At 39.7% G+C, this 121,896-nt stretch overlaps 1 protein-coding gene across 2 annotated transcripts; it reads left to right on the top strand.

Annotated features, from left to right (window-relative positions):
• Positions 1-245: 245 nt before the first annotated feature.
• Positions 246-112,198, top strand: fbln1 (fibulin 1). Of its 2 annotated transcripts, XM_059978016.1 has the most exons (18): positions 246-415; positions 813-884; positions 10,757-10,865; positions 21,786-21,915; positions 22,386-22,563; positions 26,208-26,270; positions 30,274-30,375; positions 32,905-33,042; positions 34,746-34,883; positions 46,847-46,990; positions 51,991-52,119; positions 53,597-53,722; positions 55,292-55,411; positions 61,367-61,498; positions 76,903-77,026; positions 88,148-88,290; positions 93,561-93,692; positions 109,709-112,198. In XM_059978016.1, exons 2-18 carry the CDS (start codon positions 824-826, stop codon positions 109,846-109,848), a joined length of 2,109 nt encoding a protein of 702 aa, XP_059833999.1. In that variant the 5' UTR covers positions 246-415; positions 813-823; the 3' UTR covers positions 109,849-112,198. The 2 variants fall into 2 exon arrangements, with proteins under 2 accessions (XP_059833999.1, XP_059834000.1); XM_059978017.1 differs by lacking the exons at positions 246-415; positions 88,148-88,290; positions 93,561-93,692; positions 109,709-112,198 and adding an exon at positions 81,144-83,239 and having other exon boundaries at positions 645-884.
• The last annotated feature ends 9,698 nt before the right edge of the window (positions 112,199-121,896 follow it).

Raw genomic sequence — 121,896 nt, 5'->3', positions numbered from 1 at the left:
TTTTAACAGTTTTGGTTTTCGTTTCCATCCAGCCTATTTGGAAACTGGAATATAGTTAACTTTAAATCAAGCTCAGAATTGTCCCATGAGAACCTCATTTAAGTTTATTTATAAAGTTTCCCTCCTCTTTGAAATATGCATTTTTTTTAACCTTTTAACCCTATTGACATCCTGCTACTTTTTACTAGTGAGTAGGAGGGGTTAATAACTGGATTTTGCCAATTGACACATAAATGGTGTCTGCAGCAATGGTCAAGGAAAACTGTTCAAGTCTTGTCTATTGCACTGTTACATGACAGAAGATTTCATATTAGATGCTTACAAACAGAAGACCAAGAATCCAATGCCTTTAATTCAACAAAATTAAAGGAAAATGTCTTTATTGCAGTTATTCCTGAAGGGCTGTCAGAATTTGGTACGTACTTCAATGAAACATTTATTATTCTAATGGTTGAAAGAGGGAAGCCATAAACTTACTGGTAAATTAAGAGCAGCAGGAGCACTGCTGCAGTGAAACCCTGCAACCCCCACCTCCCTGGCTGAGCTCCCCTCTGGGTGTTTGGCCAGAAATCTTACAGGCTAATTGCTAAGGAATCTCTTTTGGAAAGGGCCAGACCTTCAAAGTAAATCCTGTCGTTTTTTTTTATAAAAGAGTTGTGGTCAAAAGCTGCTTCAGTCAAGGCTGCTGCAGAAAGAGTAAAGGAACAAGAGAACAGAGAAAACTAAAGAAGACTAGACATTTTGTTTAAAAGGAACAGAATTCAGCATCTTTGTTCTTTTTAAAAACTGTAACAGGAAGTTTTCTTTTCTAGTTTACAGCCTGATGGATCTCCCTGCTAGAACCTCGAAAATATTACTCAGTCTGATACTATTCAGACTACAAGGTAAGAGTCAATTTATTGAAATAAGAACTTTCATGGCTCTGCCGTATGTTACGGCAGTTGTTGCCAGTCAGAAACAGAGCTTCCTTTGTTACCTATTTGAAAAGGACACAGATAATCAAAGTCCATTGTGGAAAATATATCAAGGAGTGTTTCAGCCTTTTACCCACAATAGTTAAAATCATACTGCTTGTTTTTACTAAGGAGTCGATACAGCTGATTTATACTTCAAAATGGTTCTAAACGTGATTTATGGCTTTTTCTTAAATTTTGTCTGGATTTCAGAATAAACCTGCTTTTTGGAGGCCCTGTATAAGGACTTCACCAAACAATTCTACAGATCAGTCAATCTAACTTGTATTTATAGCAGAAGTTAGTCTGATACTTCTCTGGTTGCTATTTTTTATATAATTTAATTCTCAATTAGAACCTCAGTATGAACACATTTGGCATCTAACTTAACCAAAGGCATGTAAGTTCATGTATATATTTTTCAGGTTTGGAGAATATCTTGATGACTATGTAAAAAAAATCATGTTTTGCAGAATTTTAAATCTGTGATTTGCATTTGGTGAATTTATTGATATGCTGCACAGAATGATGTCTTTGCCAGGTTTCAGCCTAATTGCATAATGATTTTGTAACCCATTTAAAAATTGTAATGTTAAACAGTACAGGAATGTCTATTCTACTTGTAAAGCTCCCACCCAAGCCAAATCGTCTATATAGCTCTCTGTATGCAAAGCTGTTTGTCCCCTGAAGCTGCATTCCAATGTAATTTTAATAAGGTACAGTACAGAACCTTAAATGCAGTTGTAATGGAGAGCCATTTAGTAGCCTGACCAGTTATTGAAATTTTGTCCCGTTGTCAAGTTTCTTTCAAGTAGTTGAATGGTTATCACACAGGATAAAGTAATTTATATAAGAACAGACTTAACTTTTCATAATTCTTTTTAAAAAGTATGACAAAAATGTTTGCATAAAATACAGAAGTACCCTCAAAAATATCACACAAACTGCAATGCAGTTAAAAATGGTGGTTCAATCATCTTGATAAATGTTTGGTTGCACTTATTTGTAATCCCCATTGCTGACTTTCTAATGATAGTAAGATTTAGGAAAGTCATGTTAGTGGTATAACATCTGTTGGTTTAAATGAGATCCCATCTTTAGGGATCATCTATTTGTTATGATTGGACAGTATTGACTATGTTTTGAGGACTGGTAGGAGAAGTAGACCCAGTGTCTGTAAATTAAACTGTCTAAATAGCAGAGTCGTAAATTTTTACTTCATCTTCACATCCCATTATGAGTTCACACTACAGTCTCCAATTAAGCACTGCTATTAAAACTTGGCAGGCTGGTATCTTCTCTGATCCACCATTCATGTTCTATTTGGATAGGGGATGGTGGAGTGGGTAAGGCTTGCATGCAGAGAGATGAAATTAGACAAATCACTATTTGTACCATACATGATTTTATGTTAATATTAGAGATGGACTGAGACTGTGAACCGGTAGGCCAGTAGTTGTCTGCAAGATTACCAGAAGCTACAAGAATCTTACCAGATTTACTATATACCAGAGAATCAGAATCAGAATCAGAATCAGGTTTTTTATCACCAGTACGTGTTGTGAAATTTGTTAACTTAGCAGCAGCAGTTCAATGCAATACTTAATATAGAAGAATAAAATAAATAAATTACAGTATATGACTATTGAATAGATTTAAAATTGTGTAAAAACAGAAATAATATATATTTAAAAAATGAGGTAGTGTTAATGGATTCAATGCCTATTTAGGAATCAGATGTCAGAGGGGAGGAAGCTGTTCCTGAATCACTGCATGTGTGCCTTCAGGCTTCTGTACCTCCTACCTGATGGTAACAGTGAGAAAAGGGCATGCCCTGTGTTCTGGGGGTCCTTAACATTGGATGCTGCCTGTCTGAGACACCACTCCTTGAAGATGTCCTGGGTACTTTGTAGGCTACTAACCAAGATGGAGCCGACTAAATCTATGACCCTCTGAAGCTTCTTTCGGTCCTGTGCAGTAGCCTGCACCCACCCCACCCATACCAAACAGTGATGCAGCCTGTCAGAATGCTCTCCACAATACATCTATGGACGTTTTTGAGTGTTTTTGTTGACATACCAAATGTCTACAAACTCTTAATGAAGTATGGTGCTGGAATAACCATCAATTTTAATGCATAGCTTTGAGAAAAAAAACTGGAAGTTTATCAATGAACCTGTTAAACAAGAAACCTTCAGGAATGGGCAAAACAATTCTCCACTTGAACAATATGATAATGATGAGCTGCAAAATGACCTTCCCAGTGATCATGGTTTCAGCTCTGTAAGTATAAAGATAGAATGTAAAGTACGTTATCAAACAAGTACATTGAAATCTGCTGAAAGATTCTTACAAAAATAATTGACTACATGTCAAACATACGATAGCTGTCACAAAACAGAAATCTGTCTGATGATAATTAAAGCCAGGTTCAGATGACTGCACAATGAAACCTCCAGTTTATACTTTGTACTGTGTGGATTTACTGACTTCTCTGGCGAAAGGAGAGCGTCCTTCTGTTGTTAGTTATGCAGTATAATCTGACAATAACCAAATGAATGAAAACAAGACCTCAAACAAATTGCATATAACAATATATTTCAGCAGAGCATCTCATTAAGCTTATGGTTCTTTTATAGTTACGTCTGGAAAGACTAGGAAGGTTTCAGTGATTTTTTTTTTACAGATTGAATTTCAAATTCAAGAGTTAACACAAGGCAGAAACTTTTGTTCTTCTGATGGCTTGAAAGATAAACCAATCACAATATAGTTAAAATCCTGCTTGATGAAAATACAGGAGTTGTTTAAGTTGGCAGTAGATGTCTCTGTTGTAAATTTCTGGCTGAGAGCCAGTATGATGTATTATGCCAATCTGATTCCCTACACAAGATTTCTGTCTTCAGTCCCTGCAAGCCTTAGCAGCAGGGTGAAATCCAGTAGTATGGTCCAGATGGCAGTTGGGCCACAGGCAACACAGTGGAGAAGACCTCTTCACAAAGGCCCCACTGACAAGAAAAGGCAAGCATGGAACCTTGACTTATGATAAACTATCAGTGAGCTTAAGTTTTCACTCTTTTCAGTTAAATAGGTCAAAGCTGGGCATAGCAATCCAGGTGTGCCCTTACCAAAACCCTGTACAACCATAACAAATCTCATTAATCTTAAACTGCCTTCTTATTTTCTTGTTGAACCTATCTGCTAACAATTCATCTTAACTTCACTCGTTTCTGTTCTCTCTCCATTTAGCTAATACTACACGTTTTGATTTTTCTCATTAAAATACATAACCTCACTTCATCCTACATTAAACTCCATTTGCCAGGTTTCAGTCCAGCCTCTGTCCATCCATGTTCACTTGCAGATTCATAATGTCCTCATTACAACATGTGAAGAACACATTTATTCCACTGCTCTGTGTGACAGACTATTTTCAATCCATTCTAACATCATGATTCCAATAAATTGAGCTCTTATGTTACGCATCAACCTCTTAAGTGGCACCTTTTCAAATGCCTTTTAGAAATTTAAATCTGCTACATCTACAGCTCCCCCATCAGCGCTCCTTGTCACATTCTCAAAGTATTCAAGCAAATTTGTCAAACGATCTATCTTTCACAAAACCATTATTGACAAGGTTTGATTAAATACAACCAACCAAATGGTTAGTTACTTCCTCTTTGATTACTGACTCCAGAATTTTGCCAAAAAATGCTTAAATGACCTCAAGTTCCCTGCCTTCCATCTTTCTTTTTAATCAAGGGACTTGGTTTTCTGATTTTCCAATCTCCTGGTACCCTTTGAAATTTAGTGGGTTATGAAAAATCTCAACCATGGGTCCACTGTCTATGTGACCAGCTCCTTTAAAACCCATGGCCAGCAGATTGGAGAAGTAGTAACTGTAACTATGGGTGATTAGTCAATATCAATTGTTAGAAAAATATTAGAATCTATTAAAAATAAAGTAATAACAACACATTAGGAAGATTGTAATTTATTTTTTATTTATTGAGATACAGCACGGAACAGGCCCTTCTGGCCCTTTGAGCCCTACCACCCAGCAACCCACAATTTTATCCTTGTCTAACCAAGGGACAATTTACAATAACCAATTAACGTGCTAACTGGTATGTCTTTGGACTGTGGGAGGAAATCAGAGCACCCAGAGGAAACCCAACACAGTTATGGCAAGAATGTACAAAGTCCTTACAGACAGTAGCGGGAATTGAACCCAGGTCTCTAGTACTGTAAAATGTAGTGCTAAACACAAGCTACTGTAGAGTCAGCATGGCTTTAAGAAATGGAAATCTTGTCTGACATTTGAACTTTTGAGGATTTCTCAACCAGAGTGGATAGGGGAGAATTGGTAGATGTACATAGAAAACCTACAACACAATGTGTTGTATTTGGACTTCTCGAAGGCACTTGACAATGTGCCTCACAAAGGTAAAATCACATCCAAGAGCCCTCACTGTTGGAGGCAGCATATTGGCATGGTTAGATTTTTGGCTAACAGGGAAGGATAAAGCAGTTATTTTAAAGTTGTCTTTGTCTCCAGAACTACATCTGTATAACAATAACTTATGAAGAAATTTAATGGATACCCAAAAAAAGAGGCAGAATGACAAGTTGTGAGAGAGCAAGTATATAGAGATGTTGATTGATTAGGTAAGTGGGCAAAATGTAAAGCATTTCGTTTTGGAAGGAAGAGCAGAACAGGACATTATTTAAATAGAAAAAAATACAGGAAGTCACAACATAATAATATTTAGGTATATGAAACAGAAAAAGATAGTACACAAGTGCAGAGGGTAATAGGGAATGCTGATAGAACGTTATCCTTTATTTCAAGGAGTTGGAGCATAAATGTAGGGAAGTCTTATTGTTACAGTACAAGGCCCTCTTGAGACTTCATCTAGCACCTGTTTTGGTCCTCCTGTTTAAGAAAAGGTATTATTTTATTGGAGGGGTTCCCTGAAGATTAACAAGGGTAATCCCAGAAATGGTCTGTTAAACTAGGGAACATTAAACAATTTGGAACTTTGCACATTATAATTTACAAGAGTAAGAGGTGATCTTATTGAAATATATGAGATTCTTAGCATGCAAGTAAGTGTTAAGAGAATATTTGCTCTTATATAGAGTAGTCCAGAAGCAGAAGGGACAGTCATTTGCAACTCGTATGAGGAAGAATTTCTTCTGTAAGAGGGTTATAAGTCTTTGACATTCCTTCCAAAGAACAGTGGGTTCAAACTTGGATATATTTAAGGCTGAGAACAGATTTCTAATCCACAAGGGAAAGCTCAGAGAAATGATTCGTAGATCTCTCTGTTTAGAGAGGTATGGATTGTTGTTCATATACATGACCTCATATGAAAATATGTATAGCTTAATGAATATTTGCAGAAGGAATATTGGCCGGTGCTGCTAATGCTTGAAATTGTATGGATTTCAAGATTCCAGGAATAGTGTGCATTATGTCTACTGTATTTGTTTGAGCAGTGTAGGATTACTTGGCCATTGGGAAGTCCTAGTAAAGATGGTCATTGTCATAGTAAAGATCGGATGTCATTTCACCATCAAAGTGTAACTTTGGATCACGTGGGCCTGGAGAACAAAGAAATATTTATTTTGTATATAAAATTAACTTGCACCTTTTCTGCCTATTGGTTATTTCCTTTCCCTTGTATCTGAATGTCTAATTCTAATGTTTAACATATACATTTCAGTGTTAGTAAATGAGTATTAAATTAATAAAAATCCACAATGGATATATAGTCAGTTGAAGAAGTGATATTTTTAGGCAATTTCCTTTTTTAAATTTTTGCTGCTTTTACCTAAGACAGAAATCAAGTACCAACATTTATTTTCTTAATTTTTATCAATCTTTCCTCTTGTAGACATTCTGATTATTGTTGATTATTGTATTGCAATAAAATATTTACATTAAATAGTTTTCATATACCAAAATAATATATTAATAGTGATTTCAACCCTTGCTAAACTGGCAGGAACTCTACACCTAAAATATTACTTGATTTTAGCCACTTTAGTTGAAACATAGATAAATTGATATTTAAATTAATATTTGAGAACAAAATAATCAAGCTATATTATATATTAGCCACAGGGCTGTGATGAATAAATATTTGTCTATTCCAATCCACATTCTAGGAATCCATCATAAACATGAAATTACACAAAACTCAGTTGCCCAAATTTTAATTTGCTAAGTTTAGTTCCGCCATCACCACTAAGCTCACAGAATTCAGTGGTTGTACTTAAGTATAATATCCCTTGTTTACTTACTCCTCCTGTATTTCAAATATTGTTAACCCAGATTTATGAAGGAAAAGAAACCATTCTTCTATTAGGGTTGGGAGTGATTACAAAATATCACTGTGTATATTTGGACATCTTGAGAGGGTCAGTGGATTAATCTATAATGTCTCCTTTACAACTCACAACAACAACAATGAAAACTAGAAACAAAAAAAAATGCAGATATATAATTTCTGTTAGCTATTATGTGCAAAGGTAGTACAGGTGTCCTCAGCTTTACGAATGTTCACTTTCTGCCATTTCGCTTTTACAAAAGACCTATATTAGTAACCTGTTCTCGCATTGCAAAAAGGATTTTCGCTTTTACGAAAATTTTTCCCATATAAATTAATGATACTTTGCTTTACGCCATTTTGGCTTAAGAAAGGTTTCATAGGAACGCTCAACCTTTGTAAAGGGAAGGACACCAGTACAGGAAAGAAAAGAGGCACTGTATATTTGAAGATGGAGTAGTGAACCATGATGTCCAAGAGGGAACAATCTCTTCAGTCCCTGCAGTGGTATCAGTACGGCCTCTGACTTGCTTTTTTAAACAGAAAGGCATCCAACATATCATTATCTAATCTAAGTACAGTCCATGGAGATTCATGCACCAATGGTCCAGCAGTCTGGGGATTACCATGATATTTCCAGCCTTTGGATATCTAACAACTCTCCCCTATTTTGAACTGGCATCATCATTTGTGTTTAGTTACTTGCGGCAAAGAATACCTAATTCAGATATGACTGATGATGTCTTCTTGCAACTCTACCACTCCTGGGCAGAACTGTGCAACAACATCCATAGTGTTCAAAGTTGAGGACATTGATCAGTACAATTAGATATTTAAATTGAGCATTAGATCTGGTGACTCACTGCAATATTTAGCAGCCAGATGAGTACCTTATATCATTTACTTCACAACGGCTTATCAAATCACAATCCACTGAAATAGTTGGAGGAATTGATGCACGGTAGTTGAGATGCGAGGGATATTATACAGTCCAATGTTTCATCTGGAGATGGCTTACTTCTTGCACTAAATGTCCTGCTATCTTCACTTCATGTCCAACCTTCTTCTACTAGAATTGAGGCACAGCACTTACGTCCCTTTTAATCACCAAACAGTATTTATCATGAATTCTGCAGAAGACTATGTCTGGCAAAAGTATTCAGTTGGCTATGAAAGTATAGTCACAAAGTCTGATCCAGTTTCTGGATTTTCAGCTGTAATCCATGATTTATTAAAATTTTATTTGTTGCAAATGAAACTGCCAGTAATCCCTGAAAAGTGCTTGTCCTTTGCAGTCTGAGGGTTGAATTGTTGAGTAAGTCTAAGTTTGAATGCATTTATCTGTCAGCTATTTAGATTTCTTGTCTGCTGGAGATAATTTATTACAATTTTTAGATGCAGTTTAAGTAATACTTTGGATTTGGCAATGGATTATTAAAATATCAAAAAGATAGGAATGTCTTGCAATCTAATTTTAATTTCTGGCATTTTCACAGAAGTCTGGAATGCAGAGTGTTTTGCAATGCATTTTGTCATCATGTCTCAGTTTTAGACGATGCATGCTCAACCTGTTCATACTGTTCTTTTAACATTGAACATTTAAAGATCAAGGATTCACTTGCCGAAGCTGTTAGCAATTTAGATGACTGATTTGTTTTCACATCTTTAAGATTAAAGACTATATTATATGGTCCAGTCTTCTCTAATGACTGACTGGTTTTTAGCAGCTCAGTGGGTAAATGAACCAGATTGGTGAGCTTTAAAGATTGGGAGTTTTAAGAGTTTTACAGGATCACTTGCTGGAAAATATGCATGAATGTCTGTGAGGTTAAATTGGCACAAACTGAATCACTATAGTTCAGCAACACTATGTCATTTTTATCACCTTGCACTAAAATGGACTTTGTATTTTTTTTGTAATAATTGTGTCCTTTGTTGTAAAAACTGTGCAAATTTTATGTTTAATTTATGCTTTTCTTGTGATTATCTGCTTCTTATGGGTCCCTGCACATGGAGGTGTTGAGGGGAATGAGCGGGTTGATTGTTTGGCCAAAAAAGCTCTTTGAAGTTCAACTGTGGATATAGACCTTACACTTTGCAAATCAGAAGCCAAGAGGCTGGTGGGGCTAAGAATTTGGGGATTATAGTAAGACTTGTGGGATAATAAGTATAAGGGAAAACACTTTTACAGAATATATAAAACTGTTGAATTTATGGATCTAGGGGGTAAATCAAGAAGGGAAGGAATTTTATTGACGTGACTTAGAATTGAGCATACTATGCTTAATTATTCCTTGGAAAACATCACTCTAGGGTGTGTAGGTGTTGTCATTGTTATGACATAGTTGAGCACATTCTTTTACAATGTGAACCATATAAGGTTGAAAGAAAGCAAATGCAGGCTGCTTTACTGTCTTTGGGGGTTGATAGTTTTTGTTTTAAAACTACTAAATCATGGAATTGACTTTAATTTAATTCACAATATTATCTTTCATTATTTAAAATCTATAGGGCTCTTTGGGGTAATATAGTTTTCACTTGATAAAAAACTATTTGGGGTTTTATTTCCCAACTCTCTACACCACACTCCAGTCCAGTTGGTGGCAGTAATGCACCTTTAAGTTGGACTGCCAACCGCCATTAAAAGTCTGAAGAGAAAGAATGCCGCTTATGTCATTCTATGTGCCTGTGATGCAGCCATAAATATGTTTGTCATTTTACCTGTGCATGTATGTACTTGTACATATGACAATAAACTCAAGTGTGACTTTGGTTTTAAAAATCAGTTTAGCTCAAATGTGACTTCACTGATCTAAACTGGGTTTGACATTCTCTGAGTGCCACTTGTGTGAAATGTTGTAGTCTGTGCAAATGGAGAAGCATTTTACTGAGAAATGATTATGGGGATAGGGTTAGGTGAGTGGAAGGAATACTCTTTATACATGTCCTTCAAAAAAACAAGTGTTGCAGGACTCCCTTACAAAATAGTAGCACTCTGTGTAGAACTGAGTCATACAAAGCAGACGTTTCCCAGTCTCTGCGATCAACACATTGAAATAATAAACACATGAGATCCTGCAGATGCTGGAAATCGAAGGCAACTCCCACAAAATGCTGAAGGAACTCAGTAGGTTGGGCAGCATCCAAAGAAATGAATAAATGGTCAACCTTTTGAGGCCAGACTCTTCATCAGATAAAATTTCTGTAGCTTTTCATTTTTGGTTGCATGGGATTTGTGCCCATTCTCAAGATGAGCAAGATAGTATCGGACATCATCAATTACATTTTGTGTTCTCCTGATGCAGGTAAACCTCAGTTGAAATGGTCTTATGGTCTAAATATACACTCAAAAAGAAAAATATAGAGCTATTCATCAAAAAATTCTTGCTGACATCTGAACAAGGGAAAGTAATCACTCCTGCACTTTACAGAAGAGGAAGCATTCTGTTCATATATTTTCTTTCCTTCCAGTCACAGTGCAGAGTCCATTCGATAGTTGCTGTTTCGATGGATTGGAGTGGGCTACTCAGCAAAGGGAGTGTGTTTCCCCCCCCGACAAACTGGAAGATTTGTTTTGCAGGTATTTTTCAAACATTCTAAAAACTATTTTAAGACAAATTATTTACACCTTGACAGCAGGTCAAGCAACATCTGTGGAGGCAGAAGGCGCATGTCAACACTTTCAGACAAGCTCTGCCAAGAGGATGAACTGTGTTGATGGAGGAGAACTGACTCAAGATAGAAGTGAAAGTTCGAGTTTAAATTTATTATCAAAATTTTTATATGTCACCATACACAACCCGGAGATTCATTTTCTTTTGACCATACCCAATAAGTTATAATAGAATAATAACCATAATAGAATCAATGAAAGACCTCACCAATTTGGGTGTTCAGCCAGTGTGCAAAAGATAACAAAATGTGCAAATACAAAAAGAAAGAAATAATAATTAATAAATAAAGGAATACATGTCAAGAACATGAGATGAAGACTACTTGAAAGTGAATCCATAGGTTAAAGTGAATCCATCATTTCAATGATGGCCCAAGTGAAATTGAGTGAAGTTATCCTCTTTGGTTCAAGAGCTTGGTTGTTGAGGGGTATTATTTGTCTTAAACCTGGTGGTGTGACTCCTGTGCTTTCTTCCTGATTGCATCAGCCCTAAGAGCCGTAAGACCTGCATAATGGTGGATAGAGATGTGTTCCCAGATGTGATTGGGAAGAGGCTGAACAAAAGGGGAGTGATGGTGACCCGGTATGAAGAAGGAGTTCAATGGGTCAAGAGCAGGCAGAAACAATGGGCTTATCATTGCAGCCCAGTTTATGATCTTAAATAAGAGATAGAAAAGGGCATTATGAAGTTGAGGCACTGTGAGATGTGCAATAGTCTGGGAGATGATGGGATAGTGCTTGTTAATAGAGCTATGGTCAAGAGGAAGAAGTGAGGAGATGTCAGAAAGCTGCCGTCAGGCTTCTGCAAGGTAGAGGTCAGTGCACCAGATTACAGTGATAATACCTTTATTTGTGCATATGATACTGAGGTCAGGATTGAATTGAGGTGAGGCGAGTGAAATTCTGAACGTTTAGAGGGTGTGAGGAGACTGGAAAAGTCAAAACAGTCAATCTTGCCTTAACAATTGGAAATGAAAGATCAAAAGACTTTTTGCCTTCATACTACTTGACAAGGCTGTTCAACATAAATATTAAAACTTATGTAGTGTTGCACAAAGAAGTAGGTCTTTCAACCTAACTGATCTGTGCTCTCGCATACATTCCACACGACCAAAATGTTAGAAGAATGTGGCTTCAAGTCCGGTTCCAGTATGTACGTTAAAACTGATCCAAATCTGCCAGTGTAGTGCTCAGTATTAACAGAAATGCTGACTTAAGGACAAGACATGAAATAAGTGCCCCTTTTACTCTCAGATATACTTAAATTATTACAGAAATGTCTAAGTTGTGGCAGGAAGAGCAGTGATTTAGAAGTCCCACTATGTAGCCCAGCATTTTTATATGTTCTATGATAGAATTTGTCCAAAAGACAATTGCAAAATGCAATCAGCAATGTGTGCAAATTGAACAGATAAATTATAGCACAATCCTTTGTGCTTCTGGAGCATGCAAAAGTGATTTCTTTCGGAATTAATTTATTGTTAGAAAATTGCATGGCTCTTGAATGAAGACTGCATGACAACTTACAGGGCCCTTCCCTATCTGAGCTGATGATGGGTATATCTGTGAATCAAGGCCTAGAATCTTTTAAAATGGTTCTTATGTCTTCCATCTCCAAGCTATCTTCCCTTTCTTGGCCAAGAGACTGACTTCACCAATCACTGTCTTGACTGCTTATCTCAAATCACAAGGTGTCCTGGTCACAAAACCTACCTGAGGGAAAATTTGCTCAAAGAAGCTCCATTCATGAAGTAGAATTGGGAATTAACACCTCCAAGGTTTCTGTCTTGGTAGGAGTTTATGTTTCTTGTTTGACTTTGTACCAAGAGGTTCCCAACCTGGGGTCCACAAACCCTTTGGTTAATAGTAGAGGTCCATAACATAAAAAAGGTTGGAACCCCTGAACTAATGCATCACTTCCATGGGTAATAATGCAAAGGGCACAGATTTATAATTGTAATGAATGAAATATATGGCAGAGAAAATTTCTTCCCCACATTCATAGCAGTAGTTTTAAATCCAAAGTTAGTGCTATAACAAAACAGAAGAATTTCCAGGCTCTGAACAACATTATTTGTCATGCTCTCTGAATTAAGTATTTAATGTTAACTTTTTTTTGGGACCAGAAGTTGCAAAAGGCTTTGTATAAATGCAGGGTTTTCTCCTCTTTATCTAGTCTTCTCATGCTTTCATTTTACTTCAGTTATATTTTAATTCACAACTATTCATGTGCTAACATTCTACTTACTAATCTTCTATTAAGATTTTATTTTGAATAAAATATTATCCCCTATTTATTGCCTCCACTTTTGAACTATCCCATAAATGGAACTATTTCTGCATTTACTATGTCAGATCCATCTATTCTATTCACCCTTAATCTTCTGAGGGCAAACAATACATGAAAAGTAAACCCTCTCCGTATGTACATGACATCTAATCCTAATGGGTATTATAATTAATATATTAAACTCATTTTTCAAATGAATCCGAACTTTTAAACTTCATATTTTGTTATCAAAAAATTAGTTTTTGTTTTTGTATATTACAACCAATATGTACCAGATTCAGACATATACTCAAAGGTCTTGCTAAGATTATGCAAAGATAGAAAGCCAACTGTCTACCATTGCATTCATACACAATATTAATAGTTTTCTAGTATGTTTGAAACTCTCCCTTCACTGATTTAAAACTGGATGCTTTGGTTGAAATCAAATGTAGGTTCATTAAACCCAGCCCGGTGTGGCAGCTATTTAATTTTAACAGAGCTCAATATTTTTGGCATTGGTGATGCATCTTCCTGTGAGGGTGAATGATGGTGATGGAAGTGGGGGGTTGGAGAATGAAAGATAACATTGAGAAACACAGGAAATGCCTCAAGGCTTGCACACGGGTGCAGAAAGAAAGACCAGCAAAAACAGGAAATGTGTCTTGTATGTGCTGTAGCACTGAAGCAATTTGAGTTTGAAAACATGTGTTAAACTGATTTCAGGAAATGGTTATCCTTAACCCTTGAGCTTTAGTGGCATCCTGAAGTGATGTATTTGGGGAGTGACCTTCTGATTGGCTTCTTTGTAAAATCCCATTTTGTAAGATATTATTTAAATGCCTTTGAGGGTTTGGCCATGCAAGGAGTGGGAGGGTGGTAAATTTCAGATGACTTTCTCATGATGCTGCAGGTTGAGACAGGTTATAGAATGTGGTGACAAATGTGAAGCTTCTGTGAGCAAATTATATCTGTTAATGCAGTTGAAATGTTTGTTGTTTTGCACCCTATTTTTCCTGCAACTGAAACACAGTTCATTTTTATCTACATAAATAGTTTGGATGAGGGTGATATTTTTTTCTTGACTCATGGCCCCTATCTGACCCTAGGTGTGAGAGGCAAGTTATATATTTGATACATTGCGAAGTTCTGTATTGCCGTGATTTGTTGCTTCACTGCAGCTGCTATTTCAGTGCATTAAGCACCGTATTTTCTGCTGTTCCACACAAGTCTTTTATCCATTTAGCTAACAAGGAAAAAAGGAATAAAGAAAAAGGGAGACACAGTGGTACAACATGTAGTACAAATTAGACAGCATGGTAACATAGCAGTTAATACATTGCTATTACAGTGCCAGCTGTAAGACTGGGATTCAATTTACACCATTATCTGTAAGGAGTTTGTACATACTCCCGATTTCCTTGTGGATTTCGCCCGGCTGATCCGGTTTCCTCCCACATTCCAAAGGTGTGCACATATGGTTTGGTGAGTTGTGGGTATGTTACTTTGGTACCAGACATACAGTGACACTTGCGGGCTGATCAGCGCAATCTTCACTGATTTGATTTGATGCAAACAATGCATTTCACTGCATGTTTCCATATAAGTGATAAAGAAAGCTAATCTTTGATCTTTATCTTTATTGCTGCTTCACAATCCCCAGCAAACTGGGTTTAGTCCTCAAGTGCTGTTTGTGTGGAGTATCTGTTAGGATAGGACAATGCCTTTGAAGGTGCTGAATTGACTCATGTCCCTTATCTGGCCCCATGAGTGAGTGACAAGTTATATATCTGTTGCATTGCAAATGTTATCTCGTTCAGATGTATCTGGCTTTGGTTTGAATGATAATTACACTTAATTTGATTTGAGTCTTCATGGTCACAGAAGGCACAGGATAGTGGTGGAGGGGTGTTCCTCTGACTGGAGGTCTGTGACCAGTGGTGTTCCATAAGGATTAGTAATGTGGCCTCAGTTTATGAAACATATTAAATGTTTTGAACAAAAATGTAGGTGTGCTGACTAATAAGTTTGCAGACAGAGTGGAGTTGCAGATAGTGAGGAAAGCTGTCAAAGGATTCAGTAGCTGGAACTAAGGGCAAAGAAATGAAGATGGAAATAGATGGAGTTTAATCTCGACCTATGTGAGATGATGCCCTTTGGGAGGTCAAATATAAGTAAACGGTCAAATATACAGTAAAAGGTAGGACATTTAAGAGCTTTGAAGTATATAAGAATTTCAGGGAGCAAGTCCATAACTTCCTCAAGTAGATAGGTTGGTAAATAGAGCTATATGACATACACCACAGGCCTTTTTTGATTCAGGTGCTGAGTCTAAATGCCACGAAATCATGGGGCCCATGTATAAAATTTTAGTTAGGCCTCACTTGGAGAATTGCATCCAGTTCTGGTTGCTGCATTACAGGGATATGTTGTGGTTTTGGAGAGAGTGCAGAAGAGGTTCACCAGGATGTTGCCCAGATAATGGAGCATTACGTATAATGATTACTTGGATTGTTCTCTCCAGAGTGTTGGGGGCTGAGGGGTGACCTGATAGAAGTATTTAAAATTATAGGCGGCATTAATTCTTTCTCCTGGGGTAGAAATGTCAAATGCTAGTAGACATAGCTTTAAGATGAAAGGGGTAATGTTTAAAGGAGACTTATGAGGTAAGTATTTTTTAAGCACAGTGAATTTACTGCCATGAAGCAGATATGAGTGTAGTGTTCAAGAGGTATTCAGACAGGGATATGAAAAGGCAAGAACTGGAGAGATATAACGTAAGGGCAGATGGGACTAGTTTCGACTAGAATCATTGCCAAGATACCATGGACCAAACGATCTGCTCCTGTGCTGTACTGTTTTTTCTTCTATGAATGAGTACGGCTCCAAAGGTAATTAAGAATCTCAACACCATTCAGGATAAAACTACCTGTGGGATTGGTGTCCCATCCAAGCTAAATATTTACTCCTTCCATCACTGGCACAACTGTATGCCATCTGTAAAAGGCACTACTGTCATTCACTAGACTACCTTGATCTCACCTCCCACCTCAAAATTTCTAGCTACAAGCAAGACAAGGATGACAAGACATAGAGTAATAGAAAACTACAGCACAGAAACTGGCCCCTCGAGTCTGTGCTGAAGCCATTTAAACTGCCAGTTTCCATTGACTTGCATCCAGACCATAGCCTTCCATACTCCTGCCATCCATGTAGCTATCTAAACTTCTCTTAAACATTGCAATCAAAATTGCATCCACAACTTGTGTTGGCAGTTCACTCCACACTCTCACAACCCTCTGAGTAAAGAAGTATCCCCTCATGTTTCCCTTAAAAATTTCACCTTTCACCCTTATCCCATAACCTCACCCAACCTTAGTAGAAAAAGCCTTCAAATCTCCCCTCAATTTTCTACATTCTTAGGGAATATTGTTCTAACCTATTCAATCTTTCTTTATAACTTAGATCCTCCAGTTCTGGCAACATCCTTGTAAATTTTCTCTGTACTCTTTCAATCTTACTTACATCTTTCTTATAGGTATATGACCAAAACTGCACATTAGGCCTCACCAGTCTTATACAACTTCAACATAACATCCCACCTCCTGTACTAAATACTTTGATTTATGAAGGCCACTGTGCCAAAATCTTTCTTTATGATCCTATCTAACTGTGACGCTATTTCTAAAGAATCATGGACCTGTATTCTCAGATCCCTTTGTTCAACCACACTCTTCAGTGCCCAACTGTCACTATGTAAGACCTACACTGGTTGGTCCTCCCAAAGTGCAACACCTCACACTTGCCTACACTGAATTCCATCTGTCATTTTTCTAGCTGGTCCAGATCCCACTGCAAGCTTTTATAGTCTTACCCACTGTCTGCGAAACTGCTAATCTTGGTGTCATGCACAAATTTGCTGATCCAATTAACCACATTAACATCCAGATCATTGATATAGATGACAAACTGCAATGGACCCAACACTGATCCCTGCAGCACTCCACTACTTACAGGCCTCCTGTCAGAGAGGCAACCATTTACTACCACTCTCTGGCTTCTCCTGCAAAGCCAATGTCTAATCTAATTTACTACCTCATCCTGAATGCCAAGAGTCTGAACTTTTTTAACTGCCTCAAAAAAGTCCTTGTCAATGCCTTGCTAAAGTCCATATAGCCAACTTCCACTGGCTTGCCTTCATCAACTTTCCTAGTAACATCCTCGAAAAACTCTATAATGTGGGTTAGATATGACCTACCACACACAAAGCCATGTAAACTATCCCTGATCAGTCCCTGTTTATCCAAAAACTCATATATTCAAAGTCCAATCCCTTAGAATATCTTCCATTAACTTTTCCACAACTGATGTCAGGCTCACAGACCTATAATTTCCTGGTTTATTCTTAGAACCTTCCTTAAACAGCGGAACAACATTGTCTATTCTCCAATCCTCCAGTACCTCACCTGTCACCAAGGATGATTTAGAAATGTCTGCTAGGGCCCCTGGAATCTCTGCACTTGCCTCCCACAGGGTCCAAAGAAATAACTTGTCAGGCCCTGGGGATTTGTCCACCCTAATTTGCCTCAAGACAGAAAACACCTCCTCCTCTGTAAGCTTTATAGGGTCCATGACCTCACTGCTGCTTCTGTAGTCTCTGTGTCCATCTTCCAAGTAAATACAGAGCAAAAAATCCATTTAAGATCTCCCCTTTCTCTTTTGGGTCCATGCATACATTACCATTCTGACCTTCTATAGGACCAGTTTTGTTCCTTGCAAACATATCTGTAGGAGCCCTGAGGATTCTCCTTCACTTTGTCTGCTAGAGCAACCTCATAAGTTCCTTTAGCTCTCCGACCCCACCCCCCCAATTTGTGTTCCCTTGCATTTCCTATACTCCTCAAATACCTCATTTGCTCCTACCTGCCTATGCCTGCTATGCACCTCCTTTATTTTTTCTTAACCAGGACCTCAATATCTCTCAAAACCCAAAGTTCCCTAAAGCTGTTATGCTTGCCTTTTATTCTGTCAGGCGCAAGCTTTGTACTCTCTAAAATGCCATGTTTGAAGGCCTCTCACTTACCAAGTATACCTTTGCCAGAAAACAGCCTGTCCTGATCTACGCTTGTCAGATATTTTCTGATGTCATTAATGTTGGCCTTTCTTCAATTTAGAATCTCAACCCCAGGACCAGACTCATCCTTTTTTCCATAATTATCTTGAAATTTATGATCACTAGATACAACATGTTCCCCTACACAAACTTCTGTCACTAGCCCTCTCTCATTCACACTCTCTTGTATTAATTAAGGAAACTTTCCTGAACACATTTGACAAATTCTATCCCATCTAGTCCTTTTACAGTATAGGATTGCCAGTCAATATGTCACAACAGTCTGCAATCTCTCTACAAAGAGAGATTGTTCCTTTAAATCCCACGGACTGTTGTGTGGTCTATAGTATAGCCCCATTAACATGGTCATACCATTCTTATTCCTCAGTTCCACCCATAAAGTCTCACCAGACAAGTTCACCAGTCTGCCCTAATTGAGCACTGCTGTGAAATTTTCCCTGACACGTAACACCACCCCTCCCCTTTTAATCCCTCCCACTCTATCACAACAATGGAAACCCAGAATATTGAGCTGCCGTCCAGCCCCTCCAACAACCAAGCCTCACTGGTGGCTACAAGTGTATCAGAAGATTACCACTGAAGGTACCCCTCCAAGTTACACAACATCCTATATCTGCAGTCCTTTACCATCACTGGATTGCATCTTTGAAGAACTGCAGTGCTTCAGGAAGTTGGTTCACCATCAATGTTCCAAAGGAAATTAAAGGTGGCAATAAATGATGGTATTGTCAGCAATCCCATATCCTGAAAAATGAATAAAGAAAGTATTTTGTGTGAGGCATTGGGATCTTGTCTTATGGGGTAATATTAAATGGGACAGTTTATTAAATCCCTTTTGGAAATCCAAATTTACTATATCCATTGATGTCCTATTGAATTAAAGAATCATATAGCACAAGATTGAGGACATTCAGCCCAACTCATTCATGCCTATCTCAGCTAATCCCATTGTCTGCTTTAGGCTCATGTCCCTCTATGCCCTTCCTATCCAAGTACTTGTTCAAGTACCATTAAATGTTGTAATTGTATCTACATCCACCATCTCCTTTTCATTCCAGTTAACCGCCAGCCTCTTCATGAAAGGCATAACCATTTTATCTCCTTTAAACTTCTCCCCTCTCAGCTTAAATCCATGCTGTCTAGTGTTTGATTCCTCTGCCTTAGGAAAAAAGTTTGACTATTTCTCCTTTTTTAATTTCATAAACCTCTATAATGATACCCCTCAGCCTCCTTGTTACATGTTCTGTCTAACAAATTTGTGAAACACAATTTCTCCTTCATGAAATGAAGTTGACTCTATTTTCTGTAACTACCTGCTGAATAACAAACAGTTTCTTGTATTTAGTCAATAATAAATGTTAGGCCAGCCAGTCATAGTTTCCTTTTTTATCCTTTCTTGATTTGTGATGCCACATCTGCAGCTTCCACAAAATGCAAAATATTAAGAAACAGATTCATCAAGTAATTAGGATGGCTGGAATAAGAGTCTTGCTGCTATTGAGAAAGGTTCCTAGTTGAATTACAACAGTAGTTCTTCTAGGTCTTTGAATAATTGTCTGGAGATGATGAAATATGGATTGCTATGTAGATTCTGGTGTCTTACCCCTTCCTTTTCAGTCCTGAAGAATGCTCTTGGCTGGAACTGTTGACTGTCTATTCATTTCCATGGGTGCTGCCTGGCCTACTGTTCCCCTAGCATTTTGTGTGTGTTGCTTAATATGTTGATTTCTGGAATGAGGAGACTGAGCTACAAAAAGAGATTAAATAATATTGTCCAAGCTTTTGCTGGAGTTCGGAAGAATGGAAAGGTGATTTCAGAGTTTTTACAAGTGCTAAACAAATTACCCAACCTGTAATTTGCATTATTGGAAATGATGCTGGCAGGGTGTTAAGTGTGAATGGTTGATAATGCCATGTACTTTGATGCTCGAAGATGGAGTGGACATGAGGGTAGATTTTTACAATAGCAACAAATGCTTTACATTGATTCAAACTGATCTAGAAAGACAGAGCACCACATTATTTACAACTTACTTAGAGATACAGCACAGACAGGCTCTTCTGGCCCACTGAACTGATTTAACCCCAGCCTAATCACACAACAATTTACAATGACCAATTAACCTACTAACCGGTATGTCTTTGGGAGGAAACTGGAGCACCCAAAGGAAAACCTCACACACACATAGGCAGGAACGTACAAACTTGCTTATAGAGGACACCAGAATTGAACTCCAAATCTGATTCCCGAGCTGTAAACACGCCATGCTAACCCCTACACTACTGTTCATTTTATACAATCTTTAAAAGCCCAGATGTATTGAACAGACAGCTTGTGTTGGGCTGGATCTTTTTGAAATGGGTCTGCTGCTTATGAACCTGATGCACCCTACACTTAGATAAGATTTGAAAGACCTATCCAAACAATTCACTGCACCTTGAACTCCAGCTACATGGAACTATGACCAGGGTGCAGATGACATAATAAAAGAGAACTTTCTCCAGAGGGTCTCTTCAGATTTTCACGGCAGGCAAAACTGATAAAGGAGTTTTGTCAGTTGTGAAATTATTTTGATAGCTTTTAAATGTCTCTACTTAAGTTAATAATGCAAAAAAAATTCAAAAGTTAGTTAAAGAGCCATTGAAAACAATAATCTGAAGTTAATTATTAAAAAATCGTTACCTTTCCTTTGATTTATGTAGAATCCCCATTGAAATTGATGGGATCTCACATCCCAACAGGGCAGGGTAGGAGTAGCAATGGTTGTCAGAGTTTGAATAGAAGTAATGACAATTCTTAGTCATACTGATTGTCTCTTACTGTTTGGAGGGATGGTCCATGGATTCTATTGTCAGAAAACTATCAGCTAGATGATTGTGTCTGTTTATTGGGAGTAAGCAAGCCAGGGTTCTATTGGGAGAGATTAGTACTCCCATTATGCACACTAAATGTGGGTAAAGAATACCAAAAGGTTGTCATCTTAGATTTTCTTCATTGATTTCACAGAACTATCTGCACAATTTCAGTGGCACAAGGTTGGACATAGGACAACTAATACCCTGTAGACTGGAAGCAGAACGTGACTGTTTGAAAGCAGATGAAGGATTAGAACACAATCATTTACTTCCATGGGTTTTCCCACAATTTGTTAGTTTTCTGTTTTTCTTTCTTTAATCTGATAGTTCTATTTCTTATCTTCTCATTATTTTTGTTCTGAAAGTTCTCATTTAGTACAATGCAATTATGGTTAAATTCCATTTTGGTTTTAGCAGTCTTTCCCTTATATAGTGTAACATGTGGCATTGATCAATCCTTAACGTGCCTTGTTAATGAAGCCACAAAATACTTCCGAAACTTGGCTGACTTCTACCTCTGTATCCTGTTTTGTAAGAATATTGAAACTTCTCAAATTACATTTTGCAGAATAGCATGGGAGCAATGTTGTCAAATAAAGCTGAAGGAGATCCACTGTGAAAACGGTATAAAGGTGGCCAGAGAAAATCAAGTGTGCACTGCATTTAATACTGTCATAGGACAATGCAACACTGGTAAGGTAATGCAGATTTTTTCCTCGCTGTATAAAATCACTGACAAAGAAAATAGTTCATTCTTATCTGCTTAGACTAATGATCCATGCACAATTCTGGGCCTTGGGTTTCAAGACTAGTGAGCTTCTGGTACTTGCTGGTCTGTTTCCCAGAATGGATATCAGCATTGGGCTGTTTTATCATGGATAACATGAGGAAGCAATTAGGAAATGTGGGCCATATGTTAAAAGATTTTGTGGGTTAAATCAGGTAATGAATGAATAGAATATAGTAACATCTGCCTATTTAACACACACTTTTAATTGAATTCATTAATTACCACCGTTAATTTTTCTTGTGGAAAATCTTGTCTCCAGCTCAAATTGGCTGTAAATGGGTTGGATTTTAACTTTATGCCCAATCACACTCTACCCTTCCTTCATAAATTAATAGTTAAAGTAAGATAATGTATATATTGTTATTTGTACTTTTACAGGAATGCTGTCAATGCTGTCTTCTTGGCAAAGAAGCTAAAATCAAAAGACACAGTTGTGAAGCAAATGAAGCTCTGGGATACCAGTGTGGACAAGCTTTCAGAGCATGCTGTGTAGGAAATCAAGAAACCACTGGTACTTCAGCCATCAACAACCAGACAACAGTAAATTCAATCTCAGGTACACACAACCAGAGTCCAGGTAAAATTCAGGACTGCGCCACCATCAACCCCATCACCTCTGGAGATCTCCCATTCACAGCCTCTAACCTTTTTTTAAAAAAAGTCCAGTCCTGTTGAGGGGTCTCGACCAAAACTTCAACTGTTCATTTCCCTCCATAGATGCTGCCTGACCTGATGAGTTCCTTCAGCATTTTGTGCATGTTACTGAAAATCTCCAGCATCTTCAGAATCTTTTCTGTCTCTTATTTAAAACTAATAAGTGTAGAAATATCTTCTCTCAGATGGTAGTGAATCTCAGGAATTCTCTGCTCATCCCCCCCCCCCCCCCAGGAAGGCTGGCCATTAGTTATATTTAAGGCGGAGAAATATAAATATTTGAAAGATTGAAGGTTGAGGGAAACTAGTATTGAAGAGAGATTGATGCCATCATAGATACTGAATGGTGGTCTACTCTTGTACTCATTTTCTTGTGTGTTCTTGCGTGAAGGCAAAATATTAACTTTTAAGCTTTAATGCAGGGTCTGCAAGAAGTTGCTGAGTAATTTTGAGCTGCTTCTTTGCTTGTAACGTTATTGCATATGGTACGATGTTCAATATTCTGAACCACACTTTAGGAAATGAATATATTCTGGTCTGCCTCTTTGAGCTTTGAGGTGTTAAATGAGGCTCTAGTTTGACTATTACCATTATTAAATGGCCGCAGAGATCCAAGGGCATTTTTTGTAGAAGAGCTAAGAGTTCTCTTGATAACAATGAAACCATTCTTCCATTAAGTTAGGCCCAAATTAATTCATTTCATTAGCCCAATGCACTGCTGCATTTCCCTGTAATAGCAATTACTGATCAGATGCAGGCATCTCCCATGAATCATTTGCACCTCCTGCAAGTCCAAATACATTTTTTTGGTTTATTGATTAGTTTGTAAATGTATTAATCAAGCAATGAACTAAAAGCAAGCTACACCCCCTCAAAATAATTATGAACACCTTTTAAAAAATCAATTCACATTCTACTTTACTTAAAATTCTCAACTAGTAGTCTTCTGATTGAAAAAAACCAGTGAAATGCTAATTATGGGCTCCACTGTATCTGTCTGCATACCATGGAATGATATCTGTTTAACAAGAGATACAATCGCTAAGTCTATTGTACTGATAATAAATGACTGTTCTCAGAGTCAGACTCAGTGGTACCATTTTCTGTGCTACAGAATCATCTGCTTATCTTTTGATGGGGGTAAGCTATTTTTTTTACAAATTGTTCATTCCCTTCTGTTGGATCTCCTCTGAGCCCCAGCCGGAAGGGCAGGTGAGGATCACACTCCACCTTTGCCATCTGGTAACACAATTACGTGACAATTGCCAAGGGCTGACCTTTACAGTCTCCAGACAGAAATTCCCAGACAGGGCATCTATTGAAAAAGGAGTCTTGTTGTCTGTTTGTTTTCTCTAAGTAATGATCAGTGAATTAAACATGTGCAAATTAAAGTTCTAAAATTGTCATCAGTGGCTTTTTCTTTTGTTATAAGGAGCTCTGATGTATAATGACATAGAGCACTCTTTGACTTTCTATCATACACCTTGCAGTCTGAAAACGGAAAAGCAGATGACCCACATAAAGAACAAATTCACAAGTACATAGAACATATAAATAATTAGAATCCTGTTCCAGTTTAAGAACATTTAAAGACCAATATTTACTTGGATTTTGCAGTCAACAGAAAATAAAATGCACCCAAAAAACTTCTGAACAGAGATTTTCTGTCATTGGGTATCAAACACCACAGCTAATTTTACACAGGATCTGTGGTAACCTTGAACCAAAAAATTCAGCAAGGCTTTTCAGTTAACTACATCAAATAATCCTCACTGTGGCATGTAGAACCTAATCGAGAATTTAAAACTTAGACTGCTAGCCTCACGATTTTGTTAAGATCAAGCTCAAAACTGAAAGCATATTTTGCAAACTACCAATTGTTTTGAACAATGAATTGCAGATTAATTTTGAACAAAGGACTACAGATTCTGGGGGAACTCAGCAGGTCAAATGGCATCTATGAATGGAAGTGGACAGCCAGTATTACAGGTCCAGACCCTTCATCTAAACTGAAAGACAGAGGGCAGAAAGCCAGTACAGAAGGAAGAGGTAGAACAAGAGCTTGCAAGCAAACAGTGGATTCAGGTGATGGGCCGAAGGAGGAGTGGGGAATGGAAAAAAACACCAAAAGCTGGGAGGTGATAAGTGGAAGCAACAAAACGCTGAAGGTGAAGGAATCTGATAGGAAATGAAAGTATGGAGCATGGACTCAAGTGAGGGAAGTTGGGAAGGCAGATAGAACAATGGGGGAAGGGAACCGGTGTGAGGAGCTATGTGGGTTATAATCATAATCAAAGCATACATATTATTATCATGGTATCTCACTATATGCAGCCCTGAGATTCATACTGTGGGTATACTCAATTAAACCATAAAAGAATCATTAAAAAATTTCGGCATTCAACCAGACTGCAAAAGACAATGAACTCCACAAATACAGAAAAAAAAACAATACATATAAAGAACAGGACCCCTTGAAGTGAGTCATAGATTGTGGGAATAGTTCAATGATGGGAGAAGTGAAGTTGAGTTAAGTTACCCCCTTTGGTTCAAGAGCCTGATGGTTGAGGGGTAATAAGTGTTCCTGAACCTGTTGGTGTGAATCCTGAGGGTCCTGTACCTTCTTCCTGATGGCAGCAGTGAAAAGGGAGCATGACCTTGGTGGTGGGGTCCATGATGGTGGATACTGCTTTCCTGCGACAATGGACGGGTTTTACAGGTAATGGACTGGGCCATATCCACTACTATTTGTAGGATTTTCCATTCAAGGGTATTAGTGTTTCCACACCAGGCTGTGATGCAGCCAGTCAATATACTTACTCTCCACCACACATCTATAGAAGTTTGTCAAAGTTTTAGATGTCATGCCAAGCCTTTGCAAACTCCTAAAAGAGTAGAGATACTGCCGTGCTTTCTTCATAATTGTACTTAATTGCTGGGCGCAAGGTAGGTCCTCTAAAATGATTATACAGAACTTAAAGTTACGGACCCACTCAACCTCTGATCCTCTGATGAAGACTGGCTTATGGATGTCTGATCTCCTTACCCTGAAGTCAGTAATTGGCTCCTTTGTCTTTCTGACATTGAGTAAGAGGTTGTTATTGTGGTGTTGAGCAGATGGAGTGCATGGAGGAGGGGTAAAAGCAGGGTGACGGAGAGCTGGGGTGAGTGTAGGACGAACTGGATAGATCAGGGGAAGCTGAGAGGTCTGTGAAAGTTTGTGTTATTTAATTCCATTAGCACAATTGCAGCTGGCAGTTGTGGCAGGAGGGTAAAAGATAGCTCTGCCATTGTCTGTGACAGCTCTGAACAAGGGACCTAGACAGAGGAACATGGTTAAGTCCCAGTATAAGCTCAGTGTTACAGTACAATATCTGCCCTAATATTTTTTATTTGAATTGATAATTTTTTTTCAGAATCTTATGCCAGGCTATATTACAAGCTGGAGAAATAGCAATCTGATTGCAAGCCTCTCTATAACCAGATCATTTTGAGATTTGGAATGCTCTCTAGCAAAAGATGTACATTTATATCTTTCTTTTCCAGATCATGAAATGAGAAAGTTACCAGCAGAACTGGAGGATCCATTCCTGAATGACCGATGTAGAGGTATGGAAATTGCCTTTTAATCAAATCACATTCACTTAACAACAGATGAAGTGCACATTTCTCTTTTCTTTTGCAAACCCTTGACACTATGTAGGGAAACAATACAGTTTTCAATAAATAATATTTTGGACATATAAAACCAGCAGTCAGCATTTAATTATATTCCATGAAATGAGTGACTTAAAGGGGAACAGAAGAGAACCATTTCATTATCTGTTAAAAGGAAATCTATACATTTGCTCTTACTTCTTAATACCCTTAATTTTATGACTTACAAAGTTACTGGAAGAGATGAAACTGAGGAGAAACAAAATCTGAAACTTTGGGAGATCCGAAAGTATATTTAAAGTGGAAGTTAATAGGTTCTTAATAAGTAAGGCTACATCCACACTACACCAGATAAATCCGTAAACAAAGCTTTTTCTCTTCGTTTTTACCCACCGTCCACACTAAAATGATGTTTTTGTCCATCGAAACCGAAGGTTTTCAGAAACGCTTTCCAGGGTGGGTATTTTTGAAAATGCTGCTCAGGCAGATCAGTGTGGACGGGGTAACCGGAGACTTCTGAAAACGCTGTCAGACAGCAGCGCACTAGTTCATTGTTTTCTTGAATGCAACCTAACAATTTCAGAACAGATGGCAATGAGACTGAAGCCAGAAGAGTTAGAAAAGTACTCACCAAGTACTTTGACCCATAACTTACTGAATAAATAAGTATACTGTACTCACTTTGCCCTGTTTTCTGTCCTTGATTGTATGAAGGTGGTTTACCTATTTATGCAAGTACTTCTCTGACAATAGATGTGCAACAGCCTAATGAAACATTGTATGGAAATACAAGATAACACTGATGCAGACATGTTTTATACATTTAACAAGGTGCTTTATTAATGCAACAGAGTTAGTCAGTTTTTCAATGTTCGTCATCAGCCGGGTCAATCTGTCCATGAACTCCCTGTCGGTTGCCTCCATACGCTCCAGTATTTGTTTATTTTTTAGTTTTAAGTTCTCCTGCGCGAGAGCCTACAGCTGTCCATCGTTTTAAGATTTTCTAGTCTGTAACTACACAAATGCGCACTTTTACGGTGAGATTCGACACCAAACATGTCGCTTGTTTTCGGTAGATGTGTCCTGCGCATGCGCAGGTGGAGGAGATTCGCCGAAATCTCCGTTTCAGTGTGGATAGAGATATTTTCAAAAATGCATAGTGTGGATGCCTATCGTTTTTACGCAAAACCAGCGTTTTCAAAATTATCCGGTCTAGTGTGGATGTAGCCTAAGTATGTCAAAGGTTACGAGGAGAAGGAAGGAGAATGAGGTTGAAAGGGAAAGTAGTTCAGCCATGATTGAATTGCAGAGCAGGCATGATGGGCTAAAGGGCTAATTCAGCTCCTAGGTCTTATGAAAGTAGAAGGTCAATTAGCCAGCAGCTTAGAAAAGGGATGGGCTCACTGATATATATCTTCAAGAGATTCATTTTCCACTTCTCTACATATAAAACCTGGCATATTTAATTATTATGTCTACTCCATCACCAGGAATGAATATAGGCCATGGGAAACACAAGAAAGAATATGTTGACATTATCAAAGTCAGCATTGTACTTAAACAGAGAAAGTTAGAATGAGGAAGTGATTATTTATTCAAAAAGAACAACATTCACTTCTGGTTAGGATCTTGGCAAATGGGAACTCTTTGCACATTGTACCCTATCTTCCTTTTCATTGGAATTTTCATAAAATTATCATTAAGACCAAAGAGAAGTAATGATAGGTTTCTTTATATAAAAGATACTTGAAGGATGGAATGTATTGCCAAAGGGGATGATTTCAAAATAGATTAATGCATCTTCTAAAAGAAAATTGAATAAATATTTGAAATGAATAGTGCACAGCTATGATAACAAAGCAGGGCAAGAAATTAGTTTTTAATTGTTCTCGCAAAGAGGATGTAAACAACAGTTTTGCATTATTATTAATATCTATGAAAATAATAAATGTAATTTTGGTACTTATTGAACAACAACTTCTAACATCCATTGTTCTCAACCATGCTGTGCTTTAGTTTAAGTTGTGTTGTTGTAGTCCTTGCAGATAGAGTCAGTATGGAAACATTGTGAACAGTGATATTTACTCACTAGATTTCCATTAAAGATGCCATAAAAATAAAAAGTTAGGGCTGATGCATTAAATAATAATAATTTTTATTGACTTGATCATTATTGATAACCATTCTTGATCAACTAAAGTTAATTTTAAATGTTAATCAGACAGGAGTGGAATTTCAATTCTACTGAAGTTAACTAGTATTGGAGAATTTAAAAGAAGATTTTTCTTTACCACCCTCTCTCCAAATCTGAACTACCTTTTAGTGCCTTTATTACTTTGTGCACCTCATTTTTCAGTTGTGCTTCTTATTATTTGATTATTACTGCTTTACTCAGAGAGAATCTTGCATGCTTATTAGTTTTGCATGCTTACAGTTTCAGACTATGAGATGTGCTCTAGAAGGCGGCATACTAAATCAGATGCCCGATTACTGCAAGCCTGCATTCAAGAACCAGTGAAGATTAAATGCCTCTTAATAGGGCAACAAAATAAGAAGGGAATAAAAACCTAGCATATGAAACAGACGTACACACGGGTCTCTTAGTGAACTGCATTTAGATCTCTTGGAATAAAGCCCAATTAATGGAGTTTCAACCTTCTCAAGTACCCCCCTTTCTGTCCTATGTATGAACGAAGGAGCTTCTGTGGATATATCTAAGTAAAGCTCCTTGCTATAATCATGAGAAATCTCAAACACCTTCAGAGTCTATGTATTATCTGCTGCAATCTCTGTGAATATGCCTTAATTTCTGAATTTCTCGTCCTTAAAACTTTGCAGTGGTATATACTGACATCTAATGGCAAGTTTTGGGCAATTGCAGTACTCTTACATAATTTTCTTCATGTGTAATGTACTTTCTTTAGATCTTACAAATGTGATCAGTAGCCAGCTACATATCTTTCATTCCATCTTTTGTCCTTTATCAACAAATAACATTCTTGATATCAATTTTAAAAATTCTATATACTACATTGTTGAAACCACTTCAGAAAACTTTGTTGTGTTTTTATGAGTATTTTTTGCTGGTTTCATTCTAACCTGTTATCGTGTAAAACCTGAATTCCGTATCTTCAAGCACAACATTGTAGACAATATACAAGAAAGAGCTTATTTTTTTATGGGTAGGCCAGTTTATTTTTAGCTTTCAATTTCTCCCATTTCCTTACAGCATCTTTTCTTGTTTTTCTTTGAATTTTCAACTTCGTACATCCCCCTGAATCCCTGCCAATGTATTGTTAGTGAACAAAATGCTAAGGCAAATTAACCACTGCCCTGTGCTTTGGGGAGCTTTAAAGAGATCGGGCTTCCAATGTGACCGTATGAGCCATACTTTTAGACAAAGATTGTTATGCATGGAGCATAGTTATGAGACTTTCTTTGTTCCTTTACGAATCATTCCTACAAGTCTAGAAACTGACATTAGTATTATTTAGGGAATTTAATATAATTAGCAACTATTACAGCAATATAATTATAGTGTTGGTAAATACAGGTTTTGCAAGCCAACTTATATATGAGGCAGACTTCAGAGATGATTGCTTGGTATTCATTTGATGCAGAAATTAAGTTCAGGAAGGTAATGGTGAAAAATATATTTGGTGATTTGTATCATGGATCAAGAAAAAAAGTCATTTAAGATATTCAATAAAGGTTAATGAGGCCAAGGTAAAAATAATGCTGCATACTGTCATTTTAAATTATGCAGCTCAAGACTATTTCTGATCTGGTATTTATAGATTAAATCTAAAATCATCTGTCAAGTTACTGATTTACACAAAGCTTTGAGGAAGCTGGAGTCAGATTACACTGCCATATGCGTAGAATCAAAGGAAAGTGTGATATGAAGAAAGTCTGCTGCATTATTAACAATTTTTCTGATTTCATTTTCTCATAGGAGGAGGACCCTGTCAGCAGCGTTGCACTGATACAGGGACAAGTGTTAACTGTTCCTGCTACGTTGGCTACAAGCTGAATGATGACCAGCGAACATGTGAAGGTATTGTCTTTAGGCTTTTGCCAATTACAGTCTTTCCCAAAAAGATCAACAAATTGTACTCATCAGAAAGATTGCAAGTAGTACTCAGAAACTAAAGGGCAAAATATAATAAATATCTGGATATATAAACATTCAAATATATTACACTTATCACTGGTTTTCAGACAATAATAATGAAAATCTGCCAGTTATTGTTTGTCAGTTTCTAATTAGTTTCATAGTTCTATCTGTTTTGATGGTATAATCTCTGTAGTTAATAAATGAACCCAAGACACTTAAAAAAGTGACTATCTGTCCCTCTCTACACAGTCCATATTCAATTTTACAGTAGTTCAGTAACACAGTTTTACAATAGTTCAATAAAACAATTTTTTGTATAAGGAACTAATCTCTGTGACATTATCACTGCAGAAGGTAGGTGAAGACTTGATTTACACACCTCAAACTGATCTCATTATTGCCACTTGACTGGCATCAGCTAAGTACATAAGAAGATGTAATTAATGCATTGACCTCCAATATGTACATGAATAGGTTATGGAGAGCATTATGTCATCTTGCTTATTCACTCAATGGCACATTCTTCATATTGAAATCTTTGGAGCACTGCTACATGGGCAAGAACTTCCCTGTGGATCAGCAATAATGATTGCAGAAGCTGGGCATGTGGCTGGTTTACAACCTGCCTTGCTACTTTTGTGGGACAGACAAAGAACAACAGATGATTGTGATCACTGCTGGTGGGATTGGCAGGGATGGGAGACAGACCAAAGTCCTGTCCCAGAGCCTTTCCCAGAAGGTTTGCTGAAGGACCCTGAAGATCTGCCTTCCTTTGGTTTTATGCATGTGCAAGTTCCTTGGAAAGCATAATTTTATTTTGCTACTCCTGAGCAAAAGCACAAAGTCAAACTTTCATCCATAATTAGTTTACTTTTAAGAAGTACAATTACTGAACAAAGTTCATTGCTACAGCACCGTATTACTGCGTGAAAGATGAGGATAATTTCTCCATCATGATTCCATGAATCAGACATCAACTTTGGCAATTTTACACAGGCAATTTAATTTAGAAATCCCAGTTTCCTGCCAGGGATTCAATGTTTATCCATCTAATATTTTTGTACTTGTATTTTAATTAATTTAAATATTTCAAAATAGAAGAAATATTAAAACAGAGTTTTCTAAAAATCCTTATGATATTTCTGTACCTACCTTAATTTAACAAGAATCTTCCAATCACTATTTAGCACGATGTCAAATTAAAATATGTTCCCATAAAGGAAGTCTGCTGTATTTCTTTATGGGAATTACTGTTCATGCAAATCCATTAAGAAAGTAGAGGAAAATAGAAAGGTTTTTAAATTTTGTTGATATCTGTATGTACGCAATGTACACAATTTTTGTAAGTATGCAATGAACAATATTTATTTTATAGTTGACCACAAATTGTGAGCATATGTTCCTTTCAGTGAGGATTATTACCATTTAATATGTGATACAAATTCTTAAATATTTCTCTACATGTTAACTTTCTGGAGATTTGCAGCACACTAAATATACTATGCAGATCAAAAAACAAAGCGAGATGATTACAAATCTCTTAACATTTTGTATAATTCAAAATCAGCAGCAATGAAACAGTAATTTGTACAAACATGCTTCAAAATATTCTGTCAAAATGCTGAATATTCAAGACTCAGAAAGATATTGAGATTAGCATTTCATTTTAGGATGCCAGCTTTGGTAAATTTGCCAAAGATACTCCTGTACCCTAGCTAATGTTCTTGCTAAGTTCATCAAATGAAATGTAACCCAAAATTCCTGGTGCTGTGGTTATTGCCAACAATATTTGTGCTTGGATGGAGTCAGGCACAAATTACAGGTCTGCTGAAATGCTGCCCCCTTTAGACAGAATCTTTAAATGCCTGTTAAGATAGGTACCAATGTGTCTATTGAGACCACTGCAGTGATTTCTAGCTATCATTGTGGGATTTTACTATCCAACTTTTACTCACATATAAGTAATGACTGCACTTCAAAAAAAAAAATAATTCTGTAGCATCTCAGAGTTTGCAAAGCATTTAGTCCATGTTCAAGTTCTTTTACTTAAATTATTTAGTTAAACATTTATTTGTTTATATGCATCTAAGTGGAGTGAGAATTTAATTCCTTTTGAGAAACCTTACCTCTCCAATGGTTTAACAGATTATAGAAAGGTATATAAAAGGAAGATTTGCTTTCTGCATTTGCTGTTGGTTGGAGTTCAAGGGAGCTCTACAATTTAACATACATAATAGTATGCTGTCTTTTGTTATCCAGTTAGAAAGTTTGTACTTGTATGAAACATAGGTTAGAACAGGTTTGTGTGTGATCCTCTCCAGAAAGCATCCAATGCCATAACTCAGTTATAAAAATTAGCAATGTGGGCAAGGTAAAGTGACAACTTCTTGCATCTATCAACACAACCTCAGAATGAGTACAGCGGAGACTAAAATCCTGATGTTATTAATTACTTGTTATTAATTACAGATATCAATGAATGTTTGTTGCTGATTCATCAATGCCAAACAGGAGAGCGCTGCATCAATAGTATTGGGTCATATCAGTGCCTGCGTGAGATAAGCTGCGGCACAGGATATGAACTGACTGAAAACAATGAATGCAAAGGTATGTAATAAATAGAAGTGAATGTGCTCCAACCAGTGATCCTTCTTCCCCTGAATATTTCTATCTCCCCATCATGCACTCTGCAGCTCAACTGACTTCTTACATGAGTTTGGCAATAGAGGCAAACTTGTACAGGAAAGGCCTGCACCCAGGACTTTGGGCCTTGGGTGTGCACAACACCGTGTCACTGCTGATGCTCAAGATTGCACAGGCCCTGAGGATTCATCTTGCCTTCCTCAAGTTAACCTTTCAACTAAATACTGGGTTATTATTTGAGTGGGTGTAAAATTAAATGATGTATTTTTATCTTAATTTTCTCTTTCTTCTCTTTTACCAACGGCTGGCTTGGTTGCAGGAAAAAGGTAAAGTGATGTGGCGTTGTTGATGGGAGGAGGAAAAAGTAAGAGGTGCACAATTATGCCATCTAACTCTTGTACATTAAGTTAAGAAAGAGGGAAGTGGGGAGTGAAGAGGCAGACTGGAATGATGGTATTTCCATTTAAGGTGACATATCTGCATGATGGCAGCTTGTGGTTGAAAGATTACCTTTTCCTGGGTGATATAATGTCAATGAAAATGTTTTGGTGAAATGCATTTTGTTTGATTAGCTGATTATGTGTTCAAGTTGAGATGTTTGAGTGTGACTTGCAACAGAGTTAATTGTGTGAATTTCTAGTAAAGCATATATATCATATGAGTCCTGATGAAGGGTCTCGGCGAAATGTCAACTGTTCACTCGTTTCCATAAATGCTGCCTGGCCTGCTGAGTTCCTCAAGTAGTATTATGTGTGTGTTATGTCAGATTTCTAGCAAATGCAGAGTTCCTCATGTTTGGGAAAGCACAAGTCCTGACTAACAGAGATGGTTGGTAGCTGGGGTTGTGTTTTAGTGTCCAGAGTTCAGGGGTAATGGTGCGTTGGTTATGGATTTCAAAATGACTTCACTGACATAGCCTATACCTGGGAACTCAGTAAACATGCAATACTCCATCCTGACACTCAGGTCTTGAATTTTTCCTTTGACCCTTACACTGTTTACTTCCACTGCTTTTGTTTTTTATGTTTGCATCCTCCTGACCCTCTGCTGAAACAGGCTTTACTGCACTCCAGCCAAATGTAGTATCAGACAACCATGGAGCCCATTTTTTACCTTATGCATATTGAAATTCTCCTAGGCTAGAGTGAGTTTCACAATGTCTACCAGACCTACTGCCGGCTCCTGTAAGTCTCCTTCACCAGATGCAGTGTGGGTTTTATTGTTTCGAGCCGGTCTTCCCGTAAATGAACAGTGAAGTTCACACCAGCTGAATACCATAATCACAAGAGTGATTAGGCAGTTGAAAATAGGGTGTTATTTGCATTGGAGGTAAAGCACATGGATTATCACGAACTTTATATTTGTATCTGGGGCCATCCAATTTACTCCCACATACATCTGCAAATGCATGGCTGGTTAGTTGTGACAATAAATTGAGCTACTCCTCATCAGAGCAACATAACTGATGGCAACTTTGGCTGGACCCAACACTTGCTCACAATACTGCTGTGAGATTGTTGGAATCATTACATTAAATATCACCTCTGTCCTTGGCTGTCCATCATTTAGCAAGTTGCACAATTTATTCTCGACTTCCTGTTTAATTAAATCTGACTTTTTTTTACCCTAGCTGCTGAATAATTTGATCTTTATTTGGAATCTGATAGATATCAATGAGTGTGAGATTGGAATTCACAATTGCGGGCTCAATTTCATCTGCCAGAATACAAAAGGATCCTTCCGCTGCCGGCCGAATATCCAGTGTGGACCTGGATTTCTGCAGGATGCTCTGGGAAACTGTATAGGTATGAAGCAGTAACATATTTCTTGCTGCCTGGTATTTTCTGGAGTACGTTATCCAGCAAATGCTTTTCTCTTCACTTAAATGTGAGCAATATGAAATTATTTAAATAACATGCAGCCTCCTAATTAATTTTCTTTCATGAAATTCATAACTGCTGAGGAATCTAGGAATTATCTAAAAATTTGTGCTCGGGCCTTCAACAATGAAGTTTTGAAAATCTTATACCTACAAGAATTGGCAAAAGTTTAGAACTCTTCTGCAAATTCGTATGATGCTACTAGTCTATTGCTAACTTTAAATATAAGTTTGATTGTGTATTGTTAATAAAAGTTTTAAGAAGTTATGGGGAAATAGCATTTCATTTACAGATCAGCTGTGATTTCATTGAATTTGACTCAGAGATAGCCAACTGTGGAAGGCATTAACTAACTTGTGCATTGGCAGTACAGTTAGATATCAGTGTCAGATATCTATATTCATATATAACTCAGATACAGTTAATAACTGCAGATATTGGAAATCTAGAACATAGAGAATGCTGAAAGCACTCAACAAGAGAATCAGTTTAGTGATGAGAAAACAGGATAAACATTTTAGTTAAGAACCCTTAATCAAAACGGAAAAGTAAGAAGACAAGAGTGTTTTAAATTGAGTTGAGGTTTACTCTTTAGGTTGAGTAAAGAGAACAGAGGGAACATCTGCAAAAGAGTACAGACAAGGTTGTCTATGAATGTCACTTTAATGAGATGGCAGACGATCTACTCTTGGTCATTCAGCACCCACCAGCTCGAAGGAACATGCACAAGAGGACAGTGTGAAAGGTCATGCAAGGAAAAATGGTGACCTGGACACAGAAGTGAGATTTGATCAAAGCATTTCCACTTCTTACCTGCTCAGTCAGGACTTCACATGTTGTCCAGTGTCTTGGTGGCAGGACATACTTAAAAGATGAAAAAACATGGACAATGCCATCTCAGGCTTCTCAGCCCCCAGTGTTGGGATCAGAGCTGCCTTCCTCTCCATGTGGTGTCTGGTGAATCCACTAAGGTCCATTCCATGTAGTACTTCAGGAGGATGAAAAGAACGTAGCAACAAGACCTCATATTTTGCCTTTCAGACTGTTTATGTTTGTTAACACTGCTTTGTTAATTTGAGTGTTTATGCTCAATGTCTGCCAAATGACTAACTAACATTGGAAAGATAATATGACATACAGGTAGTCCCCGAGTTATGAACGTCCGGCTTGCGGACAACTCGTACTTACGAACCAAGGAATGTGAACATCGTCTGTCATTTTAAGTCAGATCGCAACACCGTCCGCGATTTTAAGTCATTGCCGTTGACACTATGTTGAGTGTTTAACTTTGTATTTGGCTTAAATTTTTCTTGGTAAAATTCACCCTGACCCCGCGCCCCCCCCCCCCCCCATTCCGGTTGGCTATGGCGCAGTGAGATCTGCGCCGGGCTAGAGAATGGAGGTTCCCAAGTTCAATTTAGTGACAAACCGCTCCGGTGCCGGGTTGATGTCAAACCAGTGACTCCCATACCAACCGTGCTGGGTTGATGCCGAGCTCGCAATGTGACCACGTAAAAAAAAAACACCTTCAGTTTAAATTCTCACATGGAATATTGTGGAGGATCAAATACCCAAACCCAGACTTGTCCCATTTAACCTGTCTCAGTGTGGTGGAGTTTAGGACCCGGGGAATTCAGTGAGGTGGTCCTTAGGACCCTGTGGACTTTAAGAGTTGGCACAGCTCAGGACCCGCCGCCTGCTGTGTTTCTGTTCCGTTGACGGGAAGCGATCACGATTGAAAATAAAGTGGAAATAATAAAGCGTTTGGAAAGAGGTTAAATGTCATTGGAAAAAGTCAGTCAACGATCAGAACAATTTTAAAGGATAACAGATAAAGTGAGAATATTGGAGCATATGAAAGGCCCTGCCCTGATGAAAGCTACAATTATTACTAAGCAACGCAGAGTTTTAATTATTGGAATACATATGTGTGGTGAACTACATATACCTGTCTGGACACGCCCCCTGCTGACTGCTCCTGTGGCTCCTCCCACACACCCCGGTATAAAGGCGATCAAGGCCTGAGCCCAGCCCTCAGTCTCCAGGATGTAGCATGGTGGTCAATTGCTGCTTGTTCTTTTTTCCAGTCAATAAAAGCCGATATCTCACCTCACGTCTCAGAGTGTTATTGATGGTGCATCAATTTTATTGACTGGAAGTTTTAAAACATGAAAAGTATTTTACATCCGGAAAAATTGGATTTGGACCCCCAAGCCCCTGAAGCAGCTCTTGCCTTTGAACTCTGGCTTGCATGCTTTCAATCATACTTGGAGGAGGTTAGTGTGACTGAGCCCACTGTTATGCACAGAATTCTCCTCTCAAGGGTCACCCCGAAAGTTTACTCACTTATCAGAGACCTGCCGACCTACCAAGGGGCACTGGACACCCTCAAAAGACAGTACTTGTGGCTGGTGAACACCGTCTACGCAAGACATCGCTTAGCGACACGAAGGCAGCAATCCGATGAGACGAGTGCTGTTTCTCCGAGCTCTACAGACACACGTGCGGAATTGCGACTGCAAAGCTCTCACGGCGGGGCAGCATTCGGAGCTCCTGGTAAGCGACGCCTTTGTTACGGGGATCAGGTCAGTGTACGTGCTGACAGTCACAGGTCAGGTCAGTGAAAATGCCGATCGCTTGGCGATCGAGACGGCCGACACGCTGGAGGCTGCTCTGCACTACACTGACGCTGTCCAGTCACGTGATCCCCTGCCGGTCCCGTGGACGCCTCAGGCCCCGCTGCCACCGGTTCCTGTGAGCAAATTCGCCAATGCCACTGCCAGTCGCGAGTCTGCAGACTCCCCGAACCCGACCACAGCTGCTGCCGGTCGCAAGTCCGTGCAGTGTTACTTCTGCGGACTCGAAAAACACCCCCGGAAACGCTGCCCGGCCCGGGAAGCGACCTGCTGCAGCTGCGGGAAGAAGGGCCATTTCGCCAGCGTCTGTAAGTCTGAACCACGAGCGGGGTCGGGCAGCGCTGCGTGTGAGGCATGGGGGCCGCCATCTTGCCTGCCTGGATGGGGTCAGCCATCTTTGTCGGCGCCACCTCACCCTGCCCCCGACCCACTGGTGCTTACCGGGCACCAAGACAGCAGTTCAACTCTGGCCTCTGTAACCCTCGACCAAAGCGCCCCACACTAGCTTGCAAGGTCAATGATGGACATCCTGGTGGAGGGTCACAGGACTAGCTGCCTGTTTGACACGGGCAGCACTGAGAGTTTTATTCACCCGGACACAGTGCAACGCTGCGGACTCGTGACATGGCTGGTAAGCCAGAGGGTCACCTTGGCATTCCACAGACATCCGGGTGGGTTGTGTAGCGACATTGGTGGCGCAGGGCACAGAATATCGGGACTTTGCGCTACTGGTCATGCCTCAACTGTGCGCGCCTGTGCTATTGGGGCTGGACTTCCAGAGCCACCTCGAAAATGTGACTATGGCATATGACGGGCCCCTCCCACCACTCACTGTCAGGAATCCTCAGTTTTGAGGGACTTCGCCATATACCCCGCTACTGACCACACACACACATCCCACCCAGCACCATGCCGACAGCTGCGCTACTGACACCACTTGCAGCCTCTCCACCCTCAAGATCCCTCCCCCACCGCTGTTCGCCAACCTGACCCCTGACTGTAAACCTGTGGCAACTAAAAGCAGGAGGTACAGCGCGGGGGGACAGGGCCTTCATTTAGTCAGAGGTGCAGCAGCTGCTCAGGGAGGGGATCATTGAGCCAAGCACAAGTCCTTGGAGGGCCCAGGTAGTTGTTGTTCAGACCAGGCAGAAAAATAGGATGGTTGTGGACTATAGTCAAACCATCAATAGGTTCACGCAGCTTGACGCATACCCCCTACCCCGCATCGCAGATATGGTCAATCAGATAGCTCAGTACAAGGTGTACTCAACAATAGATCTGAAATCCGCTTATCACCAGCTCCCTATCCGCACAGAGGACCGCCCCTACACAGCCTTCGAGGCAGGCGGCAGGCTCTATCACTTCCTGCGCGTCCCATTCAGTGTCACAAATGGTGTCTCTGTCTTCCAGAGGGAAATGGACCGGATGGTGGACCAGTGCCAACTGAAGGCCACATTTCCCTATCTGGATAACATCACCATCTGTGGTCACGACCGGCCGGATCACAACGCCAACCTTCAACGATTTTTCCAAGTGGCCAAAGCCCTGAACCTTACTTATAATAGGGACAAGTGTGTGTTCGGAACCACCCGACTCGCTATCCTTGGAAAACGGGGTCATTGGCCCTGATCCGGACCGTATGTGCCCCCTGTTAGAACTCCCTCTTCCCACCACCCTCATAGACGGTGCCTGGGCTTCTTTTCCTATTACGCCCAATGGGTCCCCCATTACGCAGACAAGGCCTGCCCCCTGGTCAAGTCTACCACTTTTCCCCTCTCTGCCAAGGCCTGCGCGGCCTTCAGCTGCATTAAAGGGGACATTGCCAAAGCAACAATGCATGCGGTGGACGAGACCATTCCCTTCCAAGTAGAGAGTGACGCCTTCGATTTCGTGCTGGCTGCTACCCTCAATCAGGCAGGCAGGCCAGTAGCATTCTTTTCTCGTACCCTTGAAGGCCCTGAAATTCAGCACTCTGCAGTGGAGAAAGAAGCCCAGGCCATCGTGGAAGCTATTAGGCACTGGAGGCACTATCTCGCCGGCAAAAGGTTCACCTTGCTGACCGACCAGCGCTCAGTTGCGTTCATGTTCAGCGGGGCAAAATCAAAAATGATAAAATTTTGTGGTGGAGAATAGAACTCTCCACCTACAACTATGATATCCTGTACCGGCCTGGAAGGCTCAATGAGCCCCCTGATGCCCTATCCCGGGGAGCGTGTGCCAGCGCACAGCTTGACCAGCTATATGCCCTCCATGCACCTCTTTGCAACCCGGGGGTCTCCCGATTTTACCATTTCGTAAGAGCCCAGGACCTGCCGTACTCCCTTGAGGACATAAGGATGATGACCAGGGACTGCCATGTCTGCGCTGAGTGCAAACCACACTTCTACAGTCCTGAAAAGGCGCAACTTATCAAGGCCACCCGCCCCTTTGAGCGACTGAGTGTTGACTTTAAGGGCCCCCTTCCCTTCACCGACCGCAATGTCTACTTTCTCAATATTATCGACGAGTACTCGCGGTTCCCCTTTGCCATTCCCTGCCCCAACACCACTACCACATCCGTCATAAAAGCCCTGCACCAGCTCTTCGTTCTGTTCGGATATCCCTGCTATATCCACAGTGATAGAGGGTCCTCCTTTATGAGTGACGAGCTGCGCCAGTACCTGCTGGCTAGGGGCTTTGCTACTAGTCGGACCACGAGCTATAATCCCCGGGGAAATGGTCAGGTGGAGAGGGAGAATGCCGCAGTGTGGAAGGCCACACTTTTAGCCCTTAAGTCAAAAGGGTTGCCAGTCTCTCGATGGCAGGAGGTCCTCCCCGAGGCACTCCACTCTATCCGCTCCCTGTTATGCACATCCACCAATGCTACCCCTCACGAGCACCTATTCTCTTTTCCCAGGAAGTCTGCCACTGGGACCACCCTACCAGCTTGGCTGACGTCCCCAGGGCCAGTGCTGCTCCGGAAACATGTGAGGAGCAATAAATACTCCCCACTGGTCGAGAGAGTTCACCTTCTACATGCGAACCCCCAGTATGCTTACGTGGTCTTACCTGATGGGCGGGAGGACACGGTCTCCGTCCGCGACCTAGCGCCCGCAGGAGCAGCAGACCACTACCCCGAACACTCCACGGTAACTATGAACCCTGTACCCAAGGTGACACTGCGCACACCGAGCCCTACACACACTCCTCACGACACTCCTATACCGGGCGTCTCGCACGCGCATATACCAGGCGCCTCGCAAACGCATGAGGGATCACTGACGCCTAGTGGGCTGACACCTCCAGTTAGGCCGGAACCAGCACAACCACCATCTCCACCGGCACCTGTGCAATCACAGTCGGTGTTACATAGATCGCAGCGACAGATTCGACCAGCTGATCGACTTAACCTGTAAATATACTTGTAAGAAACTTCGCCCCATGGGGACTCTCTTTTAAAAGAAAGGGGGGGGGGTGAATGTGGTGAACTACATATACCTGTCTGGACACCCCCCCCCCACCCCCCGCTGACTGCTCCTGTGGCTCCTCCCACACACCCCGGTATAAAGGCGATTGGGGCCTGAGACCTGCCCTCAGTCTCCTGGATGGAGCATGGTGGTCAATTGCTGCTTGTTCTTTCTTCCAGTCAATAAAAGCCGATATCTCACCTCATGTCTCAGAGAGTTATTGATGGTGCATCAATATGTTTCTTAAGTGTTTTATATGCATAGAAAGGTAAAATATATACTATATACTAAGATAAACGTTTGACTAACTGACGCTAAATAATACTGGATGTACTTGTTCTGACTTACGTACAAGTCCAACTTAAAGACGGACTCAGGAACGGAACTTGTACATAACCTGGGGACTGCCTGTACTGACATAAAACATTAAGGCAGCGGATGTTGATGTACCTAGCCAAACTCATTTGCGTGAGTGGAGACGGGGTGTTAGGTATAATGAGTGAACCATTGGGTGCAATTGAATTACACAGTAATGAGGGGTTATGAGCATCCTCTGACAGTGGCTGCATCATCACCAATTTCCCCTTCCTCCTCCTGTTATGTCTCCACTTCTAAAGAGGCTGCTTTATTGTGTCTCCAATCTTTGGTGCTGCACGGTACAGTGGGGAGCACCACATCACAATCTTGAGAACTATGTGGACGCATATTGAAAAGTGCTTTGTAAATAGGTCAAGCCATTAAAATGCTTTAGGAATGCCAAAGGCACCGCAAAAGACATTAATTTGGAATATGCACATCAGTAAAGAACAAATTCCTAAACCTGCATGAAAATCTGAATAAACTGAAGGAGCCTGCTGCAGACAAATCTAGGGTGTGTGGAGATATAAAACTAAATGTTAACATTTTAGAAGGGGATTATTCATTCATCCTTCATGTTATGGACTTTATATCTACACATTAATTGCGTATTTTTAGACGGTGATTTCCCCCAACTGAGCACTTTCCTCTAATTGTAACAATTACCCAGAATTTTATGCCCTCTTGCACAAAGTTGTTGTTATGGTTTCAGACACATGGGTATTAATGAATGGGGAAATCTTTACAAATAATTAGCATACTGTGTAATCCAGGAATGAGGAGAAGCAGAAAATTTGTTAAACCCTCCACCCATGCGAGCCCAGAGCAATTTCATGCTCATTCGGTTTAGTGCAATGGTGGAGGATATGATGCAATTGCCTGGCTTTGTCACCTGTCTGATACACTTAAGTGCAGCTACCTGTGAGATCCTGCACATGTATCTGGTAGGGTCCAGAGCTGTATAGTTTAAGGACAGTCATTACCCTTCATTATTCATTACCCTTAGTGACGTGCCAAGGCTCCTTGGAAAATGAAGTTCAGATGTTCAGGAAGTTCTGCCACTACCAACCGGTTCAGTTGTAGCCAGTTGCAGTGCAGCTTTCTGCTGTTATCTAGTACTTATTGTTATCTACTGTTGTCCTCAGCATTCTTTGTTATCCTCCTTGAGCAACACTCATTGTGATGGGGGCATGATAAATGGAACAGTCCAAGATGTTGAAAATGCAATGTATTTTGGGATAAGTTAATAGCAATACGCAAAAAATTTTTGCTTTTTTACCTAAAGCAAGTATCATCACGACTCTTTTAAGCTTTCCATCTAATCATCCAGGAAAGCATTGGAGGGGCTATCAAACCCCATTCACTGCAGCTGTCATGTCACCTTAGTTCCACTGGGAAGTTCCATGAAATTTGGGAAAACTACACCTAGAGTTAAAATCCCCAAGGCAATGCTATTGTTCTTTGAGCAATTAAGCAAGTTGGCAGCAAATCCAAAGCTCTCAAGGGTCACCGCAAGCACAGCTTTAGGTGCTCCGTTTAAAGCCTTAAATTTTGGGTTTGATTCAGATTTGGTGCACTGTCGCTTTTTGCAGATAAAACTCCATTCACTTGGCTTAAAGTTCCCTCAGAGAGAAGAACATCAGATTGATCCCAGCCTAAGGTAACAGACACTGAGGAACCCAGTGAACATATCTTATTTCACATTTTATCCTTCAGGATCATGACCAAAACATTCAGTCCACTTGATTTAAGAACAGTGTGAGCAGAACCCATCGCAACATTCCACCACCTCTCCTCTTCCCCACTTTCCCTTTACACTCCAAGGGACCAGCTTAGATAAAAGGACGCTAGAGGCAGGAAGTGACATATTACGACTATTTAGGCTATTATCCACATAAGAAAACGTATTTCTTTTTTTTCTATTGCAATGTGTGCTGCCAACAAATCCAATGGCTGTGAGGCCCTTTGGAAACAGAAGGTGACGCTATAGGACAGTGTTCTGACTTTCTCTGGGCCAAGCAGCAAGGCAGCACTGATTAACCAGCTGCACACATTGACATTCATACAACACAGATGATTAATGTATCCATGCTACACATTATACACTGCTTTACGTCAGCTGTTGGCTAAAGCTTTCATGTTGCCTGCTCTCTGTGATGGGAATGAATGATTTTGGCAGAGGGCAACTGCTTATTAAGTAAAAGACATAAACAAAATGCAACAGAAAGCTTAAGGTCCCTCTGTACAGACGGGTTAGCAAACAATTCAGTACCACTGCTGAGTCAACAACAGAAGGGAAGTGTACAGGATGCTGAAAAGGACTCGCTGCTAATCCATCAGACGGCATCTGAACCAGTGATGAACTAAGTCATTAATTCACTGCCAGTAGGCAAACAGATGACACATATATCAGTAAAAGAGAAATTTGTTAAAAATCAGTTGGATACCTTCCTGACAATAATCAACAAGCATTGCAGATGTCAGAATTGCCGGAAGAGTTGTGGGAATGGATGGGGTTAGCTTTTTGCAGAGTTTTTTCCCTGCAACAAGCTATGCTGGGATTAATGAATCTTCTCACTATCCTGCAGCTAAGATTAATAAACCTGCATTAATCAGTTCGGGTGGTGCACCACTGGTGAGAAGGCACTACGTTTTCATTTGATCACAAGAAACAAAAATGGTTGCTTCCCTGCTCCTCAGCAATAAATATCAGTGCTTAGCAGCTTTGATTTCAGACAGAGCATATTATACCATATTGATTTCAAAACCTGGTGTGCTTTTTCTTGTGGAACCATCAATGGATACAGGTTTTCTTTTACAAATTTAAATGAAACTGTGACTTAGAATTAGTTGGCAAAAGGTAGCCTATCACTGGTTTTTCCCATCACATCCTGTTTTTGTGCTGGAAATGTGTTAGCATATAAAAAAAATCTAGAACTTAGGTGAATGACAAAAGCAACCGTCAGTTTCCTTAACCAAGAGCTTGAAAGGTAGAGAAAGATAAAAGAAACAGGGGTAAACCATCAAATTGGTTATGGCAAGGATAAAGAAAGAATAGAACTATTTTAATAAGGAGGAAAAGAATGAATAGGAAGGTGAACTAATCCTATTATTTACAATATTGAATCAAAGCATGTTCCAAAATTCATTTCCAGGTTCCATTAGGCTGAGCCCCATAAACAGCCACAGAATAGAAATATATCCCTTTAGAACAGAGATGAGGAGAAATTTCTTTAGCCAAAAGGTAGTGAGTCTGTGGAATTCATTGTGGAGGCCAAGTCATTGCGTATTGTTAAAGCATAGGTTCTTGATTAGTAAGGGCATCAAAGGCTACTTGGGGTGGGCGGGGAATGTGGGTGAGAAGGAAAATAAATCAACAATGGTGGAGCAGGCTTGATGGGCTGAGTGGCCTGGTTCTGCTCCTCTGCCTTGTGCCTTACAGTCTTACATAAATTTCAACATGAAGGGGTTTTGGCATTGTTAAGAACTAGCAATGAATTAACAGCACAAATGTTTCTGTGCGGCAAATTCTTGGAAGTGGTGAGTAGGTTGACAGAGAGTCTAATAGCATCCAGTGATTTGTGGTAATTTCAATCATGTTGTAAAACTTCCTGACCACAAATTGCTGGTGATTTACACACTATTGTCAACACTCTCATTAACTTAGTTCCCAGCAAACCTTGGACTTATAAACTAAAGCCTCATCTCTGGTAGCTGCAACAAGACTGCTGGTAGACCAGAAGTGTTTATGTAATGAGCAGAGATATTATTTTTTAAGACACACCAGCTGAAGCCAGAAAATCACCAGATTTAATTATCATTATGGCGTTAGGGTCGGGAAACAATTCTTGGGATGAAAATCTATGCTGGGCAGCCTGACTGAAGAGAGCTTGGGCAAACTCCATACCATTTCCAGTCAGCAACAATTTTCAAAATATAAACGCCAAGATGCAATTCACTCAGGCCACAGTGTATCAGGTGTAAAAATCAAAATGAATCAAAGAAGCCAGTTTCACTTGAGAATCAAATATTGATAATGGGCATCTATGATAGAACTATCTGCATACTGGTATAATCTTATAAGATAATTTACACACATTTCACAAGAAACACACAAGGAAATATTAGATATTGCACAGACATGATTCATTTGGAATAGAAACCTTTTGTTTTATATACAATACCAACATACCAAAGGAAAAATAATAATTATCCAAAGTACTCCATCTAATATTGTTTGGAATGATCAACATCAAAAAAGCCGTTGGTCACTGTGTAACATGGAAGAAGTCAATGAAATGTAGACAAATTTTCAAGCTGTCGAAACAATTAGCTTTGATTGAGAGTGATGCCCAATACTAATTACAGGCAGAAAATGTGAATTCTGGTGTTAGAGAATTTTGGCCACTGCCTCAAAGCCTCTGGCACTTGCTGCTGTCAGAGCTTTTTGAAGATAATTGGCTTGGATTTTTTTTGGTTTTTCACCAGTTCTGCACCTGCTGGCATTTGTCAGTGTATGTTTCAATAGGTTTAGGGAATCACACACTTAAACCTGCATTTCTCACTTACTGGCTGATAAACTCCATTGATATTTTGCTGACTGCATTCTATCATTGAGTTCAATGTGGAGATCTGTAAGTCAAGCAGCAGCTTGCTCAGATTCCTCACCTGGGAAGCTGCATCTACACTGTCCTTTCGTGAGCCCATTCATCTCAACGACATCTAAGAATGAATAGGTAAATTTCATTCCATTAGTATATTGTGCAATAATTCTAATCATGTGTTTTAGCTAATACAGCCTTTGTAATAGTTATCTTATTTCATGTTTTATGGTTTTTAGATGTTTCCAGGTAACACTGAGGCTCAAAAATTAGAAAACACTGCCAGATACCAAAGGTGGAGTTGAGGAAGATCATGAGTGGCTCTTGTTCTGGCTAACTCGTATATCTCAGCAATGACCTGGAGGGTCTCCCACTGATGATGACCTTGTATCTCAGCTCTGGGGCTATTCTGGGTCTGTTGAAGGCATGTTTGAAAAAATGAGAAATGTAGATGGTAAATAATGGTAGTGCGCCCCTCTCAGGGAAATTCAGATCAATGTGTCTTTCTAATTTCAGAGAGCACCGATGTAAAGGACTTGAGTGATATTCATGTTTGCATAATTGTTTTTTAAAATGTGGACTAAATCTATATATATATATATAAGTTATTTATTTGGCAGAATTTTTTTGCTCAGAAGTTGCATCACTTTAGCTTGAAGGGTATATTTTTAACATAAACTTTGTTTAAAGAATGGGCTGGAAGTATCAGCAAGCTGTCAAAGATAATCTAATGGGTAGTACATTGTCAAAAGTGTATTCCGCCCTCTTCCTCTTATTGTAATGAGTCACAGTAAATGTGCAATCATGCTGGCTCTGCTATTATTAAATAGTACCATTTTCCTTTCCAGATGTCAATGAATGTAATAATTTTCCCTTTCCCTGCAAACCTGGTTATATCTGCATCAATAACATCGGTTCATATAGCTGTCAGCACAATGCTGTAAACTGTGGCCGAGGCTATCATCTCTCCATGGATGGTTCAAATTGTGTAGGTGAGATGCACATTATTTAACTTCACTGTTACCTGTTAAAGCTGATAGAGCAAATGTTTTTTTTCAGTTACTTTTATGTTTGAGGCAGATTCCTACTGACAAAAGAATCCACAGTGAGGGGAGCTTAGAGAATCGTCAGTTTCACCCTCATAAGGAAACATTTATGAGGTGAAATTTTTTAGGTAGGTAAGTTCGTAAACAAAAGTTAGGTTTGGAAAATACAAGCTACAGTAAGAAAGAGGGAAGAGGAAACCTGCTGAAGCTAATAGAAGGAAAGTGTAAAACTCATATTGTCAAGATCGTTTGCACAAGCAGTGGGTACCTGGTCATCTGACTTCAGCCTGTTACAACTACACTGTAACTTCATTCCACAAATGTTAAAAGAAAAAACTTTGATAACTTTGCACCCATTTCCTAAAATTCTAGACTTAACTTTGTCTAACCCTTGACTGGTTCATCAGCTGTAGCCCTCCTGATAAGCCATCTTTGTTACAATAAATTCCATCAAACCTTCACTTAATCTTTCTCTGTATGATTAAACAGTTTAAATTTATGTGTATTACCCTGTGTAAAATGCCATGGAACCTTTTATATTGTGGAGAATCTTCCGGTTGAAAGACAGCAGATCTGCTCAGGACTCACGAGTGCAGGATGGTGTACAGCCTCTCATTCTAATTAGGTTATTTGCTCATTGTAAATTGTCCCGTGATTAGGTTAGGGTTAATCAGGGTTGTGGGCTTGAAGGGCTGGAAGGGTCTATTCCATTCTGTATCACAAAAATAAAATTAACTTCCAGGTCTGGTTAATGTTGCACAGACTTAACTAAAATTTCCCAGCTCTAGGTTGGGCAATCAGCCTATTAAAGTTGTTACAGCGTACTATCATGGAAGTTCTGCAGCTCTATTGCAATGAATAGAAAGATATGACTGTCAGAAGGGCAGCAAATAGACCTTTTTACTTGGTCATAAAGTTGTAGAGCGCAATTCAGGTATTTTGGCCCACTACGTATGCTGCCCGATGTGGCTATCTACACTAATCCTATTTACCCACAGTAGGTCCCTTGCCTTCCATGCCTTCATGATTCAAGTACTAAATGCTTTAGACACTTCTTAAATGTTCTGTGAATAGCTCTCTACATGTTTAAGTTACTTCAAACATATTTAATTATTTTTTAATGTATCTGAGTGTTTTTCACATTTTAATTCTTTAAAAGTAGATATTTGCAAACATACTTGCTCATAGATCAGTGAAAGCAGTTTCAAGTATTTTAAATGCAAAGTGTGCAAGATTTCCCACACAGAGTTGGGCTGCAATCAAATTAAATAATGTAGCAGGTTTGAGGGGCCTAATACCTACTCTTATTTCATTTTGGATATGTGTGTGAACTTTTCAAGTCAAGTCAAGTCAAGTCACTTTTTATTCTCATTTCAACCATAACTGCTGGTACAGTACACAGTAAAAACAAGACATTTTTCAGGACCATGGTGCTATATGAAACAGTACAAAAACTACACTGAACTATGTAAAAACAACACAGAAAAAAACTACACTAGACTACAGACCTACCCAGGACTGCATAAAGTGCACAAAACAGTGCAGACATTACAATAAATAATAAACAAGACAATAGGCACAGTAGAGGGCAGTAAGTTGGTGTCAGTCCAGGCTCTGGTATTGAGGAATCTGATGGCTTGGGAGAAGAAACTGTTACATAGTCTTGTTGTGAGAGCCCAAATGCTTCGGTGCCTTTTCCCAGATGGCAGGAGGGAGAAGAGTTTGTATGAGGGGTGCGTGGGGTCCTTCATAATGCTGTTTGCTTTGTGGATGCAGCGTGTAGTGTAAAGGTCTGTAATGGCGGGAAGAGAGACCCTGATGATCTTCTCAGCTGACCTCACTATCCGCTGCAGGTCTTGCAATCCGAGAAGGTGCAATTTCTGAACAAGGCAGTGATGCAACTGCTCAGGGTACTCTCAATACAACCCCTGTAGAATGTGATGAGGATGGTTCGGGGGGGGGGGGGCAGTGGGAGATGGACTTTCTTCAGCCTTTGCAGAAAGTAGAGACACTGCTGGGCTTTCTTTGCTATGGAGCTGGAGTTGAGGGACTAGGTGAGATTCTCCGCCAGGTGAACCCTAAGAAATTTGGTGCTCTTAACGATCTCTACTGAGGAGCCGTCGATGTTCAGCGGGGCATGGTGCTCCGTGCCCTCCGGAAGTCAACAACCATCTCTCTTGCTTTGTTCACAATCAGAGACAGGTTGTTGGCTCTGCACCAGTCCATTAGCCACTGCGCCTCCTCTCTGTAAGCTGACTCATCGTTGCTGAAAGCTTTCATGGTTGGTAAGGCTTAACACCAAGATGAAGAAGCATTACTTGTCACAAACTCAGAGAAGCCCTGTGCTGTCCTTCGCCAATCACAGAACACTCCTCCTGGAGGAAGATTAGGCCTCCAGTCACACTAGAAGAAACAGTGTGACTGAAATGCATGTGACTAGTGAATCTGAATGCTTTGTCAGTCAGCAGATGACATGACCCAGTTTCAATACTTGTTGTTGACTGCAGTAAAAGTCTCTATAGATCTAAGTTCATGCAGTCTCTGACCCTTTGGACAGAATTATGTGATGTACCAGCAATTTAACTGACTGGAACCGCAGTCTACATCAGGAGGTTGAACACAATATGACTAAAGATTAAATGTTCTCTCTTGCCAATAAATATCTATATGTCTTGATGTGCACATATGCCTTGTGAAAATATTGCATTGTCATTTTTGTTTTCTTCATCATCATCATCATCACAATTCAAGATTCATTATTATCCTCGCCTTCTTTCAGTGTAGCTGAGATTATCGCCTCATTCCAGCTTGGTGGCATTTGCGCCTTTTTTAGAGCCCAGTTCAGTGTGAGGAGTAAAACAGGAATTAATTCATTTTTAAATTCTTTATACCACTCTGCCATATATCCATCTGATCCTGGTGACTTGCTTAATTTAAGCCTACTAATTGCAGTTTTTAGTTCAGCTTCAGTTATGTCAGCAGTCATCGTTCTATTTTGTTCTTCGCTTAGAGTGGGTAACTCTAGAGAATTCAGGAATTTCAGATATCTCAAAGTTCCAGGGGGAAGCATAACCCAAATTGATAATTCAAGATTCAAGTACATTTATTATCAAAGAATGTATGAATTACACATCCTTAAGATCTTCTTGCTTGCCGGTAGCCACAAAGCAAGAAACAAAAGTAAATAAAAGACCAACACTCCATGTGCAAGAGAGAAAAAACGAAAATCTTGCAAACAATTGAAGTGAAACAACATTCCGAATCAAAATCGAATCCTCAGATCCAAACCCTGATCACTCCTGAGTAGGCCCAAAGCCTTGCTTATCAGTTCATCATATTAGCGGGCATAGAGCACAGCAGCCAGGGCAGTCTTCATAGCCTCAGCACCATGGAGAGAAGAGTGACTGTTGCGGAGAATGAGCAAAATCAACTCATCACGGATCCCGGCGTCCTGTCTTTTGAGTCTATCTGGACTAGCATTTAAAGTGACCAAACAATGGAACAGTGAAAGACTCCAGCACCCTGGAGAGAGGAGTGAACATCGTTGAGAACAAGCAAAATTGACACTCTCCTCCAATTTAGTCTGGCACTTAAATTGTCTAAACAGCAGACTGTACCTTGCACTAAGACCCAGCTACTGCGAAGGACTTGGGCCTAGACCACGTTGCCCAGTGACTCACTCCGGGCACAGATTTTGCTGCCCAGCCCAAAGCCACTTTCAAGCTCTTCAAATCAGTTGGGCGCTCAGAATGATCCAACCTCACACCCAGGCCAGCCGTATGGGCATCAGAACTCCATCTGCAGCGATTCTGTAACACGCCATCTCTGCTCATTCCCTAAGCTTGCCTCGCCATCGCTCACCCCTTCACTGTTCGTGATGATAATTTCATGCAAGTGACCTCAGTAGAGGTATTTTTAGTGATAGCTTTATTGGATTTCTTATCCTTTTATCTACCGGAGAGCTATTGCACACTTTTGGTAGTGCCATGTTGACCGGTGGTCAGAGAGCAAGAACCTTGCAATTAATGAAGAAAAGTCTAAGTGGAATGACGCTGGTGTAATTTCAGAGGTCATAGGAGGTATTGTACGTGCATGCCTCTCCAAAAGTTGGCAAACTTGAATCCATGTGGAAACCCCTATATAGGTCACTTTTTGCTGCTGCTTGCCAGACCTACAAACATGGACTGCATTCACTGCTTTTATGCAATTTGTCTATTCTCTCCTATTGTAGCTGGAAAATTGCATGTCTTTTAAAACAAAACCGATTGAGTGTTTGGAATAGAACATAGAACATAGACTTCTACAGCACATCACAGGCCCTTCGGCCCACAATGTTGTGCAACCATGTAACCTAGGCTAGAAACTGCTTAGAATTACACAACCGCATAGCCTTTGATTTTTCTAAGCTCCATGTACCTATCTAAGAGTCTCTTAAAAGACCCGATTGTATCTGCCTCCATCACTGTTGCCACCAGTGCATTCCACGCACCCACCACTCTCTGTGTGGGAGAACCTACCCCTGTAAGACTAATAATAATTTGAAGTAATAAGAATTTACTAATAAGAATTTCATTAAGTTTTTTTGGGTATCATAATGGTCATGTGAGGGCAAATATTCAGTTTTATTGCTCCCAATGTGAGGGGTGGTGTCCCATATTCATCTTTTGATTTATTATCCATAAAGAGATTCAATGGTTGGAAATTAGTGGGCCTAGTGATTGAATTTTTCATGCATTGTCCCAGTAAGTAAAAGCCTTGGTGTGACAAATATTGTTATTTGTGAAACTTGTCAAAAAGTACAGTATTAGAATTGGTTTATTATTTTCACATGTACCAAGATACAGTGAAAAGTGTCTGTTTATGTGCCATTTCTGATCAGATCAAGCCATACCATGTTTTAAAATAACAATGATTTTGCCATATTTTTCTTTCTGCTTACTTTGCAGACATTGATGAATGTGCAGGCCCTCAGAACCCTTGTGGTGAAGGACATTTGTGCATAAATTCACCTGGTAGTTTTTACTGCAATTGCAACAAAGGGTACAATTTCAACAGCATTTCCAGAACATGCATTGGTAAGTGGGTTACTGCATGGCCAGAGAGAGCTATAATTCAATGGCACAAAAATTAAGTACTATCTGCCTAGTGCTTGGACTTCTGTTCAGAACTAGAGATGAAATCATAAATTAAGACAGAGTCTTTGGATAGGTTTCACTGCTTTTCGGTCAGGTTACCTAACTGAAGGGCAAGTTGGGGCAGAAGTGTGAACAATGACATCCGAAAGGGTAACATTTTGTCCTTAATGATGGACGCGTCTTCTTGAGGCACTGCTCCTTGAAGATGTTTTGGATACTGCGGAGATGGAGCTGACTAATTTTACAGATTTCTACAACTGGAAAATAAAATACTTGCCTGAAGACTGTGAAAGCTATCTTTATATAGTGCTATGGGATCTGAGCAAGTAGACACAACCTTAGTTTAATCACTCCCGAATGATTGCACTATTAATCATGCAGCATTTCTTTGAAGCTATGCTAGAAGCCCACTTGGAACTTTTTTGTTCATCCTTAGAGTAGGGATTGAACTCACAATCTTTTAACTTTAAGCTAACAGTGCTTACAGACACAGAAAACTGAAGGTTTACAGTCTTTTCCCCAAAATGAAAACTTTCCACAGATTTATTTTGTAAAAATAGTATTATATTTTAAAAGTATTTTTTCCACACAATTTTATTTTTAATTCAAACTCCGGTGAAGTATGAGGAAGTATCAGTAGATTGCTGTATAAATTTGTAAGAATGATGGACAACATTCTCTTGGCTATGACATTGGTGCATAAACTGTATTCCAGTAAATTATGTGGAATTTATGAATGATAGCTGAGCCGGAGATTTCTTGTAAAGAATTTGGGTAAAAGAGGAGTGAGATAGAAAGAACAAGTCAGGAATTGTTTGCAGGGATCACTGCTTGTCTTGTACTTAATGTGTATAATACATTCAAAAGCATGTTCTGTTTCTGCTCAGCCAGCTTTTTTGGAGGTAAGAGGACAGTCAGAGAATGTGACTGAAATCTCTGTGTCAAATATGTATTCATAAACAAATGATTGGGAATATTTGCCAAAATTGTTACTCATTTTGAAGCTCATGCACCTCGCATTTATCAGTTCAGTTCCAATCAAGGCTTTGTTTTGATATCCCATTTTATCCAGGGTGAATGCCATTTTAAATTAACAAAAGGAGGTTTTAAAAAAAAACTTTTTCTGCACTCTCCTCCAAAAGACTTTTCTCAGGAAATGGTTTCCTCTTGGAAGTGCCTGTCCTCTCACTATACACTGTATCTTTGCTACAATGCATGAGTGGATTGTGAGATGGCAACTCGCCACACAGAAGCTTCAATGTCACCTGACACTAGGGTCCTCCACTGCGCTTGCTTGTCTATTATTGCTTCAACTATAGCTGTCTTCTGTTTTGCCTGTAAGCACTTTAAAAATTTGCAATTTCACAAATGTATTTTACGGTTTCTGCATAAGTTTTTGTTTCTGCTTTGGTCTTAGATGAAAACGAATGCCGTCGTTACCCAGGACGTCTCTGTGCACATAATTGTCAGAACACTCCAGGTTCCTACTATTGCAGCTGCAGCATTGGCTTTAAACTCTCATCTGATGGGAGAAACTGTGAAGGTGGTTTAATAAATTATTGTAATTGACCTAGATAAATATATACGGCATTCTGATTTTATTTCAGATTTCCACCATCTGCAGTGTTTTGATTTGCATTTATTTACTAAATAGCTAGCTGCTTGCAAGCAATGATTACATAACTTCCACTTATGAACAGTGTGTGATACCAAATACTACTTTCTAATGCACCAGCATAACCACAATATCAAATATCAGGTCCCTTATCAAATAAAACATGGTTAATCTAAGTATCTTATTTTTCAGCTTAGTGATAACTTGCAGTCTGAAGTACCACTCATCAACCCCAGGAACAACCAGAACAGTAAATAACGATCTTTAACCAGACCAACATGTTATTTCCCTTTGCACAAGTAGAAATTATTGAATTCCTACACTTGCGATAAATTTAACGCAAAAAGGACATTGAAACAATACATAGGGCAACAAACCAACAAATTAGTTGTGTTAAAGTAGCAAAGTATGTTTAGTCCATGAATTCCCATAATCAAATTCTACTATGCATGAGGCTTACGTTGTTATATGTATAAATTTGGGGCTTAGGCCCATTGTGAAGAACTGAAAGAGTGATTTGGTGGATTGGATGCAATGACAAACTAAGAAACTTAAAGGAGACCTCACTAAGACCCCCACCACCTGGGACATGCCCTCTTCTCACAAACAAGAGAAAATCTATAGACGCTGGAAATCCGAGCACCACACACAAAATGCTGGAGGAACTCAGCAGGCCAGGCAGCATCAATGGAGAAGAGTACAGTCAACATTTTGGGTGGAAACCCCTCCTGCTGAAGGTCCTGGCGAAGGGTTTCAGCCCGGAATGTAGTTTGTACGTTTTCTATAGGTGCTGTCTAGCCTCCAGCATTTTGTGTGTGACATGCTCTCATCTCATTGTTACCTTCAGGAAGGAGGTACAGAAGCCTAAAGGCTCACATTCAGTAACTCAGGGACAGCTTCTTCCCCTCTGCCTCCTGATTTCTGAATGGACATTGAACCCATGAACACCACCTCATGACTTTTTTTATTTCCTATTTTTTGCACTACTTATTTAACTAATATATATACATACACACACACACAGCCACACACACACACACACACACACATATATATACACATATCTTAAATAGTTATACACACTTACAAGAAATTCACAGTTTTCATTTTCCTCTCTATTATCATTTATTGCATTGTACTGCCACAAAAATAACATTTCATGACATATGCCAGTGTGATTAAACCTGATTTGATTCTGATTTAGGAGAATCCGTACTCAGAACTATCATATTGGTTCCGTCTGTTCATGGGTTGTGCTCCTGGAAATAAACTTTGTGCAAGTGATGACAAGATATGCATTGCATGTAGCTTAAAGCACTGCTTATGTTATATATTTGTCAATTTTGAAATCAGGTTTTTAATGAATTTCTTTTGTTTCTGTACCACAGTGGTGTTGAAACATTTTGTTTCATATTTAACTCAGCTTCCATTTCTCTCAAGATACCAAACTAAAATTAGTGGCTTTCTTTAACTTTTTCCAATATGTTTGACCTGCAGACGTGAATGAGTGTGAGATCAATCCTTGCAGTCAAGAATGTGCTAATGTCTTCGGCTCGTACCAGTGTTACTGCCGCCGTGGTTACCAGCTCAGTGATGCAGACGGAATAACCTGTGAAGGTAAGGCTGGTGGTTACATCACACAATGAAGCTTACTTACAACTTGGTCTACCTCTTACACATATGCACAGAAAGACGTGCAGACACACGCACACACAAACACCGCTCTGTGTTTACACCTGACTTGGTGAGTTACTTAATCACAGCAGCGCTTACTGAGAGGTAATGATAAACTTTCTGATAGGAAGGATAATTAACTATTGAGCTCAGCCACTATGGAGCTTATGGTGTACCACTGCTGGATCTGATTCTTAACCAATTTCAACCAAGGCCTTTTAAAGTAAGTACAAATAGTAGGTTTTTATCCAATGAGTCTGTTCTAGACTATGTACCAATTTAAGAACAATGCCCCAAACAAGAGCGCCATTCAATTCATCATCATTGTATTTGTTCTTGCACTTTTCATCTAAGATGATAAAAGCTTGAGTGCTTTCAGTACAAGAGATTGTTCGTTGGTGACACAGTATGATGTTTAAAAAGGAGCTCGGGTTCCTTAAGCCCTTTTCGGCAGTCAGCAAGGAGCCAATTTTAAAAAAGGGAGGTGTAAGCTCTAAGTAATTTTCTAGTAAGCTTTTTTTTCTGTTGGTACATAGCTAATGTGCTGAGCATGGGTCCAGACCTCCAGTCTCCCTGATAACTATATTTGTATGAAGTGTATTGTGCTGCAGCTCCTTAGAGAACATGTTAAGAACGGAGCTGCAACTGGATGATCTTTGCCTCATTCAGGAAAATGAGGAGGTGATAGGTAGGAGCTACAGGGAGCAGCGGGAGGCAGGCATCTGAGTGAATATCAGGAGAGGGAAAGGGAATAGGCAACCAGAGCAGAGTGCCCCTGTGGCCATTACCCACAATAATAAGTAGACTACTTTGGATTACTGTTAGGGGGTAGGGGATGACCTACCAGGTCTTGGCACTGAGTCTGGCTCTGGCCCATAAGGGAAAGGGAAAGAAGACGAATGCAGTACTGATAGGGGATTCCATAATCAGAGGGGCAGAAGCAGAGTTATGGACATGAAAGACGCCTGGAAGGTATGTTGCCTCCCAGGTCCAGGGTCAGGGATATCTCAGATTGGGTCCATGGCATTCTAAAAGGTTAGGGTGAGCAACGGAAGTCATGGTACATATTGTTATCAATGACATAGGTCGGTAAAGGGAGGAGGGCCTGAAGGCAGAAGACAGTGAGTTAGGCATAAAACCGAAAAGCAGGGCCTTCAAGGTAATAATCTCTGGATTTCTGCCTGTGTCACATGCCAGTGAGGGTAGAAATAGGATGAATTAGCAGGTAAATGCATGGCTGAACAATTGGTATAGGGGACAGGGTTTCAGATTTCTGAATCATTGGGATCTTTTCTGGGCAAGGTATGACCTGTACAAAACCAACAGGTTATACCTGAATCCGAGGGGGACCAATATCCTTGCGGGCAGGTTCACTAGATGTGGTGAACTACATATACCTGTCTCAGAAGATTCTTTATACCACTCTGCCATATATCCATCTGATCCTGGTGACTTGCTTAATTTAAGCCTACTAATTGTAGTTTTTAGTTCAGCTTCAGTTATGTCAGCAGTCATCGTTCTATTTTGTCCTTCGCTTAGAGTGGGTAACTCTAGAGAATTCAGGAATTTCAGATATCTCAAAGTTCCAGGGGGAAGACAGAATTGCAGTTAGTGGGATGAGTTAAAGTGTAATAGGGGGTCAAGATCAAAAGTTTGATGAATATGGGTCTGAAGGTCTAATATTACATGCGGTACACAGTAGATGATCTCGCTGCGCAGTTAGAGATTGGCAGGTATGATATGGACATATCTGAGTTGTTGCTGAAAGAAGATCATAGTTGGGAGCTTAACATACAAGGATACACAGTGTATTGAAAGGAGAGGCAGGTAGACAAACTGAGTAGGGTGGCTTTTTAGGGGGCAAAATACAATTGGAGGTAGAAAAGGCGCGCAAAAAGGGCAATGTTGCAATAATCATGGAGGATTTCAATACAGACAGACATATTTTATTGATCCCGGGGGAAATTGGGTTTCGTTACAGCCACACCAACCAAGAATAGTGAAGAAATATAGCAATATAAAACCATAAATAATTAAATAATAATAAGTTAATCATGCCAAGTGGAAATTAGTCCAGGACCAGCCTATTGGCTCAGGGTGTCTGACACTCCAAGGGAGGAGTTGTAAAGTTTGATAGCCACAGGCGGGAATGACTTCCTATGATGCTCAGTGTTGCATCTCAGTGGAATGAGTCTCAGGCTGAATGTACTCCTGTGCTTAACCAGTACATTATGGAGTGGATGGGAGTCATTGTCCAAGATGGCATGTAACTTGGACAGCATCCTCTTTTCAGACACCACCGTCAGAGAGTCCAGTTCCACCCCCACAACATCACTGGCCTTACAAATGAGTTTGTTGATTCTGTTGGTGTCTGCTACCCTCAGCCTGCTGCCCCAGCACACAACAGCAAACATGGTAGCACTGGCCACCACAGACTCGTAGAACATCTTCAGTATCGTCCGGAAGGTATTAAAGGACCTCAGTCTCCTCTGGAAATAGAGATGGCTCTGACCCTTCTTGTAGACAGCCTCAGTAAGCAGGTAGTTTGGAAATCTACCAGGAATCTATTAGGTTGGTGCTGGATCCTAAGAGAGGGAATTTGTAGAATGCCCACAAGATGGCTTTTTAGAACAGCTTGTGGTTGAGCCCACTAGGAGAGCAGCAATTCTGGATTGGGGGTTAGGTAATGACCCAGATTTGATTAGGAAGCTTAAAGGAACCCTTAGTAGGCAGTAATCATAATATGACAGGATTCACTCTGTGATGTATCAGTATTACAGTGGTGTTAAGGGATTTAGAGGCATGAGAGAGTAGCTGGTCAAAATTGACTGGAAGGGGACATTAGCAGAGGTAATTGTAGAAAAGCAGTGGGTGGTGTTTCTGGAGGAAATTTGGAAATTTAGCACAGGAAAGACACATCCCAAAGATAAAGAAGTATTCTGAAGGGAGATTGAGGCAACCGTGGCTGACAAGGAAAATCAAAGGCAGCGTAAAAGCAAAAGAGATGACATAAAATATAGCAAAAATTAGTGGGAAGGTAGAGGATTGGGAACCTTTAAAAACCACAGGAGGCAACTAAAAAATCCATAAAGATAGAAAAGATGAAATATGAAGGAAAGCTAGCCAATAATGTAAAAGAGGATACAAAAAGATTTTCAGCTATATAAAGAGTAAAAGAGAATTTAGAGTTGATATCAGACTGCTGGAAAATCTTGCTGGAGAGGTCATAATGGGGGACAAAGAAATGGCGGATGAACTTAATAAGTATTTCCATCAGTTTTCTCTGTGGGAGACTCTAGCAGATTGCCAGAAATGCAAGACTGTCAGGGGGAAGAAGTAAGTGTCATTGCTATTACTAAGGAGAAGGTGCTTGGGAAGCTGAAAATTCTGAAGGTAGATAAGTCACTTAACCAGATGGACAACACGCCAGGCTTCTGAAAGAGGTGGCTGAAGAGATTGTGGAGCCATTAGTAATGATCTTTCAAAACTCATTTGATTCTGGAATGGTTCCTGTGGACTGGAAAATTGCAAATATTACTCCATTCTTTAAGAAGAGAGGGAAGCAGAAGAAAGAACATTATAGTCCATTTAGCCTGAATTCAGTGGTTGGAAAGATGTTGGAGTCTATTATTAAGATGATGTTTCAGAGGCATATGATAAAATAGATCAATGTCAGCATGGTTTTCTAAAGGGGAAATCTTGCCTGATAAATCTGTTGGAATTCTTTGAAGAAAAAACAGGTAGGATAGGCAAAGAAGAGTCAGTGGATGTTGATTATTTGGATTTTCAGAAGATCGTCAATAAGGTGCTGCACATGAGGCTGCTTTGCAAGATAAGAGCCCATGGTACCCCCAGAATGACACTAGCATGGTTAGAGGATTGTCTGATTTTCAGGAGGGAAAGAGTGGGAATAAAGGGGGCCTTTCATAGTTGGCTGCCAGTTACTAGTAGTGTGCCATAGGGGTTGATGTTGGGATTGCTTCCTTTCGGGTTTTAAGTCAATAATTTGGATGAAGGGATTGATAGTTTTGTGGACAAGTTTGTGGATGATCCAAAAGATAGGTTGCGGGGCAGGTAGTGGTGTGGAAGCAAGGTGTCTGCAGAAGAATTTAGATAGTTTGGGGGAAAGGGCAATGAAGTGGCAGATAGTTCAGGGAAGTGCATAGTCATGCACTTTAGCAGAAGGAATAAAGGTGTTGACTATTTTCTAAATGGGGAGGACATTCAAAAATCCTAAGTACAAATGAACTTGGGAGCTGTCACACAGGTTTCCCTGAAGGTTAACTTGCAGACTGAGTTGATGGTAAGGAAAACAATTGCAATGTTAGCATTCATTTTGAGAGGACTAGTAATCAAAAGCAAAGATATAATGCTGTTTTATAAGAATTGGTCAGACCGCTCTTGGAGAACTGAATTATGAGCTGTTTTGGGCCCCTTATCTAAGAAAAGATGAGCTGGCATTAGATCCCAGTAAAGAAAGGGCTAAACATATGAGGAGTGTTTGATGTCTTAAGACCTGTAGTTGTTGGAGTTTAGAAGAATGAGGAGGATCTCATTGCAACCTATCGAATATTGAAAGGTCTGTACAGTATGGATGTGGAAAGTATGTTTTCTATAGTGGGAGAGTCTAGGACCAGAGGACACAGCTGCAGAATTGAGTGATGTGAGTTTAGAACAGAAATAAGGAAATTTTTCTTTAACCAGAGTGTGGTGAATCCATGGAATTCATTGCCACTGACAGCTGTGCCTGACAAGTCATTGGGTATATTTAAGGTGGAGGTTGACAGGTTTTTGGTGAATCAGGATATCAAAGGTAATGAGGAGAAGGCAGGAGAACGGTATTGAGAGAGATAATAAATCGGCCATGATGGAATGGCAGAGCAGGCTCGACTGCTCTGCTCCTGTGTCTTATGATCTTATGATTATGATTATGATTATATTCACATGGAACTTTATATATTGCATCTTCACTCCATGGGTGACCTTGTCTACTGAAATGTTATCAAGCCTTTTAATTAGTTTACCAGAAGCTGAACAGTAGCCAAAATAGGTTGGTGTGTTTTCCCTATTCTAGATAGTTGCTTTTCATCCTCACCTGAGTGTGGAGATAAAGTGATTTGCTCCCACTTCATGCAGAACTTGATTAAGGAAATAATGACACTGATAAAATTTATTCAGCTACTTTTAGTTTTGCTTTTAACTTTGCTTTTAGTTTAGTATCTGCCCCAGCCACAAACCATTCCCAGCTCACTAGCTCAGTTAAACATCCTCTTCTTTTGGGTCTTTTCATAAGCCAAAGGAAAACTTCACAAAAGTCTATTAGTGAAGACTCCTTAAGTAGCATGAACTGTGTTCATCTTCTCAATATTCACTGCGTTCATGGAACCCTCTGAAACACTGTGGCTCTCATAATGAAAGTACAAAGCCCCAGTGATTACAAGTCATGACTTTATGCAAACAAAGGGAAAATACTGCAGATGTTAAAACTTTCAAATCTAACAACGTGTTGGAAATAACATACAAGTCAGGCTAGGTCTGTGAAGGGTTAATGTTTAGATGAATGACTTTCATCAGAATTGGAAAACTTTAGTGTCAAAAATGCAGAATCTGGTGGAGAAGAACGACTAAGTAATGTTTGTGACATGTTGGAAGGAAGGAGAGATGCCAGGAAGAGAGACACTAAGAATAAAAGAGGGTGGTAAAGAAATTACAGAATAGCAAAAAACAGGTTTGGAGTCTTTTGGAGCCAAATTGTAAATAGTAACATTAAAACAATGTGAATGTGACCAGATTATCTTTGTGATATTGATTGAGGGATAGCTCTTCATGTTACATCACATGCAACCTCTTCATGATAGTTCTTATTCACACCACGTATTTCTTTGCGTTTGGTTATAGACATTGATGAATGCGCATTACCTGCTGGAGGCAACATTTGCTCCTATCGATGTGTCAATATTCCTGGAAGCTTCCAGTGTGCTTGTCCAGTTGCTGGCTATGCTCTTGCATCTAATGGGCGTAACTGTCAAGGTAGGAAAATATTTTTGCAGGGGAACTGACTTGTTATCTTTTTAAACTATACTTTAATAAATCAAATAGGGCCTATTTCAGATACTTTACTGCAATTAAAGAGGTACTGCAATTTTGAATTGTTTGTTCTGGTTTCCTCTTGAAATCCTACTAATGAAGAAACTGGACTGGGAACTAATTGTCATGATACTCTTGAACACTGATACCACATCCCCATCATATGCCTCATATACTATATGATAACGTCATCAAAATGCATTGTGGCATTTTTTTAACTTATTGACAGCAATTGGATGCAAAGGTTGCAACTTGCTGTATAACCTTGCATCCAATTGCTGTCAATAAGTTAAAAAACTTATTACGTTTTTTAAGTTAACTTGCATTTTAACTAATAATATATTGTGCTTGAAGGAGAGAATCCTGTTAAGTTACAAGTGCTGTCCACTCAATGACATAGTTTTAGGATTTATAATTGCGCCACCCCAAAATCCACTCCACGACATTTTAATATATTATAAAATTGATAGCTTCAAGCACAATGTCACTACTCATGGTGGCCTAGGACTTGTGTCAGGGAGTTTCTATCTAAAGACCCATGTGGCAATACCTTTTTCCAAACCCTCAACTGGCTTTGCCTCATCTACAGATAGGTAGCACTGAGACCCTGAAGACTCCCTCAATAGAGGTGAACAATCTCCTAAAAGAGAGAGTGGAAATAAACATTGATATCTGTAAATAATTGACTTGTACCTTAATTATCCCTAATGAGAGGAAATCATGGTTTCCCAAAGTCAGGACATACCAAATTTGTGAGATTCTTTCAGAATATGTACAATTTGGCATCAGGAAAAAGCCTAGAATGCATTTAGTGCACCATGATCAGGTGAAATTCAATTTCCAAACAGTTATGGAGTAAACTTCCATCTTAAATTGAAACCAAGAACTTTGGAAATACTTACAGTATCAGGTCAGGTAGCATCTATTCATGGAGAAAGAATTAAAGTTAACTTTTTGGGACCTTAATCTTCAGCCAAAATAAGTAGAATTAAGTTTATGTCTGTACCTTTATGAGTGGGAATCCAGCACAGTGAAGAATAACAATAGCTGGTGGAACGCAGCAGGCCAGGCAGCATCTATAGGAAGAAGCACTGTCGATGTTTCAGGCCGAGACCCTTCGACCCTGCCGTTGCTTCAATTTCTAGCATCTGCAGATTTCCTCATGTTTGCAAACAAATCCTAAAATTGGCAGTCAGAATTAGGTCATTAATCATGAAATTTGTTGTTTTGTGGCAGCAGTACAGTGCAGGTTGGTGAGGGTCCTTCATGATGGATGCTGCCTTCTTGATAACCTCGATGCAAGAAAGGCTTGTACCCATGATAGAGCTAGCTGAGTCTATAAACCTCTAAAGCCACTGTGTCATAAAACTATGTAACAAATGTGTGTTGTGGTTTCCTGGTAGGTATGGTCAGTCAGGTTTTGCTGCCGAGTAATCACTCTTGTCAATTAAACCATGGAATACTATGAATAGTACTGTTAGTGCAAAGGGGAATAATATTGCGGAAGAGCCAAGAAGCATTACAGGTAATTCTCTGACAGATATTTTTGCCCGATATTACAGTTATCTTGGGGGCTGAAATCCAACCATACACAAGCTGTCTCACTGAGCAAGGTTGGATCATCTCTGTCTGCAGGCAGGCACAGAACCCTTCTCAAGCATCTTGAACTGCCAGGCATCTCTTGGTGCACCCAGCAGCTATGATAATAATGAATTCTCAGAAGATCTACTGATAGCAATAAAGGAAAATGAATATTTAATAAAATTGAAGTACTTGACCCAAGGATTCACTAGGTGCCAATAAAGAAGCAAGCCCATGAACATAAATAAACGAAAGAGGACTGTAAATCTGACAGAGTAAAATTATTTATGACTATTTGCTCGTGTTACTCAGTACCATGCACTGCGATCATCCAATTGCAATGGCTGTTACTTTCACATTCTCACACTGGTATTAAGGAAGCAGAAGGACTTCTTGTGTTAATTACATGGGAGCTGCCTTTGTCCACCCTGCAGCTTGCCAGCAATCTTACAAAAACAGGTGGAAGCCTTTTAACAGTTTCCTTAGTGCTCAGGAATTAATGCATAGGGGGCAATGAGTTGATAAAAAATTACCTCAAAGTTTCTGTGGTATACTGCTGAGATGGTTTAAAATTCTCAAAATATTGCTTGATATTGCATGTTGGATGTATTTTATTCACTAATCATTACCCTTATTGTTCATTCATATGAATCAGGGACTAAAGGAGAAATTACCAGTGATGGTTTCATTATAAGTTCTTTCGTTATTCCTTTTGTTGTATCATTTCTTTTAATTTATGTGACACTTTTTTAAAAAAAGGTACAAATTCCAAAAAGAAATTCTTGAGACAGCTTGAGAAAAACAAAACAGCACGATTACTTGAAGTGGTTGGGAATCTTCTTTCAGCAAAATCACTCTCTTTCTTTTCTGTCTGAGATCTGAGCATTCTGTCACCTCTAAAAGGTGCTTTTGTCTCTACCAGTTTATCACCAAAGAGCAAGATGCCGAAGTCTAAGGCTTCTCACCTGTCAGGGTGGAAAGAAACTCAAGCTTTTCTTTAAAGCTAAAGGATGATGTTTCTTGAAAGATGTGAGGATTTCTCTCATTGGTCTTTAAAATAAATACAATTATAGGTAATGAAGTACTTTTGAAGCTTAGTCACTGTTATAATGTGGGAAATGGAGACAGTCGCTTTGTGCAGCTAAGACCAAGTGCAAATGACTTACTAATCAAGTTTAGAGATGTTTAAGGAATAAATACAGTCCATAACACCAGAATGAAATATTTTTTTCAAAATTAAATACAAAGAGCAGAACAAAATCACCAAATAGGTCATACTGGAGTTTATGCTCCATTCTGCTTCCTGCCCCTCTTTATCTAATCCTTTTAACATAATTTTCTATTGCATTCTCTTTTGTGTTTACCTTCTCCTTAAATGTATATTAGTAAATAGATTCACCTATTCTCCATGTAGCAAGTTTCATGTTATTGCCATTCTTTTGATAAAGAATTTTTTTTTGAATTTCCCATTGAATTTATTAATGACAAATTTTCTGTGAAAGCACCTGTTTTTTGTTGCAACCACAATTTTTTAGATAGACTGAATTTCTCAGATGTATGGCAATCATGAGAGGATAATTGGACAGGGATAATGCCTCATCTGAAACATGGCACCTTCACTGATGTGGCACACACTCAGAATGCGCTCGACATAACTCTGTGGTGGACATTACAGAGTCCATGACTATCCGTGACCTGAAACCATATGGAGGTTGTACCATGAGGAGGTGCCATTATGTGGTGTCTGTTTGAGTGTGCTTCTGATGGGAATCATCAAGTGTTCCAATTTAGGACTACTGCATCTGAAGTCCACAGTCATAGCCATGGGTGCTTCAGTAAGCAGCATCGTTTCAAGATGTTTAAAAAATATATCAATACTCAAAAATTGATGAACCTTGGGTGGCAGACTCAGGTCACAAGTGCAGTTTTCCTTTCAGAAAACTGAAGCAAGAGTGTCACGCCAGTCTACAAGTATAATTGAGGCCTTAGACTTCCATTCCTGACTATCCTGCTGGAGAATATACAGTCTCTGGAAAATAAACTGAAGACCTCAGAAAGAAGAGAAAATCTTTCTAGAGATGCTGGAAATCCAAGCAACACACACAAAATGCTGGAGGAACTCTGACAACATCTATGGAAAAGAGTAAAGTTTTGGCCTGAAATGTCAACTATACTCTTTTCTACAGATGCTGAGTTCCTCCAGTATTTTGTGTGTGAAGACCTCAAAGCAAGATTGCTATACCAGAAGGACATCAGGAACTGTTGTGTACTTTGCTTCATGGAAACATGCCGTTTCAGATGCAGTGCTACAGTTTGATGGCTTCACCATTCTCCACAAAGACAAGACAGTTCAATCTTTTAAAAGCAGAGAGGGTGGAGTATGCTTTATGATTAACTCACCGTGGTGCACAAATGTAGCGGTTCTAATTCAGTCCTGTTCATCCAACCTGGAACATCTAGCGGTCAAATGTCATCCATTTTAACTATCGAGGGAGTTTTCCATTGTCATCCTGGTAGTGTTGTATATTCCACTTCAGGCCAATGACAGGCAGACACTGGAGCAGCTGAGAAACACAAGGAGACATGGACCTGTGCACTCTGATGCCTTCCTAATCATTGTGAGAGATTTCAACTAGGCCAGCTTGAAGAAATCTCTGCCCAACTACCACCAATATATTACCTTTGGAACCAGAGGAACCAACACACTTGACCACTTGGGAAAGTCTGATCACCTAGTTATACTTCTACTCCCAGTGCATAGGCAGAGTCTAAAGACTTCAGTACCAGTGGTGAGGATCAAAAAGGTATGGTCAAGAGTGGTGGAGGAGAGCTTACAGGACTGCTTTGAGTCAGAGGACTGGACAATATTTAGGAATTCATCTTCAAGTCTGAATAAATACTCTACATTTGTCATCAACTTCACCAAGACCTGTGTGGATGAGTGCATTCCTTAAGAACATACTTTACATAACCAAACCAAAAGGCTTGGATGAACCAGGAGATTCATAGTCTGCTGAGGGCTAGTTCTATGGCATTTAAGACAGCTAATACAGAACTCTACAAGAAGGCCAGGTATGACCTGCGGAAGGCTATCTAAAGGGCAAGAATACAATTCCGATTGAGGTTAGAGATGAAATAGGATGCACTTCAGCTCTGGCAGGGTTCGCAGGCCATTACTTCCCTCAAAGTGAAACTGAACATCATGACTGACTATTTTGATTTCATGTACACTTTGAAAGGGAGAATAAAACTACACCTGTGTGAATCTCTGCAGCATCTGTGACCCTGAGATCTATTCTCAGTGGACAATGTCAGGACATCTTTCAAGATGGTGAACCCTCGCAAGACGTCAGGCCCTAATAGTGTACCTGGTGAGCTCTGCAAACCTGTGCCAACCAGCTGGCGGGAGTTTTCAAGCAGATCTTCAATCCCTTACTATTACTGTCAGAGGTTCCCATCTGCTTCAGAAGGGAGACAATCATACCAGTGCCCAAGGAAAGCACTCACATCTACAGTGATGAAGTGCTTTGAGAGATTGGTCATGAACAGAATCAACTTTTGCCCAAGCAAGGATCTGGACTCACCGCAATTTGCCTATCACCACAATAGAACTACAGTGGATGCAGGCTCACTGGCTGTCCACTCACTCTTGCATCACCTGGGGAATAGTAGTACCTATTGTCAGTCTGCTATTTATTGACTGTAGCTCAGTGTTCAACCCAGTCATACCCTCACTTCTAATCAACAAGCTCCAAAATCTCCATACACATACCAGTCATCATCGAGGGATCAGAAGTGGAAAGGGTGAGCAATTTCAAGTTCCTGGGTGCCTACATCTCTGAGGATTTATCCTGTGCCAAACACATTGATGCAACTTAGGTGAAGGCACGACAGTGACTATGTTTCATTAGGAGTTTGAGGAGAGGTGGTATGTCACCAAAGACGCTCACAAGTTTCTACAGATGAACTGTGGAGAGCATTCTAACTGGTTACATCTCTTTCTGGTATGGTGGGACCACTTCACAGGATCAGAAAAAGCTGTAGAAAGTTGTAAACTCAGCAGGATCCATCATGGGCTCTAGCCTCTCGAGCATCCAGGACACCTACAGAAAAGGCAGCATCCATCATTAAGGACTCTCATCACCCAGGACATTGTCCCTTCTCATTGCTACTATCAAGGAGGAGGTACAGGTGCCTGAAGAAATACATTTAACATTTCAGGAACAATGTCTTCCCCTCCATCATCAGATTTCTAAATGGACAATGAACCCATGAACTTTCCCCTCTCTCTTTGCACTATATATATTGTAATTTATAGATTTTTATGATTACGTATTACCATATACTGCTGCTGCAAACAGCAAGTATGCCATTGATATTAAACCTGATTCTGAATCTATCCCATGTCCCCCTCATCTCCTATTCTGTGATAATTAATAAGCTGCAGATCTTGTTACCTCACTATCCTTCAATTTAGCTCCGCGCTACTTTTAGATAGCTGAGAATTGGAACCTGGCCAAGTGAGAAAATTGAAAAAGGGTGTATTGTTAGATCTTGCACATTTGAAACCATGCTCGGCCAGAAGTGCTGAGTATATGATCCTTTTCAGATTCTTCCTGAGATGCCTACCATCTCAAGGCGACATAGTGACAAGGCACTCAACTCACTGTTGTCTGTGTGGGGTTTGCCCCATGACCAGGTAGATTTCCCTCCTGTGCTCCAGTTTCCTCCCTCGTCTCAACATGTGCTGTAAGTTTAATTGAAAATTATCCCTAAATGTAGGTATGTTGCAAAAAAGTATAGAAGTATAGGCATGTGAGAGAAAGAATAAGGTAAATAAGAGGGAGAATAGAATTAATGGTGTTTCCCTGCTGGGATCTGGCATGGATCTGATAGACTAAATGGATTTTTTTCTTTGTCATTAAAATCAAGTATAGGAGAGTCTTCAGGAGGTCCATTTCCTACGTAGATCAATAAATGGTTGAGAAAACTAAATACAGCAATGGCAATGGAATCTGTAGAAATAAAGACTTGAATTCCAGAACTAGCTGTTGCTCTGGGCCAATTATAATTCTGGCAAATACCTGACATTCTGGAAAATTGTCTAGACATGTGCTGTTCACAGAAGCGGCCCATATCATATCCAATAAATTATAGTGGAGTTGTTATAAGCTCATACAATGTGAAGGGCTACAAATATTAGAAACAGGTGACTCTCACTTTCTGATAACCTGCTCCCTAATAGCTAGTTCTGGTTTCATCATGTCATAACAGCTCCGGATCTCACCTCTGCCTTTGTATAAAAGAAGTCTTAAAGAATTGAATCTCTGAGGCAAGGCGAGAGTCAGTCCTTGATATCAAGGCAGCATTTGACCAAGTAAAGCAACAAGGGGTCTACCAGGACACTCCAATGACGAGAGTTACATCTTACTCAAAAAATGATCATGGTCTTTGGATATCAATTACCTCAGCCACAGAATATCATTGCTGGGATTCCTCAAAGCAGTGCCCTAAGCCCAGTTTATGTCAGCTTCATTATTAAAGATGTTTTTTCCACCATAAGTTAAGTTAGAAGTGGGGAATGTTTAATGATTGGACAATATTCAAATGTGTTCACACCTCCTCAAAAATGAATTTGTTATACGTGCGTGCAAACAAGATTCAGCCTAATAATTCACAGGCACATCCTTCCATTGCCATTGATAGTATTTACATGAGGCACTACCTCATGGACGTAACAGCCATCATCAAAGATCCTCACAATCCAGACTATGCTATTATCTCACAGCTACCATTGGCAGGAGGTATAGAAGCCTGAAGTCCCATAACAACAGGTTCAAGAACACCTGTTCTTCAACCAGTCTATTTCTGAATCAATCAGAAAACCCTAATCGCTATAGTTTAGAAGCTCCAGGACCACTTTGATCACTTTGCATTAAAATGGACGTGATTTTCTTGTTCTAATTGGATTCTTTCTTGTAAAAATTGTGCATAGTTTAATTAATTATTTTCTTATGAATGGTGCTTATAATGCTTTGTGCCTATGATTCTCCTGCAAGTAAGTTTTTTTTAAAAAATTTCTCCTGTTTATACAGAGGCTATAAAAAGTATTCACCCACCTTGGAAATTTTCATGTTTTATTGTTTTACAACATTGAATCACAATGAATTTAATTTGGCTTTTTTGACAGTGATCACTAGAAAAGACTCTTTCGTGTTAAAGTGAAAACTAATTTCTACAAATTGGTCTAAATTTATTACAATTACTAAACTCAAAATAATTGATTGCATAATTACTCACCCATTCAAGACAGTATTTAGTAGATGCACCTGAGGCAGTAAATTGAGTCTGTGTGGATAGGTCTCTATCAGCTTTGCACATCTGGAGACTGCAATTTTCCCCCCATTTTTCTTTACAAAACTGCTCAAGCAATGTCACATTGCATGGGGATTGTGAGTGAACAGCCTTTTTCAAGTTGAGCCACAAATTCTCAATTGGATTGAGATCTGGACTCTGATTTGGCCACTCCAGGACATAACTTTGTTGTTTTTAAGTTATTCCTGTGTAACTTTGGCTTCATGCTTGGTCATTTGTCATTGTCATTGTCTTTGGTCATAACTTTGGTCATTGTCTTGCTGGAAAACAAATCTTCTCCTAAGTCGCAGTTCTCTTGCAGACTGCATCAGCTTTTCCACCAGGATTTCCCTGTGTTTTGCTGCATTAATTTTACTCTCTACCTTTACAAGCCTTCCAGGGCCTGCGGCAGTGAAGCATTCCCAAAGCATGATGCAGCCACCTCCATGTTTCACACCAGGAATGGTGTGTTTTTGATGATATGTGGTGTTTGGCTTATGCCAAACATAGCATTTGGTCTGATGGCCAAACAGTTCAATTTTGGTTTAGAACCTTCTTCCAGCTGATTTCAGAGTCTCCCCGCCCCCCCCCCCCATGCCTTCTTGCAAACTCTACAATCAACTGAAGCACCTTGACTGCACACGGTGATGTCTATTTAACTAATTACATGACTTCTAAAACCAATTGGCTGTACTAGTATTCATTTGGTGCGTCATATTAAAGATTGATGGATACTTTATTGATCCCAAAGGAAATGACAGAGTCACAGTAGCATTACAAATGCACAGATATACAAATATTAGAAGAGAAGTAAGAAAGAATTTTAAAAAATATCTCAAATAGTCTCCAGTGTGTCCAGTTTGACTCCTATAACAAAGCCAGCCTTTCTAATCAATTTATTGAGCTTGTTTGCATCACCCATGTTGATGCCATTGGTGACACACCACCACATAAAAGACTGTACTGATGACAACAGAATGGTAGAACATGTGGAGAGGCCTACATACTCCAAAGGACCTCAATCTCCTCAGGAAGTAGAGGTGACTCTGGCCGTCCTTGCACTCAGCCTCTGTGTTGGTGCTCCACTCCAGTCTGTCATCCAGGTTCACCCCCAGGTACTTGTAGGTCCTCACCACATCCATGTCTTCACTATCAATAGTGAGAGTGAGCAGTACAGGCTCAGTCTTCCTGAAGTCCATTGCTGTCTCCTTTGTCTTATTGATGTTGAGCTGTAAATGATTCGGCTTGCACCATTTGACAAAGTCCTCCACAGGGCCCTGTATTCATCCTCCCATCCTTCCTTTATACATCCAACTATTGCTGAGCCATCTGAGAATTTCTGCAGATGGCATGACTCAGTGTTGTTTCTAAAGTGAGGTATACAGGGTAAACAGGAAGGCGGCCAATACAGTCCCTTGTGGGGCCCTAGTGCTGCTTTTTGCCATATCTGACACACAGCTCTGAAGCCGCACAAATTGTGTTCTGCCAGTCAGGTGTTCCATTATCCAGGGTACAATGGAAGTGTCAACCTTCATTGAATGGAGCTTTTCCCCTAGCATTGAGGGCTATATGGTATTGAAGGCACTTGAGATATCAAAAAATATGATCCTCAGAGTGCAGCCCTGCTTATCCACATGGGAGTAGGCTCTGTTCAGCAGGTAGATGACAGCATTAAAAGCATGTCTACAAGGTTGGTTCTGAGGCTGGGTGGCCTGCAGTGAGTGACTTCCCATAGTCTATCCACCATCAGCAAGCACCAGCCAGGACTGTGAAGAAACAGCCTTCCCTGACTGGATGAGTGTAACCGCAGCTCAAGAAGATAAAAACCGTCTAGGACAAAGCAGTTTGCTTTATTAATACCCTATCCATAGGACTAATCTTAATTTCTTTTACCATCAGAGCATGGTAGGCACAGTTCAAGAAGATCACCTTCTTATTGGAAATTTGGGGTAGCAATAAATCCTGGCCCTCATGGCAACATCCAGATCCCATAAAATTAATTGAAGGAACCCTTAATTGAACATGCAATCCTGGCGATGAAAGATTGCAATGGTTGATATAGGTGTGTGCAATGACTACATGACTACGTAATAAATGTATGAACGTAAGAAATAGGAGCAGGAGTAGGCCATCCAGCCCATCGAGTCTGCACCGCCATTCAATAAGATCATGGCTGATCTGTCCGTAAACTCAGCTCCATCTACCTGCCTTTTCCCCATAACCCTTAATTCCCCTACTATGTAAAAACCTATCTAACTGTATCTTAAATATATTGAGTGAGGAAGCTTCAACTGCTTTTCTGGGCAGAGAATTCCACAGATTCACCATTCTTTCAGAAAAACAGTTTCTCCTCATCTCCATCCTAAATCTTCTCCCCTGAATCTTGAGGCAATGTCCCCTAGTTCTAGTCTCACCTACCAATGGAAACAACTTTCCTACTTCTATCTTATCTATCACTTACAAAATTTTGTATGTTTCTATAAGATCTCCTCTCATTCTTCTGAGCTCCAGAGAGTATACTCCCAAGCGACTCAATCTCTCCTCATAGGTTAACCCCTTCATCCCTGGAATCAACCTGGTGAACCTCCTCTGCACTGCCTCCAAAGCCAGTATATCCTTCCTCAAGTATGGAGACCAGAACTGCACACGGTACTCCAGGTGTGGCCTCACCAGTACCCTGTATAGTTGCAGCACGACCTCCCTGCTCTTGAATTCAATCCATTTGCCTTCTTAATAACCAGTTGTAGCTGCAAGCCAACTGTTCGCGATTCGTGAAAAAGCACTCCCAAGTCCCTCTGCACAACAGCATGCTGCAATCTTTCACCATGTAAATAATAATCTGCTCTTCTATTATTCCTTCCAAAGTGGGTGATCTCGCATTTACCAGCGTTGTATTCCATCTGCCAGACCTTGGCCCACTCACTTAACCTGTCTATATCTCTCTGCAGACTCTCCACATCCTCTGTACAATTTGCTTTTCCACTTAGTTTAGTGTCATCAGCAAATTTTGCTATGCTACACTCAGTCCCCTCTTCCAAATCATCAATGTAAATGGTAAACAGCTGCGGGCCCAGCACCGACCCCTGCAACACCCCACTCACCACTGACTGCCAACCAGAGAGACACCCATTTATACCAACTCTCTACCTTCTATTGGTTAACTAATCCACTATCCATGCCAATACACTTCATCCAACTCCATGCATCTGTATCTTATTTATAAGTCTCTTGTGCGGCACCTTATCGAACGCCTTCTGGCATTCCAAGTATACTACATCCGCCTGTCCCCCTCTATCCACGGCATTCATTATGTCTTCAAAGAACTCCAGTAAGTTTGTCAAACAGGACCTGCCCTTTCTGAATCCATGCTGCATCTGTCTAATGGAACCACTCCTTTCTAAATGTTTCGCTATTTCTTCCTTAATGACAGCTTCAAGCATTTTCCTGACTACAGATGTTAAGCTAGCTGGCCTATAGTTGCCTGTCTTTTGCCTACGTCCTTTTAAAAAAACTGGCGTAACATTTGCTGTCTTCTGATCTGCTGGGACCTGCCCAGATTCTAAGACTTTTGATAAATGATTACCAACACGTCTACTATAACCTCCGTCAATTCCTTCAGCACCCTGGGATGCATCCCATCAGGATCAGGAGACATACCTACCTTCAGACCCTCTAGTTTAGTCATCATTATCTCTTTAGTGACAGTGATTTTATCAAGGTCTCACCTCCCACTTTGTCCATAACATCCTTCTTTGACATATTAGACGTGTCCTCCACCGTGAAGAACGACATAAAATAGTTATTCAATGCCTCAGCCATTACCTTATCAACCAATGTCAATTTCTCTTTTTTGTCTTCCAAGGGACGTAATGTTGACTTTAGCCACCCTTTTCTGCTTCTGCATCTTATTTATAAGTCTCTATTTATAAAAACTTTTGCTATCTGTTTTTATGTTTTGTGTTAATTTACTCTCATAGTCTACCTTCCCTTTCCTTATTTCTTGTTTAGTTGTTCTCTGGTGCTTTTTAAAGTTTTCCCAATCCTCCAGTCTCCCACTACTCTTTGCAACTTTGTACGCATGAACTTTTAATTTGATACTATCTTTTATTTCCTTAGTTATCCAAGGCTGGTTCTCCCCACACTTTTCCTCATCCTTCTTAATTTTCCAGCAGCTTTTTCTATTTGCATGCTGTCTCTTATTCTCCCTGGTCAGTCCAGAATTCTCCAGCATTCCAACACAGATTCCTGCAAATACAACTTCATTTGTGAGGAAGCTGACTTTAGCTATTTTAAGGAACTTGAGAAATCACCAGTCCATTGACTTATCACAGCAATGCCCAGGAAAAATCAATCAACATCTGATCAAAATGCAGTTGATCCCTTTACACAATGTTGGTGGGCGGGTCCTTCTTGCATATGAATATATGTGAGAGTAAGTGTGAATGACAACTGCAGAATGTAGCTCCCACCTGGCAGCACAACAGGGTTGCAGCTTTGGAGATATGATGGAGAACAGATGCTGGAAACTGGAGCAACCAACAGTGTGATAGAAGAACTCAACAGGTCTTCCTGCTGGCGGGTTTGTCCCAAAACATCAACAGTTCCCTTCCTCTTTCAGCCCCTCCAGATACTGCTTGACCTGTTGAGTCCTTCCAGCAGGTTATTGCTCCAGGGTTGCACCTTTTAGTGGATGGATCAAGATGTAGACACAGGCTAATAGACTCACTAAAAATGGTTGCCACCATATTTTACATCAGTATCATGCCCTTGCCCATCAGCTGGCACATTGGAACTAATTTTTATCCACAGTGCCCAAAATCAGGGGCTGTTGAATTGAGTTTTATAGCCAGGACTTTTATATAAAATTAATAAACTGGACCTGTAGCAAAGTGGAACTAGGCCGGCCAGACAAATCCCAGGAAATAACATTTAAAAAAATTCCAATTTATCAACGTATTACAAACCTTTGAATCTCCAGGTGTTCTATGCGCTGAATGGTTTGCATTTCATTTACTGTAGCAACACAAACCCATTCTACAAATGAGTTATAAATATTGAGTATCCCTATGAGCAACCCAGTGAATGCCTTTACTTAAATTGTTTAGAGAGTGAAAGAAATGGCATCACAGAACAAGTATCATCACTTCAGCACCATGAGATGCTCCAGATGACTGCCTGAGTTCACCTGATAAGCTGTGAGCTTGCTGTCATTGTTGGTGTCCTACAATCAGTGACCCATGTTTTCTGGATCAGTGCCTTTAGCCTTTTGAAGCCTTTAAGTCTGGGGCCACAACAAAATATTTTGGTGAAAGGGTAGAAAACAGCATGTCTGATATAGTAATACCTATCATACTTCGTTAAAACTTAGAAGTCTGTTGACAAACAAGGACATGCTCTGTATCTGATGGGTCAACATTAATTGCTAAAGCTGCTTCATTTTATTATGAGAACTGTGGAAATATTGATTTTTATCTCATTTGTATTTTAAAGGCAGAGATTGATAGATGTTTGAATATTAATAGAATTAAAAGGCATGGGGTTAGCACAGGAAAGTGGTGCAGAGGTAAAAGTTCAGCTCTGATCTTTCTGTATGGCAGAGCACATTCAAAGGGCTAGATGTTCTAAGCTCAAAGCAATTTCTTATGTTCACAGAGCCAAAGGCATTTTCACACGTGATCACATCAGCACAAGGCCAGCCTCCCTAATGCCAGCTATATTTCTGGACTGAGCATCCTATCAACCTTCTTGTCCAAGGTTGAGACTGAATGAGTTAAAAGGTGATAAAGTAGAGATACCAGAATAATTGGATGGACTTCAAAATAAATAAATCATCCTGTACAAATGTAATAGTACATCCTAAATTGCTGAGGGAAATAAGGATGGAAAATGCAGGAGGATCAGCTTTAATCCTTGAAATACAGGTCACCCTTGGAGACTTATTGGGAGTTTTCATTTGCCCAATCTGTGTTTGGATTTTTCATTGTTGACTAGACCATATCATGATGTTAAATTCAGTATTCCAAATTGTTGGAAGTGCAAATAAACCTTCTCTCAATTGGAAGAAGTGTTTGGGTCCCTGGATAAGGTAAAAAAAAGGCAGTGTTGCATCTCCTGTGGTTTCGTTCAAAGGTGATGTCCAAACTGACACAAAACAACAGAGAAATGTTTTTAAGTTCATCTTACTCTGGGGGAAATATCATTTTCAATTTATAATACCAAGATGAAGTGCACTGTAAATATAAACACGAGAGATCCTACAGATGTTGGAAATCCAAGTAACACACACAAAATGCTGAGGAACTCAGCTGGTCAGGCAGCATCTGTGGAAATAAGTAAACAGTTAACATTTCTGGCTGTCTGAAGGGTGTCTTTCCTCAAAGAAGGCTCTCGACCCGATGTATCAATTGTTTATTCAGTCCCACAGATGCTGCCTGACCTGCTGATCTCCTCCAGCATTTTGTGTATGTTACTGTGAATACAATTCTAGATTTGGGCATTTTAAGCAGAAATTTAAACTTAAGTAGTAGACCAGATAAAGGGAAAGATAGGTTAATGTTTGGGAATCTAATCTAATTAAATAAGGAATAGTTGAATCAAAATCTCAGTATAATGAGTAGCTGGGCTGATATAAGGCATGTTGGTAAGTTGCACTGAATTTATCTTGAAAATTTACAAAAATAACCTGGAAATAAATTGTAATATTTTTATATATTAATTGCAAAATAGTGGCCTATTTATTTGAAGTTACTTTCACAAAGATCTCCAAGGACAGGGGTTCCCAACCTGGCATCAATGATATTGCTTAATGGTATTGGATCATGGCATAAAAAAAGTTGGGAACACCTGTTCTAGGATCTTTTTGTGAATCATAGCAATTCAGTAGTTATCATAGGTGAAACTCCCAAGGTATTTAGATTTGAAGTGAAGTGGCTAACCTTCAACTAGAAGCTAGAAATTCAAATAAAATAATTCATTTCATCACTACAACCTTGACTTTTCGGACTGACCCTTTATCAAGACTTGGCCTGAAACGTTGACTGTTTACTCTTTTCCAAAGATGCTGCCTGATCAGCTAAGTTCCTCCAGCATTTTGTGTGTGTTGCTTGGATTTCCAGCATCTGCAGATTTTCTTTTGACTGTGTATAAAAGGCTATTTTTGTTCCAGGATGTATTTACTGGAATTAGAAAAACGTGTATGCATTTGTTTATCATCAACAAGTCATCTTTTGACTTAAAATTGTTGTTCATTGCATATCCTACATGTAGAAGAATTTTTGAGAAAGCAGGAAGCTTCTGAGCAAATTGGGGCTCAAAACTGAATGTTCCCAAGAAGCTCAGCCTAACAGTTAGGTATTGATACTGCAAAAATCACAAAATTAGTAACATTACCTAAAATCTGTTTCCTTTCCCAGATATTGATGAATGTGTTACAGGGACGCATAACTGCTCTGGTACTGAGACATGCTTCAATGTCCAAGGGAGTTTCCGTTGCCTGACTTTTGACTGCCCAGAAAACTATCGACAGTCTGGAGATGCGTGAGTATTTTTGTGTTTGATATTTTCAAGCCATTTACAACAGGACCTTCAAATTCTATTCCAGATAGAGGTGTTGGCTAGTTCTCCCATGTTCATAGATGGCTTCTGCTATTTAAGCAAGATTTCTGGAAGGCCAACATTCATCTTAGCTCTGACTATGGGCAAAGTAATAATGGTTGAAACTCGTAAAAGTATAAAAGAAACTATAATCTTCTTCCTTGCTCAATGACATAAGAGTATAATGCACTGCAAATCATTTATCAATTTATCAATCATTTATCAAGTTAAATTTTTTCCAGTATGAAGCAACAATCTATTGGAGAAACTCAATGGGTCGAGAACATCTGTTGGGGGAGAGGAACTGTTGACATTTTTAAAAATAATCCTGATGCATCTGAAACATTGACAATTCCTCTCCCTCACCGGTGCTTCTTGAGGTGCTAATTTCCTCCGGCAAATAGTTTGTTGTTCCAGATTCCAGCATCTGTAATATTCTGTTTCTCTTCTTTCTTCAAATCTCTATACTTTGTGCAAAGATCAGGGTTTCAATCACAGTTAACCCTGTTACAGTTGCTCCTGAATATTGTTATGCAACCAGTTGAAAGAACACCATACAAATTTGATGTCTTATTTTAACTCTGTGCCTCAGCTGTAGCTCAAATAGTTAATTTCACTGTCCATCAATTAGTGTTTTTCATATACACTGGTGTTTGTCTGTCTTTGTTTATGTATAGTATTTTGTAAAAATCTGTTGTATTTTTCCTGTAAATGTTGGCAAGAAAATGAATCTCAAAGTAGTATGATGACATATATGTACTTTGATAATAAATTTGCTTTGAGCTTTGAACTTTTAACCAGTACTAATGAAGGGTCTTGACCCAAAACATCAATTCTAGATTTTTGTATGTTGCTCCTGATTTCTAGCATCTGCAGTCCCTTGTGTTTCTTTTCACTATTTACAGCTTTTTTGTACATGTTTAGAGCAGCAAAATAGAGAAAATTCAATTTCTATGTATCTGTCCTAATTACAAACTTGTATCCTTTCAGCCTTCCTTCTGCCTACCAGCAGAAATGAATGGTTTATTCTGAAGTTCCAGATAAGGCACAGGACGTGTATCAGTTAGGAAAAGTAGGGATGCTACACAATGATTAAAGTCACATTGAATGTTCTCGTGGCTGTGCTTAGATCAAATTTCATACAATGATGAAGGAAAATAATCTGACTGGTGACCTTTATATCTGGTGCAATGGGTAAGATAAGTTCAGATTCAGGAGTGATGAACTTCTGATTTACTTCATTGTTCTTTCCCTCTCAACACTCCAATATGTACAACTGAACTTTGAGTAACTATGTTGACTCCAGAAATTTATCACGTCTTAACAGATCACTGGCATTAAAATTACTTTTGCTAAAGCAGCTTTAAAAAACCACTGTCAAAGTTGTTGTATGCTGCATTTCCTCTTATTCACTAAGGAGATCTCAGCCAAAATTAAAAACTTATACTTGAAGTTAATATTCTGGCCAAGAGCCATTATTGTGCAGTCTCTAAATGATGACAGAGTCTGACTATTTAGAAAATTTCCAACATACACTAGGAGGATTTTATCAGTGTGTTTGCTATGCATGCACCTACATAAATGTATTTTCTCCCTCAGTTTCTAATGGCATTGTTCCAGATTGTTTAAAAACAATAACTACACAATGAGTTTCTTAGGTAAGATGTTGTGTTGTCATTTTTAACTCAGAAATCATATGAGGTAGATCTTTGTCTAAGCAGTGATCTGTTAGAGAAATTTGCCACCCTTTGTAAGAACCCATGAAGTTCATATTTTGTAGGTTAAGGGTTATCTTACATGGAGCTGAACTGCAGATCTGTCAGGATCTCATTGCATGTGAAGATGGGTGTCCACTTCGGTTCATGTCCTCGTCACACTTAAAGTAATCACACTTCGGTAAAACAGTCTATTTTTAAAAACGGAGGATACCAAGCCCACAATGCTGTACATCAGGTGTTCCATATTACAAGTGCCAGAGCACAACAACTTGGGGAAACTGTTAATTAACCGGAAGTGAATGTGTGACACTGAAGTTTTGTCTGAACATTCAGTCTCTGTTATGTGGTAACTGTGAAGGCACCTCATTATTGTCAATATGAATGGTGGTATGGGCTTAAAAACTTACAAAAAACTTCCCCTCAGTGTTGGACCAAGTCTAAGTTAATACTTGAAGGGAAGTAACATCTTTTTCAGTGTTTTTTGGTTACTGGCAAAATCTTGGTGACTATTTCTTCTTTGCTACATATTAGCACTTTGATTACATACTTTTCAACAATTTTATTGTCTGCTTCATTCATCATAAATTTTGCTCAGCTGGGCAAATTTAAACATTTTTCTTGACACAATATTTTGGTTTCATTGTCCTTTTATACTGCTGGTACCTGGTTCCCATCTTCTATTTACTTGAGTCTTTCTTTTTGCTGGCTCCATTCGTATTATTATGATTAGAGTTATTCATGTCATTATCAAGTTGCAGAAGAGCATTATAAAACAAGACTGATCATAAAATAATTTTAATACATTTATTTTCTTCCAGTTATGTATATGAGCACTTACCTTCCATTCTTTAATTCAAAACTTACAAGGTAATAGTGGGAATAAGATAATACTCCTTGGAATGAATTTTGAATAGAAACATCCTTTGCACCCTTCTACAGAAACAGACAGCTGAATGTGCTGAGAATAACCAATGCACTGCCGTCACTGACTAGTTCAGAGAATGGCAGCAGAGCAGATATCTGTTCCTTTATTTCTTCTACAGTAAAGTATATTATTTAATGGCTGCGCTCATGATCTATGAAGCTGTAAAATATGAAGGCAAGATAATAGTAGGATTTTAATGTAGAGCACCTTGCTTTGAGGGAGGCGATCTTGACTGATCTGTGCCTTTGAAAACAGTGGTATTTTTGACCCGTGCAACTGAGTTTAAAAATAATACTCTGCTCATCAGTAACAGAAGAGCAGAAATTAGCTTTGGATAAAAGCCATTCGGCCAATTTCATCTTATCCTTCTTGTAAACTAAAATTGCCATTTTCCTACCGTATTTCAGTTAATATTTCCCTAAGTGAATATTATCCTGCCTAAAACAATTCATCCATTTTCTCAAGTTTGCTATTCTTGTGTAAACCGATGCTTGTCCTTATTTTCCTTCATAATTCTAAAACACTGAGACCCACATTCTCTGTTTCTCAGCATTTTGAACTTCTGTAAACTTCCTTCTGAGTCATCTTCCTAGGAAGCTGAAGAATCTCATCAAGTACAATCCTACAAGTGTCACTGGGGATTAACCTTTTGCTTTCCACTGCCTTGTTCTGTCCCTATACTATGATTGCTGAGCTTACCCTTGTACTATAATAATTGGCAAGTTTCTAAGTGGATCTGTTTGGTTATGCACCTTACTAAGTTGTCACTGATAACTCTCCTGAGATTTTTGTGGCTTGTTATGCCAAAGTTCTGGTGGACCAGCAATGAATTCACCAGTATTATCTTTGCAAAATGTCTGAAATGAATGTTCGCCCTCAACAAGTGATCATGCTGTTAACAAGCCAGGATTAAAATGAAAATAAATGATGATCTTAAACGGCATCTGAATGGGAATGGGGGCTGGAGATGATTCTCCGCAAATGTTTTCCTCTTCACTTGCATCAATCGTGGTGGAAGATCTGCAGCATGGATGATGGAGATTTCACACCATTGTTCAGGGTTTTGTGGTGGGGAAAGTGAGGCTGCTCTATTGTTAAGGTGGGGATGTGAGAGAACTCCTGAGAAGGTTCACCACTGCCACCACTTGCTAAAGATCAAGATCTAAGTAATTTAACTCTAAGAATCTGAATGATTTTTTTTGTGGACATTCTCTTGCTTGTCTATCATATTTTGGGGCTTTCTTTGGCTCTTTGCAAGTTACATGGATCAGTGGGAGAACTTCGGTTGAGTTTACAATGGATAGTGGGAGAAATCCATTCCCACTGTGAAGGTAATTCTTTTATTTTCTGCTGCACTGATTTGCTGGCTTTGCTTATGTTCATTAACACCCCTCTTTCCTCTCTCACTTTCTTCCAGTCGCTGTGAGCGCTTGCCTTGCAATGAGAATAAGGAGTGCCAAAGCCTGCCTTTAAGAATAACCTACTATTACCTCACTTTCCCCACCAACATCCAAGTGCCCACCAATGTCTTCCGATTTGGGCCCTCTCATCCTGTTCCTGGAGATAACATTCTCCTTTCCATCACCCATGGCAACGAGGACAACTATTTTAATGCGCAGGAACTGAATAACCACAATGGAATTGTGTTTGTACAACGGCAAATCACAGAACCCAGGGATTTTCTTCTCACCGTTGAGATGAAGCTCTTGCGTCATGGAGTCACCAATATTTTTGTAGCAAAAATCTACATTGTTGCTACTGCTGAGGTTTGATGACTAGTGACTAGTCAGAGTATTGATTAATATTGTTTCTTCAATTAACCCAATATATTGTTGACTGACAAAATAAAAATATAGGCCCTCTGCAGTTGACTAGGCACAATCAAGTGGCCTAGTTCACAGGGTCTGCAGTTTAGCTTTTCTTCTACTGCACAACTACCAAGTATACTTGTATTTTATATTATCCTTTAGCCAAACTAACCATACTCTGACATTTACTGTGCATACTTAGTGACTTAATAATAAATCCCACTGCTTGACTTCTATCTGTTTGCAAAAAATGAAGGATGTCAAATTTAGAAGAAGCAGGATATGCACATTATTCAATTTAGTGACCCAACTGTTCCATCATCAGTGTGAATTATGAATTTCTGAATCTTAATGGAGTGAACTGTTGTCTTCAAGACTTTTTCATACATCAAATCAAACTGTAAATATAAAAGTCAATTTTTATTCTTCTGTTTAAAAGTTTCTTTTACATTTGAAGGAAAACATATACTGGATCTTTGATAATAGATAATTTCTTCACACTAGTTATTATGATATCAAAATAAGTTTAGTTCCTTCTTATTTTTCTAATGCATTTACCTGTGCATTAATATAGCAAAATGAAAATTCTATTCAATATGTTAGTATATGCTTATATTACTTAAAGATATCTAGAGGACCTTGATGGAGGGATTCTCCTGCTCATCTATTGTAACACCAGTTGAAGGAAAAGCCTTAGAAGTACAGGAAAAATCACAAATTTAATTCCTGCCACAAATGTTTATGTAGCTCCTCCATTTTTAGAGATGGACAAATGAATGATCTGCAGATTCATCCCCTCTGGGCTTTGTTTGCAAGGATTGATTATTGCCAAGTGTTCTATGGCCTTCTAAACTTGGTTACCATATATCAAATTTTAAAAGTACTTTTTTGCAAGTATTTCTTCTTGCATTTCTTTATATCTCTTTTCCAGTTACAATGACACTACTTATATAACCAGTTACAAACTAACCAATGGTTAGGTGGCAAGAGAAGACCCTGGACAATGACATAAAGCTGTGACTTGTCAAAAAGTTCTCTATTCTAACTAGTAGTTTCAAATTAGTCAATTGATATTTTATAAGTATTCTAATTAACTCACCAATCATGCACTTGAATTTCTGAACTAATAAGTTGATAGTGCTTATAGGATATCTTAGAACAATCTGAGCCTTCTTTAATTGTGCAAAATAAGCTTTACTAGTTAGGTTTCAATGGTTAGATAGATACCATTTTGAACAATATTTCTACAAAATTGTGAAATGTTTGAGCCATATTAGCTTTACAAATGCCTGTTTTTCTTATTATACTCTGTTTTCAATTGTATCAGACACTGGAAATTACTTTCCAATATTAACAGTTGTACAATTACTTTATTTTTAACTAATAAGATGTCAATATGGAACAAGACTGGACAAAGTTCATCAAGGTAGCTGGCTAAGTAGTCTACTGATAATGACTGTCTAGCACCCTCATTTACAGCTTACCGGTGTCAACATTTTTGCGATGTAGTTGGCAAAAATCCACAATGCTTCAGGTCCATTCATGCTGATGGCTCCACTTGAATCTAAAACTGAAGTACAGAGTCTTTTTCACAGATTCATTCCAATTCAAGTTTTGTTTAGTACATTGCCTTTATGTTACTGTATCATTCATTTACTTTTTATATCACAGATTATTAAATAAAATGCTTTTCTTTATTCCTGGACCTAGGCTTTTTTTGAACTTGCATTTTTGCATCACAATACATTGGGAATCTCGTAGTTCCTTTATCCAATGTTGTTCCACAGGTACATTACTCTGTATTCTGACTTTCCACGTGCAGCAGCAAAATTTTGTATTGACAGGGTATCTTTAATATTTAGTGAAATATCCCAAGGCATCTCATAGGAATGCTATTAAACAGAATGAAATCACATAGATTGTGACCTAAAGAGGTAAGCTTTAAGAAAGTAAATAAAAATGGTACTGAGGACAAGAGGCTTAGGGATTAAGTTCCAAATCATAGACTTTGGCAGTTGTAGGCATGACTGTTAATGTTGAAGTAACAGAAATTAAGGATGTGCAAGATGTTTATTTTAGATGGAATATTATTTCAGAGATCTTGGAGGTATGCAGGCTTGTAACATTGAAAAGTTAGTCAAAATCTTAAAATGGAAAGAAAGCTTACCAGCATCTTTATTTCTTTGGAGGTGGGGAGGAAGAAATTTGGCATGTCCCTTTTGACCCCCACCAATTTTTATTGTCAAGATAGAGCGTAGAATGAATTTGTAAATCTGGCAGGAGCAAAGCATGTTAGGAATGGTGAGGGTAGACTGCTACAGGTGGGTTATGGGACAGGTGACAGAGGAGGGGTGGGTGGCATGGATGCAGACACACCCAGCCCTGAGACACCAGGCAAGGTCACTTGATTCCAAATAATTGGTTTATTAATCATTACATAATATCTCTCTGGTGCTTCCTGCTCCCTTGCCTTTCCCTTCTTCTTTTCCCAACCATGATTCCTCTCTCCCTGCCCCCTTCCCACTCTCTGTCCACAATAGAGACCTATAACAGAATCCGGATTATCATTACTCACACGTCAAGAAATTTGTTTTTTTCTTGCCACCTCAGTACAGTGCAATACATAAAGTTACTACAGTACTGTGCAAAAGTCTTAGGCACCCTAGCTATTTATATGTGCCTAAGACTTTTGCACAGTACTGTACATACATATACACACACATACAGGTGTGTATGTATCTCAGCACATATGACAATAATAAACCACTTCACCTCACAATTAAGTTTGCAGACCTCCGATACCAAAGGTCAGTATGGAATATAAGGGATGTAAGAGGAATACCAATGAGCTGTATTAGAATTTGGGGTTGCAACCATCACCATATTCCATTTGTGAATGGCTATGTTTCAGAAAGGACTAAGTTCTAGTTTATTGTGATAGGCATACACAGGACATGAATGCCATAAAAATTAGCTTTTATTATAGAAGTACATTACAAACATGTGTTAACATAAGCTTAATTAAATTAAAATTGATGTAAACAGGTGAAATAGGATAGTACATAAACTAGGATAGGCAATAAATTACAGAATGGGACAGACAGGTTATACAAGTTGGCAGGACATGGCAGAGGATTATAAAGCATTACACAAGGGATATGAAGCATGAATGAAGCCGAAAAAAGACTAGGGTGTCAATTGACTGACTATCTCAGTTACTGTTCTTCACTGGCAAATCTACAAAGCCTACAGAATGTTGGCCAATCTAGTCAAAGCCAGAGTATAAATCAGAAAAAATCATTTTCTCTTTACTCAAACCTATGATTGGACTCCACATTTTGTACGACAGCTGGTTTCAGTTACTAAGAGATGAAGAAAACTTCCAAGAATGGTATATGTTGCATGGAAGAAATAATGCATTGATGCCAAAATCAAAGGTTTGAGTCATCTCTTTTTTCTCTGTTTGTAAAGTAGGAAATCAGGAGTTGGGCTAGAAATTACTCCGGGCTAATTTTGGCATTGAAAGAACAATGTGGGTCACCTTTATGTTGTTAGTGAATTTTCCATAAAGTGCAAGTGTTGCCCTACACAAAGTCATGCTGAATTATTTTGGACTTCATATGGAGAGGTAGTCCCAATCTGGAAAAGTTTGGAACCAGCTAAATACTTATGAAGTTATTAGGCCAAATATTGCTGGATATGGTGGCTAGTTCCAAAAGGAACTGCTGGAGCAGGCCGTTCAAAAGGGAGTGAGTCCCAGATTTGCACAAAGGCTCCACAAGTCCTATTTGAGCCCACAGACCTGGGTATCACCACTTAGATCCTGTGCCAAGTCAAATCTTGCAAGTACATTGGAGAACCCATTGATTTCAGATTGGCTGCTTGTATTGCAGATTGAGAGAGAAGGCTGATTTTATTTTTCTTTTAATGTTTCAAGTTATTTTAATATTTTTAGTCTTTTCATTTCATTGGAAAGATTAATTCTTAGTTTTTAAATATTTCACTTTTAATTGTGAATTATGGTGAATATTGGACCTGTATTAGCAGGTGATATCACTGACAGTTTTGACAGTAGAGTGCAGGGGATTACAGTCTGATTTTGGGTAGCATACCTGGTTCATATTTTCTGGCCTAGCACAATCTAACCCTCAGACTTGGAAGCACATAGGTTATAAATTACACTATCAATGGATGTATATTCCTTTAGAAGAACTGGCTCCTACCTCTGAACACATCACAATGGAGTAATAGGCAATCCATTTTGGATGTTCTCTTGGCACCTATGACTGATTTGCAATCCTTTGTTGACAAATAATAAATAATACTGTAAATGTGATTTTCCAGTACTTGTATTTTGTTGGTGATTCTGTATACTTTTGAATACTCCTGTTAACCTACTCTCCTTTTTTAAACAAAATTCTCACTCTGTCTAGTTTTCTGTGAATGTCTGCAATAAATTATGTGAAAAGCATTGTCAAAATTACCATTGAGTATTCACCCTGCAATTCCAAAAATTAAAACAAAATCCATTGGTTTACCTTTATGTTATATATGTTTATATTCTCTGTGCAAGTTTGACATTAAGGACATTAATGTGGTTTTGTATGTTGAATCAATAATATCACCACAAACTAAACAGAAAGAACACAAGTTCAAGCAAAATGAGTCAATCAAGCTCACACAACTGGGACATAGGAACCACACACGAGTTTGTGAAACCAAGAAGGGTTTGAAATTTGGGACAAAATCTGTCGATCTAAAAGCATTTATGCAAATCAAGTGGCCTCTGCTAGAAATGAATCAAATCTGGATGTTGAACTACTTATTCATGAAGAAGTGCCTGTTAGATCTAGTACAGGCTTCAAGTCTGCAGAAGCAATTCAAGTGAACTGCTTCCATCTGTATGAATGTTTTTGGATAAGTGGAGACTGGATTACAGTATGACTGCTATACTGAAGATTTTTCCAAGGAGCCTCTGAAGGAGTTTGTAACTTGCTCAGTAAGGATTAATTTTATCTCATCCAGTCCTACAAAATGATAAATACTGAATCCTCTTTACATGCTGTTATTTGTTAGATTCTAATGGAAGAAAAAACTTTCTGTATTGGAAAAAGTAACTGCCAATTTGTGTCTATTTTTCAATATCATTCAAGTCAAATTAAAATTTCTTGCTATGGCTACCTTTATGTTCCACATGAGAAAGTAAAGCCGTCTCTGATTTCCAATGGTCTGCTTTTATCATCCTTAATTTTGTCTCCTCCTCTCCCATTTTCCACAGCCTTTTCTTCTGTTGAACTGTAACCCATCCTCCATTTATGTTTATTGTTATCAGTCATGCGTAGCCTTTTTCTCTGAATGGATGCATGGTGAAGGAAATATTGGAGAGAAAGCTCAATCCCAATTACTTTTCTCTTCATCTAGTTATCTAACTGTACCACCTTACTTTGTTTTCTTTTAAACACTTTTCTTTCAACAGTAGCACAGCCCCTTGGACAACAAGAATGAGTTTAGAGGAATATATGAAATTATCACAGTACAAGGAGTCACAAGAGACTGCAGATGCTGGAATCTGGAGCAACAAGCAATCTGCAGAAGGATATCAGTGGGTTGAGCAACATCTGAGGGGTGGGAGTGGGGCACCAGGAGGACCTGTTGGTGCAGGGTTTTGAACCAAAGCATTGACAGTTCCCTATCTAGATGCTGTTTGACCAATAGATTTCCTCCAGCAGATTGTTTGCTGCTTAACAAAATGCATTATTGATTTCAGAGATTTTTGTGAATAGCACAAGTATTTTTTTATCCTGCTAATAAGATAGATTGGGCATTTTAGGTAACAGGAAAGCTTCATTTCTCTACCCTTCCTGCTGAATCCACATTGGAAATAGAACTTACACTTAGCCAACTGTTTACGATTATTGAAACTCTCCGTAGTTTGTGCAAGTTAATAGGACATATAATTTGTTTTGACTGTCTCTGCTCACATCTTCCACCCAAATTTATTTCCTTTCTGTTTTGTATGAACAGTTCTGATAGTGAACCTGATCAGGATAGGTGAAGTGCAATTCAGCCTAACAATATTTTTCATAATCCAGAATTTTGACCAGAAATATTATAACCCCACACTCTGTCTCTATCAAGGTGATCAAAATTTTAGTGTTCATGCTGTGCCTTCTTAATCACTGAGGATATTCAATCTTTGCCCAATCAACATAGTTAAATTAAAGCAGTTTTTTTGGTAGGGGGTAGGGGACATTGGTGCTAGGAATGGAATATTTTTCCATATTTGGGAATACAGCACCAGGTTAAGTTTTCCTAGTGAGACATAACTGGACCAGTCCAAATTTGAAAGTACTTTAGTCATTCTTCAATTCCTTTAATCCGAAAAAGCAGCTTTATACTATGTATGATTTTTTTCATGATTTTCTATCCTAACTTTTTTTCTGATATATATGTGCACATGATTAATTTTAATCATTAACAGGTATATGTTGCTGTGGTCTATATAACATTAATTACAATGAAATATGTTCTGTAAAAATAATTTTACAAAAACCATGTAGTGTGAGTTGTGGTTAAGTTTCTTTCACCACTAATTTCTTTTTTTATTTTACAGGTTAAACTTGGATAGGACAGAGACAATTCGATGTATAAAGTCTTGCCACCCAGGTGATACATCCTGCATACTAGACCCAGTTAACACGGTCTCCTATACTGTCGTTTCTCTGCCAACCTACAGGGAGTTCACTGGACCAGTAGGTGAGAATCTTAATTAAATTACTTTTGGCTAGTTTAAACTCTGCCAATGAGGCAGCTAATGCATAAAGAGTTAATTAACCTGTTTACTAGAAATAAACTAGAGAATGTTTCTTCATTATATAAGAGAGGGAAGAAAAACCTCAAGAATGTAATAGTAATTCAAGCCATTAAAAATCTGCTAAAGAAATTCAGCAGGTCTGTGGAAAGACCCTGTGTCAGCCCTGATGCTGCTCAACTTGCTAAGCTCTGGATTCCAGCAACTACAGTCTCTCGTGTCTCCAAATTAATTCAAGAAATAGATATTTCTCAAATAGAATGAAAAACCTCAGGGAAATTATTCTTGAATTTTCCCTTACACCTATCAACTGTGACAAATATATCATGATACACAGATAGAACATTGGAGGAAAAATTGCAGTCTGGCAACATTGTTGCATAGATTTTTACTGCTGCACAGGAAGTTTAATTCTTTGCTCTCTACAAAGGAGTTGTTATATAGAACAGGAAGAAAATAAAATGATAAGTTTTCCTGAGCATTTTCTCTAGTGTACCTGTTAGGATAAAACACATCAAAGTAGTGAAAGATAGTGGAATGTAAAAAGGAAATTCAGGATTTTGCAGTACTGCTTCAACACTCTATTTTTACGTATTATTACTCAACCTGAGGTCTCACCTGTACCAATTTTTGTCACACCTCTATGGTAACCCTCAGCAGTAGACAGAAGAGACAAAAATATCTACTAGATAATCAGCAGCTGGGAATTCTGAGTCTTAAACAGTTTCAGATAACTGCTAGAGAACCTGTAAATTACTTATGAACTTGTTTTCAGCTAAAACTGGTTTGCAATGTCTTTATTTCATTGTTTATCTCTCTTCTCTTCTTGCTCTTTGGTCCTCCCCCAAACAGGGAGTTTAAGATAAAGGAACCACGAAGGGGGCACTGTTTGCAATATTATAGAATTCACCCTGCAATTTGAGAGAGAGAAACTAATGCCAGATGTATCAGTATTACAGTGAAGTCAAGGGAATTACAGAGGATTGAGAGAAGAGCTAGCCAAAACTGATTGAAAGAGGACACAAACAGGGATGTTGGCAGAACAGCAATGGCTGGAGTTTCTGGGATCAATTCAGAAAGCACTGGATAGACAATCCCAAAGATGAAGAAGATTTCTAAAGGGAGGATGAGGCAACTGTGGCTGACAAAGGAAGTCAAAAACAGCATAAAATCCAAAGAAAGCACATACAATATAGCAAAAATTTGTGGGAAGTTAGCAGAATAGGAAGGTTTTAAAAACCAACAGAAGGCAACTAAAAAGGCCATAAGGAGAAAAAAGATGAAATATGAAGTTAAGCTAGCCAATAATATAAAAGGGAAGATAAGAAGTTTTTTTCAGACAGAGAAAGAATAAAAGAAAGGCAAGAGTGCATGTTGGACCACTGGTAAGTGACACTGGAGAGATAGTAATGGGGGACAAAGAAATGGCGAATGAATTTAATAAGTTTTTTTGCATTAGTCTTCACTGTGGAAGACATTAGCAATATGCCAGAAATTCAAGAGTGTCAGGGGTAGAAGTGAGTGTAGCTGCAATTATCAAGGTGAACACCCATGGGAAGCTGAAAGATCTGAAGGTATATAAGTCCCCTGGACAAGATTGACTACAACCCAAGATTCTGAAAGAGGTAACTCTACCAATGTAGTAGAAAATTGGAGGGAAATTTTCATTCTAAAGAAGGAATTTTTATGCACTGTGATTTAACTGCTGGCTGAAAAGACACTTAACTACAAATTAAAATTATATAAATTGTAAAAGTGCTGATTATTTTAAATGGCTATTGAAATCTCAAAAGAAACAGAATAAAGCTTTTGTTAATAAAGTCACAATCAGTAAAAGGAGTTCAATAAGGAAGTTATTTAGTAGTAGAACTTATTACCCAAAAAGTCACACAGTTGGTGAGAGCCTAATTATGCCAGCGTGTAAAATTATAGCAGGTAAAATGCTAGGATAAGATGCAATATAAGAAATTGAAATGGTTTCACTCTCAAACAGTATAATGGTTGACATATTGATGGGATGTCACTTGATGCTGAAGGTCTTGTTGTGATAAACTAAAAAAACAACATCTTCTCTGACAAGTTGATGAGTCAACAGATTTCACCAATTAGTGTCATGTTACACCATTTGTAAGATTTGTAAATGATGGTGAAATTCAGGAAAACTTTTTCTGCTGCAAACAGCTGCCCAAAACTAACAAAAACCAAGATGTACTTAATATTTAGTCTTCATGTTTGGAAACTAAAGGTCTAACTTGGAGGAACTGTGTTGGCATTTGTACTGATGATGCACCATCAATGACTGGCTCCATGAGAGGTTTTGTTTCTCTTGTAATCCTGATGTCACAACACATTACTTCAACATTGCAAATAAATTTTCATGTTGTAAATAGCATTAAATTAATTTATAACCTTTTCCAACCTTGTAAAATCAATTTACAATCTTTATTTAAATTAAATCTACCAAGCTTATGTTTAGAAAAATTAAATCCATTTTGGGTTAAGCCAGTTATTTAACAGAAATTTGTTATGTTTGCCTTATGAGTTTTAAAAACTTATGAAAGGGAAAGAAAGATATTAATTTCAAGAAACATAAGTGAAGCCTAACTACCTGTTTTTTTTTCAGAAAGGTTGGCTAAAAATTCATTCTCGAGCATTGACAATTATTTTTAATTATTATATCTACAACTTACTAATCACGCTAATGTACTATGAGCTGTAGATAAAATAATTTGTACACAGGGGTTCCCTGAGACCTGAAAATTATTTTAAATGTTCCTCCAGGGCAAAAAGGTTGAGAAAGGCTGGCCTAGATTGAGCGGATGTGGAGAAGATTTTTTCTATAATGGTGGAGTCTAGAACCAGAGGGCACAGCTTCAGAATAGAGGAGTGTCAATTTAGGACAGAGATGAGGAGGATTATCTTTAACCAGAAGGTAGTGAATCTGTGGAGTTCATTGCCACAGACAACTATGGAGGCCAAATCATTTGGTATATTTGAAGTGGAGTTTGATAGGTTTTTGATCAGTCGAGGCATCAAAAGTTATAGATAGAAGGCAGAAGAGTGGGGCTGAGAAGGATAATAAATTAGCCATGATGGAATGGCAGAGTAGAATCGACTGGCCAAATGGCCTAATTCTGCTCCTATGTCTTATGTCTTATGCTGTTAAACTCCCACCTTCCTTTCATGCCACCAGGATTCTTTCAAAATTACATTTTTGGGAAAAGAATGTGGAGGCATGGAAGAATGCCAAACAGACTGAGATGTCGAGCACTCCTAATTTCACTCGTGTTCTGGCATCTGCAGAATGAAGTAACAAACCTCACAGGATTGGTGGAAGCATGGCTCACAATGGTGGCTGAATCATACAATGACATGTGTACATTAATTCAATTGTTAATTTGTCCAGCAATCTACCAGTTATGTAAGGTCATGCTTCTAACAGTACTGCATGGAAGGAGAACTTCAAGAGTGATGATATTTCACAGGCAAGCCCAACGTGATCTGACTGACTAATTCTGTGTAACTTGGTAAATCCACAGTAATTTTCACTGTGGTTTCCTAACATTTTTGGGTCTGGATCAGAGCAGGGAAAGTTACTAGCTTCTGCCATCTGCTGCAAGGACACAACCAACTACAGTGTAGCAAAGAGCTTGCGTATTTACAGTGGCTGTAACCTTGAGCTTGACAAAACCTTCTTGCAGACATGCCAACTCTAAACTGTACTCTATTATATAGTGTAAGTCTTGAAAGCATTTATCCAGAATAAAACAATTAAGTTTCCATAAGACTATAAGACATAGGAGCAGAATTAGCCATTTGGCCCATCGAATCTGCTCTACCATTCGATCATGGCTGATCCTCAGCCCCACTGCCTGACCTTCTCCCCGAAACCTTTGATGCCATGGCCAATCTAGAACCTATCAATATCCACCTTAAATACACCCAACGACCTGGTCTCCATAGCTGCCTGTGGTAATAAATTTCACAAATTTACCACCCTCTGGCTAAAGGGATTCTCCACATGTGTGTTTAAATGGATGCCCCTATATCCTGAGGCCGTGCCCTCTTGTCCTAGACTCCTCTGTATGGGATGCATCCTTACCACATCTACTCTGTCTAGGCCTTTCAACATCTGAAAGGTGTCAAAGAGATTCCCCACTCCTCCTTCTAAATTCCAGTGAGTACAGGCCCAGAGCCCTCATAAGCTCCTCATGTAATAATCCTTTTCTTCCCAAAATCAGTTTTGTGAACCTCCTGTGAACCCTGTCCATTACCAGCACATCTTTACTTAAGTAAAGAGCCCAAATCTGTTCATAATAATCAAGGTGATGCCTTACCAGTGCCTTATAAAGCCTCAGCATCCCTGCTCTTATATCCTTGACATCTTGAAATGAACTTTAACATTGCATTTGCCTTCCTCACCATCGACTCAACCGTCAAGTTAACTTTTAGGGTGTTCTGCACAAGGACTCCAAAGTTCCTTTACATCTCAGATTTTTGGATTTTCTCCCTGTTTAGAAAATAGTCTGCGCATTTATTTCTTCTACCAAAATGCATGACCATGCATTTTCCAACATTGTATTTCATTTGCCACTTTCTTCTGCAGCCTACTCGTTACCTCAATACCACCTGTCCCTCACCAATCTTTGTGTTATCTACAAACTTGGCAACAAAGCCATCTATTCCATCATCTAACACAAGGAAATCTGCAGATGCTGGAAATTCAAGCAACACACACACAAAATGCTGGTGGAACACAGCAGGCCAGGCAGCATCTATAGGAAGAAGCACAGTCGACGTTTCGGGCTGAGATCCTTTGTCAAGACCAGCTGAAAGAAAAGATAGTAAGAGATTTGAAAGTAGGAGGGGGAGGGGGAAATCCGAAATCATTGATATACAGAATAAGAAGAAGCAGTCCCTAACAAAGGAATTGTCAATATATAAAAATATGTTAAAACTTATTTTATCAAAGCATTGGGCATCACTTGAGTTTTCAGACCCATAAATTTAGATCACAATAATTTTTGGTTGAGTTTTCTCCCAGTGGTTGATGATGCAATGCAAATGCCCCAAATACTGCCATTTGGGGTATTTATTATTCCCACAGGATTTGTGCATTTTTATTTTAATAGTCATACAAGTAGAGAAGCTGTGACAATGTCTAATTAGTGCTAATATTTGCAGGATCATTGACATTGGTGCTTCCTCTTCACAGAGATCATATTTCTCCGAGCATCAGCTCCAGTTTACTCCAACGTCCAGTTAGAGATTATGTTCCGCATCACTGAAGGAAACATACGTAACTCCTTTGACATTATTAAACGATATGAAACTGGTATTACTATTGGTAAGTTGAGTTCTAATTTTTTTTGTTTAAATTTTATGTTTGTATTGTCAGCAACCTGTGCACTGTCACACATTGTAGTATCTAGATTCTCAGTATAACTCGGAGGAACAGAACAGACTAAGAAGGCAGGGATTCATCTCAGCATTGTTTTTTTATTCCAAGGGTTTCTCCAAATTCATTCTGCAAACCTCCATGGATAATTGCTGTAATTCAGAAATCTGTAATCACCTGGTGTTTATGGTTAATGAGGGTAACAGCCTTGAAGTCACAGTCATCAGTAAACAGCCAATATCAAATACATTACACAAACAGAGAGAATTTTAATCCATCCTGCTCAGTAAGATCCCCTGTTTCTTCTCTAATCTTGCTCACTGCCTTCTTAATTGGCCTTCTTCTATAAGTGTCTGTGGAGCTTGAGACTCAGACAGGAACCTTCAACAGAAGTTAGAGATAAATAGGGTGTAGGGGTCTAGACATAGAATGAGAGGTGAAAGAGAGTGGTGTTGGGATCAAAATATGAAGTACTTTGTGCAGCATTAAAGTGCCAGACATGTGGTAACTTCATTCTGATTCATGGTGGGATGTTTAGAAGTTGTGGTTTAAGGTCATCAGCTGAAACATTTATTTTATTCAACATTTTTATCAAATATTAGACTATGGAAACTCCACATTTTGATTGCACATCAGAGATTAATTATGCTGGAAATAATTATTTATTCAAATTTCAAAACACTGAGTATATTAGTGCATTGTATGCTGATAGGATGTTTCTGAATGTTTTCTAAGTCAAAGGCTGTTCGAGCTGCAAATAGGACATTACTGTCTAGAATTTCCATTGAGGTTCATATGATTTTTCATGGTAAATCTGTGGTGGACATTGTAAATCGAGTGACAGAAATGACTGAAAATGAAATAATCCAGTAAAGGATTTTATACTTTTAAATTTTTTTTCAAATAACAAGTTAGCCAAAAATACTTCAAAATCCTTCTAACAATTAAAGAAAAACATTAAAAAACATGATCTAAAAAATCCTCTCACATCTTTTCTAGTAACCATATGGTCATCATTCTGGTGATGGTCTGACCTGGGAGTAGATTACCATGCTTTCAAGCTTGGGAATATAAGAAAGCTCTTGCTTCAATGGCAATGTTTACAGAGAGTCCAGTAACAGCACACAGCTGTGGTGGCCCGTGCTATCATGTTTGCTGTTGTGTTCTGGGGCAGCAGGCTGAGGGTAGCAGACACCAACAGATTCAACAAACTCATTCGTAAGGCTAGTGATGTTGTTGGGGTGGAACTGGACTCTCTGACGGTAATGTCTGAAAAGAGGATGCTGTCCAAGTTGCATGCCATCTTGGACAATGTCTCCCATCCACTCCATAATGTACTGTTTAGGCACAGGAGTACATTCAGCCAGAGACTCATTTCACCGAGATGCAACACTGAGCGTCATAGGAAGTCATTCCTGCCTGTGGCCATCAAACTTTACAACTCCTCCCTTGGAGTGTCAGACACCTTGAGCCAATAGACTGGTCCTGGACTTATTTCCATTTGGCATTATTAACTTATTATTATTTAATTATTTATGGTTTTATATTTCTATATTGCTATATTTCTACACTATTCTTGGTTGTTGTGACTGTAACGAAACCCAGTTTCCCTCGGGATCAATAAAGTATGTCTGTCTGTCTGTCAGCTGGGAACACGTCAGCAGAGCCCAGCCAACAATATCAGGATTTGTGCATTTGTAAAGGATTCAAAACTTAACAACACTAAGACCAGTAAATGCCAGAGGTTCAGTCCTGAAATTCTGGCATATACCAGAAGAATCCTGGCATTAAATATTTTTTAAAACCCCATTCTGTTGCTGCAAAGATATTTACAGTTCAGTGCACTGTGCAAATGAGGAATTATAATGAGACTGTGATGGATATTACATATTATATAAAAAATCAAGTTAGATAATGTAGCTTTCATTGCAACTTTACTTGAGAAACAAAGGCAATAGTTTTACCAAAGGTGAAGTAGGATTTCTTGTAAAATCCTTCTAATGAGTTCAGCTGAGTATGGTGGGATTGATCTTTTTTTGAGAGAATACAGTTTTTCTCACATAGAAGAGTTATTCTAATGCCTTAAGTGGTTCTCCTAAAATTTTTGCAGAATAAGCTGATGCTTGTCTGCAGTGACATAATACCATATTTGGATGTTTTTTGGTTCTAACATAGACAAAATCTTATCAGTCCCCCAGGCCTTGTTTCTTATCACTGCAACAGTCAGCCTTGTTACTAGTTCCTCAGGGCTTGTTTGCAAGTCCTAGCTTTGCTACTTACCAAGGTTCCAATCAATCTGACTACTGGATGCCTATTCTCTGTCGAAACAACCTGGCCATAAGCAAAGTCCAATGATACATTCTACCTTTGATCATGCTGGAAATTTTCTGCTTCTTAGTAAGTAATCTTATTCTTTAGTCTTTATTAAAATAGGCATAAAACATTCATGTGCGTATTAGTAGCAATTCTGCAGCATGGAGAGAGTGCAGTGGAGATTTACCTGACTGGAGGTCTTCATTATAGGGAGAGATTGGACAGGCTGGGCTTGTTTTTCCTGGAGCAAAGGAGGCTGAGTGGTGACCTGACAGATGAATATAAAGTTATAGCAGGCATAGAGAGGGTAGTCAGAATCTTTTTCACAAGGTAAAGGTACTTAAAACTAAGAGGACATATGTTTGAGGTGCCAAGGAGTTTAAAAGAGAATCTGAGGCAGAAGTTATATTTTAACAGAGTGTGTGGTTGATATCTAAAATGTGCTGCCAAAGGAGGTGGTGGATTTTAAGACATTTAAGAGACGCTTAAGAAACATTTAGCCAAGCACTTGAATAGGCAAAGCATGGAGCAATATGGATCCAATGTATGCAAAAGAGATTAATATAGATGAGTGAAAAGGTTGGTATGGACTTGGTAGGCCTGTTTCTGTGCTGTATGTCTTATGACTCTAATGAACCAATGGCTGAAGAATTGCAGATTCAATTTTATGTGCTCTTCAAATTAGCTACCACTTAGTTATTTGACACAGTACAAAATGGGCATAGTTTCAGCAGGATGGAACTCTGAAATTTCCACAGCTCAATATTGAATACTGGAAAGAAAATGCACTTTGCATGTATATCAAAATTGGATTATAATGTCTGAATTATACTTTCTGTATCACATGCCTCAGCTAAGGGAAGAAGCTGAAAATATGACTTTATATTCAATAGCACAGCATAACTGGCACTTGTTATTTGGATATCCCGCAGATAGCCACACTTAATGAGACTTTAAATAGCAATCAGTAAATGTGTTTTGATTAGTTAACAACATACATATAGTTGGAATAGGACCTTTTGAGAAATGTTCCCAGCTCTTGTGCTGGGTTATTTATCACATTGCAACAGCAGGTGGCGCTGCCATTTCATTAGTGATCTAAATTCAACTTCCTTACTACGCCATGCAATACCAGTGAATCTGCAGATGCTGGAAATAAATAAAAACACAAAATGCTGGCAGAACTCAGAATGCTGTCAGTCTCCTGATGAAGGGTTTCGGCCCGAAACCTTGCCACTACCTCCTCCCATAGATGCTGTCTGGCTTGCTGAGTTCTGCCAGCATTTTGTGTTTTTATTCCTTAATACACCATGTTGTCTTATGCTTTTGGTTTGGTCATGTTCAAACGTTACATAATTCCATATAAAATTATTTTTTTAAATGTTCTGACAGATTTTTACTCTTTCCTTTAAAAAGTATTTCTTTGTTGACTAGATTTCACATCTAGACGAATATTTATTCAAGGGCAAATAAAATTTCCTCTGTCTACATCATTTTGCTGATAATCTTGCACTGATATCCTCTGGTTACAAGCTGATTGATCAGTGGAAGTAGCTTTTTTTTGAGTGGCTTTATCAGAGCATCTCAGAATCTTGAATGCTTCTATTAGATTTTATTGCAAATCTTATTATTGGTGAACAGAATTCCACTGCATCTATCAGAATTAGAATCAGGTTTACCATCACTGGAATGTGTCATGAAATTTGTTAACTTAGCAGCAGCAGTTTAATGCAATACATAATGTAGAAGGAAAAATAAGTATAAACAAATAAATAAATAAATTATAGTATATGCATACTGAATAGATTAAAAAACATGCAAAAACAGAAATAATACATCTTAAAAAAGTGAGGTAGTGTCCAAGTGTTCAATGTCCATTTAGGAATCAGATGGCAGAGGGGAAGAAGCTGTTCCTGAATCGCTGAGTGTGTGCCTTCAGGCTTCTATACCTCTTACCTGATGGTAACAGTGAGAAAAGGGCATGCCTTGGGTGCTGGGGGTCCTTAATAATGGACACTGCCTTTCTGAGACACTGCTCCTTGAAGATGTCCTGGGTACTTTGTAGGCTAGTACCCAAGATGGAACTGACTCTGCAGCTTCTTTTGGTCCTGTGCAATAGACCCCCCCCCCCCCACCCCCGCAATACCAAACAGTGATGCAGCCTGTCAGAATGCTCTCTACGGTACATCTATAGAAGTCTTTGAGTGTATTTGTTGACAAACCAAATCTCTTCAAACTCCTAATGAAGTATGTTCACAGTTTTGCCTTCTTTATAGATGCATCAATATGCTGGGAGCAGGTTAGGTCCTCAGAGATCTTGACATCCAGAAACTTGAAACGGCTCACTTTTTCCACTTCTGATCTACTTTCATAACAATAATGATCTTTCATTTGGATATCAGCTTGGTAAATATTTTCCACATCCTATGTCATGACATCAAAGTCAAAGTTATGTTTATTGCTATGTGGAAAAAGTACACGTATGCACAGATGCAATGAAAAATCCACTTGCTGCAGCATCACAGGCATAACTTAAATACACATAAAAGAATTTTATAAGAAAGAATACAATTAGAACAAAACAAAACTAAATATTTTACAAATTAATCCTGGTGTAGTGATTGAGGTTTTGCTGGTTGGTTAAAGAACTGAATGATTGAAGAGAAATAGTTGTCCTTGAACTTGGCATGGTGGCACTTCGGGCTTCTGTACCTCCTGCCCAATAGCTACTGCATAAAGATGGCATGACCTGGATGGTGGGGTTTTTGTTGATAGACATTGCCCTCTACTAGTGGTGGGGAGGGATGTGCCCACAATGTCCATCTTTGTAATTTGAAGAATGAACATTAACTTCTCTGTGCTTACTGAATAGATGTTTGGTTTATGATTTATATAGCCTAGTGTTACACAAGTTATTGGTGAAGATCACCCACCACATTCCCTCTCCTTCTGGTTCCAGGCATTGATAAGACTTTCACCATTCACTCTCTGGTTCTGATCACCAATAAAGAATCCAACACACCTCTACAGGACCTCAGCATTCCTGATGAACTCTTTTCATTGGCCTCTTAATGTCTTTGCTGATCTAAGTCCCACCAGGCTCCTCTCACCTTGTTCCTTTGTGGAACATAATCTGTTCCTTTTTAATAGGGCCCTAGGCCTTGGATTTAAACCAGTCTGAAAATTTCCATGTGGAACCCATGATCAAAAGATTGCACCATACCCACTTGCACACATTAAAGCTTTTTAACCAAGTTATTGATACCCCTCCAGCTTCAACAATATTGATTAACAGCTATTGCATCCTTTAGCAAGCTCCTGATTCATAGTCCCAACTGCCATTCTGACAATGGGTATAGGTTTGGGTTTGCTCAAAAATGTAAAATTGCTTATTATAGTCAGTGGAAATGAAAATGAGACCAAGGGGCAAGTTCCATATAACCCATTCTACAATACCCCTGATATTCAAAATTATCACAAGCACCCATGTGAAATCTCACCAAGTGTCCTTAGAAAATTCATGTACACGAAATCACGTTATTTCCTTTATCAGTATCATTTCTCAAAGAACTGTACTGAATCCGTTAGAGACACTTGGAGAAGCATCATGAAAATTCAACTCCAAAGACGCTAACAATGAAACATCTGTAATGTCTTCCTTGGGGCCATCATCATTTTGTAGCCATCCTAAATGAACACTGCAGAAAAGTACTTAAGTTGCTTTTTTGAAAAAAAAAGTTGAATTTTGTAATAGTTTAGAATTACAGCACAGGTGAATGGACAATAGTGGATACTGTCTCAGGCTGGAGGGCACACCCTTTGAAGTACCCACTCTCTCAGTATATGTTATTGACTTTAATCTACAACCTATCACATGCTGAGGAATGCACGAATACTGCAGCTATTTCCACAATATGTTTTCCCATAGATTTCCCCATTTCTAGTTGTTACATAAAGTTGGAGCTGCCTTTTAACTTAAATTAAAGCACTTACTGTAAATAGGGATAAAAAGGAATTCATTATTATCATCATATCTGAATTAATATTTAGTTTTCTTTATAATTTCACTCAACTTATCATTTAGAAAATAAAGATAAATATCACAGGAAGCCCTAATAAAATATGGAATTATAATTTACCTGCAGCACATCTGATAATATGCAAGGATAATTGAACACCTTAATTACAACACCTGTTTACATATTAACAGAATTATAATCTGAAAATTTAATCCTCATTTTATTAATACATGCTCCTATTTCACAAATCCTGCATAATACATTACCTCACACATAATCATAACAAATTACACCTTCATTAGCTACTCGTTCTGCCAGTTTCTGTTTCTTCATAAAGTAATTTACAGCTTTTATGTCATTAATTATCTTGACATTACCCTCTTACTTTACATCCATTTATATAGCCTGTTAGCTTATGTAATATTTCCCTTCTCACACTGGTTCTGCGGCTGTGCAGCTGTCTCACAGCTTCAGCAATCACTGTTTGATCCTGATCTCAGGTGCCCCCTGTGTGGAGTTTGCACATTCTCGCCATGATCATCTGGCTTCTCCTACATCCCAAACACATGCTGGTTGTTATGTTAGTTGGCTACTGTAAATTGTTCCTAATGTAGAAAGTTGGTGGGAGAATCAGGGGAAGTGTTAATGAGTATGTGAGAGATAATAGATTCGAGAAAAATGGATGGAGAAATGGGATTGAGTGGAATTTCTCCAAAACCAGTATTAACTTGATGGACCGAATGGCCTCCTGCTCTGTCATAAAGAAATATGAAATAACCCTGGTAATTAATTAACCCTGGCATTTGTATAATACTTTACAGTATCTTGTCCAAGTTGCTATTCTGTTAAATGGATGGAATTTATCTATTGTAGCAATATCTTTTTTTTGTTCAGAACTGCCTACAGTGGCCAATCAATCTCTAGGAATTCTGTCAAGGTTGTATGAGGGTGAATTTCCACAGAGGTTCTGCTACTCGATTTAGAAATCCCAGCATTTCATGTTATACATGATTCTATTTGTAACATTTGACTCCATGATTTCTCTGCTCATTGAGGGTTTTGCCTTTAACAGTGTTCTGTCTCTTCACATTTGATCTACCACTTTATATGTGGCTGGGTTAAGCTCCATCTGCTATTTCTCCACACCCATATCTGCAACTGATCTATAACTCACTGTATTCTATGCCAGTCATCAATGCTATCCACAGCACCACTAATCTACGTATCATCTCCAAACTTACTAGCCCACCAATCTATGTACATTTTCACCTAGTTCATTTATATACATCACAGACAACAGTGATCCCAGTACAGATCCCTGCAGAACAGCACTGACACAGTGCTCCAACTAGAATAAGTCCTGTCAACCACCACCCTGTCTTCTATGGGCAAACCTGTTCTGAATCCTAACAGCCAATTCATCATTGATCTAGTGCATCTTAATCTTACGAATAAGCCTCCCATGAGGGACCTTGTCAAATGCCTTAATAACATCCATGTAGATCACATCACAGCTCCACCTTCATCAATCACCTTCTTCATCTTGTCAAAATTTCAATCAAGTCAGTAAAACAAGACTTGCTCTGCACAGGGCCATGCTGGCTCTGCCTATTTAGGTCATGGTTTTCCAAATGCCCATAAATCCTATCCCAAAGAATTCTCTCTTACCATAGAACACTACAGCACAGTACAGACCCTTCAGCCCTCCATGTTGTGCCAACCCATATAATCCTTAAAAAAAAAGTACTAAACCCACACTACCCCATAACCCTCTATTTTTCTTGTGCATGTCCAAGAGGCTCTTAAATACCCCTAATGTTTTAGCCTCCACCACCATCCCTGGCAAGTCAGTCCAGGCACTCACAATCCTCTGTGTAAAAAACTTACCCCTGATGTCTCCCCTAAACTTCCCTCCCTTAATTTCGTACATATGTCCTCTGGTGTTTGTTATTGGTGCCCTGGGAAACAGGTACTGACTATTCACCCTATCTATGCCTCTTATAATCTTGTAGACCTCTATCAAGTCCCCTCTCATTCTTCTATGCTCCAAAGAGAATTAAGTCCCAGCTCTGCTAACCAAGCTTCATATGATTTGTTCTCCAAACCAGGCAACATCCTGGTAAATCTCCTCTGCACCCTCTTCATAGCTTCTACATCCTTCCTATAATGAGGTGACCGGAATTGAACACAATACTCTTTAAGTGCGGTCTCACCAGAGATTTGTAGAGTTGCAACATGACCTCTCTACTCTTGAACTCAGTCCCCCGTTAATGAAGCCTAGCATCCCATAGGCCTTCTTAACTATCCTATCAACCTGCGCAGCAACCTTGAGGGATGTATGGATTTGAACCCCAAGGTCCCTTTATTCATCCACACTCTTAAGTAACTGACCATTAATCCTGTACTCAGTCTTCTGGCATGTCCTTCTAAAATGCATAATTTCACACTTATCTGGATTGAACTCCATCTGCCATTTTTCTGCCCAACTCTGCAGCCTGTCTATATCTTCTTGTAACCTTCAACAACCTGCAGCTCCATCCACAACTCCTCCAATCTTCATGTCATCTGTAAACTTACTCACCCATCCTTCCGCCTCTACATCCAGGTCACTTATAAAAATCACAAATAGCAGGGGTCCCAGGACAGATCCCTGTGGCACTCCACTTGTCATCAACCTCCAGGCAGAATACTTTCCTTCCACAACTACCCTCTGCTTTCTTCCTTTAAGCCAATTTTTTATCCAAACAGCCAAGGTTCCACTTATCCTATGCCTCATGACATTCTGGATGTGTCTCTTGTGAGGAACCTTGCCAAATGTCTTGCTAAAGTCAATGTAGACCACATCCACTGCCCTACCCTCATCAATTTCTTTTGCTCCCTCTTTAAAAAACTCAATCAGGCTCGTGAGGCACAACCTACCCTTCACAAACCTATCCTGAACCCAGCTCAAGTGGTCCCTAAACTTCTCCCACATTACTTCTGTGCTTTCCCCTTTGAACATCTGTTTCCAATTTACTCTCGCTAGTTCCTGCCTCATCCCTTCAAAGTTAGCCCTTCCCCAGTTAAGCACTTTACCATTTTGTCTGATTTTATCTCTTTCCATAGTTATGCTGAAGCTAAGGGAGTTGTGGTCACTCTCACCAAAATGCTCCCCCACCAAGAGGTCTGTCACCTGACCAGGTTCATTACCCAGAATTAGATCCAGTATAGCCTCTCCTTTCGTCGGCTGGTCCACATACTCTGTCAGGAATCCTTCTTGAACACACATGACAAATTCAGCCCCATCTATCCCCCTTGCACTCAGGAGGTGCCAGTCAATATGAGGGAAGTTGAAATCACCCATAACTACTACCCTGTATTTTGTGCACCATTCTAAAATCTGCCTACTTATCTGCTCCTCGGTGTCCTGAGGGCTATTTGGGGGCCTATAGACTACTCCTAGCACAGTGATTGATCCCTTCCTATTTCTGACTTCCACTCAGACTGACTCCGTGAACACCCCTTTGGCAGCGTCCTCCTTTTCTATAGTCGTGATACTATCCCTGACCAGCAATGTCACTCCCCCACTTTTCCACCTCCCATCCTATTCCTTTTAAAACACCTGAACCCCGGGACCCGCATCATCCAATCCTGCCCTTCCTCCAACCAAGTTTCAGTAACGGCCACAACATCGTAGTTGCACATACTAATCCATGCTCTAAGTTTATCCTCCTTGTTCCTAATACTCCTAGCATTGAAATAGACACATTTCAACCCCTTTAACTGGCTACAATAATGTTCTGTCCCCTGCCTATCCTTCCTCATCAACTCAGAACTCTTAACATCATGCCCTTATCCTTCTACCTTAATCCCTGCACCTACATTCTGATTCCCACTACCCCCCCCCCCACCAAACTAGTTTAAACCCTCCCCAACAGCTCTATCAAACCTGCCCGCCAGGATATTGGTCCCCTTAGGATTCAAGTGCAACCCGTCCTTCTTGTACCGGTCACACCCGCCCCAAAAGAGGTCCCAATGATCCAGAAATCTGAATCCCTGCCCCCTGCACCAATCCCTCAACCACACATTTATCCTCTAGCTCATTCTATTCCTATTCTCACTGTCGCGTGGTACAGGCAGTAATCCCGAGATTACTACCTTTGAGGTCCTGCTTTTCAACTTCCTTACTGACTCCCTGTAGTCTTCTTTCAGGACCTCTTCCCTTTTCCTACCTATGTCATTGGTACCAATATGTACCACAACCTCTGGCTGTTCTCCCTCCCACCGCAGGCTATCTTGGACGCGATCAAAAACATCCCATACCCTGGCATCTGGGGGGCAAACTACTATCTGAGTTTCCTTCCTGCGTCCACAGAATCACCTGTCTGACCCCCTGACTATAGAGTCCCCTATCACTACTGCCTTCCTCTTTCTTTCCCTACCCTTCTGAGCCACAGGCCAGACTCTGTGCCAGAGGAAGGGCCACTGGCACTTCCCCCAGGTAGGCTGTCCCCCCCAACAGTACTCAAACAGAAGTACTTATTGTCAAGGGGTACAGCCACAAGGGTACTCTCTAGTACCTGACTCTTCCCTTGCCCTCTCCTGACTGTGACCCATTTCTCTGTCCCCCGTGGCCCCGGAGTGACCACTTGCCTGTAACTCCTCTCTGTCACCTCCTCACTCTCCCTGACCAGACGAAGGTCATCGAGCTGCAGCTCCAGTTCCCTAACATGGTCCCTTAGGTGTTGCATCTCAATGCACCGGATGCAGATGTGGCCATCCGGGATGCCGGGAATCTCCAGGACCTCCCACATCTGATGCCGACCACAGAAAACTGGCCTCACACACATACCACCTCCTTTTGTAATCAACAACTGCCTCACCTCGTCCCATTACTGCCGAAGCCCGTGGAGCCAAAGCCCTCTCACTCCGCTGCCCGCTGGATATGGCTGCCTTCTTTTTAAACTGTTCGCGCTCAACTGGCTGACGTCACGCACCTGCGCAATCTGGCCTCTCTCTTCCCCCAAGAACTCCTGAGAACCCAAGTTGTCTTCACGCTGGAAATCCTTAGGTGCTCTCCCGCTGCCTTGTTCCAAATCAAAATTCGGAATCTTACATGAGACTTACTGGTCTGTAGTTTCAAGGATTATCCCTGGTTCCCTTTTTGAATAATGGAACAACAATTCATTGTATTTCTGGTCATTTTCAACTCCATAATTTTTCTGTGATCTTTGAGGTGATATCTTGTCTCCTCACTCGATATGTTCTGTGATGCCCTTCAATAGGACTGCATCTTATTTGCACCAAAGTTTCCAGCGCATGTTCTGAAATGGTTTTGCTTCCAAGTTTCTTTACAACCTTAAGGAATACTTTGTTGTCAGTTAACCTTTCCTGATAATATCATCATTAATCATGGATTGAGTGTCAATAGTATATAAGTAGTACCCAGCTTAACTGTAGCTTTCCAACCTTGATTCCATCAGCCAAGTTGAAATGTACCTTGTTCTGGAGTCCAAATCTTCAACAGTACACCTAGATGTTATTGGGATCCATAGCTTTTGCTGTGTTTAGAGCATTTCTGATATTACATAAGTTGAATCTAGATAGCTAAATGAGATTTCTGTCATAATTGGAATCCAAGCAGGAAGCAAAGTGAAAAATTCACGAAATACATGTGCCTGAATATGCCTGCATGAACTTCAACTATTCCTTTTGAGATTATATGCTGGACTCTGCCATCACTGAGGATGGGAATGTTCATGGAGTTACCGCAATATGGAGGCCAGTCCTCAACAATTCATAGGGTGGACTTTGCAATGTCATCTGTAACCATTTATTTAACAGCTGAATTTACTTAATAGCAGTTAAATTAAACCTGGCGTCTCCACATTGAAAAAGAAACAAAAAAAATGTATTGAAATTAGTCAGTTGTTTATGATATGATTGCTAGAACCTAACAGGAGGGTCCATGATCCTGCATTATCCAAACAACAGACAGCTTGAAAAATCCTTATTTTTGTAAAGAAATCTGAGTTGCCACTGCCTGTGAGAGCAGGAACAACTCTGGAAACTGCATTTGAGTTTTGAATTGTTAACTATTTCAAATCTTTATTTAAGTTTTTTAACAAAGGTGGTTTGGTAATGTAAAATGTTAGCTTACAAATTTGATGTGCCATTTGATTTCATAACGCAACTTCTAGCTGCACTTTACCATCTGAGCAGACTACATTCTCAGGAAGTATTTATAGAGAATGAGGACGCTGCCAGGAATTTAGAGGGCACAGCCTCAGAACATAAGGAAATCCCTCTCAAACAGAGATGAGGAGAAATTTCTTAGTTAAAGGATGATGAGTCTGGAATTCATTGCCACAAAAGGCTGAGGAGGCCAAAGTCATTTGGTATATTTAAAGCAGTGGTTGATAGGTACTTGATTAGTAAGGGCATCAAAAGTTATGGGGAGAAGACAAGAGAATGAGGTTGAAAGGGAAATAAATCAGCTATGATTGAATGACAGAGCAGATTCGATTGCCAAATGGCCTTGTCTTATGGTCTTACTGATGATCTTTATAGTTGGTGTTGTTATCATTAAATTAATTGTAAGCCTGCAAGTAGTTGTGGAGAGAGAAATAGTTAACATTTCATATTAGGCCTTCAACAATTGAGAAAACTTTGAACTCAACTAATTATTAAATTGCAAAGGAAGGGAAAGGGTGGATGAAACAAAAGAAATGCCTGTAAAAGGGTAGAAAGAATAAACAGAATCACAGAAATAACAGTGACGCCAGCTGAGAGAGGCCAGTAATAACCTATCGCAATCGATCTGCCTGTAGGTGATATAAAAAAGGACACAAATGTAAACAGAGGAGAAAGAAAAGGAGAAGGTTAAAAAAATGATATAAAATAGAGAATCAGAACACTACAATTGGAAATCTAAAATAATAACAAGGTGCAATGGGAAAATGCCACAGGTTAGGCATTTTCTCTGTCACCAGTGCATCACAATCCTGGATTTGTTCTACCCACCTTCATCATCAGAAAGCAACAACTGCAGAAGTCCATGCTGAAAGAACAATTGCTTTCTCAAAGTAACTAAGGATAAGCAATAAATATAACCTAGCATTCATCATCAAAAATTCTCCTTTTATTGAAAGCTTTTCCTGATAAGCCACTTTCAATTAGATTATTTTATGTACACCCAATTTACACTTTACCAATGAGAAAATTTTTCAACTTTTTAACTTCAGGAAAATAATACTCTTGTTGATATTATCCCCATTTAGTGACACAGGAATTGTCATAGTTTGTTGTGCTGTTTTATGGATATGTTGGTCTATTACAAGAGTAGTATGCAGAGAAATAACAATGAAACTGAATTTATATTGTCAATTCTCTTTTTTCAAAGGATAAGCTTCCTCTTCGACCACTGTCAATGCTGCCCTCATCAGCATTTCCTCCATTTCCCATTCACCTGCCCTCACCCCATCCTCTTACCATCAAAACATGGACAGTGTTTGCCCATTTTCCTGCCTAGCACCCTATGAGCCTCAGAATCCAGCACATCATTCTCCATAACTTCCATCTTCTTCAGCACAATCCCACTACTAAACACATCTTTCCCACTCTCCCACCCCTCACATTTTCTATATAAGACTCTCGACAGTGTGGAGGATCAGCAAGATTTTGGGTTTGTGTCCATAGGACACTCAAAGCTGCTGCACAGTTGACATTGTTGTGAAGAAGGCATATGGGTGTGATGGCCTTCATCAAACGTGGGATTGAGTTCAAGAGCCATGAGATAATGTTAAAGCTATATAAGATTTTACTTAGGCCTCACTTGGAGTACTGTGTTCAAATCTGGTCACCTCACTACAAGAAGGTTGTTGATACTAAAGAGAGAGTGCAGAGGAGATTTGCAAGGATGTTGCCTGGATTGGAGAGCATGCCTTATGAGAATAGGTTGAGTGAACTTGGCCTTTTCTCCTTGGAGCTACCGATGACGAGAGGTGACCTGATAGATGATGAGATGTATTGATCGTGTGGAAAGGCAGAGGCTTTTTCCCAGGGCTAAAATGGCTAACACAAGGAGGCATAGTTTTAAGGTGCTTGGAAGTAGGTACAAGGGGGATGTCAGAGCTAAGTTTTTTACACAGAGAGTGATGGGTGCATGGAATGCACTGCCAGCAACAGTGGTAGAGGCAGATACAACAGGGTCTTTTAAGAGATTCTTAGATAGGTACATGGAGCTTAGAAAAATAGAGGGCTATGCCCTAAGTAATTTTAGACAGTTTCTAGAGTAGGTTTCAAGGTTGGTAGAAATTGTGGGCCAAAGGCTTGTAATTTGCTGTAGATTTCTATGATTCTATCACTCTCTATGTGATGCACCATCAATAACTCTCGGAGACGTGAGTTAAGGTCGGCTTTTATTGGCTGGAAGAAAGCACCGTCAGCAGCAAGCAACCACCACACAACATCCTGGAGACTGAGGAAGGAGCTGTGCCTCCAATCGCCTTTATACCGGGGTCTGTGGGAGGAGCCACAGGAGCAGTCAGCGGGGGGGCGTGTCCAGACAGGTAAATGTAGTTCACCACACTATGTGACTCCTTTAACCACTCTTCCCTCCCCACTGATATCCCTTCAGGCACTTCTCTCTGCAAGTGAACAAGTGAAAGACCTGCCACTACACTTCCCCCTCACCACAATTCAGGGCCCCGAAACAGTTCTTCCAGGAGCAAAGGCACATCTGTTGTATCTGGTGCTCCTGGTGTAGCCTTCTTTACATTGGTGACACCCGACACAGATCAAGAGACCACTTTGCCGATCACCTTCACTCTTTCCATCACAAAAGACAGGATATCCCATTGGCCACTAATTTTGTTTCAACTTACCATTCCCATTCTGACTTATGTGTCCACGGCCTACTCTACTGCCATGATGAGCCCAAGCTCAGACTGGAGGAGCAACACCTCATATTCCATCTGGGTAACCTCCAACCTGATGGCATGAACATCAATACCTCTAATTTACAATAATTACTCTGCTCACCCCTTCTTTTCTTCTCTCTTTTTTGATCCCCTATTCTGGCTTTTATCCCTTCTTTTTACCTGTCCATCACCTCCCTCTGGTGCCCTTCTTCCCTCCCTTTATCCCATGGTCCACTGTCCTTTCCTATTAGATGCCTTCTTCTTCAGCTCTTGATGTCTTCCACAGATTTCCTCCCAGCTTTTTACTTCATCCCGAGCCGAGCCACCCATCTTCCTCCTGAAATGGTCTCATCTTTCATCTGCCAGCTTGTACTTCTTCACCTCCCCCACTTTCCTATTCTAGCTTCTGCCCCCATCTTTTCCAGTCATGATGATGGGTCTCAGCCCAAATCACTGCCTGTTTTATTCCCACCATAGAAGCTGCTTGACTTACTGTGTTCCTCCAGTATTTTGTGCATGTTATTTATATTGTTGAAGTGTGTCTAGGATAGTGGTAATCTTCTCACACATTGTTCCTTTGTAGTTATCCAGGTGAATCACAAGTAGTTTATTAAGCAAGACTGCAATCTTTCCTGTGTGTAGTGGATAAGTATTGTGGGGAACTTATGACTTGTTGCCAGTAAAAATGACAAGCCATTAATCTGTGTTAATCTGTCCCTCTTTCCTCCTCCAGGTGTGGTTCGAATGGTGAAACCAATTGTTGGACCCTTCACTTCTACCTTAAAGCTGGAAATGGACTACTATATGTCAGGGCAACTGTCTCACCGCAACATTGTTTATGTTTACATGTATATTTCAGAAAATTGGTTCTAGAAGCTTTGTTCACACAAAGATAATCTGCAGCACCACACTGGTTAACCATTGAATATTACAGGAAAAATATTATACTTCACCTCTGCTCCACAGATACTAGCACCTGTGTAAGAAAGATGCTTAAAGCAAAGCTGCATGCTATTGGAAGATCCACATTTCCTCTCAGACTTACATTCAGAATAAAAGTTTTTAAAAAAATCACTTAGTGCATTTTATATACTTCAAATAAAAAAATTAGAATAACTAGGTTTCATTATGGAGTAAGCCAAGGAGAGACTAATAAAAATGCAAAGCCTTGATACTTGGAACAGGTGATCAGCTGAGCAATGGTATATTATTTTCCTGCACCCAAGCAACAATAGGTGATAGCCAAACATGAATTACCTTTGTTAGTCTGCAACCAACATTTTTGTTTGTCTGTGTTCTTTTTGCACTGCACTAAAACAGTTTTAATTTCTAATAAAATTCAGCAAATGTATTTTTAGGTTAAATAGACTAGTGAGCAATATTCATTGGCCCTTTGCACTCTGAATATTTTGAAAATGACAGCAGTATTTGTAATGTGATAATAGTTTGAAGGCAAATGAAGGTGGAAATGACAGAAAGAACATTATAAAGAAGTTACTGATGTGTATCAATTTTACACCCAAATTTCCTAGTTTTGTTAGCATACAGTAGAACATAAAAAGTTAGCAAAGTCAGGAGAAATCTATAAAAACAAACAGACTTTGCAGAATATAACTGCACCACATCATTTTATTTCCAAGTATGAAATATAAAAATTTCTGAAACATCATCTTTCCTTAGTATGGAAGATCTGCAGTTTTTTTAGCTTTGGTTGATTACAGTCCCTTAAAATGCATTTAAAAATATAAAAATACATACAGGTTGTCCCACATACTGATTGGATTCCATCTTTACAGACATCCTTAAATCAATTTTGTCCATAAGTTGGGAAATAAACAAAAATGACTTGATTTGATAATCATACCTTCACAGTATTGTAATGGAAGTCCTAAAGACTGATAAAAAAGAACGATTATTAAAAGTGGAGTGAAAGAGGAAACTAGTTCCACTGTTCATAGAGAAAAACATATTTAAGGATATGTAGGGCTGTTCATAAGTTGGGCATCTGCATGTAAACAAAGAAATGTTTAAAACAGCTTAAAATTCAAATGAAACAAAACAAAAATTAACTTACATCCTGCTGCTCCTAAAATTCTGGCTTAATTTTACACTCCTTTTGAAGTAAAAAAGAGAAAAGAAACTTATGTGCAATGAACAATCTGCTGGAGGAACTCAGCGAGTTAAGGAGCATCTGTGAGAGAGAAAGAAATTGTCTATATGTCCATAACTTCCACAGATACTGCTCAACTTGGTGTGATCTTCCAGCAGATTATTTGTTGCTCCATATACAACATATGCAGTCTCCTGTGACTCTAAAGGAACTTGTATGTATGCCTCTTTATTCAGATGTTGGAGCCATTTTAATGAGGTTAAATGTATCTGAATACAGGTGGAAAAAGTAGTGCACCAAATTATGTAGAGACTTGTTAGAAAACACCAAAACAAAAATGAGCAGTAGCAAGAAGGAACTAATGGAAATAAGTAGATAATATCACACATCACTCATTTGCTCCTAATCTTTTGTGATAACTTTGTGCTTTACTTTCTCCAGGGCCAGTACAAATGAATTTCAACTCCATGCTGTTCTCAATGATATTAAAAACTGAAACTACATCTGCATTTATACCAATGTGCATACCATTTTGTGCAAATTCTGAACAGGAGCAAAAGATATGCTTTTTAGTTTTATATGATTGTAACACGGTTGCACAACATTCATCTTTTCAGTGCTTGTTCAATCCTGTCAGTGGGATGAGTCAGTTTAAGTGTGAATTCTCCATAAGTCTTTTAATCTAGTATTATATATCAATAGAATGCACTTTCTCAATTATTATATTATCAGCACTGCAATATGTTTTAACTCAATTTTATGTTGGGAAAATAAAGGTTTCTGAGGTTTAGATGTTACTCTACATAACACACAGTTATAGACCAACCAAAGTTCCTATGTAAAAAAAACATTTGACTATTTTTAGGCATGATGCAACCCTAATGGATAATGAATGTTCACATTTGCAAAATAAAATTGTCCATGTAATACAGGAAAAGTAAGACTTTGTATAAATTTTGCAGTGAAACAGTGGCAATTAATGTGACTGAATCCTTGTTTTATAATACTGTAGGTTGCCTAGAAACATCAAAGAATGACAGTGTAGATTGACTTGTCTGTTCTTTTGAAAGAAAAATCCTAATGCTTATGTACAAAAATAAACTGTTAATCCAACTTTTGTCTTTTATATTTGATTTGATTTGATTTGCACATACTTCAATATTTTAATGTATCTATTTTGCTGATGCTAATTTCCTTTCACTACTGAAACGGATTATACCGTGACTTTAAGCAAACTTATTGTGAATTTGCCCCAGAGGAGTCTCCACAGCTGCTTTGAAGGAATCTGCAGGCTAACCTGGCCTCTATTACAAAACCCTTGCTGAAGGAAGCATTCTGCAATGGATGGAACAGGTGGGGGGGAAGGGAGGGGTGCTTGGTGAAGGTAAAGCGAGTGGAAGAATGGCGAGAGGGAATTGGGGAGTCATATTCAATGGGGCAAAGAGTAGAAAGTGGAAACAGAAATGGCAGGAAATCCTGCACTACAGTTCTCACTTCATCAATTCTAATTAAGCCCCCATTGACTTGGAATATTAATTCTGTTTTTCCCTCTTTTGATTGCAGCCTGATCTGCTATCTATTTCCACACTTTTATTTATTTCTACATTGCCGTAAGTTGTGATACAGTAGAAAATTGCCCAGTCAGCCAGGTGTATTACATATTTCATTCTGCAGTAAATCAGTGAGAGATGATTTTCTAAGTTGATCCTTGGAGAAGGGTTCCTCAAGAAATAACGTCATTGCTCTCTTCACAATTCACCGAATCATGAGGCACTTCTATTCTGCTCATTAATCCTGATTCCATTTCCTCTGTTTTATCCCAAAACTTTGAATTAACTAGAGTTCTCCATTTAAGTAAACTCTACCCTCACTCCTGATCAAGCAGAAAGCCCCTTTACATTGGCCCAGTGCTCTGCAACAATCGTTTTGTTGTTCGGCTGGATTGATTTAACAGATTCTAATCGAGCAAGCCAGTTGCCATGGCTTGACTTTCACCTCTTTGAAACATTATCTTCCACTCTGAACATGGATTTTGATTGATAGAGCACATTATCCACACACCTTGACTGGCGGCTAAATGTTGGAGTACCTATCCTCGTTCAGATACACTGCACAAACAACAGGATATCAAACAGGTGTCAGGTTAAGGCCTCATGCTCAGAAGAGTGCAGCCATCAGGATGAGTTGGGAGAGTGTGGGGGTGTGATGCTGAGGATGAGGATGCCTTGGTTCCATTGTCCATAAAACTGATTGTTGTTTGCTGCCTGCTTGCTGCACTATCTGACCTTTCTTTTTACCTGGAATGGTAATCAAAGCTCAGTAGAAATCACGGTCCAATATAGATATTAAAAAAAGATGCAATACATGAAACAGAAGAGCATGTTGGACACCCCGCAATAGGAACTTTTCATCACTAACATGAAGGGGGCATTAAGATTATTGACATCGTTTTGGAATACATTTCCATCCTGTCAACACAGTACACAAAGAGTTTAAATTGACTGTTCTATATCCCTGAATGGTAAATTAATTTCCATTATTTGTGGGTTTTTTTGCCTTGAATTCCCAGCCACCCCTGCTACACAATTTTCTCTTCTTCAGTAAATGCATTTCTATTATGATTTGTCCTTGTCTTTGGGCATCTTATGATAAATATTACTTTTTGCATAACTTTCTGTGTAATTTCCTTTCCCCCCAGGATTCCTGTGTCAATGTTTGCCTTTTGTCTTCTTTGGATCCATATAGTCTAGAATCAACCGTCGTGTGGCTTTTCCCACACCTCACCTGATCTTGTGTTGCAAAGTATAAATGTGTGCAATGTTTTACTTGCCTTAGTGAAATCCCTGGAGGAGAGTTTCATGCAGCATGTTAAGTTTGAGGCAATCTCAAGAGTGACAATGAAACAATGTGAATTTGAAAATGCTTGAGGAGCTTAGCTGAATTCTTGGGTCTTTTAATCTTCCCTTGGGTTCACTTGAAAGTGTGAAAAGTGTAGCTTCAATTCTTGTTCTCAGAACAGTTGATGTGTAATGACAGGAACAGAGCCTTCTTCATACCTGGAAGCATGCATGTGCAGAGCTCTCTGCTGGGTGTGGCAATTCAATTTGGAGCCAGACAGTACAAACTAGTTACTGCCTGAATGGAACTGCTATTGGAGCTACTGATCCTGGTTACCAAAAGCTACAGACTAATTGCACTCGGAAACATTAAATTAGAGCTCACCAACAATGCAAAAAATACTAAAATTATCAGTCAACAAATTACTACAAATTAAAATCAAGATGAGGCCCTCCACTGGTCAGGGTCAACTATGGATGCTATGTCCTAGCTGTCTACATGGTATGCAAGCTAGGACAATATGATATGGAGAGCAAGCTGTTGCCCATGTAGCAGGCTCCCCCTCTCCATGCAGCTGATAAATCAAAGGGATGGCATAGACTGACACAGTTTGACAGTTGGATTGAGATCAAGATGATGGCATTGATAACAGCTGACACCCATTCAGTTTTGTGAGCAAAAGTAGGGGACTGTTTTTCAGATTTTCTCACAGTGACTTGGTGAATATTTTGTCAAGTGTTGACAAGCCATGTGGCTCACTTATGTTGTGCCATTATGGTAAACCCATCATGGTCAGAGTGTGGCAACATTTGGCTTTCTGAAATAATGTTACATGAGGACTCTCCTGAAAATAATATGAGTCATAATAATTTTGCCACTTGTTTCCAACTGATTACCTGCAGCCTATTTAAACCTAGATCTCATCCACAGTCCTTGTTTACCCATCAAACCAGTCAGCCTCAACCAATTGCTCCTAGCCTTCAGTTACCTTGTTGCCTCATTTTGGTAGTATCTGTTCTCTTTTTTTTTCTGGCCCCGTGTCACTTGTTTGTGCAGTTTATTATTAAAGTTATTCTTCATTGCTGAATCATCTCTGCTTCTCTGCTTTTGGGTCAAGTCTCGTCTATATTTCCTGACAGGCTGTTAAACCAGAGATTGACCCAGCAGAGTTTGCTCACCTTAACAAAATTGTCTGTTGATGTGAGTACACAATCCAGAAACAGCAGGAAACCATTGAACATTTGCTTGCCCCTTTCAACTAACTCTCCATCTCAGTACAGCAAACCCACACCAGTCAACCTCCACAGAACCCTGGATTCAGTGGCTGAACTCTTTGATGGATCCTAAATCTGATGCCATAACTTCCTGTCACAATCTGTTTTACACTTAAAGCTCCAGTCATGTCTGTTTTCTATGGACCGAGCCAAGATAGCCTTTATCATGTCTCTCTTGACTGGGCATGCTCTGATCTGGGGCAATAAAACCACCATTTGCAATATATATATGAGGAATTCACCACTGAGATCTGTTGGATTTTTGACCACCGGAGAAATGGAAAGGAGGCAGTGGATTGGATACTTTATCTGCATCAAAACTCTCGCTTGGTGCTGGATTACCATCGTGGCCTCTCGGAGCACGTGAATGATGAGCTGTCTACCCAGGAGATGCACACCAACCTTGAAAGCCTCATCACTCTGGCTCTCTGTATTGACAAGTATCTTATAGAATGACCCTCTAGATCACCAGCCAGAACGCCAGTTCCATTCCAAGAACCATTTCAGGCTGCAACAACCTTATCAGCAATGCCTCCAGAACCCACACAGTTAGGGAGAGCTCCCTTAACACTTCAGGAATGTAAGCTGCGATGGAGAACTAACTCGTCTACTTACTATGGATAACTCACACATCAAGTACCTATTGCATCTGGGAAATGGCACCACTAGGTAGAGACAAGGCGTCTTCTATCTGGTAATTTCTCCCCAGCCTCGTAGCCTGATCCACTCTCTCTCTGGCCTCCGCCAATCCCGATGGCTCTACACACACTGGAGCATCTGCTGGATTGCAGCGCAGCAGGTATTTTTATGGACTGGACTCTGGGTATGCAGTTTGTACACCCTGCCGAACGTTTCTCTCACCCCCTTCTGCATTATGACCATTGGTGGTCTTCCCTTGGGATCTGGGATGGTCAGAGCATGCATACGGCCTGTGCACATGAGCATCAGAGAGCTCCTTGAGTCCATCCAATTCCTCTATTTGACTCATCCAAAACTCCTCTCGTCTTGGATTACCCCGGCTCGTGACACCATGCCTGGTTTTCTGGATCACTGCAGGGCTGGGGACCCACCTGCTGGCAACCTCAGTTGACTTCACCCTGTAAATCCGTGGAGATGGAGGAAACCCTCAACCTCACCAAACTCTGACAGGGATACCACAACTTAGCCATCGCCTCCTGTAAAAGGGAAGCCAGCACCCTGCCACCTCACAGACCACACAGCTGCCCAGGCACCACTGCATCCCAAGGTCATCTGTTCTTCCTCTCCCCTACTGAGATCCAAGGCATGAGTTACTACATCAGTAAAGCTCTACAGCACAGCTTCATTTGAACATTCCAGTCCCCATCCAGTGTAGGATTCTTCATTGTCAAAAAGAAAGATGGGGTCTCCATCCCTGCATTGAACAGCATGGACTCAAAAAAAAAACCACCATTAAGAACCATTACTCTCTCCCCTTGATGGATAGCACATTCAAAACTCTTTCATGGGGACCAGATCTTCACCACACTAGATATACAGAGCACGTACAACCTGATCTGCATCTGCCAGGGGGTTGTGTGGAAGACAGCATTTATAACACCCACTGACCACTATAAATACTTTATGATGCCTTTTGGACTTTCCAACAGTCCAGGCATTTCCAAGTCTTCATTGAAGAGTTCCTCTGAGACATGCCATCCAGGTACAGTGCGTGTTTTTTTCAACTTCGACGACATCCATATCTTCTCCAAGGTCCCCCCCCCCACCAACCTCCCCAAGTTCACGTCTGTCATGTCCATTCAGTCTTTCAGCATCTCCTCAAAAACCAACTATACTGCAAGTTAGATAAATGCCAATACCATACTCCAGTCATTTACTTCGTGGTTTATGTCCTTTCATCTCAAGACATAACCATGGACCCAAGAAAATGCACGTCATTGTTGCATGGTCTCAACTGCATCCCCCTAAATAACTACAGCACTAGTCAGGCTTCTGGACTTTCTACCGCTACTTCATCGGGAACTACAGATAAATCTCCACTCCTCTCACCAAATCATCTACCTCACGGATAACTTGGTCAGCCGCCGCAGACCACACTTGCAAGGATCTCATGAGATGCTTAACCGTCACTCTCATTCTCCACCATCCAAACCCATCTGGATCTTTTGTAGTAGAGGAAGACACATCTGACATGGGTGCTACGGTCATCTTCTCCTAGTGAAGACCAGACAGGAAGATACACCCTTGTGCCTTCTTCTCGTGCAGGTTTAACTATATATAGCACCTTTAAGGAGTAGGAGACGGGGAGCTACCCACCATTAAATGGGCCTTAGAGGAATGGAGGCATTGGCTGATGAGAAACATCAAGCCCTTCCTGATCTGGTCTGACCACCAGAACCCTATGCAACAAACCTGCCAACTCAACCCAAGTTAGGCTTGCTGAGCGCTCTTCTTCAAGCAATTCAATTTCACCATCTCCTTCCAATCCAGCTCCAACAACAGTAAAGTGGACACCCTGTTACAACAGATTGACCCAGCTGAAATGGAGATCGACCCTCGGTCCACCATTCTCTCCTCGAAGACCCTTGTCCTGGTCACCTGGAATCTTGAGAACCAGATCTACCAGGCCCTACAGCTCTGTCCAACGCACTAGACAAGCGCTTGCATATGCTGGCAGACATTTGGTCTGAGGCACTCCAGTGGGCCAACTCCTCACCCCTTTCTGGCCATCCAGGTGCATGGTGGACTGTGAATTTTCTGCAATGCTCATTTTGGTGGCCTACCGGGATCGCAGATGTACATCAGTTTAAAGCTGCCTGCCCTCAATGAGCCCAGTACAATGCCTTCAACCAGCATTCCTCTGGGCTCTTGGGGTCCCTTGACAACTCTGGTTCCACACTGCTGTGGATTTCATCACAGGTTTGCCACCTTCTGATGGAGCCAGTGGTGATCATGACAGTCATGGACCTATTCTCCAAGGTGACCTGCTTTATTGCCCTTCCATCAGCCACTGAGATGGCAGACCTGGTTCTCCGATATGTAGTTTGCCTCCATGGTTTCCCTCAGGTCATTGTGCTTGACTGGGGCCCACAATTCATTTCCCACTGCTGGCGAGTCTTCTGCTCTCTCCTCTGCACCTCAATGAGTTTGTCCTCTGGCCATCATCTGCAGACAACAGGCAGTCAGAAAGAGCCAACCAGCGAAGTGGAGAAGTTTGCTGGCCCTAACCCTTCCATATGGAAGACGTATCTGCTCTGGGACGAATTATCCCACAACTACAAACCTCCTCTGCCATGGGTATGTTACACTTGGAAGTAGGTGCTTCATGGCTACCAAACCCTGTTATTCCCCATGGAGCAGCCAACAGTGGAGGTGCCATCCGCCAGTACTGGAATGCTTGGAAGGGCCATTCTAGCTGTCAACTATGCCTACTGCTGCCAGGACAGCCACTGGTAGCACCCAGCCAGACTACTCCAGCCTGAGGAACGTGTCTGGTTGACCACCCAAGATCAGCCCCTGCTCAAGCTCTTACCCCTGTTCATTGGTTCCATTGCATCAATCCAGTCAGTTACCATATCCAGCTGCCACTATTCCTCAGAATCACACCTACCTTTCCATGTGTCCTGCCTCAAGCTCATTGCCCATGGAACACTCAATCTGCCTGTGCCTGCTCCTCTGGAACCTAGGATGATGGAAGGTGGTCCAGTGTTCACCATTGACCGGTTGATAGATTCACATCGTCATGGATGGGGTGTTCAGTACTTGGTCGACTGGGAAGAATATGGCACAGAGGAGTGGTTTTTGGTGGTGTCCAGTTTCTTCTAGGATCTATAGCTCATCAAGGATCATCTGGATTGTCCTGTGCCTTTGGGTGCCAGCCATAGGAATGGTGGGTCCTGTCAGACCTGCACAGGCAGGCACCCCCCAGCTAAAAGGAGTCAACTACCACTTGTTTCCAACTCATCTCCTGCAGCCTATTTAAACCCAGCTCTCACCCACAGTCCTTGCTCACCCGTCAAACCAGCTAGCCTCAGCCAGTTGCTCCTAATGTTCACTTACTTTGTTGTCTTGTTGTGGTTAGTATCTGTTCTCTCTTGTTTTGTGCCCCCTTGTCACTTGTTATTTTCACAGACTATTATTAAAATTATCAGTCATTGCTGAATCATCTCCACTGCTCTGATTTTGGGTCAGGCATCCTCTACATTTCCTGACAACCCCTTTATTCCCACTCTTTACGTCCTGCCGGTTAACTAATTCTCTGTCCATGCTAGTATCTTTCCTGTAATACCATGGGCTCTTATCTTGTTTAGAAGCCTTTCGTGTGGCACCTTGTCAAAGGCCATCTGAAAAACCAAGTAAACAACATCCCTAGACACTCCTTTGTCTATCCTGCCTGTTACATTCTTCAATGTCCATTTAGGAATTGGATGGCAGAGGGGAAGAAGCTGTCCTGAATCACTGAGTGTGTGCCTTCAGGCTTCTGTACCTCCTACCTGATGGTAACAGTGAGAAAAGGGCATACCCTGGGTGCTGGAGATCCTTAATAATGTACACTACTTTTCTGAGACACCGTTTTTTGAAGATATCCTGGGCACTTTGTAGGCTAGCACCCAAAATGGAGCTGACTAAATTTACAACCCTCTGCCTGCAGCTTCTCTTTGTCCTGTACAGTAGTCCTTCCATACCAGACAGTGATGCAGCTTCTCAGAATGCTCTCCACAGTACAACTATAGAAGTTTTTGAGTGTATTTGTTGACATACCAAATCTCTTCAAACTCCTAATGAAGTATAACCGCTGTCTTGCCTTCTTTATAACTGCATCAATATGTTGGGACCAGGTTAGATCTCCGAGATCTTGACACCCAGGAACTTGAAACTGCTCTGTCCACTTCTGGTCTCTTTATGAGGATTGGTATGTGTTCCTTCGTCTTACCCTTCCTGAAGTCCACAATCAGCTCTTTCGTCTCACTGATGTTGAGTGCCAGGTTGTTGCAGTGTCATCACTCCACTAGTTGGCATATCTCACTCCTGTACGCCCTCTCGTCACCACCTGAGATTCTACCAACAATGGTTGTATCATCAGCAAATTTGTAGATGGTATTTGAGCTATGCTTGGCTACCCAGTCATGTGTATAAAGAGAGTAGAGCAGTGGGCTAAGCACACACCCCTGAGGTGCACCAGTGTTGATCATCAGCGAGGAGGAGATGTTATCACAAATTTGCACAGATTGTGGTCTTCCGGTTAGGAAGTTGAGCATCCAATTGCAGAGGGAGGTACAGTGACCCAGGGTCTGTAACTTCTCAATCAGGATTGTGGGAATGATGGTATTAAATGCTGAGCTATTGTCGATGAACAGCGTTCTGACATGGGTGCTTGTTGTCCAGGTGGTCTAAAGCCGTGTGGAGAGTCATTAAGATTGTGTCTGTTGTTGACCTATTGTGGTGATAGGTAAATTGCAATGGTTGAGGTCCTTGCTGAAGCAGGAATTCAGTCTAGTCATGACCAACCTCTCAAAGCATTTCATCATTGTCAATGTGAGTGCTACCAGGCAATAGTCATTATGGCAGCTCACGTTATTCTTTCTTAGGTACTGGTATAATTGTTGCCTTTTTAAACCAAGTGAGAACTTCCGCCCATAGCTGTGAGAGGTTGAAAATGTCCTTGAATACTCCTAGTTGGTTGGCACAGGTTTTCAGAGCCTTACCAGGTGCTCCACCTGGACCTTCCGCCTCACTCTCTTTAAAGACAGCCTAACATCAGCTTTTGAGATGGAGATCTCAGGGTCAATAATCAGGTGGGGCAGGGATCTTCACAGCTGTAGTTGTATACTCGCTTTCAGAGCGATCATTTTTGTTATACTATGTACCCTCTCTTTTGCTTTTATGCTGCCTTTGACTTCCCTTGTCAGCCATAGTTGCTTCATCCTCTTTTTAGAATAATTTTTCTTCTTTAGGACGAACCAATCCTGCGTCTTCTGAATTAGTTCCAGAAATTTCAGCCATTGCTGCTCTACTGTCATCCTGCTATGTCCCTTTCCAATCAACTTTGGCCAGCTTCCTTACTGTGCTTCTGTACATTTTATATACACTGATACATCTGCTTTCAGCCTCTGCCTTGCAAACTGCAGGGTGAATTCAATCATATTATGATCGTTGCCTCCTAATGGTTCCTTTACATTAAGATCCCTAATCAGATTTGGTTCATTACACAACACCCAATCCAGAAATGTGTTTTCCCGAGTGGGCTCAACCACAAGCTGCTCTAAAAAGCCGTCTATCTCATAAGCAATCTACGAATACTTCTCCTAGAATCCAGCACCAATATGATTTCCTCAATCTACTTGCGTATTGATGTCCCCCATGACTATCATAACATAACTCTTTTTACATGCCCCTTCTATCTCCTTTTGTAATTTCTACCCACATTCTAGCTACTGTACTCCCATCAGGGTCCTTTTAATCTTACAGTTCCTTAGCTCTAGCCACAAGGATTCTACATCTTCTAATCCTATATTATTATCTAAGACTTTGATTTAATTTCTTATCAACAAGCCATCCCACACTCTCTGCCAGCCTGCCTATCCTTTTGATATAATGCATATCCTTGGATGTGAAGCTCCCATTTGTGATCTTCTTTCAGCCATGATTCTGTGATGCCCACATCATACCTGCCAATTTCTAACTGTGCTACAAGATCATCTACTTTATTTCATATACTGC

Source organism: Hypanus sabinus, chromosome 8, assembly GCF_030144855.1.
Source record: "Hypanus sabinus isolate sHypSab1 chromosome 8, sHypSab1.hap1, whole genome shotgun sequence".
NCBI lineage: Eukaryota > Metazoa > Chordata > Chondrichthyes > Myliobatiformes > Dasyatidae > Hypanus > Hypanus sabinus.
The sequence above is the reverse complement of the archived record's forward strand: the minus strand, read 5'-3'. Positions and strand labels throughout refer to the sequence as shown.

Bases quoted from the DNA above. Each gene is read 5' to 3' on its own strand.
- fbln1 (XM_059978016.1), top strand. From the start codon at position 824: ATGGATCTCCCTGCTAGAACCTCGAAAATATTACTCAGTCTGATACTA. The intron at 34,884-46,846 runs GTATGAAGCAGT...TTTCCTTTCCAG, and splicing joins TGCTCTGGGAAACTGTATAG to ATGTCAATGAATGTAATAAT. The intron at 53,723-55,291 runs GTGGTTTAATAA...TTTGACCTGCAG, and splicing joins TGATGGGAGAAACTGTGAAG to ACGTGAATGAGTGTGAGATC.